This window comes from Seriola dumerili, unplaced genomic scaffold (assembly GCF_002260705.1).
Source record: "Seriola dumerili isolate Sdu_G_001 unplaced genomic scaffold, Sdu_1.0 BDQW01000362.1, whole genome shotgun sequence".
Classification (NCBI taxonomy): Eukaryota; Metazoa; Chordata; class Actinopteri; order Carangiformes; family Carangidae; genus Seriola; species Seriola dumerili.
The window spans coordinates 1588180-1731710 of record NW_019174617.1 but is presented as its reverse complement, the minus strand read 5'-3'; the positions used below and the strand labels follow the sequence as shown (position 1 = coordinate 1731710).

The 143531-nt window shown below is 44.2% G+C and overlaps 1 protein-coding gene across 3 annotated transcripts; it reads left to right on the top strand.

Annotated features, from left to right (window-relative positions):
• The first annotated feature begins 26849 nt into the window (after positions 1-26849).
• pcdh7 (protocadherin 7) lies at positions 26850-130902 on the top strand. 3 transcript variants are annotated; one of them, XM_022760783.1, is made up of 4 exons: positions 26850-29924; positions 30247-30249; positions 76647-76866; positions 130430-130902. In XM_022760783.1, the coding sequence occupies exons 1-4, from the start codon at positions 26850-26852 to the stop codon at positions 130900-130902; spliced, it is 3771 nt and encodes a 1256-aa protein (XP_022616504.1). The 3 variants fall into 3 exon arrangements, with proteins under 3 accessions (XP_022616504.1, XP_022616506.1, XP_022616505.1); XM_022760785.1 differs by lacking the exon at positions 30247-30249 and having other exon boundaries at positions 76647-76842; XM_022760784.1 differs by lacking the exon at positions 30247-30249.
• Positions 130903-143531: the final 12629 nt, after the last annotated feature.

The window sequence follows — 143531 nt, the reverse complement described above, 5'->3', positions numbered from 1 at the left end:
AAAAAAAAAAAAAGCTAGGGACAGCTGGTAAAAACCATTCATATTGATTAAACAATCTCTGCTCATCATATCCAGAAATAGTGCTGCCAATGTAGATTGAAATGCACATTACAGTATATGCACAGTAACAGGCTGCAGTAATAATTAAACAAGCAAACCACAGAGCATCCAGTTGTGTGCTTCATAGAAATTTATAGCAAAGAATATTTTGTATAAATGTCCATCATGGGAGAAAAACTATGTAATTAAAAATCTATATTCTCTTTCTAGAATCAATACATTGCTCTCTGTGCAGGTCCCTCGTGGCAGGAAAGGATTTAAATTTTTGTAAAAATAACTACCTAAAATGTGGATTTTTCTTCCTGTTGTATTCGAAATACAGGAAAAAAAAAAAAAACAAAGTCAGGGGAGGGGAAAGATGAAGAGAACAGACTTGTGCAGAAAGGCAGACTTGTCTCTCCGTTCCCTTAGGCCTGTGGTGTGGGCACTGACTCTATTTGACATCGAGATGCAGCAGCACTGAGAAAGACGGAGTGAGGCAGAGACAGAAAACACAGAGAGGGAGACATCAGAGTTCTTGTGCCTTCAGGGGTTGTGTAAATGTGAGTCATGCCATGATGGGGCGACTTGTTCAGGGTAACATGGCCCTTATAACTTTCATTTCGTTTGGGGAGTTCAGACATTTTTGACTTCCTAGTTCCTACTCTTCTCTGAGTGGCAAAACGAACTGAGATAAAAAATACAAAAGGGGGCTGAGATTAGATATTAAGGGGGTACAAGGTGACGTCTAGCTGTGGAAATTTGGAAAAACATAACAAAATTGAGACGAGGGAGAAACTGGATGGTCCAGTATGTGATGTAAGTGCACTGCAAACAGAACATACTATCACCAAACCATAGCAGCCAGTGGCTTGCTTCACCATACCAACTTAAAGGTCCCATATTTTACACTTATATGTAAGTGTTGATATCCATGAGAAGATATATTTGTGGTTTTAAGTACCAAAAACAGTCTCAGTGTAATTGTACATCTTCTCTCTCAGGCTTCTCTCTGGAGCTCTAGTAGCAACAGGTCGATGAGCCAATCAGAAGAGTGGTTCTGAGCCTCTCATCTGATTGGCTGATTTACTGAGTGATCGAATAAAAATATAGCAGATTTCAGGTAAACACTCAGAGAAACCAAATCCTGCGAGGCTCGGACGATGGGTGCGGGTGGGATGGGCTTGGGGCATGGCTAAGGAGCGGTGACTGCTTTGTTGTGACATCACAAAGTTACAGACGGCTTGTGTTAAAGCTCCGCTTCTGAATACAGGCCGCGTGTATTTCTCTGTGGAATGAGCACTTTGGTACCTAGACCTGTTTTATAATCAAAAAAGACATGGGAATCTCACTTTATACAATATGGGACCTTTAATAAGGTCATGAGATGTCAGTTTTGTATTCACAGTTTGTTTCCACTGCCCCTAGGGCTGCCACGATACCAGATTTGAATTCACAATTACGTTTTTATCACGATATCTATAGAAAATTTAAAAAACAAAATAATAATACTAGCAGTCAGATTAATCTTTACCTTTGTTTATTCTGTGTTGTGTTTTTTTTTTTAGGCAAATGAATTACACTCAAATACAAGTGTAGAGAGGTGGAGAGAGAGTCTGTAACCATAGACCATGTGCAATAAGAACAATTACACTGAATGGCTAGTGAAAAGCCAACCAGATGCACTAATAAACAAAAAATCCACAAGGCCTAACATCATGATATTGTGTATCAATAACATTATATCAATATATATATATATATATATATATTTTAAATATCACAATTATCACCTCAAGAAAATCTCTGAAGGTGAATTTCCTATTGTACTAAAACAAATGGAGACCAGTAGTTGCCTGAAGGATGTGAAATCAGTCTGAAAGCGTGGTTTGCTTTGAAAAATTGTTGGCAACAATGTAGCTTGCATCATTAGTAGTTAATGGGCTAAAACATGCAAAAGCTTCAGTATGGTCCTTTAATTGGTTTTGGCGACATCATTTATTTCATTTTTGTGCTATTAATCATTTTGCAAAAAGTTTTTTAAACCATTTCACAAAGAAGATGGAGAGGAATAAAGTATGACTCCTCTCCTCGAGTGTTCTGTAACGCCCACTTTCAACACATAAAGCCGTTTCCTCGCCCTAACCCCATAATGCTTTTGACTTCAACAGTGGAAAGTGAAGCCAATAGGAGACTAGCCACAAACCACTAGGGAGAGATGGGAGTAAAACCTTTGGGTAATGCACTCCACACAATGGCCCTATTTACTGAGGCACCTGAAAGAGAGCTCCATGGTGCAAAACAGCACATTACTGTGTAGGAGGACTGTGTAGGATTTCAGACCAATCACGCGGTATCCTTCACGCGGCTGACAATAAACGTGCGAGAGGGAAAGTGGATAGTGGCAATTCTGGGGCGTGCATGTGCGTAGGTGTGTGTGTGTGTGTGGATGAGAGGGAATCTGCTTTTTTTTTTTCATATAGATCAAAGACAGTGTGAGGATATATGTGTAGGTATGCATGTGTTGACAGCTGCAGTCACCCTGCTGCGCTGTTACATAATGTAAATACCAAATAGAGAAACTGTACACCTAAAAATGGCTGTTATAGTAAAATAACATTGTTACTTTACTTCGAGGAATACTTTATGAGTAGAAAGCAAGAAAATCAGTAGTCCATTTAAAGACTAGAGGGTTTTTATGAAACGTGACAGAGGAAAATTTGAACCTTGAATACATTTCCTCAACTTGGTAATTGTTCACCTCTTCTTATCTGCACTTTCTCGCTACACCTCAAATTTAGCAAAGTAATCGAAAATGAAGCAAAATTAAATAGACCGATGGAATGCATTTTCAAGTAAGCCACCCAGCCCTGTGCATGTGTGTGTGTATGTGTGTGTGTGTCTGTGTGTCTGTGTGTGTATCCATTTACTTCTCTGTATACCTGCCTGTCCCTTTGGTTTGTCTGTCATTGTGTGCCGTGGTCCATTTGGCCCCACACAGTAAGAAACAGAGTGGTTGGTGTTACAAATCCCATCTGAATTCCTCAGTGAAAGGGGATTGAGTGCCCACCTTCTGACCGTGCATTCCAAAAAGCAGTAGGGTGCCCTCTTTGATATCTGCCCGCAGAACAAAACACAGCTCCTTTGCCTATAAGGTGGCATTTTCTATCAAAGCAAAAGGCCATAATCCGGACTTATACACTAAATCCTATGTACACTGACATAATGCCCCCTAAGCTGCCTAATTCCTTCTAGAGCCCTCAATGTTTTCTCCACTGTCGCTCTCTTTTTCTGTCTGTCTTGCTCTTTTTCTCTCTCGTACTCGCACTGTATCTTTCCTTCATGTCTCTCTTCTCTCTATCCCTTTTCACATGGCTGTCAGTTCACCCACTTCACAGTATTGTTCTTGTTTTTTGTTTTTTTTCCTTCCCTCTATTCATCTTCCGCTCTGGCCTTCTCTTTGTTTCCCCAGCACATATTTATACTCTTCACCCCCTTCCCCCCTTTTTTCTCTATTTGGTTTTTTTTTTCCCATCTGTAGTCCCATCACAACAACAACAAAAACAACACCACCAATATTCTGTACTTTCCCCCAAACAACTATTCAAGTGCTGCTAGGTTGCTAGGATACCCCGCGGCCATTGTGATTGGTTCTCATTATAGCTGGGATTTGCGTTTAATCCAGGCTATGTAATTGGCCTGCTCTCCAGTGTTCAGGCAGGCTTAACTCCTCAGACAAGCATGCATTTAGCAATGATGCAGTGCTATCATGTATCAACAAATACAACAAGCTAATACAGATAGAAATACACTCAATTCCAGCTCTCTTATTGCGCTCTCTCTGAGCAACGGCGAAACAATCCGCCCTTTGTTCGCCGCCGCCAACCCCCGCTCGACAACAACCCCGGTCAAGCGCGTACGTCACACGACGCTGAGAAGTCAAGTACCTCGTGACACGTGGTCGGATTGCACTCACTTTGCTGTCACGTTCTGCATGTGGTGGGGTGGAAACGGGTGGTCATCGTGACGACACCGCACACACAGGATGTCGAGGCGAGACGTTGTCACATCAGAGCACGCTGACGTGTCACACATACATGACCACGCGCACACGTACGGGCAAGGGTGACACATGTGAGATGACTGTCACTGTGGCAAAGTGGTGATAAGACATTAAAATGCAGCAGAATGTGTGTGTGTGTGTGTGTGTGTGTGTGTGTGTGTGTGTGTGTGTGTGTGTGTGTGTGTGTGTGTGTGTGAGACAGAGAGACAGCTTACGTTGACAGATATTGACTGGCTTGACAGAGATCATTCTGTTTTGTGTTATATAAACCTAGAGCTGTCTGATGTACATGAAGCTATATTGTTGTACCGCCCAAATCAATTATCCAGACCTGACATGAGAGCCTGATGTATTCACGCAGTTACATGTGACACAACATGAAAGCTGTGTTATATGACAAGCATTAAAGGCCTGGTTCGTTATCTGGCCTTAAAGACAGCTTTGGTACCTACATTTTTAGATATGGGCCTCTCAAACTCCTGTCCCCTCTCGTCCCAGTGGAGGTGAATGGCATCTAAATGATGAGTATTCCATTCACCTGCATTGTATTGAGGTGGAGGCAGAAATATGACTAAATCTGAAATATTCATATTTGAGAAGCAAGTACAAGTGATTTTTTTTTTTTTCATTTTTGTTTAAAAAAAAAAAATGACATAAATGATTAATCAGTTATAACAATGGTTGCCAATTAATCTTTTGAAAACTTTTTTATTTTAAGGATAAAGCTAAAACATAATTAAATGTTTTTTTTCTTAAATAATCATATTTTTTCACCAAAACTATACTGTTTTGCAGATGATTTGACAGCCCACTTGCAATACCTTCATGGCTCACCAGGGGCCTGCAGCCTTCAGTTTGGGCACCACTTAACTAATCATTTCAGTTTTTGAGTACTGATTGTATTCTGGATGTCTGAGGAAATAGTAATGCCATGTAAAGTGGAGACCAAAAGGGATCCAACAGGAAATGTTTGCTCCGCGGCCTCCTAGAAGGTTATTTGTAGGTATTTTGTAATTTGGGTGAACTCACCCTTTAAAATGATCTTTTATTACATCTCACTATAACAGCGTCTGATTTGATATTATGGAAAATTTATGGCTAATTTGGTCACAGATCATGTTTTCACCTAAACTCAACCTTTAACCGCCACTGTTAATCTGCTACCGCTTAAATAATGCACTTGCAGCTATATTTATCTGATCGTGTGTGTGTGTGTGTGTGTGTGTGTGTGTGTGTGTGTGTGTGTGTGTGTGTGTGTGTGTGTGTGTGTGCGTGCGCGTAACGGTGTCTGGGTTTGTGTCCCACCCAAGTAAGCCTAGCAGACTGTTTACGTGCTAATGGAGTTATGGCTCCCATATGGCAGCCATCATGGTGTTGGCTAGTGCTGATACACACATGCGCACGTAGACATGGCTTTGCAAATGCACGCGCACGCACACGCACACGCACGCACACGCACACATAGTGACAGCTGCTGGTTATAATGGACCCAAGTGCAAGAATTTTTATGGGACCCACCCTCACCCTGAGATGTATGCGTCTGCACTGAAACACACCTGAACTGCACCAAACACTGTTCACAAACATTCAGGAAGAAAATAAAAGAATGACATCACAGCCCTGGCTACAAATGATGCTATGATCCAATGCAATCATAAAACATCAGCAAGTTAACAAACCAACTAACTACTGCTAAAAAACTGAAATCACAACAGCTCACATTGTTTTTTTGCATTAGCTTCGCCCACATCAATATGTAACCTTTCTAACACCAAGGGGGAAAAAAATGTATTTCCAGGCAATTGACTTTCCCTTCACAGCAGACAGAGATTATTGGGCACAACATCCAGCATGCATCTGAATATAAAATGGGAGGAATATAAAGCATTTGCATTTGTATATATATTACACATTTACACTGGTTATCATAATTTCATGGGTTACAAAAAGGTCTAATAAAAAATAAACTTTGAATTTCAACTGGAAGAAATTATCTGCTTTTGTAAGAAAAAATAAAGTAACTGTGTGGAAACTCTTTTAAGTGTATTAAGTACAACATTTCAAGCCAAGAAGGAATGAATTTAGAAGGATGAATAAATATCCAGTTATTTACCAGTTGTTATGCTGTGTGCATATTCAGCTGAGCATGTGGAAATACATGTTTTGTATGCTAATGATTAGTACACAGTACAATATGCGTACACATCTAGGCTCGTGTGTGATAAATGCTCCCCCCATACAACCTTGATTAATAGCTCTGAGGATGCATGTGGTGATGATGATGGTGGTTCCTAAATAAGGATTAGCCCGTGATGGCCACATTAAAGCTGCTAGTCAGGCAGAGGAGCACTGGGTCATGGCGTCGACTGCGCCCGCCATTCATCTTCATTCTGCGATTTTCACTCCATCATCGCTGAAGGTCAAGCTGAGAGATACATGTGAATGAAACGCTCCCCTTTTTGCAGTCAATTATATGTTCATGTGTCAAGGATGTGATTGAGAGGATGTGAGAGTGTTGGATCCTGGCGGCCCTGTGGCATTTTTCAATTTTAAGGTGGGGGCATCACGCTGGCTGATATGGAGCTATATCATGTGAGGTGTGCTAGTGGGGAGATAGGAAAACGTATAGCCTCATAAAATGGGCTTATCCTGCTTTCTTTCTGTCTTCTCAGTTTTTGTGCACGAGATAATAAGACATAAGAGGAACCTGCTTTGTGTGTATCTGGCCGTGACTGTCAGTGATGAACACACTTTTCTTTTTCTCAAATTACAGTGGTGTTTGAGAAAGTAAACCTAATCACGATATAATAAATGATATCTTAAAGGATCTGTTCAACTAAATAAAAATATGAATATATTCATTACATTAGCCTTTGGTGGAATCTAGTCATGCAGATAGCAGAAGTGGATGGAATTCCATTTGTGCTGATCAAACCGTTGAGAAATTACACTCGAGTCAAGATGAGACAATGTCCTAGCGATACTGGCTAATCAACAGAGCGCTGCACTAACAGCATTCAGAGGGACTATTTCTTCAGGAGAATGTAGAAGCTGCTCAAAGCGAGGCCGACTGTTTGTGGATCGTTTCTGGAAAGATGAGAACAAGAGACACACAGTCCCAGATGCGTCGATAGTTGAAAAGCTATGCACTGTTCTTAATTGGAGGTAGGGGAGTTAACCAGGAGTGCAGCTGGCGGAACAACCAGTTAGTCCTCACTATCAAAGCCTTCTCTCTTGTAAAAACCGAACCCTACTGTGTTATAAAACACTTCCGATAAAACATGAATCCCTTTCTGCGGCTTCTTCACATTCGTTTTTTTAGTGTGGAATGGGCTCATTTCTGACCCCTTGTGGCCTGATGACATGTTCTCGCCGTCAAAAAATCGCTGTTTTTTATTTTTCAAAGCTTTTCTGAAAGACGTTGCCCCTGACCAATGAGAGCAAGCTAGAAGGGGGTGGGCAAGGCCAAATGGCTGTAGGACTTGTGAAAACAGACAAGGATCAGCTCTGTTTTGAATGCTTTCAAAAGGTTTCTTTGGCATCAAAATGCTTCAGTATGTTTTCTATTATTTCATATTAAGAGTTAAAGCACATTTCTCCCAGTTTTCCTTTTAGAGAGGTTTATGGGTGCCGGTCAAAAAATGAACTATGACGGCCTACTAAACTAAAGTATGAGGCCTTGAAGCTTCACAGAGCAATTTTGGCCAGATGTAGAAGAATTGTGGAGGTTTTTCATTGTTCTTGTATAAAGTATAACCTATTGTCAGTCATTTAATATGACAAATGAAAAATACAAAAAAAAAATAGCAAGTATGAGCTGATGTAGTTTAGGTTTGGTTGTAGTCACATGCGAAACAAGAACTAGACTATGTTACCTTTTCGAATGAGGTCTCATAAATGCATTTTGGTCTTACAGTTCTTCTGTTATAAGCTTATTACATTTACATATGCAAATGGGTGCAAGTTAGGTTTAAAACAGGTGGGCTCTAAGAGGATAAATATGTTTGTGTGTATTTTGGTTAAACTGACCCTTTGGATATGGTAGGAAGGAATTTATCAAACATCATGTGACAACCCTTTGACACAAGTGTTTCCTCATGGGAGCACTTGCAAAATCAGGTTGTGACCTTATGAAAAATGGCAGCACTTTACCTCATCTGCTTGACTGAGGTAGTGCGGGGCAACTCCTAGGTTCAAATTCATGTAACTATGTTAGAGTGGAGCAGAACCGCAGATAGAAAAAAAAGGAAGAAAGAAAAAAAAAAAAAAAAAAAGAGTTCACATGCTCAGCAAACCTTCCAAGAGTGTGTAAAGGTTACATCAAACAGTGCTGCTGTCCATCCAACTCCCCCACCGCAGTCTCTTCTCAGCACAGCTCAGTTGAGTTGCCGTTTTCATGTGTCTGACTTGTGTTGTTGTTGTTTTCTCCTGTGGGCTGAGTTTTACACAGTCTGTCAATCTCCTGAGCGTCACACATTATAAGGACCAGTGGAGTGAGACACCAAGAGTGATCCCTCTGGGGAACAACTCTTCTCCCACCCCCCCACCCCCCCTCTGTTTGTCTGTCTTTATCCTCCAGCCTTTCTCTTCCTCTGGCTCTCATCTTTTTTTTTTTCTTCTTCTCACTGCGTATCCTTCCTTCTTCTCTTCTTCGTCCTCTCCTCTTCCTCCGACTCCAATCGGCAAAACTCCCCAGACTCCTGGCCGAGTTTGAGCGGAGGCAGATCCCCTCTGTTTGGAGAGGCTACGCTATGTCTGTTGGCGCGCTCAGTGCTCATGTGGTCGGCCAAGCCCAGCCAACTTCCCCCAGCATGCATCACAGCGAGTGTGCAACTAATGAACACCACTGAAGGAATGTGCCCGTGCCCGTACCCTGCTTTTTTTTTTTTGATAAGTTTCATTCTCAATAGGGGCACTGTTTACAACCATCCCGCCCGGAACAAGGAGCGGAAACATCGACTCAGATGACCGTGAAATGTTTGTGGAAACCCTTCAAATGAAACTGGGACACACTCCAAACCCTCCTCTGACTTTTGAGGAAGAGCAGTCAATGAATCATATGAAGACCCCAAGTGAGAGAAACAGGAGCTGATAAGACTTTAAAAACGGTGAGAGCATCCTGACCCCCGTGAAACACCCGACGGGAATGACTGCAGCCAAAATCTGCAAAAGTCAAATGAAAAACAGTCCAGAGTCTAATGTGGAATTGCTCTTACAAGTGACTTCATTTCGAAGGATTGTGTCTGTGCACGAGTATGGAGAGGGGGGGAAATGCGGGGGAGTGGGAGCGAGAGTTAAGGAAATATAAAAATGCATGGCTTTTAACTCGAGCCTCTGTGTGAATAGCCCCGGCATTCTTCTGGATTTAATGAAAGCTCCCAAAGTGAGTGAAAGCCTGAAATAGCATTACTCGGAACACAATAGTAGCCTTAACTGTAGGTATTAAACCTTAACAGCCGAGACCTAATTGGCTGACCAGTGAATAGGCCAATGGGTGGCTGACTCTAAGGCAGCGATGTCAGAATGCCTGAGCGGCCAACAGCTTGCCCTTGTCTCCTCCTTTCTCCCGCAAATGAGAAAAAGTTGGACGTCCCTCTTGATTGAACATCCGTATCGACTTCACATCTTCCCTCATGCCTGTTCTTTTGTTTGGGAGCTTTTCTTTATTGAAGCGCCTGTGAGATTCTTTATTGAACGTGGGGGACCTCAGCTTCATTTTTTTGACAAATGTGACCACTATCAGTTCTTTCATCTATGTACAGCGCCAAGTTTAGATCTATTCGGCAGCAAACTCTTCTTGGTTGCACATTGCCGGCTGCATTTAACTTGCCTTCAAAACCAACACAAAAACACTCAGTCAAGCGGAGAGAGCATCAGACTCTTGGATCTTTTACCGCAGAGGGTGGAAAGGGGGGGGCGGGGGGGGTCCAGGGTGCATCCAATCACTGACTCCAATGAAGTGAAGTACTCCCTGGCCGATAGAGGAAGAAGACAGTGGAATGGTGGAGTACAATCATGCACTGAACACCCCTCCCCTCCCTCTCCTCCCCTCCCACCCTCCGTTATCCAGCCAAGTGTGCTAATCAAAACCTTGTGTGCCTGATCAATACCAGTGGACTACAGATTGCACTCCTGGGGAACTGGTGGAGGCTAGAGGGGTGTATCAAAGGCCAGGGGAGAGGGGACAGATAAGAGAGAGTGTGAGGGCTGGGGGGGGAGCAATGCAGTAACCAGGGACAAGTTGAGTGATTTGAGCGGGTATAAAGTCAGACACTGCCAGGCCCAAGGAGGGAGAAAGATCATACACACACACACACACACTGGTAAGTCATTGAAATGGGACAGGCCTGGTGTCTCTCCTGCTTTACAAAGTTCTGTTAAAATGCACTTTACATTCGATTTAACCTCCTATTCAAGTATTTCTGACCAGTACAAACTAAGCCTCTTGAAAACATTGGTCTCAGCGTGTGTTGTGATAAAGGTCACAAACGTTGCTGACGTATCTTTGCCAGCCTTTTTGCCAGAAATGTAAAAACCCCCGAACTCCCCAACAAGTCCTCCAACCTGAACAACCATAGAGGTCATTTTTTTCAACCCTCTGGCGCGTACCATAGGACTGTCTCCTGAAATAGCTCCCCTACAGAGGAATGCGTACTGGGACCTTGGTTGTCATGGTTACAATAATAAACACGCCGACCGTTGCAGTGGCGTATCTACCTTCGTCGCCATGGTTACTATAATAAAGGTCAAGGTTTGGTTAGGTTTAGGATGTACAACCAATAACAAAGTGGTTAACTTTGTCGAACGGACATGGATGATGGAAACAACATGAACCGCTATTTCCACGTGGGAATCGAACATCGCTCGTCTGTGTCATATTCCTGTGTTTTGTGGACCCATCCATCCACCACAACTTCCTTCAAACACAGACGTCGTACTTTTCACCGCACTTTTCCTTTTGCTGCTGTCGTAATTACTACAAACTACAACAAAACGTTACTATCGGTCACAATAACCTGCTGCACAAACGACCTATGGGCTCTATTAGAGGACAGTTTCTAACTCTCTGTTCATGTTATCATTCAGGTGATCGCACATTAGTTAATGACACTGACATATCTTTTAATTGTGCTTTTAAGATAATTACACAAGCATAACATAGTACATAATACTATGGCTCCAACTAATGATTATTTTCATTATCGATTAATCCACAGATTATTTTGCCAATTAACTGATTATACTTTTGTGTACAGACTGTGTGCAAATAGCAAATAAATGGCCATCAGAAGGTCTCAGAGCCTACGGTGACTTCTTAAAATGTCTTGTTTACCTCCACCATTAATCTAAAATCCAAAGGTATTAAGTTTTCTGTCTCATAAGACCAAAAAAATCCAGAAGAAATTCACGTTTCAGAAGCTTTCACTTTAAAGAAAATGACCTAAACATTTAATCAATGACGAAATGGTTGCAGATTAATTTTTCTGTCCATCGACTAATTTACAGCATCTTATTGAGAATCTCAGTGCAAACCACCCAAGAATTGGTTTTGATAAGCAGGCAGCATTTAGACCATATGCTTTATTTATGCACTTGTCTGATAACCAGAACAGGAAAGAAGTGTGTTGTACTGGAAGACAAAATAAGAGACCACAGAAATGACCTTTATGCTGAAAACCAAACTGTATTAGTTTAAAGGGTCTGTCCTCGTACACATAGCAAAACACTGAATTTATCCTACTGCTCCGGTTCTACAGCTTTTGATTATATCAAAAGCTTTTCATAGAGTTTAATGATGATTTTCATGATGCTTTCATCAAAATTTCCATGACAACAAGGCAAACCAGTCCAAAGATTATGCGATCTGATAAAGAGCTCTTAATTGACTGCAAGTGGTGGCATTATTTTGTCAGCTGCTGCTTCACGAGGTCAAGAATGAATGCTGAAACTCACCATTTTGTTGCTTGCCAAAAGATGTTACAATGGAACAGAGCAAAGAAAAGTATTTTTCAGCGTAGGGGCGGCAAACACTTAGAGAATGATCTGAGGAGATGGAAAACTATTGACACAAACATTTTCAAAATATTCTGCGTGCTCTGGGACGCAGCCTAACATTCCCCACATTCTAAGTGGCCCATTATGAAACGGACATGGGAGGACAGAAAGAAAAATCGCTGCGGAGAGATTCAAGTATGAGTCGACAAACTTTGGCCCCAATAAACACACTTTTTACTCAATAATTACCACTTAAAAATGTTTTAACACAGTGCATTAATTGATCAAAATCCAGCTTCACCGGATCCAACTGCATTCCTCAGCTCCAAGTGTGAAGTACATGGATGCCAATTTCCATAACTGCACACAGGATCACATTTTTTTTTTTTTTTTTTTTTTTTTTTTTTACAAACGTGCCGCTTAAGCTGAAGAGTGCAGATTTGTCTTCTTCATGATCTGCTGAACACTTTCTCTTATGAATGTATTAATACTAAACGGTGTAAGAGAAGGCCTGGCTGTAATTGATGCACACAGATCTACAAAAATTAACAATGTTCTTTAATCCGTCTGTCATCTTTGTGTGCTTTGAAACAAAAGAGATCATGGAGGGGGATTTAAAGCATTATACCTTTAATTCTAATCACATCAGTAAAGCCGGAGCCTTTTATCCTTAAAATATTCCTGTTGCTATTTTCAAAGAATTCAACCTCATATCCTGAAAAAAAAAAAAAACGTGCCGCTTTTTGATGTTAACCAAGTGGCGTTTGCTACGTTTGTGGATAAACAGGTGCTAAGTGCGAAGGTTTGAGATTAACATGAGTTTGTTAAAAAAAAAAAAAAAAGTACAGTTGATAATCTTTGCAATCTTTCCAGAGGCATGTCGGCGTGTATGAAAATGGGGGGGGGGGGGGTGAATAGCAAGCAGCTTTGGAATGAAACATTAATCTAAGATAATCTATTGATCACTCCTGATGATCACATTAATCTGGGCAAATCACTGTCATTGATACCACCACATAATGGATTAGGACCAGCCGAGCCGAATATATGCCAACGTGAATGTAACTGCACTGCGGGGGCTTTAGAGGAGCCTAATAACTACTGTGAAGTATAGAAAACAAATTACATAGATAATTACTGATATTAGGTGATAAATGGCTATTGAGATTGAATTGAGAGGCACAATTTTTTTTTTTTTTTTTTTTTGCAGTCCTCGCATTTGAGCCAGGAGGAGGGAGAGAGAGAGAGAGAGGCTCGCTTATCCGCTAATGACACAAACAGGATGTTGACTCCCTAAATGTGAGTGCCAAATAAATATTCAAGCTTTCCAGAATTTAATTTTTGAACCAGATCCTGCCACTTTGTTGTTGACAGCTGTGTCCTCAGTGAGACATACCACCATACAAACAATAATAACAGCGAATATGAACACTGCAGGAATTATTATCTGTTAGTTTTGAGCCTCTTGAACGCAACAAGGACTTATCTCCTAATTAGTTGTAATAACAGCAGCTAGTTTTGGCTGCTGTCTGGCATATGTCTGTTTTATCATGCCTGGAGCGGATGCATGAGACGTGTCTCTTTGGGGAGAGGGCACACCATTTTCTTTTTTTTCCTTTTTTTTTTTTTTTTACTTTACCGGCAATCTTAGGCAGGGCTGCATGCTGGTTTGGGGTGTTATTCATTGAAAATCAATATTTTCCATTTCTGAGGATGCAGAATGAATTATTACTGAGATGAGCATTGTGGAAAGATTGAAGGCTTAGTCTGAGGCATCACTCATCTGAAGACTTTCACAAGGACATTTACTTCTTTTCCCTCGGAGTTAACGCGGCGAACATGGATCTCGCTTTTTTTCTCACCACTGTCAGGGCACATATCACCCTCTGTCCTGAAAACTATATCTCAAAGCAGCAGCTAGAAACGATGCACATAGTCGAATGAATAAACCTCTTGAAATTCCCCGGGTTTTTGGACATTAATATCCTTTCTGTGGATAGTCCTCAGGGTTAGGGTTATCAGATTTTCTAAGGGTTCTTATTTTAGGCCGGTTGGGGGGCGAAACTGCCATTTTTAATGAACGTCTCCCAAGAATGCCAACCGTGTAATTCGACAATGACCTCAAATCCTTTTTGGAAATGATGAGCTAAGCATAGACACACTCTAATTAACGAGCCACTCACAATAGAGACGAACAAATTATGGAGCCAGTTGGAAATGTCAAGATAACCAATTATCAAATGAAAATGGCCATTTGGTAGTTCCTTCTGGCCACAGGTGATGAAGCCACCTGAAATAATGGGGAAAGCAAAGGCAAAATGGGTTTTTAGACACTGTCATCGGAGAAGTATTAGATTAGCCATAAATGTAAAACACCTTAGGGCCCAAATTTGGCCAGATAGATTTCGCAGGTATCCATACCATGAAATTAATGATCATTGGCTTCTTACATGACAGATGTGCTACACTTGTAATGATATTTTTGGCACTATTTGTCAGGACATTACACTGACCCTCCAAATTCTCTAATCCATTGTTATGGTATATGGCCAAAAGTATGTGGACAATGATATTTTAGACAGTGGTTCACCTGGGGGTCAGCACTCAGATCTGCTGTGTGCAGCTTGACGAAGCTTCCATCAAAACTAGACTAGGCACGATGCTGGGATGCGTCGAGAGCAGTGGTTCTCAAAGTGGGTTCCAGGGACCCCAAGAGGTCCTTGAGGGGGTTCCTGGATGTCCCCGGCAAAAAGGGGAATCACTTATTTTCACGATAGTTTCATCCATAAGTAACACAACGACAGAATCTACGGCTATTTTGGTCATGGGTTTCAAACACTGCCATGTCGCGTCCCCTGTGGCATCCAGGGGTTATCGTTTGCAATATCTGCTCCACTGCTGTTGTTGTGATGCGCCTACTCAGAGATTAATGAAAAAAATTCACACCATACAAATATTTGCTATTTATCATTAAAAGCTGTCTCATATTTTAACATGCATGTGATTAAGTCCGATACAGAGAACAGTAAAAAGAAAAGCCTAATGTTTGGCAAATCATTCGATGGATTCACCTCGTAATTGATGACACATGATTCTCCCCAACATGATAATACAATGTAATAATAAAAACTGCATGTAATAATAAAAACTATTGGTATCGATACTAGAATTGGATCGGATTGGATCAGAATTGGTATTGCCCAACTCTACTCTGTAGGAGTAACCAGTTACCAAAATCTTACAGAGGCTAATATGGCTGCATGTTGATGATCAGGAGATGTTGAGCTATTACACATAGGTAAAAATGTTCAGATTTCCTCATACTTTTGGCCATCAAATGTAGCCCTACAACATTTAAATGCCCATTTGTTAATTGACCCAAATTTATTAATTCTATCCGCACTGGTTTTGTTTGCAATTCTGTCGGCTACACAGATCATAATCACTCCTGACAAAGGTACCAAGACCTGCACTGTTCTACAGACAGGACCCAGGAGATAGACATCATGTTTTAGTGAAGAATGGACTTCTGAGTGACTGGCAGATACCTCACCGAGACAGAGAGCTCTGGCGGGGCTCCAGAGAGAGAGAGAGAGAGAGAGAGAGAGAGAGAGAGAGAGAGAGAGAGAGAGGAGGAGAGTGTTTTTCTCAGAGCAAAGGTAGCATTCAATGAGAGCTTCACTGGAGAGGATGAGATGCCCTTTCTGTGTGCGATGAAGGATGGACAGAAGGGGGGGCAGAGAAGTGGAGGAAGAGAGAATGAGGGAGCAAGAGAGAAAAACAATGAGGAAGAGAGAGAAAGGAGGAAACTTTTCAGGCTGTATTTTCCATTCAAAGACATTTTGACAGGGCAGAGCCCACTCTGTGGCAGGGAGTGGAGCCATTTTGAAGTCTCCTACCGGCAGCTTGAGGGAAGCGGGGAGCCAGAATAGATATATCTCGGGCTGCCTGGGTGTTTTTTTTTTTTTTTTTTTTTTTTTTTTTTTTNAATAGATATATCTCGGGCTGCCTGGGTGTTTTTTTTTTTTTTCTCTTTTTTTTTTTTTTCTCCCACCACACTTTCTTTCCTGTTTTTGACAGCCAGCTTCGAATCGCCGAGCAGGTGTCTTCTTATTTTCTGCCGAAACAGTGGGACAGTGCACACAAACACTCCGACGCTGTTCATAAACAGATAAACACACCCGCAGACCAGACAGGCAGGCAAACAGACACACACACACACATACACACACACACACACACAAACATACATATAAACATAGCAGTAGCACTCAAGAAGTAACTATGCATTGGAAATGACTACTCTTCACACATAATGTTTTCCACACGGCTGCTGGAGTTGAGGGAGGGCGCGAGTGAGGGGGGACAATCTGTGACACAAAATGAGTGTCACAAAACAGAGCTGCTATTTTCACTTTAATGCATGCAAATAACAGGCAGCCATTGACACAGGGGCAAGATTTAGTAGGCTCTGCGATTTTTAGGTCACTGCAAAGGGAGGGGTAATTCATCCTTTTTTTATTCCCTCAACACATCCTAATAATGTGGCTAGTGTTGCATGCTCCGGCTGGGTATTTCTTCTGTCATTTTTGCTTTTTCGGAGGGTAGGTTGGGGGTGAGGAATTAGCAGGGTTATTTTGCCCAACTTCCCTTTTAAGTGTCACATTTTCAAGGCTCTTTTCTCTGTGACAAGTGCCGAGCTCATCGAGGATCAGCGGCGTTGAGGGAGGAGTACAGAGTGTTGACACTGGAATTATCACAATACGAGTTGCCTCGGACCACATTCGCTCCCAATCAGTCCATTCATGGCCGCCACAGCGACCCTTGTCCCACTGAAAAAAGGTCTCTGAATGGCTGCTTTCAGCGGTCCCCCTTTGAAGTTTGAGGGGCCTTTTGAAAAGCAGTGTGTCCCTTGTGTCACTAGTGTCAGTGATTAAGTTGTGACTGACTTGTCTGGGTGGGGGTGACTAATGCCTACAATGTATATGCCCCTTGTACTGATGGGAGTGATAAGAGGGCCAGTACTTGTAAACACTCAATCCTTTTGAGAGATCTCGATTACAAGAATAAAAAAGGAAGTAAAAAATATCCTGATTATCTTAAACATATTAAAAAAAAAATTGAAATACATGAAACAACTCTAACATGTTAAAAAATAAAAAAAGTTTCGCCCATTTTAACAGCTATGTGTTTATATTCATTGTTGTTCAGTGTTTCACTTTTCTCAGTAATGAAAAATGAAAGGGATGAAATTTATTAATTACATTACAGTTACTAATTCACTGGAGAGACTGGTGTGAAGCATGTTAGCTTGGCGCTGGAGACTGTTAGCTTCTACCAAAAGAGGAAAAATGCAACTCAAACGTTGTTTTAGTCAGGTTATGTCTTATTAGCTAACTTGCTAATATTAGCTACTGGCAAGCGAACATTTGGGGAGTTATCTGAGTTGTTTTCGGGTTGGAAAGTGTGTGAACCCTGAGGCTAACATTACTGAGCTAGCTGTAGATGGTCAGGAAATACCTCAAAAAGCATAAGCTGTAATGTAACAGATTACTTTAGTTAGTTGGTTGTCGATGGTCAGTAAAGACCTTAAAAACTGTGGTCTCGCTGCTTCTTTGGAGCTGGTCCGAGTATAAAACTAATATAAATAGTTAGTTATGTTGATAAGCGATTAAAAAAACAAATTACATTTTCAATAAGTGATTTATAATGAGTAATTGATTACATATTTCAAATAATGCCTGACATACTGAGCTTGTGTCAATATATTTGATGAGTAAAACTGATTCTGACATATACTGTAGCACTTCAACATTTAAGTCTGTCTGAATGTGACTAAAAGGACCATGTGACATTAGGTCAACTGTCATGAGTCAAATTACTCATTCCACCATTTCTGAAAGCTTTGCGTCTTGGTTCATTGCATCATTTGCATGACTCAGGTGTGTTAATTCTCTAACGTGACACTGGCTTCAGTCTGTGTTCTTCCATGAGTGCGATTTCTGACACATTTTTAGCCATATACACATACTCTGATTAATAATGCAAAACCAACAAGCTGTATCAATCTTGCTGTCAAATCAATGGCAGATATGACTCATGAAATGCAGCAATGTTCTCACTGGATTTTATGTTCGGATTTATTTAAGTGAACAAGAAACAGTACACGCCGGTTCCTTTTTTTTGTATTTAAATGGAGCCATCCATTTTACCCCCTGTGACTAGCTGAATGATCTGGGCATATTGAAACTTTCTGAACCAATTCTATTGTGCATTGTGATCTCCTCAGCAGTTCTCGCAGATCCCAGAGGGAGAAGGCAGAACAAGGCGTCAGGAGTCTCAAAATAGCAACTCGCCAGAGGGAGTTGGAGAGAAAAAAGGCTTGTTGAGCTACACCGCCACAGTGCTGGACGGACGCTTCTTCTCTGGGCTGTTGAGTCACTCCTTGTTGATGTTTCTTTCTGCCGTTCAAAGTGGAGGATGCCATGACATATTACCTCTCGGGCAGCACTACAAAGACTTGCCTAAGTGTGGCCTGGCTGGCTGCCCGCCATCGCCCGACTTTTTACACATTCTTGACGGATGGTTGTATTTCTCTCCTGAGGGCCAGAGAGTACACGGCAACGGGCTCGACGCAGGCTCAACCACCAACAATGACAGACACAGCCACACGGCGCCATACAAAGGAAGACCTACACATATGCATCAGAAATGTGAACCAGTGTTTGCATCCACATTTGCATACAGTATGCAAAGACGCATATGGGCGCAAACAGGAAGGAAGATAAGGGCACGCACATACATAGACAGGATGTTAGGGGGTTAGGCTCCATCCTCTAACATCAGGGGGTGTACTACTGCCCCCCCCCCCCCAAAAAAAAAAAAAAGCATAAGCAGTAACAACAGCAGCAGCCAGGTCTATAAAACAGACTACTGTAGTGCTATTGCACAATAATGCCATAACATTGCAATACACGTCCAAAAGCCCATTGCAAATGGCACACAAGAACATATCCAAGTACGCACATTTTTTCAGCAAAGTTATATCAGTGTGATGTTAAAAGTAATTAACAGCTGAATATTAAACTGCTCGGCGGCAGCTTACAATACTACACCATCAAATGTACACCTCTTTTGTAACGAGCAGATCCAAAAGCCCAGTGCGAACGGCACACAAGAAAATATCCAAGTACGCACATTTTTTCAGCAAAGGTATATCGGCGTGATGTTAAAAGTAATTGACAGCTGAATATTAAACTGCTCGGCGGCAGCTTAAACCAAATAACTTACCTTGAGCTGCAGATAATGTGCTCCAGTAGTTGTAACAATCCAAATGTGGCCTTACGCTCAGGTGTCGTGGAAAGTCTCTCATGGGCGCTGAGTGAGTTCAAAATGTCAGTGTGGACATGCATCAGAGAGAGGCGAGTTTGTCTCTTCTGGGTCATGGTGTTGCGTTGCCATGTTTTCATAGTCCGCTCGGATGAGGCCACAGAGATGGGCAGGCACAGACTTTTTCAGCTTCTGTGAACAGAGCTCTTGTTTGTGGATGGAGCTTAGATAGACATGTTGCTTCATCTTGAACTGTGACAGAGACTCTCCGGTGACATCGCCCAGAATTTTGAGCTGGAGATCAGGGCGTCCTGGGTCCAGCTCCTCGGCAAGGTGAAGGGGAACCAAATCAACCGGTTTCCCACTGCTGTCTTCTAAAGCACGCAAAACACACAACCCGACCACACTCCGCTATGTAATGAAGCCACTTCCGTTTAGCAAACCAAGTCGGTGAAAATCCACGGCTGAAAGTTTTTTTTCCCAAAACGTCTGGCCGGAAAAATGAAGTTGGGTGGCTGGAGAGGTTCCTCAAAGTCAGTCCTAGCCTGACACACCTGTTAGCAGCAGGCTCCTCAGTGGTGGTGACACTCCGGCGCGTGTCGGCTGCAGTCTCCGTCTCTGAGGGAAAATTACTCTCCTGGACTTCATTTGTGCTCTCGTTAGCTGGTGGTTTGCCCAAAAAATACCTGCAGTACGTTTTTCCTCCATTGTGACTTTATTCTTCGATTAGCTTTCAATGGCACAACAGCCGGAAGTAAACTTACGAACCCTACCGTAGAGTTGATATGACCCGCCCTACACTGCGTCTGATTGGCTAATGCTCGTTGCCTTCGCTGATTGGATTGGTTAGGTTTAGGCGTGAGGAGTGAGAGTGGTCAGGGTCAAGGTAAGAAGTCATGCTGAGGCAGATTACAACTGGTCATGTCAAAACTTTAACATCATGCTCTCACTAGTTCCTGTGGCCACCCATGAGCGTTGATAGGACATAGAGTGTAGTGCGATTGTCTGTCCTTAGATAACTCCACCTTTAACCAAGAACTAATGTCCAAAAGCTTTCAAACCACATCACATCTTTCTGGTTGCATTTCTCAACCTTGCTTTATATGCTCACAGATACACACTGGAGTGCAATGTCCTAATTAATTGAATACATTTGCCCCAAGTCCCAAACACCTGGTGGCTCAGCGTCAGTGACAGAAGACACACCGGTGCAATCAGTCAAGCACACACTTCAAAACAAACAGTCTATTTATTGTATTATTAACAGTTACACAGTTGACTGTGGACCTGATTTTACAGTTACACTCACGTTTTTTTCTCACATTTCTCTAAACTAACTTTCACACTTTCGGAGCAGTAAACAGGCAAAACATAATAGACTCTTGTTCTGATAAACGGTCCAACTGCATTTATTTTCAGGTGAGCTCTCCATGGAAATCAACATGGGTAAAAAAATCATTCCACAATTCATTTTTTAAATATCTGCTTTAATTGAGCTGTATCTCTAATGTCTTATCTGTTTCTGTTCAATATGCAAAGCCTCTACTTGAACATGCAGCATTTCAAAGTTAAACTTGAAAGAACACTGTCAATTTTGTGTCATTTGAAAATTTGTTCAGAAAATAGACAGACAAAAAAAAAAAAATTGACACCTCACTGGAAAACACCGTGGTAACTACATCACTTCCGAATGCCAATTAGCAGGATATTTCAGCCACAAAGGAGGACTTGCAATTGCACAGTTTGGATGTGAGTTTTCAAAGCAACATGAGGCGTAAAAGAGCTCAACAGTTGCCAAATCACCTGCATTCAAAATTCAAGAGCAGCATCAGACACACACAAAAAAAGCTGAAAATTTATTTTACATTTTGAGTGAAAAGAAACATCAACAAAGACGAAAAGAAATGACAGACATGTGGAATTAGGTGTAAGTTCAGTCATGAAGAAAATCTCTGAGCCGCACCTTGTCTCCTCTCCATTCACATATCACTCTAAAATTTAAGAAGCAACCGCGTCCTGGTTCAAACAATCCAATCAATTAGCTTAAAGCTAATAGTCCTCTTACCTTAGTTTAAGTAAAGCAAATCACTAATCACTATCCTCTTCACCAATCCACTTAGCTGAATCTGATGCTGTTGCCAACATCCAACCACGTTCTCCATCATCACCAGCATCACATCGTCAGAGTGATAGTTGCCACGGTAATGCTTTGTTAAATTCATAGATATGTCCCTCTTTTCACTTCACTTAAATACTACAAATTCATTTGACAACCTTCATGAAAAAGTGACTTAAGTGATCTTTAATAAGGAGCTTTTTAAGCGTTTCAGCAAAGTAGGACCAAAAACTTGTACTTTCTTTATTAAAGGTACCCTGTGGAGTTTTTCTGGCAGCTACTATGGCGCAACGTTTTTGTGAGTGGGTCCCCAGGCGAGCATGCACCGCACAGGCAACATGATGCAGATACCGGTTTCACGCGCTTCCTCTGATTGACAGTTGATGCCGGTAATGTGAAAAAAATATCTGCAGCAAGACAGTGCAGAAGAAGAAGAAGACCGCAAGCTAGCGAACACGGATGTAAATACAGCGCGACATTAAATAAAAACAAATTATTTGCCAATGTCTTATGAGGTTGCAAATACATTCAACACATTTGTGTGACCTCAAGGATACACACAATGTGTTTTTGTAAGAAACAAGAAAAACTCCACAGAGCACCTTTAATTGTGATAATTTTTTTTACCTAATGAAGATCTAATGATTAAAATGTTGTTAATGAAGTGAGTCCAAGAGACCAACAGTGTTGAAAATTCTTCTTCTTCTCAATCAAGAAGTTTTGTGTGTTATATATGTGTGTATAAACAAGTGCCAGTAGCGCAGTTGCCAAAGCCTCCTGCTTAGGTGTAAAATATGTTCGCTATCAGGTAAATATAGTAAAAACACCTACATTACAGCTCTTTTGTCATCTCCTCTTTGTCTCTGCTTCTATGAATTGCTGTTCTCCATCATATATATGTAAATATTTATGTAAAGACGTGTGTTGTTTTCAATTGCCCCGTATGGATTTTGATGGTTGTGTCCATAAAAAAATCAAATACAGAAATGAGTCAAATCAACGTAATAACAATAAGGTACAGTTTCATACTTTAACAACCAATCATTTCAATACCTCTATCCTCACATCACTGGACAACAGAAGTGTCATTTCATATCAGCAGCTGACATAATTGCGGCCGCTTTGCGCACAGTGCCACAGAACTACAATAAGCATTAACTAACAAATAAATAGGACAGGCGGACATTTCTGCTCTTATTATGTTTATAAAATGGAAACCATTAATTCGGCAGACTGTGCAATCATCCTAGTTTTTTCATTCATTCATTTTCATTTTCTCTTCCCACATTTCATTAACACTTCTGGAATGTCTGTGCATATTCTAAAGTTATAGCCTTTTTTTTTTTTTGCTGTCCACTCATTACCTAATATTTGCATTATTTATTTAATATGGAAAGGACTCAGAAATAAAAAAAATGCTTTTTTTGGGCCAAAAAAAAAAAAAGGGAACGATGTATCATCTCTTATCAGAAATTGTTTTAATTTTGTGCTATCAGTCATTGCGTGGGAGTATTAATCACTCTTTTTGAACATCTCGTTTTCAAAAACACCTCGCTCCCACTGATGAGGTCTTTGTAAAGGCGTCGAGTGCTTTCCCTGGCATCGTTTTGGACCACTCATCCACTTGAGAGCAAGACCGATGCTGCACACAAACTATGATAATGATTTTCAGTGATGATTTTTGAGATGATTTGGAGCCTTGATCTTTTTGGTTCTGATAGTAAACACCGTCTGAGAGATCACCTTCAATGCTCAATTCCACTTTGTATCCGGTTGTTCTGATCGCCTCTGGACACACTGGAGTTGTTATTGTTATTCTTTTTTTTTTTGTGAATTCTTGTTTGATCCAGTGGACTCATGCTGGTTAGCTGAAAATCCAACGAACGATTAATGGATCTTTTTCAAATTAACTTTCAGGTTGATTTGACTGAGATTTTCAGTAGGGGGAGATGTGTGTTTGTGTGATTGTGTTTTGCTTTTCTTTTTTCTTTGTTTTACTGATACACATACCTCAGTACCTATGGATAGAAAACCACGAAAAAACAAGGGGGTGTTGTACAATTCTTTATTTTACTGTTTGGATATTTACCCTGAACTAAAACATGTATAGCTGTGATGTTTCGCACTTCTTAAACTGACATGCCACTATTTGTTTCTTACTGTAAATATAATTAATATGTGAATCCTTTGCAGTTGTGAATGTCAAATACGCTTTATTTGCTTCTACTTGGACAGTTTTAAGGTGAAACTTGAACTTGTTGTGTCTATTGGGTCAAAAATAACATTTAACCTTTGACCTTTCTCTTCATAAAAGGTATATAATTAATTTACATAACATTTCCTGAACCAAACAAACTCATATTTGTCATTCTGATGTAGCATTTTTAAATTAATCTTGATGCATTAAAATGTTGTATTTTAATACTATTTTACATTCATTTAGGCTTGATCTTGTGAATTATGTGTAAATATAAATGTACCCCACCTATTATTGAACATTATTGAGCGTGGCACTATTTTACAGAGTTCTGTTTGAGAGAAACTAATCAACTAAAGGATGATAATAACTCCCACTGCCTGGAGTACATGTGCAGTATGACTGGATTTACCTTATCGCTGCTGTACTCTCCCACTGCAAGCCCTTCTGGGAGGGTTTTGGTTTTGATGTGACGATAGAGGGCGCTAGGAAGCAAGGATAAAGCCACTGCTGGAATTCAGACAGCCGTCTGAGCGAGATGCAGCTGCTGAGACTGTCTGCCCCCCCCCCCTCCCGCCTCCCTCCCTCTATCCGACTCTGTCCCTCACTCTTTCACTCACTCATTACACTCGTTCACTGTATAATTTCACAGACACACACAGCGCCGCACTGTCCCTATATTAAAACAGTAGAGCATCCCCACATCTTAAGTTGGAGAAGGAAATACATACATTAAAAGCACCGCATTTCCTATTCATATATATATATATATGTATATATATACATTTTTTTTTTTTGCTGAACACAGCGGTGCAAATGCGCATACGTGCTGTAGTGGATGAATCCACGCAAGAGCCGAAAATGTGCCCATTTACCTGCCTTTTGCACTGCGCGCCTCTGGAAGGAATCTCAGCGTGATGCTGGACAGAATGCCCTCCAGCATCACAATGAATGTGTTGCTCCACACTGTACCCATCACAAGCACTCGGGTGGCAGCTGTGGTAGGACACACACCGCGCGCACACTGATCTTACACAGGGAGTTGGGTTTGCGCAGTGGCCGCATAAGAAAGAACCCCCCCACCACCACCTCCCGCTCAGATCGTGCTGAAAAAAAAAAGCGGGGCCATGCAGAGGAGGGTGGGGAAGGGGAGGTGGTTGTTTTTTTTTCTGTCTTTATTCCTCTTTATGCAAATGCGTTCATAGTCACAGACTCAGATTCCTGGATGCTGAGTGGACTGAACGGCGTGCACGGGCGAAAAGAGACACCGAGCCCCGCCGCTGCCGCGCCGGAGAGCACAGCCACTGGCGACCACACGCATACATATTAGTAACCACAGGGAAACCACGGCACTGCGCACACAACACCCCCCCACCCCCCTACTCCGTCCCCGTGTCTCCGCGTCCCCGTCCCGTCCCGTCTGTCCTGCAGCGGCTTTGTGTTGCACGCTGCTGGGTAAGACATTCGCAACCGCATCACATCATAGCGGAAAGACAGACAACTTATGTCAGCCTCAGAGTGCGTAAAAGTTACACTCCGAATGTGTTTTGTCGCACATGGAATCTGTTGCGGCAAAAAGCCACATAAGCCCCGCATCAAACTGCACAGGCTCCACCATCCAAAAACCTTTACTACACGATGCCTGTTATTAAATAGTTTGTTGTTCTTCTTTTGTTGTTGTTTTTTTTGTTTTTTGTTTTTAAATCGGACATCTCGTCATATCTTGCACGGGATCATTAGGCAGGAGTGTGGTGGGTGTGCTCACAAAAGTGTCGCGCCACGTCGCGTGAAAACACCGGTGAAAACGACCGCATCAAGGCATCTCCACACCTCCTCTGTCCCTTTCCTCCTAATATTGTCTGCTGGCCTCTGGACCCGGCGATCAAGACCAAAGTCCGACCCTGTTTACGTGCGCCGCTGGGTGAGAAGAAACCGGAGGGGGGGGTGGAGAGAAGGAGACGGAGACGAGGAGAGAGAGAGAGAGAGAGAGAGAGAGAGAGGGGAGGGAGAGAGAGAGAGAGAGACTGCAATATCATTTGTGAATCCCTCTCACAGTGCTGCAGATAGGGGCTGCCAACACATGCGGCGCGTCTGCAGGTGAGGGGAACAGGCAACAGAATATGCTGGACACACTGAGGAATTCAACCAGCGTTTTCCAAAAACTAAAAAAAGAAAAACTGCGTCGGATATACATCTTTTTTTATTTAAAGTTTTTCTTTTCGGTTTCGCTTTCTTCATTTGAAATACAACCCTGATTTTTTTTTTTTTTTTTTTTTTTCTCTCAGGAGGTTGTGCATTGTGGAGTTGGCTCGAACACACATACACACACGCACACACACACAAAAAGAACTATATCCACTGTCTGCTGGTTGCAAGTGACTTGGAGGAAGAGAGCAGGAGAGGCAAAGCCGGACGGGTCGTTCGCTTCGCATTCACATCCTCAGGATCGGAGAGTTGACGGGCAGCCGCGCAGTCAACGCTCGCCGTATATGATGAGTTTGGAAACTGCACGGGCATTTAAATGATCCTCTGACATATGTTGGACATATCACCCAGAGAGAGGGGAATATTGCAGCCTCACCCGAGAAGGAGATTCTTACCACAAACTGTGAGTAAAGCGGCGCGCTGTGGACTCTGATCATACTTTCTTGGTGATATGATGTTCGGACTAAATGACATTTTGGCTTTTACGCGCATGAAATTCACATAGGCCTATTGGTGGCACCTTCCAGAGCGCACGGAGCCTCTCTGGTGTGCGTGCGTGTGTGTTTTTTTTAAACACCATTGCGGTTTTTCTTTTTCTTTTTTTTTTCTTTTTTTTTTTTTTTTTACAAAAACAAGGAAAGAGCAACTAACATCCAGTGCTGGAGGTGGGGAAGCAGGGGAGAGAGGGAAGCCCGTGCACTTGCTGCTTTTCACTGCAGCAGGAGCGATGTAGGAAGTCGTCCGGAGGATGAAGTCTCACACATCCCGAAACCGAGGGCTTTGCTCTTAATCAACACGATTTTTTCCCCCCCACAGTCGGACTTTCCATCAGTGATTAAATCATTATTTTTTTAAAACATTTCTTTTTTTTTCAAACCTAAGTGGACATTTTCCAGGGGAGAACAATGAGGACTACTGGTGCAGTGGACTATTTGTACTATTGCATGCTCATCCTGCAGCTTGTGCATCAGCCCGCTGCCAAGCAAGTGCTCCGGTACCGTTTGGCTGAGGAGGGACCCGCTGATGTCAGAGTAGGAAACGTAGCCGCCGACCTGGGCATTGTTGCCGGGTCCGGCGAGGTGACATTCACGCTCGAATCGGGCTCAGATTTTTTCAAAATTGACAACATAACAGGTGAGCTCACCACCAACGAGAGGCGGATAGACCGTGAAAAATTACAGCAGTGCCAAATGATATTTGATGAGAATGAGTGTTTTATAGATTTTGAAGTGTCAGTCATCGGACCAGCCCAGAGCTGGGTCGACCTCTTTGAGGGAAAAGTCATCATATTAGATATAAATGATAACACCCCGTCTTTCCCTTCCCCTGTCCTGACACTGTCTGTGGAGGAGAACAGACCCATTGGAACCCTTTATCTGCTGCCCACTGCCACAGACAGAGATTTTGGCAGAAATGGAATAGAGAGATACGAGCTTATCCAGGACAATGGGGAGAACTCAAGGCGCCTGGGCTCCTCTGGGGATTCGTACTCGGGGAAGAGGAGGTTTGAGGAAGGCGCAAGCAGGAGCAGCGTCTTCGAGCTGCAAGTTGCTGACACTACTGATGGAGAGAAACAGCCTCAACTCATCATTAAAGGGGCCCTTGATAGGGAACAGAGAGACTCCTATGAGCTCACACTGCGTGTTAGGGATGGAGGAGATCCCCCTCGCTCTTCCCAGGCCATTCTGAGGGTGATGATCACTGATGTGAATGACAACAGCCCCCGGTTCGAGAAGAGTGTGTATGAGGCTGACCTACCAGAAAACAGCTCCCCAGGCGCCCCCATCCTACAGCTCAAAGCGGCCGATGCAGACGTGGGGGTTAATGGTCAAATAGAGTATGTGTTTGGGGCAGCCACAGAGTCAGTGAGGAGGCTGCTGAGGTTGGATGAGAGCACAGGGTGGCTGAGTGTGTTGCACCGCATTGACCGTGAAGAAGTGAGCCAACTGAGGTTCACAGTAATGGCCCGTGACAGAGGCCAGCCGCCCAAAATGGACAAGGCCACTGTGGTGTTGAACATCAAGGACGAGAATGACAACGTCCCCGCCATAGAGATACGGAAAATTGGACGCATTTTCTTAAAAGATGGTATAGCCAACGTGGCTGAGGATGTGGTGGTGGACACACCCATTGCCTTAGTTCAGGTGTCAGACCGTGACCAGGGGGAAAATGGCATAGTGACCTGCACAGTGGTAGGGGATGTTCCCTTTCAGCTCAAACCAGCCAGTGAAATGGAGGGTGAGCAGAATAAAAAGAAATACTTCCTCCACACGTCTGCACCACTGGACTATGAAGCCACACAGGAATACAATGTGGTCATAGTGGCTGTGGACTCTGGAAGCCCCAGTCTGGCAAGTAATAACTCTCTTATCGTCAAAGTGGGCGACACTAATGACAACCCTCCCATCTTCAGCCAGAATGTAGTAGAGGTGTCGTTTCCGGAAAACAATGCCCCAGGCGAGAGGGTGACAACGGTGGCAGCCATCGACGCAGATAGTGGGAAGAACGCTGAAATAGCCTATTCCCTTGACTCATCAGTAAATGGGATTTTCTCTATCGATGCAGACAGTGGAGACATCCGAGTAAACAGCATTCTGGATAGAGAGCAAACAGAGCGCTACGAATTCAAAGTGATAGCCAAAGATAAGGGCATAAACACCCTTCAGGGCTCTGCAACAGTGGTTGTCCTTGTGGCCGATAAGAATGACAACGAACCAAAGTTCATGCAGGATGTGTTCACCTTCTATGTCAAAGAGAACCTTGAGCCAAACAGCCCAGTTGGCATGGTTACAGTCATTGATGCAGATAAAGGCCAAAATGCTGAGATGAGTCTTTTCATTGAAGAAGAAGAGGACATTTTTTCTATTGAGAACGACACTGGGACTATTTTCTCCACCCTATCCTTTGACCGAGAGCAGAAAACCACATACACCTTCCGAGTCAAAGCTGTGGATGGCGGTGACCCTCCCAGATCCGCCACCGCCACGGTTTCACTCTTTGTCATGGATGAAAATGACAATGCACCAACGGTCACTTTCCCAATTAACAGCTCCTACACCCTCCTTCCTCCTTCCAGTAACATCAGAACAGTAGTCAGAACGGTCTTAGCCACCGACACTGACACCGGCATCAACGCAGACCTGAACTACAGCATCATTGGGGGAAACCCCTTCAAGCTGTTTGAGATTGATGGTGGCTCCGGCGTCATTTCGCTGGTGGGGAAGCTGGAGCAGAAGCACTATGGCCTCCACAGACTGGTGGTCCAGGTGAACGACAGAGGGCAGCCATCACAGACCACCACCACTCTGGTTCATGTGTATGTAAATGAGACTCTTTCCAATTCCACAGTCGTGGAGGCCCAGGTGGCTAAGAGCCTGAGCACGTCTCTGAACACCAACATTGCCGGTGACCCCAACTACGACCTAAGCAAACAGCGGTTAAGCATTGTCATCGGAGTAGTTTCGGGCATCATGACGGTCATCCTCATTATTCTCGTCGTAGTCATGGCCCGTTATTGCCGCCCCAAGAATAAGAATGGCTACGAGGCCGGCAAGAAGGATCACGAAGACTTCTTCACACCACAGCAGCATGACAAATCCAAGAAGCCCAAGAAAGATAAGAAGAAACAGAAGTCCAAACAGCCACTCTATAGCAGTATTGTCACTGTAGAGGCCTCCAAACCCAACGGGCAGCGCTATGACGGCGTCAATGAGAAGCTGTCGGACAGTCCAGGCATGGGCCGCTACCGCTCAGTCAACGGAGGGCCCGGGAGTCCAGATTTGGCCCGGCACTACAAGTCCAGTTCGCCACTCCCCACTGTCCAGCTTCACCCGCAGTCGCCAACAGCTGGAAAAAAGCACCAGGCAGTTCAGGACCTGCCCCCTGCCAATACCTTTGTTGGCACCGGAGATAACATTTCCCTTGGATCTGACCACTGCTCTGAATACAGCAGTCAAACTATCAACAAATACAACAAACAGGTAAGAAGACACGTCTCCATGTTTTTTGTTTTTTTTCCCCCTCCACTACTCTTAAATGTCTTCTGTTTCTTCCTCTTAGTGTTCTCTCTACCATAATGCTTTCTGACAGGGCTAGTCTCAGTAGTCTTGTTGCCTTTATGGTGCTAATGTGTGTCAAGTTAGCGGTATTGATCTGTTTTGGTTTGGAGTGCCATTCACATGTAATATTGAAAAGAGAAGAGAAAGGTTTAGATTAGCTAAGGAAAGGGTATTGTTACCACTTGAACAAACATGTCCAACTTTTTTACTTTTATCACGGTGTTGAGGCTGCTTTTTCCGTCAGGGGGTGTCACAGCTACTAACCTTGGCAAATATGTGTCGGAGTGTTCTAGACAGCTCACATAAGGGTTTGGTTTGCAGTTATTTTATCCCAGAGGGGAGCGTGGCGGGGGCCGGCTACACACCCCCTTAGCCATGTCAAGCCCTGCCCTGCCCTCTGTCTGTGACAAGGCTACCTTTTCTTCTTGAGGAAAGGGGAGAGAAGAAAGAACAAAAAGCAGAAAGGAGAGAAAGGTTTAGATGCAGGCTGAACGCAGCACAAACATGGCTTTGTAAGGTTTGTGAGTCAGTTTTACAGTCTTGGCTTGAGTACGAACATCTGGCCAGGAGGTCATATTAACATTCCTCTGCACTTCGGGGTCTGCGTCACTTCATTGACCCTGCAGTGAAATCGGACATTTTTATACCCTCTCTCATATTGTGCCTCAGTTTCTTTCACCTCCTTATCTTTCCCCTCATATATAAATGTCTGCCATCTTCTACCTGCTTCTCCTCTCCCCCTCTCTCTCTCCCACCCTCCACGCTTCGTCTTACCTCCCCTTCTGTTTTTCTGCTTTTATTCCTTTTCCCCACTCACTAACTCTTTTCTTCCATTTGTAGTGCTGGAAAAAGGTGTAGGTGGCGTGATGTGATATTCAAATTCCAGGAAATGTGAGCTTTTATCAATTCAGTCTTTAGATTCCTTTTTTTTTTTTTTGTCTGTTTTTGTACGGTTAGGTGCAACAACAGTGAGAAACAAAGTTAATACATAATGAAGTCAGCTGATTTGCGTCAGGCAAAAGAACACTGTTGTTTTATGTGTTTTCTACGGCAGTCTAATGAATTATTGATCTTTCTTTTACTTGGTGTCAGCCGTTACTCCTTTAGAATTCTGGTGTGCTGTTCTGGATTGTTTCTTCCTTTTTTCTATTTTTTTTTCAACTTCCCGTTTTTGTTTTTCTCTCGATATCTCTACGTTCATGTTTTTGTATTCTGTGCCTCCCCCCCCCCAAACTCTCCTCTGGCCCTGTGTAATACACTCTTGCATGCGTTGCAGCCACCCGTGCTGTCTGTTCTCCCCCTGTATTCCTTCTCCTCTCTCAGTGTTTTCAGCCTCCGCCACATCATACCCCTTACAATGCTGCTCTCTGCCTTGCCTTTTTTCTTGCAGTGGTTTCTTTTTTAATCTCCACTCTCATCTCTCTATATCCCTCTCCCCTCCCTCTTGCTATTTCTCCTCTCAAATCATTTCACTCCCCTTTTTCTTCTCTGCCTTCTCTTCCTCTGCTCTGTCTCTAACAGCTTCTAATATGGTGTATTCACTGAGCTGCTTCCCAGGGTGTGAGGAGTGCTGTTGCTTTCGGATGTCTCCTGCATAATTAAAAGGGCACTCTATTTGCTGCTGCGGCAGCAGCATGTATTGTGTGTCACTATGCTCCACTTATATAATTATTTATTTACTCTCTACATTAATGCTGCAGTAACTTTTATGGACTGTGCGTTTGTTAGAATACAGTGTCTTGGACAAAACTCAATCTGCACTAAGAATAAAGAGTACTTCTTTTGATTTGGGGCACGCAGTTTGAATACTTAAATTGTAAAGAAAGTGTTTAGTGGCCTACTGGGCAGTATCATCAATGTTTGCTGTGTGATGTAGCCTGTTAAGTTTTTAATATACAATAGCTAGCAGACATTAAAATTGCCTTTTATATCCCACGGGCTCAGTAAATACTCACTGTTGAGACATTCTGTCGGGGTAAATAGAACGTAATTTAATGGCTTGAAGAGAAGGTGTGTGTTCATGTGCTCCAATTACAGCATTAAACAGCAACCTCGGTATTAGATTAAGTGGTGAAGCGGTCATGCTCTTGATTTTAGGGACGCTGCGTCTAAAAATATTCTGTTGTCAGGTAAGTGCCACGACAGCTAAAGAGATAATAAAACACTCAAGGACACTTGTGTGCCTCAGTTAGGGGAACGATTTCTTCAAAAATCTGGATTAGTGGTAGAAGATTATGACTTCAAAGAATACCATTAACAATATATATATTTTATGATGTTTCATTTCTCCTGGAAGGTAAGGTAATACTGTTTCACTTCCTTGAGAATTCCCAGAGAGGACTCAATTTATACCACATTTAGCCACAAATGAGGTGGAGCCCTTTTAAGATTCATGACAAGGTAATGATAAAGGATTATTTTTCATTGTGCGTTTTCTCACACAGACATGAACTGCATGCATGTACACGCCCTCACCCACAAACCCTTCTCTTTTACCACTCCCTCTCTTTTTGCCAATCTGTGGGAAGAGATAGAGACAGGCACAAGAAAGACGGCCCTGTTAGCGGTGAAGAGAATGGCCCCTACTGTTTCACAAGGGACTTTGGGGTCGGGTGGAGAGAGAGAAAGACGGGGAGGGAGAGAGAGAGAATAGTGCTGACCATTGACTGTAATCTCTGAGGTATCGGGTTCCGTCTTCCTCTCCCCTCGCCTACCTGATCTTACAATAACTGCACAGGCTCGGGCAGGTAACCAGGCAACTGAGGGAGTTTATCGGCGAGGTGAGCCCTTCTTCTTAGCCCGTCACACATTTAAACAGTCATTAAGCTGAGCTAACATAAATGCCAGCGAGACAAAGGAGACGGTGATAGACTTGTGCAGGTGAAGATGCCCCCAGACCACAGCGGTGAACATCCAGAGGGTTGGATATTGACATGATGGGAATGGAAAACAAAAAAACTTCACTTTAGGAATAACTTGCTCAGGTCAGACAACACAGATGAAAAAAGGGGCCAAAGTCGTCTCCATATGCTGAGGAGACCGAGCTCCTTTGGAGAGTGCAGGACACTGTTAAGAATAGTTTATGACACAGCGGTGTCTTTTAGCAGTGGTCTGCTGGGGAGGCTGAAGCACAGAGAGGGACAGAATGAGACTCAATAAACTTGGTTTAGAGGGCTAGCTCTGCTCTGGACTGTCCTCTAGATTTCCACCCCCTGCATGACACTGTGGGGGCCCTAAGGCCTTAAGCAGCTTCAGGGGCGCTAGTGCAGGCCCTTCATCCAGAAGGCAGTCGGGCTTTTTTAACAGCAGCAGACTGTAACACTGTTGTTGTCTCTGTATCAATCACCCCACCACTTACAGCATCACAACTACAGTCAGGTCCCACCGCACTGAGCACAACATATCTCAGGCAACATATCTTATCCATTCATTTACCATTATATCTATCTTATGTTTCCACCGCAGGTCACATCTGTAGATCTGATAGGTGCATATATGGTGCATATCATTTTTATTCATCGAGCACTTGTTCTTTTTTTTGTCTACTTTTGAGCTGCTCTAACAAGTGAATTTCCCATGTGGGGATCAATAAAGATTCATTTTATCTTATCTAACTGTGAGGGGGGGGGGGGGGGGGGGGCCCTGCATGTCAGCCAGCAGCTGTTGAGTGCTTGAACAGGAGGGAAACAGACCTGACATTTATTTTATCTTCCTGTAACCCTATTGGTTGCAGCTTGTGCTATTCATATATATATATTTTATTTTTTATAATATCATGCTTGCTCTATCTGCTCTTTGCATACCTGTGTCCAAACCTTGCATTGGAAGGCTGATGAGTGGTGTATGCACTTAACAGAACACTTAACTTTATTACTTCTGGCAGTAGCTTCTGTTCTCTGTGGTGCCAGAAAATAAATGCTGTCCAACCATAATGTAGTGAGGAATGAAATCACTTAGCCATCAAATTAGCACAAGCCATCAGCTTTTGTTTTATCATTGCACTTCAAAGCGCCACTCGTGCCCAGGTGGATCACTTTTAATCAAAGGTGAGCCACAGCAGCTTGTATCCGACGCTCATGCAAAGCTTAGGCCCCCTCAGGGCAGGCAGAGCCCCGGCGCACAAACTTATACCAGGTTATCTCGCCTGAGGGCTGATGCAGCAAGCATAACTGGACGTTGCCCTTAACCCAGCCTCCAGTGTCACCCCCCCCAACCCCCCTTGCCCTCCGCCCCCGGACCAGTGTTCCTCCTGAGCAGCAACACTTTCCCTGCTTTCAAGCTGACTACGGCCGTCAACTAAAGCACTGATTTGCATAGGGCTACAACCTGCCTCACCCGGTGCACTCGCTCAGGACAAACAATATCACCATGCAAATGGAGGGTCACCTGGATGGTGTCTGTAGCCAAAACATAGGATGTGATTGCCCTTCAGGCTCCGGGGGCAGATCAGGAAACCAATATGGAAATGTTGTACTTTGCCTCCAGCCTCATTTGTTTGAACCCTATAAAATGTAGCTGCCTAAACACCTACGAGAAGCCACAACCGACCTAATTGAAACTTCAGTCGTATATGAACACCTGTATGTAGGATTAAGCAGCCAAGCCACCACCGTTCTCTGGACTTTTGGGTGTTTTTTTTTTTTTTTTTTTTTTTTTTTTTTACTTTTAGCATTCATCACCACTTGAATTTCACCAGGCACCAGGGTCCCTCGCCGCCTCTCGTGTGATTTTTATCTGTGAAATTGTCGAGGCAGTCAGTCACTCATTGAGCTCAATGAGGTAATTAGTTGATAAGAGGTTCCACAGGAGCTTTCACATGTTTGGTCACCCCCCCCCACCACCACCACCACCACCACTGCCCCTCCCACTGTTGCTGATGATACAGGTCAGCTTATTCTTAGCAAAAGCAGAGAAAGGGCCACTTGTTGTCACTGCAACTTAACTTCATTTTAAAAAAAAATTAAAAAAATGAAATTAGATTTGAATCCAGCTAAGAACTTTCTAGTCAACTGCAACGTCATGCGAGCAATCAGCTGATGATCACGTCAGCAGAAGAAAATATCAACTTGACCAAAATTCATGAGATGAAGGTGAGAAAAAAAAAAAAAAATCTGGCAATCTTGTGTCTAGTAAGAAATGAGATTATGTGCAATGAGCTGGTTTGTTTATTGTCACATTATTATTAGCGCTTGTCCTTTGTGTGTGGTGCTTGCGTACCGTCGACTGTGGCTAATTTTATCAAAATTGTTTTGGATCTATTACAGCTTAATTCAATCTATGGCTGCTCAGGCTTTTGTTGTTTATGTTCTGAGAGGGAAAATGGAAGGAGTAAGAGTGCACAGTAATACTCATGAAATTGCAGCGGGCAGCATTTTCTGGTATAATTTGGTTTGGTGATTTGAATGCATTCGCTCCAAGGCAATTACTAATCTAAGGATTAGACTTACCTGATACGCAGGCAGAAATGGTGGAGACTGGCAGAGGAAGTCAGGGAGATATTGCTACAGTTTCTCCTATATTACTCTGCATAATATGTTAATACTGAGGCCCTCCTTTACCTATAGGGGAAAGCATGAAACATATTGCTTCATTTCTATGTCTCTTTCTCCTTTTCCCTTCTTCTTTTACCCCCTCCCCTCTACACACAATAAATGCGCCACTGAGCTCAGTTGTCTTCACAAGAAAATAAATACTCATGATTGAATAAGCTGAAGGAGGCCCGGACTCATCCGCAACATTTGTCATGATAAGATGCCGAAAGACAGAGGCAGAAGGAGGAGGAGGAGGAGGAAGAGAGGGGGGTGGGGGGTGGGCGTTGGGGGGGGGGTTGGGGGGAGGGGCAAAGTGAGGGAAGAAACAGACAAGAAATTTAAGCCGCATGCCACCTTGATTGCTCTCCACGCCGCTGATTGTAAGTGGCAGTGTCGAGGATGCCACCTTCTTCTCACCGCTTCTTTCAATTTGATGTCATCGAAAATGGAATTTCATTTCATACCGGCAGCGATCGCATTAGATAGGGCTCACCAGGATAAAGCCGATTCATATTTGCAGATTTGCCTTTCCTGTGGCACTATCAATCAGTGCATGCTCACCATATTGCAGACTTGTTTTTTTTGGGTTTTTTTTTTTTTTTTTTTTTCTGTGGCAATTGTTAGAAGGAGTTCGTACAGCAAATTGACTTTTACAAGGCTCCCAAGGTCTGTGATGCGCCGCGCCAGCCTTGTTGTTTTCTCTATAGTTGTCCTCTTTGTATAGACTCCAGAAGCTAGAAGCGGCTAAATGAGAACACCACTTCGCTCCACTGCCGTGTAAACCCTGGGGAATAGTCCCCCCCCCGCGCCCGCCCGCCCATCGACGAGCCAGATCACAACACGTATCAGACGTGGCAAAACAGGCAAAAACAGTAGTGTTTTTGTCATCAAACTTGCTTAAAAAAAAAAAAATCCATATAATGATGTGATTTGTGTTTGTTGTTGCTGTTTTGCAGAAAAGGTCACAGGGCACATTTGTTGTGTTGATGTCAATTCAAACAGGTGGCAGAGGTGTCTTTGCGTCTGCGCTTCCTCTGACGGGCAGAGTTTCCGTCGAGTGTGTCCCTGCGTGTTTTCTCTCCGTCTCTCCCGCTTCTTACCCCCCCCCCCCCCCCCCCCCCTTTTTCCCCCCCCCCCCCCCCCCCGCTGGGGAGACGTCGAGCGATGACTCAGATGAATCACTTCACTGTCGGCGTTGCTCACACGGGGGCCCAAGGATGTCAAGGGAACTGCCAACAGGGGTCCGTGCACCTTACATCCAACGATTTAAACACCCCCCCCCCCCCCCCAATCCAGCATCGGCCATGTTGTAACGCACCGGCCTTCGTGGTGAAGATGAGAATGAGAGCCACCAGACACATTGATCCATAATTTAACCCCCCCCCCCCGTCCTCAAGTGCCACCTTTTGCTCTGGCGGGGCCGACTGCAAAGCTCCTTAGCTCAAAGACGAACTTGTCTATTAAGCAGCGCTTGACAGGTGACCAAAAAAAGACACTTTGACTGACGTGTTAGATGGTCCGTAGAAAGACACCGGACGGGGGGGGTAGGGGAGTCTACACATACATGGTCTACACAATGGTATTGACAGGTGGGGGGGGGGTTAACAAGTTCAACAGTGTAATTGGAGCGTATTTAATGGTTCAACCTTCACCCTGGGTTCAGGTTCACATTGATTTCTTTTTCTTCTTTTTTTAAGGCTCTGACAGACGTGCACCTGTTCTCTCTCTTCGCACATACTTCCCCTTTTTGACTTTGACCCCCCCTCTTTTCTATTAAGGAAACTGCTGAAATATTAAGATGCACTGAGATCTCCTGACCGCGTTAGACACATTAAGAATTGTCCAGGATAAATAATGCATCTGAAAGCTTTGTGTTTTTTTTATTTTATTTTATTCTTTATTCAAAGGACATACCTTTCTATTAACAGGCTGCAGTCATACATATTTGCTAAGCAGCAGAGTATAATGGATATGACTTGACTTGAGAAGGGGGGGGGGGGAGTAGGACAGCTTGACTGCTTCTATTAGCCCTGTTTTGGTGCGGCTCCCACCATGTGGCCCCCAAATGAGATTATATGTGTATGAAACAGGAGGTAGAGCACTCACCGACCATCCATCAAAGCCTGGGGGGACCTGTGTGAAAGTTTGTGCATGTGTACTCGGCGGGTACACTCGCTGTGTTGATGCGTGTGTGAATGTGTAAGGGTGTGATAAAGTGTGTGGGTGTACAGTAGGAATATATGTGTGTGTGTGTGTGTTTGTGTATCCTGTGAGGGCTGGAGAGGAGAGCAAACGGGGGCTCCACAGTTCAGCCTCTCCATCATCCTGCACGGCAGGCACACGCGCTGCGACATGCCTGAGAGGGTTTCAATATCCTGTGTGTGTGTGTGTGTGTGTGTGTATGTGTGTGCGCCTGTGCTGCTGTGTTTACCCTAGGAATGCAGTTCATTATATCTGTGTGTGTGTGTGTGTGTGTGTGTGTGTGTGTGTGTGTGTGTCTGGTTATTACATATACTCTCAACACACATGCATACAGAGGCAGATGGAGCCCGACGGCTAGAGCAATACTTTATCTTCGCCTGTTAAAAACCCGCGACAAGCTTGAGTAGCCTGTGATGCGATGCCTTCTTTTCACTCTCAGCAATCACAAGTGCCCTCCAGCAAGGCACTGGGAGCTCCTTTGCCCCCACCTGAGCTATTTATTAGACCCTGCTGTGACTAAGATGTGCACTTTAACCCCTATTCTACTTCTTTTACATGCCTATACCACCTGTATTAAACTCTAGATGTGTGCCAAATAAAAAAAAAGGAAAAAAAAGTAGAAATATTCATTAGCAAAGCACTGGCAGGGGCAGGAGGAGCCCCTGTATCGATGAGGCCTTACCTGGCAGAGAGCAGGCTATTAGCCAGGCCCGATAAATCTTGTCAGAGGCTGGGAAGAGTCCGCCTGCCCGCTGAAGAATGAAGGTCACGGGGCAGCTGGAGTTACGAGCGGCCTCGCAAGGTAGCTGCTATCAAATCAACTGAAATATGAAGTCTGGCCTGCCCTTTTTTGAGAATGCTAATTTTTCAATTTGCTTCTTACTCCTTGTGTACTTTCCCCCTGCTCGCTCTCTTAGTATGCAGCGTACAGCGATTAAATTAAAATGTGAATAAGGTTACGGCCTTGGTATAGTTTGTGGACACCGTGAGGGCAGATGATGATTGCTGGCCGCAGCCTTACAATTTATTGTATTATTCCATCCTCTGCTGTGTGTGTGTGTGTGTGTGAGGGGGATTTCTATGTGTTAATTACTTGACATACAGAAAAAATATGGAAGAAATTTGATGAAACGTAACTTTGTAATAAATCAGCTCAAGTCTTAAAACTAGATTTTGACTGTAATGTGCTGCCAGAATGAACTGCGTAGTGTATACAGCCTTACACCAGGCCTCATATGTTGAATTCCCACAGGCCCGCCATGTTGGAAACTGCAATATAAAGTGGAGATGACTGTAATGCTGGCTTTAGTTTAGACAAATTCTACTGTGGATTGAGGAGCTCCAGACATTTAATATGGTTTCAGGTATTGATTTGCGGCACCTTGCCTCTATAGTCGGTTTATTATGGAGCTTTGGTTTCACCTTTTACTCTTTTTCTAACTGCATCTCAGGAGATGGAGTCCTCCTTCTCCTTATTCCTCCCTCTCTCTCTCTTTCTCTCTCACTCTCTCTCTCTCCTCCCAGCAACAATGTCCTGAGTAACAACTACAAATAGTCAATCAGAGCGGCCACTGGCGGAGAACGCGTCGGCCATTTTGCTCGGCGAGTGAGCGGCTGAACTCAGGTGCTCGGGTAATAGCGGGTTCTGATCCGTGGCTTTTCTTTTTTCTTTTTTTTTTTTTTTGCTCGGTTTCCTGAAGTTATGGAGGGAGAGGAAGGAGGTGGGTGGGTGGGGGTGTAATCAAGACTGAAAGACTGATCTTCGACATGGTTCATTTACCCCTGAGTTGGTCCGATGCAACACTTGGGACACAATAGCCAATTGTAAATTACAGAGTAGATTCAAGTGGTGAGAGGTGCCTTGAGGGGGAGCTAGCTGCCGTTTGGTTCTGGGTTGATGAGGTCTGGGATTGGGGGAAAGGCAGGGATATCAATCAAAATGACATGTCTGGGGGCGGTAAAATGATTAGAATAATGGTAAACAAAGCCGCTTAAACACAACCAGCCTTTTTTATTTTTTTTTTCATATTTTACCTCAACTTTATTCCAAACCAAGCCTTTGCTTAATAAGCTTCACTTAACGTCAGATTCGTCACCATTAATCTGTCCAGAATGATATATTAATAACAGACTTCAGTGGAAGGAGGCAAACTGCTGGGAACATAAGTGCATAAAGGAAGCCTATCACACAGTGAAGAGCTCTTATGAACTGGTGACGTGAAGGGAGCTCATAGCGACTTCTGACAAGCAGCTAAGTGCCTACACGGGTGACATTTACGAGTGTGTCGTGGGAGATCCCCAGCCGGACTTGGAAAGGGGGGGGGGACAGTTACTCGCTGTGTAATCACCATCAGAATTCTGCGGCGGCTGCAGCGGCAAATATTTGAGTAGCGCAGATTACTTTTCCCCCCGTGAAGCCAGTCGCGGGGCGATTCATTTGATGTCTACGCAAATGTGCTTAAACGCGCTAACGGCTCTCGCCTCCCTTCCTCTTCCTCTGTACATTTGAAAGATTTACGTCAGGGGTGTGCGCTTTGTGTGTGCCTACTCCTTTGAATCTCTTTGAATAAGCTCTTCTTCGCCGCGGCAGCCTCTTCTCTTAGTGAATTGGGGACATGACATGACAATTGGAGACCTTGTAATTTATGTTTAAAATGTCAGCGTTATCTGTGCCAGCGTGATTTTGTTTGAACAGGGAGGCACGCTGGCGAGGGTCCTCAGTCGCTGTTTAAACCGTATGCCTGTGTTTGCTCAGGAAACTTTGGTGGGCTATCCATTGTTACTATGGCAATATACCTCCGCCGCCCGCGCTCGCACCCCCACCCACCGCAACTTCTCCCATGGCCAAACGCCTGGAGTTTTTCAAAAGGTTTTTCGTTGCTCTCTCATCTTGCTTGTACCCAGTAATTCAGACACATCACTGCCAAAAGCGGAGCTCAGGGTCGACATCCCCCCCCCCCCCAAAAAAAAAAAAAAGTCACGGTATTCTAACAGCTTTGGCCCGGAGTTGGATGAGGCGTGGGAACGTCATGTTCCACTAAACTCTTTTGATAAAGCCACCTGGGCGAGCGGGGAGCATTTCAAAGATGAAGGTCCCTGAACACTAAATTGGCAGCAGTTGCTTTACTACAATGGGCTCATCTCTTCCCTGTGTCACAGCTCCTTAGGGATCCGTAATTTACTGCCCTCCCCACTTTGAGTTCTGGATTCATGAGATCAAATTAGACAGCGAGAGAACATCAGTGGCTGCACAATGCTTTGCTCTTTAAACTCAAGGCCAGTATTTCATCACCACCCCACAAGTCTGGTTAGGTTACTGGTTAACCATTTCCTACTTCTATTCCTGCCTGGGAAACGCCGACTACAGAGATTCGAAGTACAATATGCACGCCATATTTTTTTTTTGAGCCAGTAGAGAAGAATGAGCTAAACAAATGCATTTTAAAAGATCTGAATCACACATCCAACCCCCCCCCCCCCGCCCCCTTTGAGAAAAGACATGCCTTGCAAGGTCAAAATCTTGTTATTGATGTGATGCGCCACATAGGAATTTAGTGTTTTCAAACATTCCAGAGTATCAAATAGCCCATGAATCTTAAAGACAGATGAAACAAGTCCTCTATATTTCATCCCATATCTGAGGAGCATGACGGCTGAATAGCAATGAATTCATTCAGACAGATTAAAAGAGAGCTGGTGTCAAGGATCAAAAAAAGGAGGAATGTCGAATAAATACAGTAAAATGCCCGAGCATAAGGAATGGAGTGAATGACCAAGTGATTGGACGGCAGTGAAATGTAAAGTGCTCCAGCTTAAAAACCAGAAGCAGCCATGACAGGAATGAACTCGCAGGGGTGGGAGGGGGGTGGGTGGGGGGGTGTGGCGGGTGTGTGTGTCTGTGTGCGCAATTTGATGTGCAAATCCAACTGGAGTGCGTCTCTTGACTGTAATAACTCTTGGCATTCGTGCGGCCTAATGAAGTGGGACTTCGCTTATGCGACAACATGAACGTGTCTGATTGTAAGTTGCTGTAGAAATTCCCCCGAGGCCGCCCGCAGCGCTTCAACATGTTTGCTCTACACCTTAATGATAAACACCCACCTTTTTTTTTTCTTTTCTTTTTTAACCCTTACATTTCTGCTATCATTTCAGGGCAGTGTGAGCAGGTGTCATGCTGAGGGATATCAATTTCAACAAATGCAAATGTGAATCAAACATGAAATATTAACCTAAGCCTAAAGAATATTCTTTAAATACAATACCCCCCCCACCCACCCACCCCCACCCCGGTCTACAGCGGCGACAAGGATGCCTTCAGGAACATACAGAAGCTCCTGCTTGATTACTAGCCTCAGCGTCTCTGTGGACTTTGTGTCAAAGCTCATAATGAACACCGTGGGCAGTGAATGGTGTACACCTTTGTGTGTGTGTGTGTGTGTGGGTGTGTGCGTGCATGTGTGAGAAAAAAGTGTCCAGGCATGTGGGTCTTTGCATGTGGCAGACATGTTCCTCAGGCGTCAGAACCACACTAACACTTGCTATTGACTACATTTTACCTGCCGCGCCTGCAGCCGCCCCGGACTGTGTGTTTTTTTAACGGCTTAGCACGCAGCTCACTGTAGGCGAGGGGGGGGGGGGGCAACCAGCTTCCCTCAACACACTGCCACTGCTGAACTGACAAGGCAATGTGTACAATTTCCACTTCCTCTCCTTCATGCATTACTCAAGCCATCGTCGCCTATTTTCACAAGTGTCCCCCCCCCCCCCCCCCCCCATGGCAGTAATGTTTTTGTCGCCTTACAGTGTATGTGAGAGTGATGCATTGTGGGAGCGGGCGGGGGGGTCGGTAGACGACACCGCCTCACGTGTTTACCTTGCATCGGCACAATGACAACAACAATAGCGACAGCACTAGGAGGAGGCCCCCTTTGTGCGGCGCGAGCTGATACACCGAGAGGGAGTGACAGGTTTGAAAAATTGGCAAACAGTGCTCGCTGGAAGGCTTCCTTGGGGCTTGGGTACCTTTGGAATCATGTGCGAATGCAGAGGAGTGTGAATGAAAAATAGCTGTGTGATCCTGCCATGTTGCTTTTGTCAAGAATGCGTGATTTTTTTTTTTCTCTCTCTCTCTCTCACTCCCTCCCTCCCACCGCTTTTCTGTCATCCTCATCATCTGCCCCTCAAAGGTTTTTTTTTTCTCTCTCTCTCTCTTCCCGCTTCTCATCATCTCTGTTTTAACACTCAATTCTCTCACTCCTCCATCTCTTTCTCTTGTGTTTTTTTTTTTTTTTTTGCTCTCTCTCTCATTCTCACACTCCCGTCCTCCCCCTCCTCTGTTCTTCCAGCTTAGCGGACGTGGTTATTTAAGGCTTAGAATCCATAAAACCCGCCTTAGGTGTGTTTGCTTTTGTTACTTTCCCAAAATGGTGCACTGACTGCCACATTGTTGAGCTGCTGATCCTTGTTCAGCCACTGCCCGTCTGAGGAGAGTGTCGTCTGGTGCAGGGGGCGACTTAAGCCCAGGTGGAGCCCTGCGATCCCATCAGCGGGTTTTTAAGCAGTGCAGCTGCCACTTAGCGGGGAAGTCGGGAAGACATTCTCAGGCTACCTGTCCCCCCCCCACCTTCCCTTTCCCTGAAGGTAAACTGTCAGGGACCCACCCTGCAGGGCCGTGGGAATAAGCTCTTTAACTGCTGAGAAACAGATTTACAGCAGCACTTGCAATTCTCACAACACCATAAGTGAAACGGACACATTTTGGCACATGTTTTCCAATATTGTTCTCTATACAACAAGTGCTGGAATTTCTTGTTTTGCTCTGTCCTCTCTGTTTTCACGGGGGGGCGTTTGTGCACCATTATCAACATAAGCTCCTTAACAACACAACAAGATCACGCTTGCACACCAGACACGTCATGAATGTGCGTGTATGTGTGTGTGTGTGTGTGTGTGTGTATATAAGAAATTGTTTGAAACAGTTAGTTATTTTTGTCTTTCTGGAAGCACGAGAAATGCTTCCTCTTTTTCTAACTGCGACACAAACCAAAAAACAGTCGCAGCGTGATCCCTCCTGCAACAACATCTGTCCCAGATTGCTCTAGCCTTCCTAATTAAACCCTGTTTACCTCAACATTCTTAAAGCAGACTACTGACTAATTATTAGGCACAAGCTCCTCAAAGCCCTGTTTAAATCTCGCACGCTGATGAGAGCGCTGGTGTCGTAGCTGCTGAGCGAGCGTTAGAAATTACAGACAGGCAAACTAACAAGAGTCTTTCCCCTTGAGCATGCCCTCTGTCTTTGTGTCCATGTCTGGCCTTGATGATGCAGAGTCTCCAAAAGAACGTATTGGTCTTTCACATCACAAAAAAAAAAAAAAAAACTTTAATTAATGAACCAGGAAGGCTCTGAACAGTGCTTAAACATTGTTTTCGTGTATTCAACGGAAGGCGGTATGAAAGGAGACAAAAAGAAAAAGGAAAAAAAAGAAGAAATTTAGAACTTGAGGCAATTTCCAATCATACATTTTTAATGTTTATTCCGCTGTTTCTTAATTAAATCCATGCATCAGAATAGAGTAAAAACCCGAGTATCAGAAGTGGGTGTCAGGGTGGGAAGTCGACAAATTTATAAGGCATAATTTCCCAGGGAATGTCCGGGAGGGATTTTAATAGATATTTTCTGAAAGAGATTCTCATGACCTTTTAGAGCCACTATATATTTGCCCCAGTTGGTTTTGGTGGTGGTGGTGGTGGTGGGGGGCTGGTGGGTTGTTGTGAGTGGACACAATATTCCCAGTCCTTTCACATGTGAAATATATTGGATGGTTATTTGAAGCTAGGGTCACCACAGTAAGACACTATTTCAACGATTTTAAACCTGGTTTAACACACACACGCCTCCACAGTATGTCTCTCTCTCTCCCCACACACACACACACACACACACACGCACACACAGAATTATCCTGGGCAGCAGCCTGATTCAATTAGTAGGAGGTGAGGAGCAGAGAGATGAGGGTCACACTTGCCATTCCAGCCCAAATGGAGATGCTTCCTGGGAGACCCAGCTTGTCTCTAAATTTGGCAGCTTCCTGGGTCATTGTTTCATCACAAGCCCAGAATGGCTGCAGGGCTCTCTGCGACTCTATAAGTCTGGCTATCTATACATCTATGATGCACATTTCAATTTAAAAGCCGCTCCCCTCTCGCGAGCTTGTTTTCTTCCGATGTTCTCCGCATCGCTGCAGCCGCAGCCCGGGACCCCCTGCAGCTACTGGGAGACGTGATGGCTTCTCTGCGCTGGCATATCAATGAGGCAGAAATTTACAGAACTACAAGTTATGCATATATGTTTTGCCTGCATATTACAACACTCAGATAGTGTTTGCATCCTTAGATTCTCACTGAAAGGGGATTCTTTTTTTTCTTTTTTTTGAAAATGATGCAGACGGCAGAGTAAAACCTCTAGAAACCCACCCATCTTCACCTACTCCTGAACAAATAATGATAACTGCTCCTCTGTTATTGAAATTTTAAAATGAGCATTCATAATAACAAGGGTATTAGGTATAGATTTCCTGTAATGGCAGTTACTGACGGCGGTCCAGTCCTCCCAGCGAGGTGTAATGCATAGGAGGGATCAATGGTGGATAAACACCAGGCCTTCATATCTGAAAGTTATTCAAACAAACGCCGGCTCCAATCTCTAATGGGAGTGTTTATAAAGACCACCTGGCTCTCGACCCCCCCCCCCCCCCCCCCTTGTCTAGACGGCCGTTCCCGTCAGCCTTGCATTTAGGTCACAACGACGGAGAAAGCTGTTGGCTCTGACAGAAGAGACAAAAATATATACTTTTTTAAAAAAAAATTTTTAAATCAAAAGCATTTTCTTTCGCATTCAGTCCATCTGAGATTGATGTAACCCCGGGTTCTTGTTGCTATGTGGTGCCGCTGCCGTTACCTTTTTCTAACACTCTCCCGTGTGGACCTGTCCGCCAGATGTGTCAACAACACTTAAACACAAATTCATAAGGCACAAGTTTATCCACCTTTGCACCACCTCCTCTCCACACGGTGTTATGGCTGCTTTAGGCAAATTATTCCCTTCTGTACCTTTTAAAATTCTGTATCTTTAAAGATGTCTTCGCCTTATTTTTGTTTGTCAGTGAAACATTCCTGACCTTTCACTTCACCGACAGTCTAAAAAAGCTTTTCTTCCGCGCTGTTTTCATAGCGTTTTCTGAGAGGATCTGGATTTGATAAACAATAACTCAGGCCAGAAAACATCTCCAGGAGGGCCAGCTGTCTGAGTTACTGTAGTTTAGCACAGCTCTTATAACACAAAGAGTGGAGATCAGCTAAAGATACGCAGCAGGAGAGAGCACTGGCAGCGGGGCGCCTGTATTATACAGGCTGATTTAAGAGTTTTATCATAGACTTTTAGAAAATCGTGATTCTTTACCAAGGGAAGTCTCAAGTTGCATAACACGCTTAATGAATTTAACTTAATTTAACATTCAATATAGTGAAAATGAAATTAATGCTTCAAAGCACATGTGTTTTTTTCCACACATATTCAAGATTTCAGTCCTCTGTTGGTGTCACCTCTGCAAACAGTGACATATATATATATATATATATATACATACATATCAAAGCACAGAGACAAAGGCCTTTTGGAAGTGAAAAAAAAGAAGCTATTTAGTGTTTCATCCACTCCACGGCCACGTTGACTTTTATTAATAGCAGAAATCTCACAAGGTTGCGAGCGTATGGGCGCGAGTCTCCAAGAGTTAACGTTGTCTGAAGTCAACTGCGTTTGGATTTGGCACTCGGCTCCGAATCAAATTGCGTGCGAGGCGTCTTCCCCCCTCGGGGGAGAAAAGGAAGACGGAGAGAAGCAAGGAGCTCAACAAAAACAAGCCTTTCTTGTTTTTTTGATTCCTCTCAGTGATCACTAATTACAGACTGACAAGGCTCTTGTTAAAAAAGTACAAAAGGAGGAGAAAAAAAACATGAAAAAAACATTAAATACCCAGTGTAATTGCATTTATTGTGCTAAGTTGGAACAAACACATTCCTCTCACCCTCCAGGGATGTCTGTGTGTCTGTGTGTGTGTGTGTGTGTGTGTGTGTGTGTGCTTGTGTATGTGTGTGTGGATGGAAATGAATCTCTTTTATTTTATTAAACAAACAGTGATATCTGAGTAATATGCAGTAAGTCTTTGAAGTATTGAATTGTGTCAAAGTTGAGAGCGTCGCTGGGAGTTTGCAGTCGTTTCCAAACCCCACTAGAAGATGGTACTGGCACGCAGTTTGGGAAATGACGTGCCGTGAAATACGACGTGCGAATGAGCAAGGTTGCTTTCACGTTGACAGAAGGTTCTGACAAGGGTAATGGTTCCCTAACTAGGCCAAGCTCGGTGCCAGGTCGAAGAGTGGTGCAACCACTATACTCCCCCCCCCCATGAGCATACCTGGTTTAACTGGAACTCCTCACACAGGCTGGAGGCAGATTATCACTGCAGCGGTTGTTGTTGTGAAGCTCACACGTCAGAAATAGTTTCAGGCTTAACATGTCTTAAAATGAGCTGTGATGGCAGGATTCACTGCTGCTACTGTTTCTGTGCTGGGTTTTTTTTTTTTGTTGTTTTGAGTTTGAGAGGGCGCGTCCATCCCGTTTGTGTGTATCAGCGCCAAGTGTTAATGACGTGCTGCCAAAGTGGAATTCAACGGCGGCGGCTTCTGTTTCTGTCATGTGGTCTGAAGGTATGCACACGATTAGCATTAGCTACCAAGGCACCTTCAACCTCTCTCTGTCTCTCTCTCTCTCTCTATCTATCTTTGCAAAGCATGCAGTTCGTCGGTATGTCTTGCATCTGTAGCTGTGGCGCCTTCCTTTCATGAGTGCAACAAGGTCAAAGCGCTCGGCAAAGTTATTCCACTTCAGAGGTACAGTATTTCTAGTAACTGGGATGAGCCAGGAGTTGAAAGCTGAGGAATTGGGGAAGGGGGCGGGGGGGCAGGCGGGCTGCTCATATCATAATGTTTTTTTTTTTAATTCCAGACATTTCTTTAGCCTTTATAAAGGTTGCTTCAGAAACGCTACAGTCAAAGAAGAAGTATGAGTCACCTATAAATTTTGGTGCTGCATATTCTAAGGAAAAGTGATGGAAAATCACACTGTGATAAAAAAAAAAAAAAAGACGTTCTCCTGCCCAAAAGAAACAAGATACAGGACATCTAAAGGAAGTGATGTCTACTCCTGTTGCATAATTGATAACTACTTTATGTCTGATATATAGTTATTTTCAAAGTAAACACTAGTTCCAGAAAAGACTGGAGAAGCTGTCATGAACTCGAGCTGAACTCTTCTTTTTCGGCTCATATCCTCACATCTTTGAGGCCACCCATGACACTCGGCTACCTGTCTCTTTTTCCCTAGATTTATGCGATGCTACAAGGAGATGTTAGCTTCTGTATACAGACATAATTCAGTTCATGTCTGGGGCTCAGATGAGCACCGTCTGTTGGTCACGTTCTTAGTGTGTGTGTGTGTGTGTCCCCCCCCCCAAAGATCATTAAAATGCCTCTGGCAGCGTACTCCTCACGTAAGCCGTTTCTTGTCTTACACTTAGCTCCAACATTTCAGTTTGGCTCAGCATGGTGGGATCACCTCAGAAAATTCCAAATAAGGTGTTTTCTGCACAAACATCTTTTTTTGTTGTTTGTTTTTTTTTATTTTTTCAACTTGTCTCCGCCCCTGCTCTTGTTGCCCCTCATTTTTCTAAATCAGCATGCTCTATTAAAACAAAGCCAAACAAGGAGCTGTAAGCAAGGCAGCAAACTTAGGAAATTCATTAGTCAGGGCGTTGTTTTCCCAAATTAAACATTAACTTTTCTTTCTTCTTCTTTTTTCTTCTCCTCCATGCCTCGCATGAGACACGGTTGCCCGGGTGTTGTTTGTAGTGGTTTCATTCGCCTGGGATAATGAGAAAAACTCTGCATATCAATATTAGCTGAAGAAATCTCATATCCATACTAGGATGAGGTTGGTTAATTTGAAATTATACCATGGGGTTTACAGTCTCTCTCTATGCTTTCCAAATAGGAGAGGCAGAAAGAAAAAAAAAGGGGGAAGAAGAGAGGTTTGGTTAACAAACTTTATCATTGGAGTCCACATGCTTGACACCCTTTCCATGGCTTTTTGCCCTCTGTCTGCCCAGTAGGTTTGTGCAAATAAATGATATTAAGCTTGCTGACTGTGCGCCCAGTCAGGATGTGCTAAGATAGGCTGAAAAAAGAAGGATAGAGGCCAGCGGTCTCTGTCATGAGCCGGGTCTTGGTGGAAGGAAGCAGCTGCCTCTTCTCTGTTGCTGATCTCAGGTCAGCCGCTATTGTAGCTGCCAACCTACACAGCTATGACACAAGTCTGTTTCCTGGTTAACTGCGCCGTTTTGTTTTTGTTAGTCCTCTTGCTCCAGTTACTGGAGTTGTACCATGATGTAATGTGAATTTAAATGTAGGTCTAACACTAAGGATGGATGACTGGAGAGACCTAGATCGTGCGCCAGAGCCAGAGCACATTAGCACACTCATCTTGTGTGGATCAAAAATAACTAAGTGTGTAAATAAACAAAATAAATAAAGAGAAATATGCAATCATTTCTGCTTGGACATGTTTTCGGGAGGCGATCCCGACCAATTAGTGAACTAAATTATGTTGGACTTGAATTATTAATCACTGCTATGCTACTACTAGAGCATAATGTACTGTGCTGTTAACTGTATTTCTACTAGCACTGATAAAAATAAAGAAATAATGAAAAAAGAGGAGTATTGATGTCCGTGAGGCTGCAGTAGATCACGTGGGGATGTTCTCCATTGGCTGCCTCGGGGATACCGAGAGCACTGACAAACATAGCACGGCGGTTATTGATCAGATTAATATTCCTTTAAACATTAACATAGATTCTGGTGTGAGGTGGGTATGAAATGTTGCGGGACGAACAGCAGCATTTGAAAAGGTTCTGACGTGCACATGCGCACACGTGCCGACCAACCCGACGCAGCGTCCAGCGATGCGGGGGGACGCGTCCGATAGACCTGCTCACGTAGCAAGAGGTCGGAGCGCGCCACCAGCCCTTAGCGAACACATAAATTGGAGTCCGTGGGTCAAGTCTCATTTTCACTTCATTACTGGAGGTAACTGAATACATTAAAGTTACCTTTGCATGCGGAAAATGTGTTCGCCTCAGCATTTTAATCCGTAGAAGGCCCCGTTTTAATGAGGGAGATTTTATACTACAGTGCATTATTCAATTAGAAAGAAGAGTAAAGACAGGCCTGCTGTAAAATTCCCCCACTGTGGGACACGCGCCAGGTGGCTGCAGGATCACAGAGAGATGGAAGGAAAGAAAGAAAGAAAGAAAGAAAGAATAGATGGATGAGGAGGAGAGGAGTAAAAAGAATGACGGTAGAGAAAAAGAAAAGGAGGGAAGGGGGGGGTGAATGAGCAACGCAATACACGATGCAGGTTGCGTTGAATACATTCAGTCCCGGCTTAATAATGTGAGCCCACCTACACACACACACACACACACACACACACACAGGCAGCCATAGCCTTGCCAGTGGCGTAGTATGCATTAGCACTGATGACAGTTGTTGAATTGCAAATGTCCTAGACAGCATGTTCTTGCTTCGGTGGATTATTAGCACGGCTACTTAGCATTTTACTCCATTTCTCAGAGTAAAAAGGAAAAAAGTGAACTACTGAAAGCTAACATGTTTTCTAGGTTTGTTGTGTTCCTCGCAAGAAAACTTTAAGGCCATCTCTGGCGGGCGTTCGAGCTTGAATGATGGGGGGAGAATATTGAACATGGAGGACATTGTTGCTTTATGTTTTAACATATGCCGAGCCATATTTGTGTTCTGTGCTGACAGAAGCACGTTTCAAAAGAAGAAGAAGAAGAAGAAAAAAAAAAGCAGACAGGTGCACAAACATACTGTGGTTGTGTAGAACAGCACTTATCAATGGTTCTGTCCCACTCTGTCACTGTGAAGCAATAAGCTCAGTTTCTCAGGGTCCCCGAACAAATGAGCACTGATTGAGCCTGATGTTTTCCAAAATGCTTCAGTGCTTTCGCTTTCTCTCGATCTGCACGCGCAAACACACACACACACACACACACACACACACACACACACAGGCATGCATACACGCAAACAGGTACACACATACAGCTAGAGTTCTGTAAGATTACCAGATTGACCCCCTCGACCTCACACAGTTGGAAGCAGAGTGGTTAAAAAATGATATATATATATAGAGTGAAAATGAGTGAGAGCTGCCAGTTGGCGTCTGCTTGGCAAGATTTGGTGTGATTTCTCTCCCAAACAATAACCTGGAATCAGAGAGGCAAAAGCTGGGACACAATCTCGCTCAGCGGCCAAAGCGGGATAAGAATACAAATGCCCGTTTTGTATGTGGGAGAGAAAGCGAAGCAGGCTGGGATTGCACACAAAGTCCTTCAAATCCTCTGAGGCGCTAGGGGCCGTCATGTACCGAGCGGTAAATTGATCATGACATAGCACCGTGGAAAAAAGAACCCAGAACGTACAAGCGTGTCAAAGGCACAAAAGATGAGGCAGTGGATGCAGGGCTGGAGAGAAAGGGAACACACACAGACCGCATCATTTTTACATCTTTGCTGAAAAGCGGCAGCGGAGCTTATGTGTCGCTGTCTTTATATGGACACACACACACATGTGCGCATTCGCATTCGCCCAGATGCCACTGTACCCTACATACAGAGCTCAAATCAACCCCCTTGGAGCTCCCTGACAGTTGTGCTGTCATGTGCCCACCTTGCTTCCTCTTCCAGTTTTGAATTTGCGTCCATAGCTGAACCCTAGGCTGTGCAGACAGAATCAGATACACACTTTTTTTTTTGAAACTATCCATTTTACTGAATTGCTGTATTTTCTAGGTTAAACACACCCTTCCTTTGAAGTGAGTTTCTCTGTCCCAGAGCATGCAAGTATTATGTTCACAACCTTGAAATATTAAAGGCAGAGAGCTGCAAAGATATCTGGGTGAATCCGCTCTTTGCCTGTTACTGCCTTTTTTTTTTTTTTTTCTTTTCTGGACTGTCACACACACTGGATAGTGACCATCTGGATAAACCTTGTAGGATTTAGTAATATATCCAAATGGCCAAAGAAAGTAAATCTACCAATGAAGTATTGGGTGGGAGGTCAGACTGAGTGACTGGCTTAAGCCAAACAATCTGGCATTCGGAGAGTGAAGGAAACTGCAGAGATGTGGCTTTCAACCTGCCAGGGTTTGATGCTAAAATATTCATCACGAAAATGTTTCATGTCACAAGCTGCTTTGTTTTGGTGATGTGAGGGCTGAGGCCTCAGACAAGACGACAAGGAGTTTTTATGTCAAAGCAGGTTTTTTTTACATGTAGGTTTTAATAGTTAATCAGTGGCCTTTGTCGTGAGTGGGAAAGGAAGGGGTTGCTTTATTTGGACTGGACTGATTATCACTAAATAAGAAGCTCTTTCCCTGCAGGTGAAGTTTGTTGTGAAGAGATGATGTTGCTAGTGTCATTACATAAATGGATTGATTTGGATTGTGGTTTAAATGGGAGCGTAATCAACCAAAAATGTGTTAATTTGACGCAATTGAGCTTTTAGTCAAACCTTCAGTAACCAGCAGTGCCACACAGAGTGCTGTGCAAGCCTGGTTAAGTGTCCTGTTTGCTAAGCTATTGTCTGACCTGCCTCCATACAACTGACCCTTTGAAGTGATGCTCACTCCCAGTCTGCTCTTTGATCAGCTTGCCTTGGCCTCCCTTGAACTCTCAAGTCGACATGTTCCAACGCCGCGCACTACACACAACATGGGAATTAAAGAGCAGGGCAGGCATGAACAGGGATAAATAGAAGCCATCACCCTATCATCATTAGTTCCAAAGGGGCGATAAAAGCATTGAACTCCGGAGCGGTCAGTGTCTCTTGTAGGCAAATGTTTTTGTCTCACACTAGAACCTCCTACTGAGGTATAGATGCATTTCCTCATCCAAATAAGAAAAAAAAAAAAACACCATTGTGTTTCAAAGAGTGAACACGTCGCTTCCACCTGGCACATCTTGCTTTTGACCACACAATTATGTTGAAATATTTCTGTCTCTATTCAGAAGACACCCTCCCCTGTTCCCAGCAAGTGATTAGGTTAACCATTCAGCAGCTAGTGGTTACTCTTTATGAGTCATGCCAACATCTTTTTTTTTTCTTTCCCTCGTCGCTGTGGGAGGGCTACCATTTTGTCTTTTATACACCCCAACAACAATAGGAAGTGCTGAGTTCTATTCCCCTTTTGACATCAATACTGTTTTAGAATTATGCTGTTGAGGCGCGGCTCCTCTGCAGCCGACCTGGCCTCTCTTTGCCTGGGGCTACGGACGACGCGTGTAGAATACCTCAACGGTGTTACACAGCTGAAGAACCCCTCGCCCTGGTCCCTTCCTCTCTCCAGTCCTCTTCTCCCCTGCTCTCCCAGCCAATTACCAATTCCCTTTTGAGGTACAATGACATTGAGTTTTGACAGCTGAGGGTTTTTTTTTTTTTTTGTCATTGAACTTTTTTCTCCCACCCTCTCTCTCTCTCTCTCTCTTTCACCCCTGTTTTTCTTTCTCTATCTATTTTTTTTGAAGGTCTTTAATCTCAGCTCAAAGACAGGTGGGGTGGTTGAGCTGAGCGCTAAAATGAAAGCCCGTGGAATTGTAGTCGCCTCTTTGACCTCAGGTTCTCCTTCCTCGAGAGCGGGCCTCGTTACTGGCAGCAGGATGTCACCTCGGCGAGAGCCAGATCAAACGGCGTGTGAAGTGCGTGCTCGCACACACACACACACACACACACACACACATGAGCCGGGATCCTATTAGAACACCTGATAATGTCAAAAACTGACGGGGGAAAAAGAGAAAATGGACACATTTTAACAAACTTTTCTGGGGTTCAAACTTATCTGACAGATTTAAAGTTTCAGCTGGGAGGATCAAATTCCCCTCGGTTGTCATTCTATTTTCTGCTTGTCTCCTGATAACCATCTGCAATTTACAACCTAAAGGTCAAAGTCTGCATGAGGAAGACTGAAGCTAATCCATCCGCTGAGGATAACTCTTTTCTGATGACACTTTGTGATGAGTATGGCGACATCCTGGGCTCGGAGAAGATCTAATATTTGCAACATGCTGTGTTATTGAAAATGAGATTTTCCATTGTGGGTAGAAAAAGCCTCAGTAGACAATAAAACAGTTTCAACTATTTATAATATTCTTTCCCTGCAGTTGCCTTGTAGTTTTGATGCCTGAAGCAGCATCTTCCTCTCTTCCCTTGTTCTTTTTTTTTTTTCTTCCTGTCTCCTGTTTATTTAGTTTTTTTCTCCGCTCCCCTCATTCAATCTTTTCTCAATCTGGTGTTTCTGTCTACTGGTGCGGGAACAGGTCAAGGGCAGGAAAATGATAACATTCGCTCATTCTCTGGTCAAATTAGGAGAGCAGCAACCTGCGCACAAACAGGCGCGCACACCAACACACGGCGATGATGGATGAAAGGTCGGACGCCGAGGGTGTAAACATGATTCATGGCTCCTTTGTGGGTATTAGTCCTACACACATACACATGAATGTTCGCACGAGCTCTCAACTGTACTTGTATTTGAGAAATGCATTCTTTTGTCAACACATTTTCTTTATAATGCCAGACGGATTCCACCTCTGGCACTTCACTAGCAACAAAACCTACTACACTGTTTGAATGTCAACAACAAGAAAGAAACAGAGAGCATTCAACACACTGCCTCCAGTCAGTCACGGCAGGTGGAGGCAGGTTCAAGGAGGTGTGTTTATACCCAGTCTCACTGCCACGCACACACACACACACACACACACCCAGACACAGATGGCAAATGCCTCTGATAGTATTAGCTGTTTACGCGTGCAGTCACACACACTTCAAGTGAAGTGACGAGGCAACTCTTTGTTGATGAATGTTCTTTTTCCGTCTCTTAAACAGCCTCACATCAGTCTTCACAGAGTCACAAAGGCTTGAGTGGGAGGAGAAAGAGAAAGAAAAAGAGAAAGAGAGACAGGCAGAGATGAGGAGAGGGATGTTTAAAGCAAGGATGACATCATGAAGGAGGCTGATGAAGAAAGAAATAGAGGTGAAGAGACAGTGAGGTTGAACGATACTGATGAAGGAAGAAAGAAAAGGAGGGGGGGGGGGGTTTGAAGCATTTAGGGAAATGCCTTCTGGGTAATTGTGCTAACATGTTCCATCTCCTTACTGCCCTCTGTAAGTAGCTATACATGACACATTGGATGATAGTTAGCACTGCAACATGGGGAAACTAGTCTCAGAGTCTACAGCCATGCTAGCAGCTCTGTGAGGCTGAAATGCTAACACCAGCATGCTAACCATGCTCACAGCAACAATGCTAACACCCCCTAACCCTTGTGAGCGTGCTAGCATTTAAGCGCTACGTACAACGCTGAAGCAGTGGTGGACCAACCAACCACCATTCAAACTTTCCATCACTGTCATATATAGTGTAGCCAAAAAAGTGGACACACACACTCACACACACACACATACACACACACTCTCACACTCACATACATTTATAGGTATGACATAATCACATCACTGTAAAAAGCTCAGCAAGCTACTTTACGCTTCCTCTTCTTCCGTATCCCCACATCTCTCTCTTTTTATCATCTCTTTTATCTCATACTTTTCACCTACTTTCATTTCTTCTGTGTGTCACTGTTTCAAGTCACCACCACCACCACCATACACACACTCTTTCTTCCTCCTCCTCCTCCTCCTCCTCCTCCGTGTGCCTTTTTATTCACACATTACAGAAGACGGCTGTTTTGTCCCTGTGCTGGATGCAAAAATTTGACCTATTTTTGCTGAAAGACTCAAAGGCAGGGTTTTTTTTTTCTTTTTTTAAACTCAGGCCAGTTTCTTCTTTAAAATCCCCACCGCATCATCTATTGTGAATCCCCTCTGCGAGAGTTATTTAAGATGACTGACCAAGTTGATGTGGATAAATGTTCCCATCAGCGCTAAGTGAAACCCGCTGCTCGCTGCTGATTTGACGCGACACTGACAGCGCAAGACGACTCCTTCTTTCTCCAGACAAATTTAATTTAATTCTCGCATACTTGGAAGTTTTTTCACCAATTGTCGCCGCAGAAAGTGAAACCGGCCACACTTTGCTCTTGCCGCTTCTCTCAAGCTTTCTTTCCCCAAGTTACTGTCGTCTGTGACCATGGGAAGGCTCATGGCTCACCCATTGGGTGCTGTCCAACGGATTTGATCCCCCCCCCACCCCCGCTATGGCCACGGCCATCTGTGTCTGTTGGCGTTGTAATGAGAGAAAAACGCCCGCTGGTCTCTCTCCTCCAATCCCCAGCCTCAGTCCTTGTGCATGTGCATGAGCTCGGGACAACAGTAATTTGGTATCAGCCTTTCATGCGTTCGACCTCATAGCCCCGTCTCTGCTCATGCTTGCATAACCTTGCAGATGATGAAAACTGGATAAAAGGATAAATATATATTTGGAAAATGTAAAATGAGCCAGGCACAAACAAGTACTATTTTGCTGTCTGTCTGCTCAGTTGGGCTAAAGAGATACGGAAACATTCTGCTTATCCCCTGAGCTAATCCCTTTAGACAAACGTCCAATCCCTCAAAGCATGGTGCTCATTGCAACACTAGCCAATGTACTGCATTATCAAACGATGATTGTTTACAGCCTTGAATTTAAATATTTCATTTTTTTTCTTCTGATTAATCCATTTTTCTTAGCATTTAAAAAAAAAAAAATTCACTGTCTTCTCTTGCCACAGGGTTTTAGCTTTGGATTATTGTTATTATTTTTATAAAATAAAAAATATCAGATGTTATGCTTAGTACAAAAGGTCACAGCCATGTTCAGGTGGAAAGCATTAATGGAGCTACATCCAATCCACTGTGGATCCTCAAACCTTTCAAACAGCACAGATAACCCACATCTTCACTCCAACTACGAGCAAAGCCAAGGTTGTTACTAAGCTAACAACTTTCCATCAATCCATAACAGCCCTCTTCAACCAATTCCCTTCTATAGTGGACAAGTTCAGTCATATTTCTATTGCCCCCCTCATGCCCCCCCCCCCCCAAAATGTTGAGTTATTTCCTAAATAATTCTTATTTTGTTGAAAAAAATTTTCATGTTTGCCAGAAAATACCTGAACATTATTAGCCTTAGCTGATAAATGGCTCTGTGATACGTAGCATTGGATGAACAAGACTTTAAACTGACTTGTGCATATGAGTGTGTGTGTGTGTGTGTGTCTGGCTATAAATCCCATAGTGGGTGCCTCCCCATAATAATGATGCTATTAAACCCTGTGCTTAAGCTGACTTTGCTTTCTTTTTCCTTCCTCCTTTACTCCCCCCCCACCTCCTTCCTCCATTTCTCTCACTCGCTCCCTCTCTCTTTACACCCACTGCCCCCTCTCACACTTTCAGAACACTCAGTTGACCCCCCCCCCCTCCATACGACGTGCCCAATCCCTCAGTTTCTTCCCCTGCTGCATTATTAGTGCGTATGGCTCTCTCCTGGCTCTGCAGAAGCCATTAGCTGAGATTAGCAGCGTAGGAACCAGGCTTCTCTCTCTCTCTCTTTCTCTCACTCACTCACTTTATTTCTTCTTCTTTTTTTTTTTCAAGCTAGCCGTAGCCGCCACGCTTGCTGAATGATTACCATCCATTATAGGGCCTTATTGTGCTGACAGAGGCAACTTCAGGCCCTGGTCGTAAAGGAAAAAAGAAAAAAAAAAAGAAAAGAAAAGAGAGAGACTCATAATCTTAGACACACTCCCTTTAAGTGTAATGTGTGTGTGTGTGTGTGTGTGTGTGTGAGGGAGAGATGACTGTAGAGAAAGGAGGGAAGGCTGTTAAGGAGAGGAGGAGATAAGGCGAAAGGGAACCGGGATGTTAGCATGAGGGATTTGGAAGCAGGAAGCGGCTACGGGGAGTGCAGCCACGAATGCGAAACCAGGGAGAAATTTGGCAGCGATCGGCGCGGTTATTACTTATTTGTTCAGGTTTGATGGATGCCACAGAAATGCATCCACGTGCACGCCCGCGCACACATACATGCACGCCCCGCACGCCCACCAGCCCCGCACCATAGGGAGTGATGTTAACCTTCTCGGCGAGGCATGGGGCACGCGTTCCCCCGCTATGATCTCTCAGTCAGAGGCTCTCACAGGTTTGCACCTTTAGCTCGCAGGAGTCAACACACAGCTGCACATGTACCAGCACTGGAAATACTGCGGAGAGGTTGACAAATCAGCTGTCATTTTTTATTTATTTTTTTTATTATTTAGAATATATAAAATGAAATAAAACCAGAAAGAAATCTTCTAACAAAACAAAACAGGCTCATTTCCTGGCTGCTGGCGTGGGTTGTTAGAGAGACACAGAGAGAGATAGAGAAACAGCGAGAGGAATTTTGTTACTTGACTGAAACAAGACGGGAATGGAATATCAATCATTTCTCTCATTTTCTACCCCCGTCTCTCTCTCTCTCTCTCTTTTTTCTTCTTCTTCTTCTTTTTTTTTTGTTCTAACTTCCCTCTATGTATAAAAGCATTGGATGCTCCCCTGTTGACTGCTGTTTCGGCCCACCAGGCCTGCAGCGAGTAATGCACAGCTCAATAAGTTCCTTATCATCAAACATCATTTTTGAAATGTTTTCTGGAGAGCAGTGCTTGGTAAGGTTGGTATCGGTGGGTGGGGTAGGGGGTTAAAGAGTACAAATCTGTGTGATTTTACATAACGTGCGGAGGGATTTCTTTTCGAGGCACTACACCCCCCACCCCACCCCTCCACAATCTCCACCCACCCTCCCTTTTCTCTATCTATCTGCCTGCGTCTCTCTCAGCTTCGTCTTCGGTGGTTGGCTGAGCTGCATTTCAATGAGTCTGTCCCAAAATGCCCCGTCAATATTCCTGACAGATCTTTACAGCATGATACTGTAAAAACTGCAGAGGAATGACAAATGGTGGTGGAGTTTCACCTGAGTTTAAATCTGTATTAAGATTTTTTTTTTTCATGTATATGTTTTAGAGAAAAGAGAGAGAGAGAGTAAGAAGAGTGTGTGTCTATGTGTGTGTAGATAACTTGCCTCTGCCATCCATCAGCTCATGGTCGTGACCATGTCTGTCGCACAAACCCTGGCCCTCTTTACAAGGCCTGGATTACCATAGCGTCAAAATGTGCCGCACCCCTCTCACTTTAGTGGCGATCACTGAAAACCTCTGCTGTAAAAGAGTGTGTGTGTGTGTGTGTGTGTCTGTGTGTGCGCACGCACGGGTATCTCTTCATGTGTGCTCATATACGACGTGGCAAGTTGTCGCTTGCATATAAACCGCCACCCCCACGGCATTGGTAAACATGAACTTCCCAATATTTGTACCCCATACATTAGCACCTTCCACGACTGCATCGCCTTTGTCTCCGCTTCCTCCTTCCCTCCCTCCCTCTCTCCCTCCCTCTCCAGACGCATCACTCTCAATCGCATCTATCTCTTTGGATCTCTCCTCCCATCTTCCCCCTTTCTTTTTTTTTATCTTGAGCCCCTTCTTTATTTGTAATCTATTTTCTCTCCTTTACGCAACCTTTTTTTCCTTGCCAATACCCCTGCTATCTCTTCCACTTCTCCCTTCTTTACTACTTTCAATCTCTCCCCACTCAGCCATGCTATTCTTTTTTTTGTTTTCCATCGCGTCTCGCTTACCCCCTCCCCCCCTCCCCCTGTCTCTCTTTCTCTGCCCGTGTTTCTCACCAGTCAATAATGAAAATTGCTTGCTACCTTGAATGGATTATGGGTGTGCGCAGGGGCCCTAGGTAGTTTGTTTGAAGGCGCAGCGGTGTCAAATGAAAAGGCCCGGGCCATTTTCTACCTGCCACAGGCCCTCTGCCTCCATCACACTATGCACACACACACACACACACACACACACTGGGCAAACAAACAGACACACACTAAGTCACACAGGTGCAGAGACACATGAGCAGCCACATGATGGAAACAGAAATGAACACACTCACACACACAAACACACACATCTGATCAATGACAGCGGATCAAGCATTACCACTCCTGCCTCCACACTCAAATGCTCGCCTCTACCTTTCTTCTCTCTCTTTCCTTTCCTCTCCTCTCCTCTCCTCTCCTCCCTCTCTCCCTCCGGTCATGTATTATGAATGTTGCCTAATTACGCAGCCCAGAATTCTTCATACGGGCTGGCACATTTATTTGTTTGCTTTGTATCTCTTTGCCTTTCTCTTGTATGCAAAATCCTTCTGTGATAGAGTTGTTTATTCTTTGGCTCTGCCTCGCTGAGATCAAACAATGAGCAGATTGAACGGGGACGGTGTGCGATTGATGGTCAATTCTCGGGTTGATGCACACCAAGAGGCATGGAAGAAAGTAGCAAAACGTGCTAGCAGGGGGATGCGCCTTCTCTGCTTCTGTCGGAATCCAATCCAAAGCACATATGCGTGTGACTGTGGAGGCAGAATCTAAGTAGATGTTATGTGCTCCTGTCTCAATTACACTGCCCAGTTTGCTGGAAGAACCCCATCCATGTGTGTGTGTGTGTGTGTATGTGTGTGTACATTTGAGAGTCAACATCACGCCACAGTCTCGTGCGTGATTCAACGGTGCTGCATTTTTTAATTCTAATTTGTATCCCCCCCCCCAATACCACAGTAATAGCCTCTAGCTGTGACTCATAACAACTATTGAGTGGACCCACGAGTGGGTGGGAGCCTGTTTTGAAATTCGGTGGAGCTGCTGTGACTGACAGCTGCTGCGTGTTGCTGATGAAAACAGAATCATCATAAATCTTTTTTTTTTTTTTCTTTTTTCTTCCTTCAGCAAGTGGAAAGTAGCTGCAAATATGTGAAGACGTCAGGTTTTTTTTTTTTTTTTTTGGTTTTGTCTTTCTTTCTTTTCTTTTTTTTTTCCAACATTGACACAGAGAGCGAGAGAAACAGAAGGGAGCGTGATTCCGAACCAGCAGCAATCCGAAGGGGTCTGTCTGTTTTAATGTCACATCCATTTAAACGCCACGTCCGTCGCCGGCTGAGAGCGCGCCCATGCAAGCTCACCTTGTTTTGTTTTTTGTTTTTTTTTGTATGCGTGGGAGTATGTGTGTGTGTGTGTGTGTGTGCTGGTATGCGTTGCTTTTATAAATGTATGAATGTTTGTACATTTGTGTGCATGTGGGCTCTTTCAGAAAAGATTCCTCACTCGGGTGTGGAGCAGCTCATTTCAGAGCCGTCCAAGCTAATTTATTTATCTTTTTTTAGGATAATGAAGCATCAAACTGAGATAGAAACAGTGGAAGAGACCTTTGTCTGGCCACAGCATCACCACAGCCTAACCACCTTGTGGGAGGTGAACTTTCCCAACAACTCCCATTTACTGACTTTAATTGCAAATTTAAATGTGCTGCTCTCAGTCGGTTCCGCCAGTGCACTGAGTAAACTTGTGTGGGATAAAAGAGAAGCCTCCTAATCTCTGAGAAAATACTACGTCTGTTCTAATGCTTACAGTAGCAGTAGTTAGTGGGAGACATCCGTGTGCTTACACCGTCAGATTTTGGACATAATGCTGCCTCTCTTCCACGTCCTTCCCAGCTTTCACTCATGTATAATTTTATTTTTTTTTCTCTTTTAGCAAAACTTCTTGCAAAAAAAAAAAAAAAAAAAAAAAAAAAATCCTCTTAAGGTCAAACAATGGTGCCTTCTTACTGAAGCCTGTGAATGCAAGAGGAGCTTTGGGGCGAAGATTTCACAGCCACTAATAAGCATTCAGCCTCATCTCCTCCTCTGCCTTGTGGTGACTTGGCTGCTAATGTGTGACTGACAAGCCTCGGCTTCTGTGTTGATTGGGGCAGTTTTGCAGGTTGGCTAAACACGCGGCTGATGGACAGATCTGGGCTGCGTGTGGGATGGGTGTGTCTCGTCTGGCGCGCGCCGGATCACACGCGCTCGTATCAAAGTTTCATCTGGTGTCGGCCGCACCGTACACACACACACACACACACACACACACACAAAAAAAGAAAGGGAGAAAGAAAGGTGCCCTCTCATTTGAATACTGTGCTCGCTGGCTTGCATTATAAGGTTTGGTTGAGACTGTAACTCAGAGAAAGAATCCGTGGATTTCCGCCATTTCTCTGTGTGATGGCCTTGGTTAGCTGGCTGCAGCGGGGAGCATTGGTTTTTATTTTGCCAGATTGCTGGGCTGCCTCTCTTGTTTGCCTGCTTAAATTAGCCCAGCAGGGACCTGTAGTTGCCAGAGTGATTTTTTTTTTTTTTTTGGTCAAATTTTAACATTAATTCCGTCCATATCTCCTTCTCAGTCTCTCCACACGCTCCCTTCCCCAACAAACGATCAATACGTATTAGCTCTAAGCAGGCTAGCAGACAGGAAAGGTCACGGGGTCATGTATTAGAGTGCATCGCAGGTCAGGCTCTGAACGGTCACTGCTAATAATCACTGGTCCCAAATCAGCAACGCAGACATCCCTCTGACCCATGTCAGTGGCCGACGATTGCATTTAACGGGTCTTAAATAAGAACGCTGTTGATTGTTTAGCGGTCTATAAAAGCATGATGAGCCATTCTCTGTGTTTATTTAAAGTCTACTCAGTATCTTAAGCAGATAAAGCAGATCTTTTTTAAATCCATTCCACAGCTGCTGTGGCGACTTCCTAGCTGAAACAGCGGCAAATGGCTCATTGATCACATCTCTTATCGCGTCCTACATTTGAATTACACTACAATACAGACTGGTGAGGACCCCCCCTCCCACCCTCTCCTTTTTACATTTATTCACCGCTGACCCCATCGTGTTTCAGTGTTATCGCAGATGTGAACACGACCAGGCACCCTATTGTTAAGCCTCCTAATGCAGCAAAGATTCATAGGCGAGGTTAATCAAAGATCTCGCAATGAGTGAGGCATTGTTAATCCAGTTCCAATACTGTATCTGGGGTAAACCCAAAAGAATCCAGCATGCTTTTAAAGACCCTCACAACACACACTTAATACGCCGACGTAATTACACACAACAAAAAGGAAAAGGCACACAAATTCATTATTAAGAAACGAACAAATACGCATTTATCTCTACACAATGAAATATTTAATTCTCTAAATCACAGAAACTGGAGTAAATGCCACCGGAATTATCCATGGTTTCCGGTTCATTGTATCTCCAGCAACCGTGGCGATATCGTGTCCTTACTTTCCTAAACGAGGGATTTGTCCGAGACCAAAGAGAATCTGTGCTCAGCAAATGACTGCGGTCGCTTCTCATTTAGCCGCGCACCACTTTAAAACCCGGAATGTTATTTTATTCATGCGGATTCGGGTGGTCTCTCTCCCCTATCTCTGCCTCTCTGACTCTGTCTCCATCTCTCTCATCAACCACCACCACCACCAACACCCTCCATTCCTCCTCCTCCTCTCATCCCCCAGTCGTCTTCTCTCGCTCCTCCCTCCCCCTCCGCCGCCTGCCCTCGGACAACTCTCGCCGATTGCGCAACGAGGGACTTCACCGAGGTCCTCAAATTAATTTCAACTTGTTAATTCCCTTTGAAAAAAAAAAAGGGGGGGGGAGCAGAAGGGTGAGGAGAAGAAGAAGAAGAAGAAGAAGGAGAATTAAAGAAGCGAGCTAGGTTGCTGTTTGAGTTTCTAATTGCCGAGGCCCAGAATGTGACCTACAGATGTGAAATTCCCGACATGATGAAATATTAACTAGATTGTAGGGCTTGACTGAGATCAGCTGCAGTGTACAGAGAGAGGGAGAGAAGCAGAGAGGTGGCATTGCAACTCAACACGACTGAGGTTGATAAGGTCGTGCAAAGGAATGTGGGAATGAAATGGAACTCATTAGTGGAGAGAGGGAAGGATGACAGGGACCTTCATTCACGTGTATGTGTGTGCGTGTGTGTGTGTGTGCGCGTGCGTTCGTGCGTGCGCAAGACGCCTCAAAGTTCCTCCAAGGTCTAACATGGCATAAAACCGTAATGTGAAACATACTCCTCACCTTATCTGCGGATTTACGGCCCAACAAGCCATTCGTCTTTTCTCTACCTTGTTAGTATTACGCCTCACCTCCGAAAGTAGCGAGATAAGCAGAGCGGGAGACACGAGAATTAGGGAGTGGATTGAGTGTGATGGATGACTTGGTGGGTAATATTCTTGACAGATGGATGAGAAATGAAAAGTTGTTGGTGCTGAAAAAACAAACTCACTAATGGTGATGATCACATCTGGATGGGCTGATACCTGGCACACGTCGCTTAGGGGGGAAAAAAAAAAAAAAAAACTCCTTGACAACAACTTTTTAACTTCTGCAAAAACACAACTTCAGCGTTGTTATGCAGGACCATGGTGTTTCAGCAAGACACTTGAGGACATTTGGTGTACATATGTGGGTTTTTTTTTTTTTTTTTTTACAGCTGTGACAAGTGTTGTCAGATGTTACAGCACGATTATAATACCACTGATGTACCACAAAGACTTATCAGATGCATCTTGGGGAAAAAAAAAGGACAGCCACCTCCCACCCAGCCAACACTCTTCAAACCCACTCCCTCGGGAGTGCATGTCAGCAGTTAGAATTACTACAAAGGCGGCGCGTGCAGACTTCCAGCACCTGAAATAATATCCCGAGACAGATTTGCATATTTTGCCTCATAGTGGAGTTGTGTTGCATGCTAACAACTACGGCTACCACTCAGTTTTACTTTTTTTTTTTGGTGTATTATAACTTAGCCTATTGAGTTGTCATTTATGCCTGACCTGCTTTTCATTTTGGCTGAAGAAGAAGACCAGAGGCACAGTGATGGGAGGGAGGGAGGGAGGGTTGATATGGGGGGGGGGTCAAAGTAAATACATGGGGAATAACAGAAACTGTAGCCTTCTAAACAACTACTCTTCCAATGCCCCAAATTCATAATAATGTGGTCTGCGCTGTAGATAAATAAAACACACCCAATTTTCTTGTTAGCATAGAAATGTGGGCCAGGCGGCTGTTTTTGTTTTTTTGGGGGGGTTTTTTTTGGACTTTTAGAGAACTGATTATTGTTTTAAGCTCAAGCTGCTTCAGCTTTAGATGAATTGCAGCCCCCATCCCCCTTCCAGTGACCCCTACCTCTCAATTTACACTGGGGGTTCAATTAGCCCGCCTGATGAGGGCCATCATTAGTGCGGCGGGGTGCTGTGCTGGGCTGCTAGCGGTTGGCTTTTGCTTTACGGAGAGGGGAGAAAACCTGTTCAGCAGAAACGAGGTATAGCTGAGTGGGAAAGGTTTGGAAACAGCCAAGTCTGAGGCAAATCCTGGCCATTGTTCTTAGATCAAAGAGAGAGAAAGTGGCAATGTAATACCAGCTCAAATTAAATGGATGTTTTGTCTTTTTATGTGACAGTCTCAATTCGGGCCTTGAGTGTTGATGTCAGGTTGTTTTTTTTGTTTGTTTTTTTGTTTTTTGTTTTTTGGGGGGGGGGGGGGGGGTTCTTTTTAAAAGCAGTTCTGTTGTGGCTCGGTGACAGAGAGAGGAAGTAGGAGAATGTGTGAGAGAGAGAGAGAGAGAGAGAGGGAAGTAGAGAACCGCATCCCTCTTCTGTTCTCCCTGAAAATTCACAAGGACGCAGGAAGAAGCCTATTCATAGCAGCCACAAACACACGTATCGCTGACCCGCCTTCATGCCTCCATATTGATCCGGCATCATGGATCCTTGATGATGCGGGCACGTGACGCGCGGCGCCCCCGTTCGTAGACCCCGTCACTACTATCTGCCACTTTAAATCAATAGCCATCTCGGTGGCATTGACCCCCCCCCCCCACGCCATACACACAAACACACATACACACATACACAACACCACCAGCAGCTCCTTCATGGAGTCAGTGAGCAGAACGGGCGCTGTCACTGCAGACACTGTGTGTATGTTAGTGTGGTATGTCCACGCATGGCGGCAATCTTTCTCCGGTAGCTTAGGTTACTTCAATAGCCGCCATTCTTCCTCTCTGTTCTCCCTCAACGACTCCCTCCCCTCTCTTGATTAGAAGTATGGGTAGGAAGGGGGAGGAGGGTCATGCATACAGTTAGGTGCTTTCACCTGCAACGTGTGGAGAGGAGGGGTGGGGGGTGGCGGCAGTAGCATTTTCAACGTGACACCAGATCCGTTCCATCTGCTAGCCCCCATGCACAACCCGCCACCACCACTCTCCCACCCACCATCCTCCTTGATCCCCTGCCTCCGCTGGCCATCTCACTGACGATTCTTTTATTCCTAGGATACCAGCTGCCGGTAAGGTGATAGGTGACACACACACACACACACAAACACACACACACTTGTAGGCGGGGATTGATGGCACAGGGGGCATTTGTACACTGGTACAGAGCTCAGCGGAGAGCGGGCACAGGTGTCCAGTAATCATGCCTGTTTGACCTCAATGTAACCTTTGGCTAAATTAAAAAAAAAAAAAAAAAAAAAAGAAGAAAAAAACGATAATATTTTCTGCATTCTGCCTGTTTACTTAACGTCTTAACAAAGAACTTCATTGTTGGCAGTCTCCTATGTAACCTGACCACGTTTTCTTCCCTCTTATTTCTAAGGGGGAACAGCTTGCAGCTTAGAGAGGACAAAAACAGGGCCAAATTGAACTACGCATGAATTTCTTTTGTACTCCTTCTCCAACATTTTGTTGTTTTTTTGGTTTTTTTTTTTTTTGCATTATTTTGACTTATTGGGCAGAAACACCAGAGGGAACAAACGAGCCGCACTGTTAATTGTGTTTTTTTTTTTTTCGACATTCCTGTGCCCCCTTAACAAAGTGCCACCGCGAGCGGCGAGTGCTGGAGAGTGCTGTGACAGTGGGGACCAAAACAACCTGACGCCATTATCAAATTTCCCATTAGCTGCCCAAAATGGCTGCCCAGTCAACAACTGAGTAATGAGATCTAAAAGGGCTGAAGCTGAAAATGAGACCTTAAGAGCACATTGTGGATCTTTTTTCTTTTTTCTTCTTCTTCTCTCCCTTCAGTGGGAATAGTGTCAAAGAGAAGGCAAGAGTGAGGAAAGGATCGGAGAGGAGAGAGACTGTTAGCTAAGTGCACTCGAAGAAGTGCCTTGGAGGAGAGGACTATTTTACATGCGGATTAGTGTGCATATCGCCGCCATCAGACAGTGATACGAGGCCTTGATAGACTGTCTGTCTTTGATGCCTTCTGAAGCACGGGGGCCTTATCCCTTTCGCCGATCTTCTGTAACACGCTCCTCAAACACACATACACTGATCCAGCCCTTCAGAACTGCAGAGATGGGGAGGGGGAGGAGGAGGAGGAGGAGGTGGCGGCGGCGGCGGCGATGGTGGTGGTGGTGGGGGGGGGGGAAGATTGGATTGTAAGATGTACAGTATGTGCATGAGTGTGCCACTTTTTTTTTTTTGTAAAGGCAGCTCACGATGTCTTTGAAAGTCAATGCAAATATCCGGATAGGCACATGTCAATATGCAAACCCACGCTTTCACACACACACACACACACACACACACACCTGCGAGAGCATCACATGCATGTCTACCTTTAAACATCACACATGAATTCCACGTTTCATCTTTGGATGTCTCACACACACACACACACACACACACACACATACACACACGACACAAAAACTCCTGTGCTCCTGAATGGCTGTGTGGATTCCTACCTCAGACAAAATGAATACTGTTTGCTGAAAGACAGAAAAAAAAAGGCACCGCCTTTCCACTTTCCCCCCCTCAAACGCTATTAAAATTTGTGTTATGTTTTCCACTTTGGCCCCCTGGTGAAAATAACACATGGGGATTGTCTGGGCTCGAGCCAAACACACATAAATTTCAATATTAATTTGGTCGGCACCTCAGCAGCTTCCCCTGCTTCCTAATCTCCCGCTGCATATCTTCATTATCTGAAAGTGTGCTTTCATCTTAATTCCATTTTCATCCATCAAACGTCGGGGAGGTTTGACCTTGCGTGATCTCGACAAAGATAGCGAGGTAGGGAGGGAGAGGGCGAGAGTGACAGAGACGGAGATAGGCGGGGGGAGAGAGAGAGAGAGACAGAGAGAGAGAGAGAGAAGTTGGGAGATAAGAGGCAGAGTTGAGATGATGAACGAGGATGGAGGGATGGGGGGGGTTACAGAAAGATACGGAGGAGGAGAAATATCTTCCGTGCCGAAGTTACGAGGTCTGTTAAACATGTATGTTTGTGTGTGTGTGTGTGTGCGAAGCCATTCCATCTCCCATAATCCTTAGGTTGCGCCAGCAGAGCGCAGCATGTTAGCGACTGCACATCTCTCTCTCTTTCACTTCCCGCCGCTCTTTATTCATTCCCTCCCTCACCCTCCACCCGCCCTCCTTCATCCTCTCCCTTCTCACCGTCAGTTTATTTATCCTGACATTAGCGTTTAATTACTCATTTGTAATAATTGTTTTCATAATTGTTTACATCGTAATTGTCCTATGCTTGTGTTGTGAGGAACAGGTGGTGGTGGATGGGACCTGTAAGGGAAGTGTGTGTAAGTATGTGTGTGTGTGTGTGTGCGTGCGCACGATGTGATCATGACATACAGTTGGCGTTCGTTCCATCAAGGCAAAGATTCGCCACCTGGTGGTGCTATCCTGATCATATGAGCGGAAGTGCGGGTGTTTTTTCGGAAGATGACACGTGGACACACACGCACACACACACACATTGACATGCACATACACAGAGGCATGGACAGGCGCTACACACTACTTATCCCACATGAATGATACATGCCCGCATGATCATACTCAAATAGAACGCCTCATTAGCGGATAAGCTGGATACGCTCTCTAACCTCCCCCGATCCATCTCTCTCCTCTCTCTCTTTTGCCGGTTTGGATGGCGGCCCTGATCCCCTAAATACAGGTTATCTGTCATCAGTGACTCAGGATGGTAAATAAAGAATCATTTATCAGCCTTATTAAAGCCTCTACACTGTCTCTTTCTCCCTCTCTTATCTCCGTCTTTGTCTCTGTCCCCGTAGATCATATCACTGCCCCCCCCCCCCTGTCTCTGTGATGACATTCATTTCTTTAGATACACCATATGAGGGCTTCTAAATCTTCCATCTGTGCTTGTGTGTGTGTGTGTGTAGGAGAGAGAGGTAAGCAGAAGAGGAGAGCTGCTGTTTCTCATATCCGTGATGGTAAAATGCTCTAGCTTTGGCATTTGGCCGCTTTGCGCCGACTCGGGGCTTCGTTGATGCCGTGTCATGCTTTTCTGCTGACACCCAGACCTGTGTCACAACAAGCTAACGTTAGTGCCAGCCCCGGGCTCGTCACAGACTTGACAGTAGTAGGCCGTTGGTCAGACGCAGCGCTGCCAGTGCTGTGATGGATCCCCCTCTCCACACACACACGCAACACCTAGACCCCCCCCCCCTCCTCCTCCTCCTCCCTACCCATGCCAGAACTGGGAACCTAAGCTGATGGCAGGGTGACATGTGAAATGACATGACAATGCCAAAGACATGACACACACACACACGTATACACATCACAGATAAGACAAGAGGCACTTGCATGCCCGAGTGTGCACAGGGAGCGATTCGGCTTCATACGTGCACACGTGCCTGCGCTCCGTGAACGCTGTGCTTACGTCATTCAGCTGTCAGTGTACAAACAAGGGCTGAAGTTTGGAAAGAAAAAAAAAAAAAAAAAAAGGTAGGGAAATGCGATCTCAAAATTTTCAAGCAGACTTCTTCTATGTAAGGAACACCGGGGTCAGGGTTTGGGTTGACACTCGTTCCCAGCGTCTGCCAGTGCTTGTGTCAGCGGCGGCGGCGGCGGCAGCTCTAACATGGCGACACAGGAGAAGCCCCCATCCATTCGTAATGAGAGGATGTAACATAATTCGCGATTGACAGCCGCGGATGTCGCTGCGGAAATCCACAAAAATTTAACCACAGTGTAAATGGGAATACATTAGTTATTTGGTCGACAATGACATGCCTCCTTTTATGAATTATAAAGCTTTCATTTATCCTTTTTTATTTATTTATTTATTTTTATGTCCTTTTTAGCCTCATGCTATCAGTTACATGACACGAGGCTTGGCTATGATGGTGTTCCTGCAGCCCAGCAGAGAAGTAGCAGAATCCCACAAAGGGTGTTATTTGTCAGCTTGAAGCTAATCCACTGCCACTCAAAACCCAACGTCCCCCCTCCCAGGCCCGTCTTGGCCCCCCGCCCATCGCATCAACCACAAAAAAAAAAAAAAGAAAAAAAAAAAGAAAAAGAGGCACTTCTCCTTTGCCATTCAGAGCAGGTCAGGGGTTGGGCTAAGCTTCTGAAGATGTTCAAACGCATCCCCCCAGAATAGTATCTCTGTTTCACCAGTGGCCTAATCCGCCACTTGAAGAGCAATTAAAAGTTTAGCCCAGACTTTAAGAAAGTAACCATGTGTGATCTTTTTTTTTTTTTTTTTTTTCTCACAGTTTTTTTTTTTTTTTTTTTCTCTTCCTGCGGGTCTGTCTCTCCGGCTGCGCGCATGGGGTGCATGCTAATAGGAAAGTGCTAGCTGTGGCACTCTTCCAAAGGCATTCCAAACACACTGGGAAAAGAAAAGACTAAAGGGGGATGTGGATGGAGGAAAAATGAGGGATGGAAGGATCATCCTTTCTTCCCTTTCCTTATCATCTATTTGCCTCCCTTCTTTCTTCCCTACTCTCTTGTCTCATACTCTCTCCAACTTTTGCCTTTTTTTTTTTTTTTTTTTACCACTTCAATTCCCACTTCCTTCTTCTCAATCCAAAGTGTTTCCCAAAGCACAAGCTCTGAGACTCCGAATTTATCCCCACAGAGTTCCTTCTAAGGACCTCTTGTGCCTAGCAACAACTTTTTTTTTTTTGTTTGCTTTTTTTTTTTAGTATGGCACAACCCCAACCACAGAATAGTCAGCAGCATCGGGGAGTTCGTGTTTTGGGTTTCCTGCTGTCTTTTTGGATTTGTTAAATGGTCCTCTCCTTACCGGAGCACATATATTTATACAGCTATTTCTCCCGCCAAAAGTAGTGCAATAAAGGGTCAATAAAGACTCACGAGAACGCCTGTAGACAAGCACCGAAGGACATTCAATTGATTGGTGCGCTGACAGATCATAAAGCGGCAACATGGTAAAATGAAAGGATAAAAAAAAAAAATACTCACGATTTCAAAGATCGACAAGAGAGCGCTAATAGCATCATCAACTCTTAACAAGGCTGTGCGCTGCGTTGCCCGTAATGTCTGCACCTCCTGTAATAAAAGTACTTTTAAAAGGTGTTTAAAAATGTTATTATCAGGCTTTGTGCCCATGTGGATTGCATGACCTCGCAGCTCTCTGACATAATTTCAAATGAGAGAGACAGGCATTCAAATCTACTTTTATCCGTTATTGTGTGCACAGTTAAAGTGAGGAACTGGCAGCTGGATACCCTTGTAAACCTGGCTGTTGTAAAGGATGCAAAAAAAAAAACTCAGCAGACTAGAACAAGAGTGGAAAAAACCACACTTTGAATCTTTGTTGGCTCTGAAGATAATGTTGGAAAAATCAGACGCTGAACTTGGAAGAGCCTCTTTTATCTCAGCTTTGTTTTTCTTTCTTTTCTCCTGGAGTCTTGGGTGTTCTTTGGAAATGTTACCCCAGTTTCTCCTTTTTTTTCTTCTTCTTCTTTCTGTTCTGGGGAAAAAGGGGTGACCTGGGAGGAATGTGTGCGGAGGAGTGAAGTTTGAAGAAGAAGTAGGGGAATGTGAAAGAAGTGAAGAGGAGCGCTGGAGCTTGACAGGGGCCAAAGCTATCAGTCAAGGCTAGAGAACACGATACCTGAGACTCTGCAGGCGGTGGAGCTAACAAAGCTGCAGCCGACTACTCTGCCAGCATTCCCACAACTCACTCGGCCTGATCCAAAACCCTCTCCGGTCACTCATGGTTGGGGGGTGAGGGGTGGGGGCTAGCACACCTGAGAGACCATCCACATTTGGCTCTTTGTTTTTGACGACCGCGGTCCGGACAGCATCAGCATTGTGTTCTTAGGTGCGCCCGTGAGTGCGACAGAGCAGCACCCAAACAGAACCCGAGTCCACCCGGATCGGTTTTCCGATTGATTTCCAGTCAGACATTCACCTCGAGGGCATTTGTCTCGTTTACCGCTTGAACATCTCATGATCTCTTTAATTCACCGCACTGGAATTACACCGGCGCTTCAACCTGCATCGCAAAGCAAGTAACCACGATTGGGTTAAGCCAATTTAAGATGCCAGCGACCGTGTTGTTTGGTGTACCGTGGCTATTTGGCAGTTTCTGTGCGTCTCAGGTGGCTTGTCACAGGTCACTGTCTGGTTGCCTATTAAAAATGAAACATGGCTTCTTAATTACCGACTGGCACTTTTGGCAATCATGAGTCCTACTCATGTATCACCCACTTCTCTCACTCTCTCCAAGTCTTTGCCCCCCTCCTGTTCCACCGGCCTCCTTATCTTCCCTTCCATCTCACTTACTCATACTTCCTTCTCCGGATCCCTCCATCTTTCTCGGTTGACTGCAATAAGACACTGGCCCTGCAGTTTATGTTTGCTCCCCTTGCCCCAAGTCCGGCCCAGCCACAATTACTTCCTGTGGTTCACGGTAGTGGGTCACTGGCATCCGCCAAAAGGTATTTACAGCTGACATTACACACACTGTGTTTTCCAACCAGACCCACCTCCACGCTTCTATTATCCTTCCAGAGGTTCTGGTGGAGGTGGGCTTAATTATAACTCCAGACATCCAGGGAGAATGGGTTCAAACACAGTCACCACTGTGTGTTCTGTACACATACTGTACCATGTGAGCACGAGAGTGACATAAGGGATGCCGACTGGAGAGCTGATGAGAGCGCTGGCATTAAAGCTACTGTATAGCCTTAAGTAATGCGTCTTGACCGTGTTCTTAACTGGTGTCATTAATCAGAGCAACTCAAGCAAAGGCAGAGCGCTCTACTTCTAAACAATGTGTTACCTGTTCAAGGTTTGCTGGGAGATGAAAGAAGAAGAAGGAAAAAAAAAAAAGAGTAAGGCTCAAACAGAGTGCTTCTGACAGCAGCTCAGCGTTTAGTTTGAGGGCGGAGGAAATGAAAATCAAATCCAAGAGGTCACACATTATTGACAATGAGTGGCACGGTCCTGTTTTTATTGGCCCCGGCTCGGCTCAAGTCGGGCGGCCCCATGTGTTTTCCCTTTAGCGTCCAGGAAATAGGCCGGGCCAAGCTCGGGCCAGAGCTCCACAATAAAAAAAACCTGTGGCTTGTTTGCGTTGTTCATTTTTCGGGATGACGGATTTGCTCAATCACCCGTGGCTGTCACAGCTGGCTTTCGATCACAGGCACGCCCCCCTCCTGCCCCAAAGAGGCCTTGTTGGGGGAGGGGGTGGTGTCCCAGCATCTGGTAAAGATAAAGTTAACAACTGCTAACTTGTAATGAAATCCATACATTAAAAAAAAAAAAAGAAGAAGCTTGGCTACTCTCTGCCAGGGCGCAGCATGGGGTTTAGCCGTGTAGTGATGCAACAGCATAGGTGGAATAATTTGATGAGATTCAGATTTTTTTTTTTTTTTTTTATGTTTTCTGAATCCAAGTCTATAAAAAACCATCCATCATATCATAGACTGTCACGAAACTGAGCTGAAAGTAATTTTTTTTTTTGGGGGGGGGGGGTTAAGCCATATGTGTGCGCGCTTGTGCTTCAGGCTTGGTCACTGCTTGAATTGATTGGCGGCTGAGTGGACCGTGAGGCCAGCAGGTCAGGGTGGGAGGTAGAAAGGGGCCAGCATTGAAGGACATGTACTCGGGTCGGGCTCAACAGACTCAGCGGGTCTGAAAAATGGCCAGTATCTGGTGAGGGGTGGGGCGGGGTCAACTGACAGTGATGGGGATACACTTCCACTGTAACACCCACAATTTCAAAATCTCCCTCGCCATTGCTCATGCATTGAACATATCTTCAGGGCAGCAATACCCCCAATCGTCAGCTCTGATTGCGTGTGTGCGTGGCGGATAATTTTGTTAATTTTTTCCCTGTGGTTTGGCCATGTGACAAGCCCCCAAATTGTCTTCCCTATGAATATTAGAGAGAAAGAGACAGGAGAAAAAAAGAAGTAAGATTGGTTGTGACATCCACAAAGCCATATGTAATTTCACATGGCATGTTGGACAATTCCTTTTTCTTCCGCAGCTACCACGGAGACACACGCGTAGACGTCCATACACACACATACACACACAAATAGAAGGGAAATATGACTTAAAAAGAATCACTTTTTATTTTATTCATTTATTTAAAAGACACAGAATGAAGGGAGCGAAGGTCGCTGTGCAGACGGTGCTTGCTGCAGATTCTAATCCAAAGCCTCCGGCGATCTCTGCATGAACTCCATTTCTGGTCTGCAAACAAATTAGCTTTTTTTCCCCCCTCTCTCTTCTATCTCGCTCTCCCTCCAGTGAAAATAAGGGGAAATTCAGGTGAATAAAATCCATTTGTTCATTTAACTTTTATTTTTTTCTTCCCTTCCTTCCCGTCAGCCTCTTTTCTCTCTCTCCCAAACTCAATTTTCCCTCTGTGCGCGCTTGCTCGGGTGTTTCTTTTCTTTGCGGCGGGCTCGCCAGCAATTCATTAGGCAACAGTTGTTTAATCTGTATCATTAGAACACTGTGTTTCCCAAGGAGTATGGCACTCCACTAAATCCGAACCAGACAAAGTACTTTTTGTTTTCGACCACACGCAAGCTGTGGGGGCTTGTTAACACGCACCTCACACCAAACAAGTGAGAAGAAACAAACAAATAAACAAAACAAAATAGATATATATCTAGATATATATATATATATATAAAAAAACGAAACATGGTTTAATATCTTAACATCTTCTCAAGTGTTATTACACTTATAGAGAGCGGTTCTCCTTCTGGGTCCTGATTTTAATTATGCAACAAATGTTTGACTATCCAAGTGAAATTTGCATGAATATTTATACCAATTCATTTGTTGAGTGTTGATTGTAATTACATGGAAACATGATTTATTGCCAAGATTGCTGTGTTAGCCAGCCAGCCAGAGAAAGAGAACCAAGAGGAAATATATAAATAAATGCAAATTTTTCCACTCAGACACACACACACACACACACACACACACACAAAAAAGAAGCCCTTTTTTCCCCCCAGTGGCTTGTGGGAAATTTCATTATCAAAAAGAGAATCTTGCTCTGCGCGCCTGGCAGAGATTCAGAGGTGCTCAAAAAGTGTTTTAGGATGACAAAATAACAGAGAGGTTCACCTTTCCAAGGTGACCTGTCAACACTCGCTCAGAATGCTCCCGACGCATGTGTGTGTGTGTGGGTGTGTGTGTGTGTTTACGCTTCATTTGTCACTTTTTCTAAGGATGTACTTTCATACATAAGGAATATCAGTCGACACCATAAGAGCTCGACATGATGTTTTGACGTCTGCGTCTCAAAAACAAAATGACAGGGCGGATTATGGCGGTGTCGAGGACAGATGTAGAAAAATTTAAAAGACGCAAGTTACCAATCAGACAAGCTGATAACCGATTTCACTTCATCAGGTGAGACAACAGGGGAACAAATGGAGGGATAGGGAGGGAGAAAGAGAGTAATGGGCCTCTGTCCTGTTTAATATTCTCATGATGGAACAAGGAAAGAAGGACAGAGGGGGGAGGAGAGGAGGAGGAGGGTGTCGGGAGAGGAGGAGAACATGAGGAAGTGATGAGGTCCAGCAAAGGGGCAGGAAGAGAAGATGCGACCGCGCAACAGAGGCGAAGCTCTGACTGTGTTTGTATCTAATTAATGAATGGCATTAGCCATTTGTTATGCCATTTATTCTGGTAATGACCAAGCCTGGTCTTTCATTCCTTGTCTCATGCTCATTCTCCCTCTTTCATCCCCCCCCCCCTCCCTCTCTGCTATTACCTTTTGTACGATGCTCAGGCAGGGATAGATTTATGAGAGAGAGAGTGAGAGAGAGGAAAGGAAACAAACTGATACAGTGAGAAAGAACAGAGGCCCGGGCTTTTAATGACATGCTCTGTTACTGTTTAACGCGGGACACTGTTCAATAACGTGTTCGAGCCGGCTACACATATTGACAGTGTGAGCCCACAGCTCATCTCGCAGTGTGTGTGTGTGTGTGTGTGTGTGTGTGTGTGTGTGTGTGTGTGTGTGCGTGCGTGCATGTGCGCACGCCTGTTTGTATGTGCTTGTCTTTGCCTTGGCGCTTTTGCTCTGTGGCGTCAAATCTGACCTCCCGCAGAGCCCAGGGCTTGTTCGCCTTGTCCTCTCTTTCGTAGGCAAATAAAACACGTGGTGATGAAGAGGTCATTTTGTTGGCTGTTGTGAAAGAGCAGTTAAGGTTATGTTTCTTATTTTTTGGGGTGAGGGAAGTGACGTCACAGCTAGCTTGCAGATTTAAGTGTACCCTAATAGTTGTGTCCTTAAAAATCTAGCTAGCACACTTCTACGCCTCCTTACCCCCTTTTTTCTAACCTATTTTTCTGCCACCCTGACCCGAATCCCCCTCTCTAAAATCCAGAGGACCCAACTCCCTAACAATACAAGAAACGTAGAGAAGTAAGAAAAGTAAAGTAGAGAAAGAAAAGTAAAACAGTCCCTTTTATAGTGACCCCCGGCCGTTTGGTTTCTCTTGTAGCCGTTTCGCCGAGTGACCTTCTCGGTGGTGAGCCAGCCCCAGGACCCTCACCAGCAGGGATCGCTGCAGAGCTGCTACGACAGCGGCCTGGACGAGTCGGAGACGCCCAGCAGCAAGAGTTCGTCGGGCCCCCGGCTGGGCGCCCTCCCCCTGCCCGAGGACAGCTACGAGAGGACAACGCCGGATGGCAGTGTCGGTGAGGCAGAGCACATGGAAAATGGTAGGGGCAAACACTGAAAGGAGATTAAGAAAAACGCTAAGATACAGGAAACACACACGCACATACTGCCTTAGAGCATTCACGTAGCACGGCCGATGGTAGACAGCCTCACTGACATGCAGGAACGTGAGGTTATCTCTCCTCTCGTTAGTATTTCTGTTATTTTTTTAAATTATTTTTGGCTTGAGGATTTTTTTTTGGCATTGGCTATTTAGCTTCTTTGGCGTGTCAGCTGTGATGTGGTGCGGCGGTTGTAGCCGTTGCAACTCTTATGAAAGCTAAAGCCCTTCCACCGATGTGCATCATGTGAAGACGAGGGGTGGGTATAATGATGGAGCCTGTGGCTCCGCTTCAGAAGCAGCAGGCTTGTTTGATCAAAGGTGCTGCATGTAACGCATTGTTTTAGATTAACACCTTTCAGACTATTTTTTTTACTCCTGTTAGTCGGCAGCTATTTTGGATATCTTTCAAATTCCCATTGAATTTCATTTGGGCCCCCCCATTTGGCGCCTAGGCTTCAGCTTGACTGGGGATAGATTTCCTATAAGATCTCGATGTCTTCTCTTCTATTCTTTGAGATAAAAAAAAAAAGAAGTGAAAACGACGGGGGGTTAATACTCCACTTGAACAGTGTAGAATCTATACGGAGAGCTGCCGTGCTGATTTGCGATGTGTGTTTGGCTTGAGGCCCTTATGAAGGAGCTCATGTTGTTCCAGTTGGGAGATAGAACTGATGTTCTGTAGGTTGTAATGTGAAAAGTCTGCAGTTTAGAGAGAGTGAGTGGGAGCAATGTAAAAAATGAAAGAAAAAAAGGCCTATTGTAAAAGCAGTCCCTCGGTACAGTACTGCATCCTCCCTTGCAGAACCTTCTCACAGCTAGCCTGAGCTACTTTCCTACCAAGGCTAAAATATGTGTGTGTGTGTGTGTGTGTGTGTGTGTGTGGATCTGGGTGTGCAGCGAGAGATGGGGGTAATGGTCCCATTCATAGTCTCAGAGTCTGAGGCGATGCTTAACAAGGAGGAGCTGTCTTGAGAGTGCTAAGCCTAAGTGCAGAGGCTTTCCCATTGCAGCTTAGGATAAAGATATTCAAATGGCTTAAAGATTCACATCCTCTCTTTTTAGATGGAGTTGTTTGGTAGATGATGTCTTAACTTATATCGGATCAGTGTTATAGTCACAAGGTGGAGCCTGGGCATGAAATGGTCTCGCTTAATGTGATGACCCTGTACGGCAGATAGCCGGGCCAAGCAGACAGATGTCCACATCAAACGGGCAGTTACACAGGTGTCCACAATGACCTCTCTCAAATTCTTGGCATTAATGCAGATTAAAAGGGATTTTAAAACACTTTGGTGTGAGCCGATAAGGCTACCTCGTGGATTTAAAAAAAAAAAAAAAAAAAAAAAATCTGTGGCTTAAAAAGGTACCCGTTTACCTGCCAAGTTAGAGCCAGTTAAAAAGGCTCATTTCAATTTGTTGCTACTTTCAACACAGACCAGACAAACCCAGTTAGATCAAAACTGTGATCAGCCTGTCAAGCGAATCCACCTTGGAAACAAAAACACAGCATAAATAGTGAAACGAATGAACCCCGAAACGGAATACTGAATACCGAAAAAAAAAAAAAAAAAGCTCATGTATCATAAAATATTGTCAAATTTGGAATATTTTTTTACAATTACAACGCTGACCCAAAATATATGCTAATGTAATCCCAGTCAATTTTGGCTCCAGCTCAGTGCGCCCATGTTGTTAATTCTCCTTTTCCACGCTTTCAGAGAGTGCTATCGCAAAGTATACTGCAGCTTTAGAGGAGAATTGTTGGAGGAACGGAGTCAAGGTCAATTCATGAATCAGCCTCCATCCAAGAGAAACAACATGCTCCGCTGCTGCTCGCTATCTTTAGTGAGATCAGCTGAACTATTGTGTGTGTGTGTGTGTGTGTGTGTGTGTGTAAGTGTGTGTGTGTCACACACACACACACACACACACCAGCTGTACAAGTGAGATTGGAAGCGGGCGAGTGCATGCGAATGTGGGCCCTGTTTTGTTCAACGTATTGTTTTTAATCTCAAATCTCAAAAAGCTCACATCTTCGCAGCGCATTAAATACAGCGATCGAGTTCTTCCAGTTTGTGCTCGGAGGCTATGAGGTGATATGATCTGGATTTAGGTGGGCAACAGGGTGGCCTTGTTGTCTTAGAGACTGTAATTGGTCTAGATCTTGTTATTCAACCCGAGAAGAAGAAAAAAAACATCTGTATATTTTCTGTTAATCTGCCCTTGAATGCAGACGCTGGGACCCTGCTCGCTCACTTATGCAAGGTCGCTCTGGATGAGGGCATCGGCTAAACACCGGCGTGTAAAGTAAAACGCAATCATCTAAGGTTAGGGCAAATATTGGCAAACTGCTCCAGCCTCTTGAGGGACGCTAACTACAGTCATTAGCGCTCCCTCTTGTTGTAGCCAGGGCGTATATGCAGACACCGTCAGCGCCTGCATTTCGCTCTTTACATGAAGCCTGAGCTCTTTAAGGAAAGAGGGAGAACAAAAAAAAAAGTTAGCAGATGGCCTGCTGTGGCGCTCAGAGCCGGCGTGGGCATCATTAGCGACAGGTAATTGCAGACATTTACGTGCGTGATATGATGATGATTCCTGGCGAGTCTTTTTTTTAGAAAAGAAAGGGGGGTGGGGTGGAAAGATGTATGGAGTGGGGGGGGGGGGGGGGGTCAATTCAAGACTTTACAAAATCCTGACCTTCTGTTTAGAAGTATGAGTGTCAGTTTGAAAACTGTCAATCGGAGGATTTGATTTCTGTTCCTCGTTCACCGCGGTACTGACTCATCATGTTTGATTGCCGTCGCTTTGTGTCGGGGTGAAACACGGACAAAGGCTAATGTGTCCCTTTTTTTGATTCCGTGCTTCTACCCCCCCCCCTGACTTGCTTGTTGTCAATCGATGTTCACACAATGTGCAGGAACAATCGTCCTCCACTGCAGCTGCTCGTCTGTCTCGCACACATGAATGCACGCACGCAAGAACTCCCTCTGCCCCCACACACACACAAACAACACACACATACACACACATATGCAGGCATCCGTACTAACATCGACCCAGACAGACACACATGAAGACAACACACACAACACACACATACACACAAACTTGTGTTTTTCCCTTCTCTGCCTCCCGTTCCTCATCCTTCCTTTCCTTCCACCCTGCACAGATGTGCCGGGGGACAGTGTTTTCTTTTTCTTCATCTCCTTCATCAAGGTCAGGTTTCGAACTTTATTATTTTCTATTGGTTGACTTCTTTCCATGGGGAGTGTCAAAAGAGAAAAAGAAAAGAAAAAAAAAAAAAACAACCTCTCTGTCCAAGACAGATTCTTCCAGAACCAACTCAGAACAGGGAGTGTTTGGGGTCACCACGGGAATATCAACACATTCTTGACCCATTACACACTGCACAAACTACCAGACAAGACTCCTCTGTAGTTTCATCTTCATAGACCTGGTTTCAGTAGGCTGAAACGAGACAGGAGCCTATGAGGATTCCTGCTGTATCTTTACAAATATAGCTGAAATACCATTTTAGAAGAAGAAGCAAATCAATTTTAACCCTAATTCTTGAACAGCACCTAGCTCCATGTATCGCTCAGCTATGGCACTTTTCATGAAGTCTTGATCTTTTTGATGCACAGCTGGGCCCCTCACTTATTCATGAGCTTACCCCAGCGCTCATCAGATATTCATAAACCCTGAGTGTTTGGAGTCAAACACCCGATTAGGCCGTTATGGATGGCAAAGAGCTCTCTTCCAGATGTACAGTGTTATCGGTGGGTCAAAGACTTGTGCTCCATTATTGATCTCTCGCATCGCAGGGGTGGGGGTTGGGGGTGGATTTTTCCAATTTTTTGCCGTGTTAGTTCAAGTGCACCTCAAAATAACATGCTTCCACATTGCCCTTTCATCACTGAGTGAGGTGTCTGAGGTGTTTTCATGTGAAACCTCCGCGCGAATCAGAGCAGCTCCCGGCGCTGGAGATGTAATATCATTGTTGAGTACATCAGTGCAGCTACGCGGTGTGCTGTGCTTGCTGCTGTAGGTCATGATGTCAAGGATTTATCCTATTTAATCCATAGCATGAATCACTATTTATTGTTGGGTTGTTTTTTTTTATAGAAGAAAATGCTAATATATAGCCATAACCTTTTTACTTTAGCTTCACTTTCTTGAATTCCACCATGAGCTGATATATGATGATACGTGTAGGGCTGCCAGTGGCTATGCTATACATAGATGAGCAAAGCTAACATGCTCTGTGTGGGCGTGTGTGTGTGTGTGTGTGTGTGTAGAGATGAAATAAATCAGAGTCTAGCCACTTTAAATTAGTTTTAAAGAGAAAAACTTTACAGGAAAAGGGAGTATTTTTTCTCATATGGCAGGGGCCATTTGTACCGCTTGATGATCACCCACAGACAGGAGCCTATACATTAGTTTACTCAACTTTTTATTTACCACTACATCACTGAGTGCATCACACAGCGGCTGACGCCTGATTCCGCTCATGCTGGCTGCTGAGACAGATGAACAGTGCAAATTTATTGTAGCTTCTAAGAGAGTAATAGCACGTCCTACTGGCTGCTAACGTTAGCATGCCTCCCACGTTTCTGTGCTTTGGCTGCCAGACAACCCCCCCCCCCAGCACACAAACAAACACACAGCGACGCAGACACACACACACACACACACACACACACACCAGACTCTATCTCTCTCCTGTCTCTCCTGCTGAGAAATCTTGGGGTACCACCATTGGATTACAAACATCATCATTTAGTGTTGGCTAGCCGGCTCAATAGAGTAGGACAGACAAGTGGCGCATCACAGCAGTTATCAGTCAGGAAGCCGGTGAGCACAGACGCTGTCAGAGCCTTTGCTAACGCACACACACACGAGCTCGAGGTACAAAGAAACGGTGGACAGACGAGAGTGAGTTGTTGACAATTGTACACGCAGAAACCTATGTTCAGTCACATAAAGAAGTCACTTAGCCGTCCTTCACTCACTCACACAAACAAACACACACACACACACGTGCACATACACACACACTCTTCATTCAGCACAATGAGGCACTGCATCATTTTCCAGCTTTGTGAAGCACCTCACTAGATCACTTCATTGTTGTTGTTTCTCTCCATTTCCGAAGCTTCGCCTGTTGGAATGCTGCTTAGCCCGGTTAATAATGTGTGTGTGTGTGTGTGTGCACCGCGGTGTGTTCGTGTGCAACTCTGTTCATTAGGCAAGCCCAATTGTACGGCCAGATGGCAAAGCGAGTTTGTTTAATTAAAACCATTCATATTTCAAGAGCGGAGCGGCAGCAGCGCTGGTCTTAGGTCTGATTTCCCCCAACTTGGTGGAGAGATGGGAGTGTGTGTGTGTGTGTGCACGTGTGTGTGTGCACGTGTGTGTGTGTGTGCACGTGTGTTGTGCCCATCACCACCCGGCAGAGAGCGGTTTAGTGAAAAATCACCCAGCGGAAGGCGCTCGCGCTATCAATCAGCACGTTACACATGCTTTTCTCCCCCTCGCCTTCCCCCAAGGTCACAGTCCATGTGTGAGCACGAGTTAAAAACACTACAATATTTATTAGAGAATTAAAATCAGGACAGAAACGAAAGAAATAATAATCAGCCGCATCTGAAAAGTGCATAAAGGCGTTGGATGCTTGTATATTTTGCAGCAGGGTTTGTGTTCTGTGTTTGCCCGCGGTCCTCTGCCGTGTCTCCCTCATATATTTCCATCTGTCCCTTACCCCCTCGCCCCTTCTCTCTTCATGACATCCTCAGGCGAGGCGACAGCAAGGGAGACAGAAAGAACAAGAAGGCCCGGTGAGATGATGTGAGAGAGAGCACTGAGGGGAAGGTAGAGGGAGGGAGGCATGGTGAGGCAAGAGTAAATGAGTAACACACCGCATGGGAGCCCAGAAGAGGATCGAAGGATAGGAGGTTGGAAAGAGACCAGGAGATAGAGAAAATTAATAAAAAAGCAAACAGGAGAGAGACAGAGAATGGGAAACAGAAGGAAAAAGTGAGGGAGAAGGGGGAGGGGGGGTTACATGCATGGAGAAGTTGCCAGCAGGGAGTGGCGGGGTTGACAGAGAGATGATTGATCACTGCTCAGCCAGAGCGGGCAGGTATTCAAATCATACCCCAGTGTCACATCCACGGTCCTGTCTTCCTCTCTGTCTCTCCACATGGGCACACATGAACTGTAAAGCCCACCCAGTGCAGTCCTAACTCCTGTAACACGCACCACACTGACAGAATTAAAAGTGAAGGATACCTGCTCTCGACAGGAAACAAGACAGGCCGAGAGAATCTGCAGGGATTTCAAATTTTATGTTTCCTGTTAAAGGATCAGTTCATCCAACTCGCCCAAGAAGCTATTTCACATTCACCCATATTGGATTTGCTCATACAGAGAGCTCTGGTTTTATTTATCTAGGTTTTTTCTAAGTCAGCCAACCCAATGCAAAGATACATAATCAATGAATGTAGCAGCGAATCTGTCCAGAAACAAAGTCCAGTTTTGGTTGGAAGCGGTAGAAATTTCACGGAAGATTTTTTTTCGTGATTTGGGTGAACTGACCATTTAAATCATATTAAGTAATAATACAGAAGAAGGGGAGGAGACAATTGTTCAAAATCTCATCTAATATTACTCTCGCTGCTGTAAGTTCTAGAGGAAACTGCCAGAAATAAACTAGAGCTCATGTATGTATGTGTTGTGCAGACACACAAACACACAGACACATTGTGGAAAGTCAGAGTGTAGATAATGGAATTGTTGCTGCGGTGTTTTGTGTAGCTACGGGCGCACTGACACCCACTCCTGACAGAGATTAAAAAAGCCATTCAGCTGGCTTACACGGAGAAGCATCGCTCTGCCATGACGGCCATTTGGTTGGAGAGAGAAGAAGAAGTGCACTCGCTTTATTTTGCGCCGCGTATGTACAGAATACGAGCCATTCTTACAGTGAAGAAAAGCCAGTAAATAAGAAGGTGTTGCTGTGAAGTACTTGCTATAATAGCCCCCCACGCTCAAGTAAGGCGGCCATATTGTTTCGGAGGGGGAATGCCATACGTGTGTCCATTTTCGCTTCAAAAAGTGCCCTGTCTGTTGTTTTTCTGCATTGTTTTCTGCAATTTGGATGCACAGCTGATAAAGCGCGAGCCAGCACTTGTAGGAGGGAGGGAGCGGGAAAGCAGAATGGCTTTTCATGGCGCTGCAGAGACATGACTGTGTTTTCAATGAGGGCCTATAGTCATAAGCGCTGCCATGTGCATTTTGTGCCTTTTTAGGTGCAATGAAGCGGCGACTAGCAATTTGGCTCGTCTCCAAATGGCACAGGCATTTGTTATGTTCGGAATAAAATCGCTTTCTTCGACAGCTGTTAATTAGGAAAGCACCTACTGTTTTTTTTTTTTCATGTCTTTTTCGTTCCTTCCCACACCCCTCACGATGTAATCAGTCCTTGGCTGGGGAATGTGTGTCAGGTAGCATTTCTGTGTGTGGGGAGGGGGGACTTCAATGAAGACAATTAAACACCTCCAAGGCGCTCAGCCAAAGCCTCCAGCCCTCAAGCTCCCTCCTTCCCTCCGTCCCTCCTTTCCTCCCAGGCATTCTGTCTTCTGCTTGTTTCCCCTCCTCTCTCCGCTTCCCACCTCCTCCCCGGATCTGTCCCTCCCACGTCTCCTCCCGCTCTCCCGTCTCTTTGTAACTTTCCTCCCTTTTGTCACGCCGTTAGGATTCTGCGTGTGATCGAAAGAAGAAAAAGATGAGCCAAACAGGTTGCGCGCAGAGAGAGGAATTACTCTCGGTGGTGCGTGCTGGAACATCAGGTGTGCAGCACTGGGACACAGTGGGTGCCATGTCTGTCCCAGTGTGAGGTCTATAGCATGGGAGGGGCAAGCTAGCAAGGGATGCCAATAATCGTACTTGATGACTGCAAGTGTTTATTTATTTATTTGCACATTTCCTGATCCCTGAATGTGGGCTGAGCATCCAAAGAAGACCACTGTGAGGGACAAGTGTGTGTATATGTATGTGCATATGCTGCAGCATGCCAACTTCACACCAGGAGAATATCTGAGAGGATAACTGAGAAAGCCAGAGAATGAAGGCATTCTTTTTTCCTTTTTTTTTTTTTTCTCACTTCAAGGAATTTGTTGTGAAAGCGCAAACAAGCAGAATTCTGAAAAAAAAGCAGAAGAAGAAGAAGAAAAAAACACATTCAGGTGTTCACACATTCTGTAGGCTGACACCAAGCTGGGGCCGCTCATGCATTCATTCATGTGTTCGCCAAACATACCATACTTTATGTGCAAACGCCGTCTCTCACTACCACCAGATCCTCCTCCTATCTCACAGTTGGGGCACATACACAGATCCATGCATAATAACTCCAGCGCTGGAGCAAATTCTTTCCCCATGTCCCGAAAAAAAAAAAAAAAAAAAAAAAAAACTTGCCGGCAATTGAATTTTGCACACAAGGAATGCTGCGCCTGATTATGAAACACATCACATTCATACGATTACAGACCTTTCCGAGAAAATGGTGAACACATTTTTGCCAAATCCAACTGAACCAACTGGAACCAGATGTAACCTGCTTACAGCCAATATACATAGATGTGACTTCATTTTAGCGAAGGTTTGCCAAAGTTGGTAAGAGATATCCTTGTGTTTCTAAGTGTGTGTGTGTGTGTGTGCGCGTGCACGCTTCGGTTTGAATTATAAGCAGTGACACTCTTTTTGACCTTTAGGAAGGTAGGAATTGCAAATTGTGTACATTTTACAGGCTGTGTTTGTGCATGAGCTGATGCATGCATGTTCTAGGCGCTTTCTCTGTTTATCTTACACATTATAGATGTGTGGCATCTGGCCCGCCAGCAGATTAACCTTTGACATTTCCGATACTTCACATTGTGCTCTTCGACCGCCCACAACTTTGTCCCAAACACAGATTTTTAAACTTGGGAAAAGCACACACCAACAAGACTGTACATACTTGTTTTTGTAGCTTTCCTTTGCCACCCATTCACCCACATGTGCCTATTTACAGAACAGCTTGCTGTGCCACATCTCCAGCAGGCATGGCTGTATACTGGCATTTCTTCTGGGAAGGGATTTTGCCAGCAGCGGCGGCTGCTACCACTAATTGATACCAATTAGGTCGTATTATTTAGGAATTTGACATCATGTTCGTCTTTAATCAGGGTGGTTTGATGACTCAGAGACACAGCTAAATGCTGTAAAACTGTCAAAACACATGCAGACAATCGCTTGCTTGCTGCAGGCATTATGTGGAAAGCTAATGATAATCAGTGTGTTGCGTGGGCTATGTGAGGGGCTGGGGGAGTGGTACCGTAGCATTAGCTTGCACTGTGGAACATTCCTGCACTTGGAGCTGTGTAACCCGACGGGGTCAAAGACACTGACCTCATATCAAACATATTAGCTTTAGCATCAATAATAACACTTAAGGTAAATAATACAACGTCCAAGGGGGCAGCTGCACATGTCAGTGGTAACACTTTATTCTAACCTCTCAGTTAACATTTATATAAACATAAGTGGTTTAAAGCGCACTGTTACACAGGGTAATGTAGTTCTAAGCAGATATAAGATCATCTTAACATCTTAAATGTTTACTTGCGTATTAATCTGCCTGTTATTCTATCGATTGATGAATTAATCATCTGGTCTGCAGCGAATTCTCACATTTAAGAGGCGGGAAGCATCAGATATTCGTCACTGATGACTTTTCCGTCAGTTCATCGACTAACTGATCAAATGCCATTCGCTGATGAAGGTCATGAGGTGTGGCTGAAAGCTCTGGAAGAAATATAGTGCAGATCTGGAGGTTAAGAATGAAGCTGTCTTGTGTGTATAAAGCTTGTGTTTTAAACCTTCCTGGAAGTGATTTGTAACAGGCGCCAATCATTATCATTACATGGATTATGTCATTCTGTGGTATCAGCCATTCATACACCAGTTGCAGATGTTTCATTGGAGGCAATATAGTTGTTGACTGCTGCAATCAAATTATAGTTTATTAAAAAACATTAATTAATTTTAAACGAACTGCATAAAGCTAAATGGGTGAGTTTAAGCTTTGTCTGGGACAAGTTCTGCACAGAAGGTGGTGTGGATCAATACTTACAACTGAGGAAAATGTGTGTGATTGTATTTAAGCATGTGTGTACAGTTTATCTTAGTGTGTTTGCGTGTGTGTGTGCACATGCTTGCATATGCGTATGAATCTGAGCGGAGATGCATCACACTCTCAATGGTGCAACAAGACTACTGCGGCCCACCAGAACTTATTTTTACTTCCCTCCTTCCTCTACCCCTCTCTCTCTCTCTCGCCCCTCCACTCCCTCGCTCCTTCGCCTTATAAAAATAGATGAAAGCATGTAACAATGGAAGAAGGGGGATTATCCTCCCCGCTCTCTCTCTCTCTCTCCCTCTCTCGCCTTCTCTCTTTGAGGACACAGTTAATGTGTCTCGTATGGAGGAAGGGTGGGGAGGGAGGGAGGAAGCCGGGGGGGGGGGGGTGAAATGAAAAGCTAACATGCTTTAAAGAAAAGGGGGACTCTCTTGGCCCGCCTGTGGCTGAGCCGTGTTAGAGGTCTCTGAGTGGCACGCAGTGTGACCTTTGACACCAGGGATGCTGGAGGGTTTTATAACACGCCACACACATGCGCACACACACACACACACACACACACACACACACACACACATACATACATACATTTCTCCTTATAGAGAGGGCTTTGACACAGACAGAAGCACTTATAAAAAACCTCCATGTATAGCTGTATGCATGCTTGCACATGTGCACGCTCCATTCACCTGGAGGGACAATATCCTCCTAAGTTCCTCTGGCTGAGGAATTTCATTATTTTCTCTCTTCTTATTTCCTCTCGGCTGGATTTGTTCAAGGGACCCAGCTCATGGACACAATTACTCAGGGTCATATATGCATTCATGAAAAAAAAAAAACCCTCCCAAAGCAGATGTGTGACATGTATATATATATTTTTTTTTACATTTTAGGGGAAAGAAAGGATGCTCATTATTTCCCTTACCCTGAACAATCCTTCTGTGGTTCCTTCCACAGGTCCAAAGCAAACAGAGGGAAGGTTTCTGTCTGTGCCGTCACCGTGCGTTGCGAGTAACTTAATGCATTTTCTAAGAGACTTTTTGTTGTTGTTGTTGTTTTTCTTTTTACAAAGGCTTGTCCATTTAGTCCATCGAACCGGTTTCCCTGGCGACTGCGAGGCAAGAAATCCTCATAATGGTCAGCATTAGCGCCATACATGTTTTATGAAGGCCGAAAGCTCACCCTACTTAAGACGAACACTCGCTGAGCCATTCGCACACCCGTGAAATCGGTGTGGTACGTGTGTCTGTGTGCTCTTTAAGAGGAGGAAATTGTGTATGTATGTATGTATGAATGTGTGTGTGTGTGTGTGCTGCTAATATTTGCACTCTCCCTGCTTCTCTCTTGTGAGTGTGAAGCTGCTTGCTTATGCATTGTTGACCCATTTAAGGGCTGTGGCGTTTTTATGCTATTGTGCTGTCTCTCCTAGCTCACAATGTGAGCAGTTTATCCTCATACACGTAGCACTCACATAAAGCAACACAGAGATACCTCTTCTTTTTTTTTTTCTTTTACAAGAAAATACTTTGTACCTTTGTTTCTCTCGCTTCCTCCCTCATAAATGCATCATCTTCCTCATTCTTTCCTTCTTCCCTTCTTTTTTTTTCTCTGTTACCCTTCTTTCCAATCTTGGATTTCAAGGTTTTGAAGTTGTCGTCAGCAGTAGTCGATGTGTCGTCAGCAGTACGGCGGAGCGGGGAGGAACGCGCTGCCGCGTTTAGTGGTGAAATAAAACAAACCGCTGACAGCCTCCGGGAATTATTTTGGGGAGGGAGGGCACCACGCGCCATTTCCCTCCTCACAGCTAGGATGAATATGCATTGGCACCCAGTAACTGAAGTGCCGCCTCAACTTTTGAGCCCTCGACTTGACAAATTTCACCCGAGTCTCTCTCCATCATCGAGCGACGCTCCCTCTTCTGTGGTGTTTGTAATTTCGGTGCACCTGGTCGTGAAGGGGAGGAAGCGTGCATCCAAACATACAGCACACACACACACACACACACACACGTACCACATCTAACCCTCCCTCCCTCCAGGTGTGGATTCTTTCCTTTATTTTGTGACCTCGAGGTAAAAAAAACAAAACAAAAAAAAAAACATTAGAATCCTCCTCTCCTTTGTGGGCCATTCGCTGTGGCAGCTGTCTTTTCAAGCCTATAAAATGCTGCAATCACCTCACAAAGCTGCAGCTCAGCCATGCACGAGCTGTGATGACTACGGCCCTATAAAGCACAAAACTTCCTGTGAGGGACGAGGAAAGCCAAAGTGGCAGTCAAAAGCTTCCATTTAAACCACAACAGAAAAGCACCCGAGAGCCAAAACACATCAGCGGACACAATCAGAGCGAAGTAACTTGACACTGAAACCAAACAATGGAGGTAAATGCGATGGGGATTTGATGAGGGAAAAGCCAGGTGAGTTGTTTTTCTTCCCCCAGGGCTTTTACAAAAAGATTAACCCTTTTGAATGAATGCAATAGGGGGGGGGCACACCTGTGTCTGTGCATTTGCAGCCAAGTGTGTGACTCTTTGTGTGCTTCCTGCTCTTTTTGTTTGCAGTCCCACCCCGCAGACTAATGGCTACCTTGAAGGCTAAAACAATAGCATTTATCTTGTCTGTAGCTCAAACTAACCCTCAGGCAATCACTTTAGCAGAGGTTGTGGAACTGGTCACATAAGTGCCTCCACAGGGCAGACAGGATTGGATTTAAGAGCAAGAAAACTAACTAATGAGCAATGGTCAACAGAGAATTGAGGAGTTGTTTAAAGGGAGCTGCTTTGCAAGTCACACGTCTTCCTTCTTATTCCTATTTTCTGCTCTTTGATTCCTTATGTTAGCTTTTTTTTTTTTTTTTTTTTTTTTTTTTTTTTTTTTGTCGCAGCATGAAGTAACCCTTTAACTTTTATCAGCCACAAGGAGAGAGAGAGAGGGAAGCAGGAAGAGACTGAATAATGACAAAAGACCCCCCCCTGCATGCGCCCCCGCCACCGATGGGCTGACAAAACAGAGCATCCTAATCCAGATGATGTGCCGGCAAATCCACTCACAATGCCCCACAAACACACACATTCATAAGCACACACATAAATACATATGTGCAGGACTAGATTTAAACACATGCTAAAATAAATAAATAAAAATCTCTCTATCTCTTCAAATGAATGCCCTGAGATCAGCCGTTTGGCATCCTCGGCAAACATTGTATTGCCTATAACTCACTCGCGAGTGGATGGGTTTGTGTGTTTGTCGGAGGGGTGCTACCGGGAAGAGGCTTACCTCTGGCAAAGAGTCTGTATACATAAGCAGGAAGGAATCCTTTGTGCTGCAGGTTTGCATGTTGCATGGGAAATTTAGAAAGACGAAGAGGAAAAAAAAAAAAAAAAAAGGGTGCTCTTTGGTTCAAATTGTCACTACAGGTCTCGATGAGGGCTTCTAGGCTACAATATGATTGACTGCGTGTACTGTAAACAGGACGTAAAGGAGAAAACTGTTTAGCCTGCCTCCTACACACAATGTACGGCACAGATTTGAAAATCTCCTAGAAGTGACAGATTGGGTTCACACACTGCACAGGGAAACAAGTTGCAGTCATTATCCAGTTCTTGCGGTTATATGATGAACTTGTTCTCATACAGCTCTTTGGGTAATTGTCTCATGTCAAGACTGCCACACACACACACACATACACACACACACACGTTTGTTTGCTCTTACATGGTTTTCTTTAACTACCATTTATCCCAGTCTTGGGAGGAGTGAGACTACATATCTTAAAAAAGTGAAACCTAATCAACGGCCTCGCGTGATGTCAACATTGGAGTTGAAGGCTACAAGTTTGAAAATAACAAAAAATCTGAGCGTAGTGGACTTAAATAAGCTATTTCTGAAGTTTTATTGCTACTGCTACATAGCCAAAGTTAGCATTAGCAGCTGTTTACTTATCAGTCGAGAAGAAACATTGCTAGTTCAGCATCAAACTTCATTCCTTTACACGCCAAGAGCTGTTTCCAGTGGTAGAAAGCGACACTAATGTTAACACTTGTCTCTATCACGTCTTTTCTGATACTGAAGTTAGCACGCTAACCAGCTAGCCCCAGCCCATATCATCACTTTCAGATAGCGACTCGCTTCAGCCTCCAATCTGCCCTGAAGACGCAGCGCTGCTATAATCTCTCATATTATAAAAACAACAGCGGCTGAAGCCACAGGAACCAAGTTCAGCGGCAGAGAAAAATGACCTACAGCCCCTTTAAGGAGCTCACAAAGAAGTTAGCATACTAGGCCTCTGCAGCCTTCTTCTTGTCTCTGCAGTTAGCAGCTCAAGGCTCCATCTGAATTGTCGATGGTCAAGGTGCACTGTGGGTAGTGCAGGTGCCAGGTTTTTGATAAGGAAGGAGAATGTGTTGAATAGAAAAGAGATGATATCTCTGGTTCTGCTGAACACAGTTAGCTAAACACCTGATATGGCAAGAACTTCTTAAGCGAAACAGTTAAAACTTTAGAGGAATCACGTCTACAAGTTTGATTTTTACTGACAGAGAAGAGAGAGCGAGAGAGAGAGAGAGAGAGATGAATGATGGTTCCATCACCCCACACATTGTGAATGTGAAGTCACGCCAGGGCAGCATAAATCATCTTAATCCCTGAGCGATTGCAGGCGGAGCAAGGTCATGCACATGCACATATATGCAGAAACACACAGCCCTCACCTTGTTGCCAAACTCCCTAAATCACCATTCAAATCACTCATCTTTATTTGAAAAAATAAATAAGTAAATAAAATGAAATAAAAAATAAGAGGCTGCACTCCTTTAATAGCTCAGGGGGCTTGAGCTAAATTTAATCTTAATCAAAAACAACCTCAGATTATGAGCTGCAAGAACAGATGGTTTCTGGGTGAAAATTGCATTTTCCAGACATTTCTTGATTGTTTACGCTTTTCTCCCTCCCTCCTTGGTGTTATTATTATTATTACTACCCCTGCTTTTGCTGATTTCATTTTGGTCTTATACGCATTATCTGGGCTTAAGACCCGCTGACCAATTCCCAAAAATGCTCCCGTCAGGACCTTTCATTAGCGTCAAAGTCTTAATCCACCTCAGCACATACATGCAGTAATCCTCCTCTCCTCTTGAAAAGACCATAGCTGTCAAAACTCATGTTCTTTTGGTTGAACTCGTTGCGAGGACAAAGCAATTTGTTTCTAAAGCGTCTGAGGAGGAACGAGGGGAGAGGTAGGGGAGGGGGTGTGTAAGAGTCGGCTGGAGAGAGGTGAAAGTGTTTACAGTGTATCGGTGTATAAACAGATTTTTGCAGAGAAGACTGTGGTTCTGGGCTTTGACAGAGCGCCTGCGAGCCAAAGACTTTATCCTCTGGCAAAGGTGATGGTGGAAGGATGGAGCGAGAGACAGACAGAGAGTGAATGTGGGAGTGTGGAGACGCGATTGTATTCTGTTCAAGGTTTTATGCAACCCGAGCATACTCTTCCCCTCCATTTCTTGTGATTAATTGTGTATGTGTGTGTGTGTCTGTGTTTGTGCTTGCGTGCGTGTGTGTGTGTATCCTCGCACTCAGACAGGAGATTGTGTCAGTTTAATCTGAAGTGCTGATAATGTGCATAGGACAAAAAAAATAATGAGGTAAAAAAAAAAAAAAAAAAAAAGAATGTACAGCTAAGATCCAGAGAGCACTTCCCCTAATGAAATGCAATGACACATTTTCATACACACACACACATTAAATGGAGCCTTGCTCTCTGGAGCGGCCACACATAAAACAAACAGATATCAGCTGCACTTTATTGCTAAATTGTGTTTCTTTATATATTTTGTGTATGAAACCAATTTAAAGAGCAGGACCAGAAAACACTGTTTAAGTTGGATCCAACAGACCTAATGTGGTTTGTTGAAGACAGGAAGTTAATTGTGTTGTGTCTGGTGCCAAATTAGACCCCCCCCCCCCCCCCCCCCAAAAAAAAAAAAAAAAAACCCACAAAGTTTCCCACTATTTCCAGCATGAAATCACTTGTTTATGTTGTAGTGAAAATGAGGCCACAGACTAATGTGCTCCCCTGGAAAAAGGATCGGCGGCAGGAATGCAAGAATAAACTGCAACGAGCTGATTCAAATCAGGCAAAAGGCAAAATGTTCACAATCCACTCAGTGACACCAGGGTTTTGATTTTGGAGTGTGATGTGCGTGTGTGCGTTTGGGTGTGTGTGTGTTTATGCGTGTGCAGACTGTAAAAGTCCACTGGACAGGACTCTCTTTACTCACCCTGACAGGCAGAGAGCTGTAAAAAATTGCACCATATTTCCTCTCAAGTCTCTTCTGATACTGAGAAGCAATGTTTTCACAGCTGCCTCACTTTCTCTTTTCTCCAGTTTCCCACTGTGCTGTGTGTAGCTATATGTGAGTACCTCTGAGTGTGTGTGTGTGTTTGCATACTATTTTTTTCTCTTTTTACCCAATGTGAGCAGAAATGAAAAACAAAAAAAAAAACTAGGTGCCAACTGTCTGAGGCGCAGAGAGACAGAGAAGAGAGGGTCCTTCTTTGTTCCACAAACTTCTCCCCCTCCCCTTGTTGTCTTGCATCCATCCCACCCCCCACCCCACCCCCCTTCTCCTCAGACATCTCGTTGTAATCATCTGTTTATGCAAAAGCCTCAGTATGATTTACAGAGTAATCAGCTTGCCACCTCCCCGAGAAATGTTATTGCTGGCATTTTGGGGCTTATTTAATTGAAAATTTGATTCTCGCCACTCGATGGCCGTTCACAGCATGTGAAACATGGATACGGCCTCCTCTGTATCCAATTAGAAGCCAGTCATCTATGATGACAGCGCTGTGTCGGCGGGGAGGGAGGGAGGGAAGGGGGTGGGGGTAGCCGCTACTCAAGCTAATAATAGACTAATAACTCTGACTATGTCTGGTAGCAGTGTTGCCATGTTGCCATGAGATGTTCAGCATTGTGTGTGTGTTTTTGCTTATTATTGCAAGTGTGTCGGGCTGATGTTTCCATAGGTGTGTTTGTATGTGTGTGTGTGTGTGTGTGTGTGTGTGTGTGTGTGCGCGCGTGCGTGCATATAGAGTTACAAAATTCACATTTTGCTTAAACCAAACGTCCCCTTCCATCCTTGACTATCCACATCTTCCTCTTACTCATGCGGAAATACAGGGAATGTTTTTTCAGTGCTTATGTTGCTGGGCAGCAAGTACGAGCAGAGATATCGATCTAGACGATGTGGACAACCTTGGCTGTCCGAGGGCTGATATTTGTGCTATATACATGGCTTGACCTGAAGTCGTCTCCGTCGGGCTGAGTAGACAAAAGCGCTGCAGAAAAAAGTCGTTAATGATGTATTTTCCCCCTGCCAGAGAAAACAGACGTCACTTGCTCTGGTCTCCGTGTTTGCGAGCGAGTTAATTGTGTTTCCCTGTGAGAGGGAGGGCGGTGGATTTTTTTTTTTTGCAGGCGAGGTTGTCGCACCTGCCCACCAAAGCTGCCACAAATGAAAATCAAAAGGAGTACCCATAGCTAGAGAGCCCTTCTCTAATAATAGAAGTTAAGGTCTGGGAGCAATGCAGTGTGAGAGGAGGTGTTTGCATAATGGGAAAAGGGAGAGTGTGTCATAGTTGTGTGTGCACAGCAGAAACCGAGGAGGGAAGAAAACATACACTTTGTCCCACTCTTATTTCTCTCTCTGTCACACCTAAACCCTTCCCACCCACATAATGTACATCACATTGGCTTAACTGCCACCTATATGAGCAGAAGGGCACAAAGCCACTGAATGACTGCTGTGAGTCCAAAGGATTAGGAACCTTAGCGTGTCAATGTCAACCTATTTAAACAAGTCTCTAACCTTGGCTGCCACTCTGACAAACGGTGCCCTTATTCACCTCACATAAGGCCAGTGGATTAACACTGAACTGTCAGAACTGTAGACATAGCATAGAAATACCAAACACTATATCTCTATGGCTACTTTGTATCCTCTCAGTGACTGCGTATATCGTATAAAGCACATTATTTATAATTTTCTTATTGAAAAGTGAAAATTGGATTTTCCAAACTCAATTTACAAAGCAAAAACTCTTTTTTTTTGCTGTTGCTGTTGTTCTTTTCTGCAGCTTAGTAACTCAGACTGACTCATAATTAGCAACTCATGCGCTCTCCACCCATTTGCCTCATCCATTCCGTGACCGCAGGCATTTTTCTTAGCTGTCCACATTGAGGGAAGAAGCCATTTATTGTAAACCGCTATAATCAGTGTCCTTTCAATGGTGTGTTGGGACAAAAGAAAGAAAAAAAAAAAGTCCATTTGAGACGTGTTTGAACTGATCTGCACCTTCACAAAATGTGGGTCAGCGGAAATATGTTTAAAGAAAAAAAAAAAGAGAGAATGGAAATAATAAGCTTCAGTGAGAGTCTTGTAATTCTGGTTGATTAGAAGGTAGAAGCCTGAAGGAGGTATGACTAATGCTACTATTGTGGCTGTAGTGATTTCATGGAGGCCAGCACTGTGTGCATTCACTGACAGGGAGATGATTTACCGTCTGTGGCAAGTGCTGTATGACAGTAAATGTCTCTCCCCTCCCTGCATCCCCCCCCCCCTTTCTGTTTACAGTCTTAAATGGATTACGGTCCATGGGCAGCTCCACGTTAACCTGCACACATGTCTGCTCCCGGGTTCACATGCGCCTCTGTGATGGGAAAGAGAGCCCATAACTAGCATCCTTCACGAGCGCCAGGCGTAGCCTCTGGTCCGGCGCTTAGCGTGTCGCTAATCACGTTAGCATCGATCATTTGAGTGCCCCAGCTCTGACCTTGGTGCAATTGCATTCACTCTGAACTTGAAGACTGAGGTGCGCTGTGGCCCGAGCTGCACCTCTCACGGAAAGTGTCAGTGCATGAAGAAGAAGCACTAATATGTGGAAACCGTGTCGGAAGCCGTCGCTCGCTCACATTTGACTGTTGTGGCGGTGGTGGTGGGCGGGGGGTGGTGGGTGGTGGGGTGTTTGCGAGAGCTTACATGTTTTTATCCCGCCTGTCAGTGTGATGTGTGTGGGCTGCTGCCGCGGATACCCCTCTTGTAATACGCTATTATGCATTAGAATTAAGCTCATGCCTCCGAAAATGAAAACACCGGAATTAGCCGTCAAAATGAGAACCACGCTGAAGACAGTTGGAAAGAATGGGGGGGGGGGTATTGGTGGTGGTGGTGGTGGTAATATCATGAATGTAATGTTTCTTTTCATAAAGTCAGGGATGAGGTCGCCACAAATGATTCCCCTCGACGTAAGTCCGGGAAATGAAGCTTGCTCTTTTCAGCGGGGATAATTAGCTGGGCTGACAGTCGATCCCCATTTGTGACACTGATTTGCCCCCCCCCCACCACCACCACTCTAGTTTGGGACTATAATCCCTCCTTTGAGGATGTGCAAGTGACAGAAGTATTTTTTTTTGTCCTTCTAGAATATTCCAGCAATTAGAGAGGCCGCAATAATACCCATCAACTCCTTGTAATTAGCGAGCATTTGAGATGATGCAAGAGAAACTGAGAGCCCTTTTGACCTCGACAGGGGCTGAGCAGTAATTCATTTTGTGTCTTGCTGCGCATTTGTGTGTCTCTGGGTCTCGGTATACACAAGGGAGTCAAGTTAGGATGAGTAAGCAGTGTCCCCTCGGCCGGAGCACAAAGTGCACCCTTCGCCCTAAACCGTGGATTCAGCATTAATGCGCACGCACGCGCGCACGCACATTTAAAGAGCGGCGTCGTGTGCGAGGTTGTAACTAAAAGCCAGGCCGAGGCGTGTGCCTTTGAAAAGTTCTCTTCACGTCTGTTGTTGTTTTCAGCTGCCAACTTGTTGTTGACTGTCTGTGTCCAGCGATGGTTATCACAGCTGATGATGCCCTTCTCTGTCAGGCCATGACCCCCTTACTCCCACTGAATTATCATCTGTCACAGACAGGGAGGGAGGGAGGGAGGGTGAGGAAGGGTACAGCGAAAGAAGGGACAGAGGGAAGATTTGGCTGAGTGCCTCCGAGGTGTTTAATTGTCTTCATTGATGACCGCCCCACCTGCTCGCTTGACATGCATTTCCCAGCCAAGACATGTCACGCATAAACAAATAACTCATGCACCAACTGCATGGGTGAGATTTATGAGGGCCAGCCAAGCCCCAGACTCTCATGGAAAACAGTCCCCAGAACATCTTAGTTCAATCTGGAAGATAAACTGAGGTTACAGTAACACCACCGCTAACTTCTTCCTCCAAATTAGAAAAAGGGATTGTGGTTTTGGCGTATTTGAAGCCGCAGCATCGGTCAAAGCAGCCAAAAACATCCGTCCCCAATCCAATTAAAAGCATCTGGTTTTGAACGGATGATGGACACATGCGGTTGAATACAGATGAAAAACATTCAGAACCATCATTTTCACTCCTTGCCCCCCCACCCACCCCTTTGCTCCACATCTCAGATGAATTAGAGACTCTTTGGAATGAATGAATTACCGAGTGAATTTTCGCAGTCATTAAATTATGTAACACGAGGCGAAACGTGACGTCTCGGGCCTTCGACCTTGGCCCTCTCCCGCTCTATTTCGCCAGCGCGAAAGCTAAGTCACTTCAAACGATTTAGACAAGCGCTCGTGTCATTAAATTTAATTGCGCAGAGCAGAGAGTTGAAAGAAAAAAAAAGAAAAAACCGTGAGCTCCAAATATCACCCCTCTCTCCCACTCCCACACTTGCAGCAACCTAGATTTGAACATAAACACATAGCAAAAATTGGAAGTGCGGTGGTGGTGCGGAGGTTTGCAGAACAAAAAAAAAAAAAAAAAAAAAAAAGAACAAGTCAAAACAGAGCCTACTCCTCTTTTCATTTTCCCGTTCCCTAGAGTTTCGCTCAAGTCGGAAAAGAGTTGAAAAGTTGGTAAATTAGAGGGAATTCGAGCCGTGGCAGTTTAGCCCCCCCCCCCGCTCTCTCCCTCTCTCCTCATCGCAGACAGTAGTTTGTAAAGGTCAGCGCTGTCTGTCGGCTTTATTTGAGGGTGTCTGAAGACCCATTTAAGACTGACTTTAACTTCAAATGTGCTGACCTAGACAGCGCTGATCTGCTTGAGCCCAGGGTAGCATGCTGTGATTTCCCTCGCTCTCTCTAGCCATCTCTCTACATTAGTCTCTCTCCCTGCTTCATTCATTTAGATCGCTTTCTGAAAGGACTTTGAAAGCCCTTTTAAAAGTGCCTAAGCAGGCTAAATACCACATATGGAATTTAAATATTTTTTTTAGTGAGTATTTTTTGGAAATTATGCTGCACGTAATCACTGATGGACATAAATTATAATAGCTTTACTCATGCAAAACGTGGATTATTGGATGTCGCTTAATCAAAATGTTATACATTTAAGAATATGCCCTTAATTTAAAGCAAAGCCAGACACAAACCGCTCTTTAAAAAGCGCTGCTTTTAGAGACCCCTTGACACTGCTTTGGTTAAAATCTCAAGCAAAGGCGGGTATTATGTAGAAAAAGCAAAGCTCGCTCACGACTTTACTTATAGCATCTAGTTCTGCAAGGTCTGTGCAAGTGTTAAAAGTATGTGTTTGCACTGAGTAAAGTGCTGAATAATGCAAGCCCTTGACACACAGACAGATCCGCGAAGATGAGCCCCACTTATCGACTAGTGATGTGATGAAGTGTTGTGAAGACGGTCTGGGCACGTTGGAAATAGTAGTATATTAGCATTGAATTTGATTTGATTCATATGCACTCTGTGAACCTGCTACATTCTGTAAATCGCAGAATATTTTTGGATACACCTGTTTTTTTTTCTTACAAAGCCCATCTTGCAAGAAGAGATTACAGTTAACATTGTATATATATATATATAGATTTTATAAGTCTATTGCAAGGCACTGAAAAAGGTACACTGCCCCATGTTTTAACCTCATAGACACGTATGACACTAATCGTTTCAGACCAGGATGGAGGCACCAAGGGATGAAAAACAGACATGAGGGGGGTCGGGTGGTGTAATGGAAGGTAAAGAGTCAAAGAGTGTGAGTCGTAAAATGGCCGGAGGGGATGCTGTTGGCCAAAGAGCGCCATTTGTGTGTGTTTGCGTGGCTACAGTAAATACATGTCAGGCCCTATCATCCTTGCCCGCTTAACGAGCCATGGCACTCCCACTAGGTGAGGCCATGAGGGTGCACAGGTTAGTAGCTGTTACAGTGGCACACGAGCACACGGGCACACACACACACACACACACACATACGTTACATCCGATCCAACTTTTCTCCCTCACGCACAAAAATGCTTTGCCCCCATGCAGACATGCTTTTAAAATCAGCGCAAAATAAATAAATTAGTTGTCTGCTTCAGAACCTACGCTCCCCTGATAAAGCATGGGTGCAGAATTTTAAAATGCAATAACAGGAAGTAGAAAACTCCCACATTTGTTAGTGTTTTGGCTCATAACCTCAGGCCCACTGGGTATGATTAAGCAGAGGTAAAAAATGTCCGGTTAGCTCCTTCCGAAAGCAAAACGCCCTTAAAAAAAAATCCAAATGAGAGCTACAGATGCTGCTTGTGCTCATCTGCCATGAGTTTTTGTGTGTGTGTGTGTGTGTGATTTTTTTGCACGGAGGACACTGAAAATGTCCTGCCCCACTTCTCTCTCCTCATTTCTTGGTGAGAGTAGAGAGGGAGACTGCTGTCCGTCCCTTTCTTTAAATAGCCTTTCCCTAGGGGCACCGCTGGACACATGCAAAGTCAACCATGCTAACCCAGCCACATTCTGCAGCCCATTTACCCTTCACAACACAGGAGGCACTTTTTCAAGTACCGGCGGTGTTAAAAAAAAAAAAAAGAAAAAGAAAAAAAAGTGCAAGTTCTACGCCTGAAATTTGTCAAATCAACACTAAATCAGTACCCGCTGTCCATTTCCACACACCACAAATCTCTTTACCATATGCCTCCCCGTTACGTATCCCTTTACTTGTCTTCCAGCCCTGCTCCTTGTCCATCAAATCCTTGCACCACTCGCTCATTCACTGAGTCCTTCTCTTTTTTTTTTTTTTTCCCTCCCACTATTGTTGCTCTCTCCCCTCACTCTCTCGTTAGAGCACATCCAATTTTCAGGGAGTGAGTTAGAGGGGGACGATATGAATCTTATCTCACCGCTGCTTTAATTATTCCATCTTCAAGGTGCGTTCCTTTTTGAGGGGGCCGGGGTTATTAAATAGTGTCCATTTTAATCAAGGCATGCTATAGCCCCAAATTGAGCAAGTAATTAAAGGTGGAATAATGAAATTGAATTGGAGAGTCTACTACATTTTTCTCTGAACTGGGTTTGGTTCACTTTGCGGTCGGCAATTGGTCCTCACTGACAGGCAGCAGCCTCATGGGACTGAACTGGATTAGTTTCTGAAGGGTCTCTCTCTCATACATCTAGTCATCCTGTGCGCCTTCTTCTTCCTCAAACTCTTTCCTTCCTTTTACTGTGTTTTGAGACAAATGGGCCAGTAATGATAGCCCTTCATCGCCTACTTTCCTCCTGGTCTGTTCTCTTCTCCTCTGTGTCCTCAGTCTTTCCTGTACTTTGTAATGAAGCATTACTGTCTCTGTCTCCCAGGCAGACAGTGATAATTACCAGGAAAGTGAAGTAGAGCGCAGTGCAGCAGCTTCATATACCACAAAGACACCTTTTATGGCATTAGAGTGTCCCCTTTTTTTTATTGTGTACCCATCAAGTGTGCGTTTGTGTTTATGTGTTTGGGTTTCCCTAGCAACGTGACAAATCATAGTGTCCAACAGAGTTTTGCTGTTTGCCAGTCACTGTTCTGGCGGTTGTGTGCTGCTTTGAGCATAAACAAAATCTTTTAAATGGAGCCTGTTGGTTGATGCTTGCATGTCTGCATATTGTAGGCTATATGTTTTTACTCAAACTTCTTGCCTGAAACTTGCCTCTTATTTTCACACGGCAAAGCGTTTCCAAGACCAAAACATGAAATCTAGCTATCTTAAAGTAGGTATTTGTAAGTTTTGCTACTGTTACATGGCTAGCGTTAGCATTAACAGCTGTATACCAGTCTAAAAGAAATGTTGCGAGTTTAGCATCAAACTTCATTCCTTTAAGCAACTCTTGTTTTGCTTCTGTTTCTATCACTTCTTTTCTTCTACTGAAGTCAGCATGCTAGTCAACTAGCTAGCTCTGGCCTGGTCAAAGTGTCTTGTCACTTTCTGATACCGAGTCACTGTGGTGCCCAGAAGAAGTAGTGCTGCTCAGAGTGTGTATTATAACCTCTCGTATTGTAAATGTAACAATGACCGAAGCTCTTGGCAAGACTGGCAAGTAAACAGCTATTAATGCTAACGTGGCTATGTAGCAACAGCAAAACTTACAAATAGCTCTTTTAAACTTACTAGCCATGCTTCTAAATGGCCTACAATGAAAGTATATTCAGTTATTTTATCCCACAATTCTCTCACAATATTATTACATGTATAAATTACATGATAGAGGATTTAAACCATATTGCAGGCTACAGCATTCTCTGCCAGTATATTTGGTAGAGTGGTATCTTTCTTGTAGAGGTGGACAGTAGGTCACCTTGACTGTGGGGTTTGGAAACGTTTTTTTTTATTTGTGTAGCTCCAGGGTAGAACATGGCAACAACTAAGGATCAAGAGTTCTAGCTGCACTGGTGTCACCCAAACTTCAGTTAAAAAAAAGTCACCACCTAATGGTGTGAACACACTCCGCTTCGTCCTCTGACAACCCACAACTTCCTTCTCTAAGTGTGCACACAAACTGCATCATCACAACCATTCTTTCCCAGTTTCCCTTCACCTCATATGCCTCTATCCGTCGCCCTTCGTTGTGCCCAAAGGTACCCGTGTGCCCTATCAACTGCACTCCAAACACACAGCCACTGGATCAGTCAGGCTCCCTGGGATATGCCTCAGGGAGAGAAAGAGAGAGGGGGAGAGAGAGAGAGAGAGAGAGAGAGAGGGAGGAAAGGAAACAGGGAGGAGAGAAGTAAAAGCAGATGAAGAATGAAGGAGGAGAAGTGAGATGCACGGGGAGGAATTGCAAAAGTGACGAAACAGGCGTTGGAGAACGGGAAGCAACAGGGGAGGGATGGAGGGAGGCGGAGAGGGCTAGCATGTTAGCATATCGTGTTTGTGTGAACGTATCTGTGTGCGATATACACGGGGGATTGGACTGCAGAGAATGAGCTCATTAGTCCTTAGTGTACTGTGTATTTCTTCTTTCTTCCAGGTAAACACTCAACACTGGGTCATCTCACACCTTGGCGTGATCAGTAATATCTGTGTGTGTGTATGTGTGTGTGCGATATATATGCACATACAGTACAAGCCTGTTTGTGTTGTTTCTATCTATTTGCATATTGAGATTCATGGCTGCATGCATACGAAGTTGTTTGTAAGCAAAGCCATTTGTGTATGTGAATCAAACAAGGAATGGTTCTGTGTGTGTGTCTGTTTGTGTGTGTGTGTGTTTCTGGGGTGGTAAAGCATTCTTCATAAGCCCAAATAACATGGGTGACTCTCACTCTCTCTGGTGCTGTATGTCTGTTGGTGTCTTGGCAGGCCTAATGCAGAGCCTCTGTAAGCAGGTAATTAATTGGGGGGGGGGGGGGGGGGGTTGCAGCTATGGATGGAAAGCAGAAGCAGGAGGGGCTAGTTTAGAGGAAAGCTGAAAAAATGAATTCCGAGCAGTGGAGAGATTTTCACTCTGTTGAAGAGCAAATACGCCGGCCTCAACTTGACGTCGTGGATGTGAAATCAAAATGGCTGCCGTGGAAAAGGCTTTTGTGCTGTGAATGTGCTGTTTGCTGAGTCACAGCTTAGCTCTTTAGCAACGCTTTATTACTCATTTCACACATTTGAGTTTTTCATCTGTCAAAGGCAGCGAAGAAAAGAATCAGGTCCAGGGTGGTGGGGGGTGGGGGGTGGGCACCAGACATTGATTGACGTTCAACCCCCTTCGTGTTAATGCAGGTGGCCCCGCGCGAATCGACCCAAACACCAGCGGCCGGACAAGGCGCGCCACCGAAAAGGACGAGTCATTTAAGCTTAATGATGCGACCGCGTGCGCTGCCACCGCCGCCACCTGCCACCTGCATCAGGTCCAAGTTGCAAGCCCAGAGCTCACTTCTGTCTACACTCTGGCATCATTAGCCGGCTTGTGTCCACTTCCCGAGTCAAGGGTCACAATGACAATTCGCCAGTACCGTATTTAGGAACATTACCACCATCACTCACAGCAGTAATGAGGGAGCAGCAGATGGATGCCATTCTAGAAACCGCTTTTAATGACCGAACAGGGGATTGGGCTCCCGTCTCCAATTGGACCCTGCAGACTCTCACTCTTAAAGGGCAACTGCCAGATATCGAAGCCAAAATGGAGGCAGGAGGCCTCATTTCCACCCTTCTCCCTCTTTTTTTTTTTTCTCCTCTCTTTTTTAGCTCCGTCTTGCTCTGGCGATTATGCGCTCCCTTATGCTTGTGGCGAGTGGAAACAGTAGATGAGAGGCAGAGCAGCATTATCCTCGCTTTTCTATTTTCTTTCTGCACAGGCTCAGTGAAGCTGGCTTTGGTTTGATCCAGTGTCGGCCATTTGGGAGTGCCTTGTGTTGCCTTGTACACCCCCCCGACCCCCCCCAACCCCCCCAACCCCTTCCAAAAAACAATCCCTGATTCCCACACAATCCTCTGTTTTGTAAATGGATGCTTGTGATGGCCAATCAATACTGGCAGATTAGGAATGGGATTTTGCTTTACAAAGGTGGTCCCACTACATTGTAATCCCCCGCCCCCTTTCCTCCCTCACACTTTTGTTAGGAGACAGAGAATACAGTGTATAAATAGCTTTTATCAACATAGACGAGCTTAAGAGCTCTTTTCTGTCTCTTTTTTTTTTAGGTCTTTTTTGCTTTCGCCTCTCTGCTGGCACATTGATCATTAATGCAGCCATTTTGCAGACTAATATTTCAGGTTTTAATTGCCGCACAGAGAGGCTGAGCGCTAGAGAGAATAACAACGTGGCCATTTCCTTCCTACTTGCTCACCCCTGTGTATTTTTCAGCAAAACCCCACAACAGCTAGAGGCCTGAAAAATAGCTGTTTAGAAACTTGTGGTAAACCTCCCGGGAGGAAGGTGATGAGGGGTTGCGCCAGGGAGGGAATGCAGTCAGGGGTGCGTATCCCAACCCCATGGGGCCATCTCGATGTTACCTCATTTCCCCTGTTTGTAATTAGCGGTGTGTATTAGCAGTTAGCCGGTGTCGATGAGGGCCTTACAGGACATCCAGGGGACCACCGCGGGACGGCTGCAACAGGATATCAGGGCCTCTCTCTCTCTCTCTGGTCCCAGAAGGTGAAGCCAGGAAAACAGCTTAAGCAAACAGCCTCCCAGGTAGCGTCCTCATTAGCGCTATGATCGCTATTAACAGCATTAGTGCCAATGTTTTGATTGCCGTCATTATCATTAGCAGCTTGAGCAGCGCAGCTACCTACCAGGAAGGGATTGGCAGTGGGGTATGACAGGTGTTTTAACGTAGCCCTCGTTGACAGCCCAGAGCCAACAGGTTGTTGTTTGGAAGCAAACAAGCCAGTGCATCCTCCTGCTGTGTCACACGTCCTCATGAACAGCATTTACAGATGATCTCTCTATTCAAAAGCTCATTAACCTGCACAGGAACTTCAATAAAGTTTGACCGAAAACTACCAAAACCTGTTGTGCAGAAACCTGTTTGCAGATGACAATGCGACAACTTGTGCAACTTGTGGGTGTTGACACTTTTTTTCTTTTGTTCTTTTTGGTAACAGTGCAGCATTAAGTGAAATCTCCAGGCAGTGTGTACTGGTCTCTTAACTGCTCTCGCCTTGTCCATATTGGCTTGATTCATGAGGCCATTGAGCCTTGCCGCAGCAAATTGCTTTTTCTCCCATAATGCCCCGCTGGTAACTGCATGGCATTATGGTCAGCGAAATCTCATGCAGCAGCTGATGTTCAAATATATCTAATGAGATTCGGGCTGCACATGTCACCGGCCTGCCTCCCTCTCACCCCGGTGTCTGAGTTTTAAATCTTAACTAATACGACAATGTGTCTTCAAGACAATTATCTGCTGGCAACCAATATAGTAGGTACATAAAGAAACAAGTACCCTCTTGTGAAAGAGGGATTATAGTATGTTCCAAAAGGAGGATGAACAAGGAGACAGGACAGAGTGTCTGGTAGAGGCAATAGCAGGGATGATGGAGAGCGATGGAGGGAGGGGGGAGAAAAAAAGGGAGATAGTGGAGAGAAGGGGTGTCTACAAGCTGCACAGAGGATTTCTATAATTTCCAGCTTGTTGCTGTACTAAAGCACACCTTTCCCAGGCCATCGTGATTGACAGCTTTGGTATCAGCGGGGGGGGGTTGGGGGGGGCGTGCTTGCACAAATGTGTAAGTTGTGCATTCCCATGTTAACGCGGTCCGTTTTGTTGCTGACCGCTTGGCGTTGTGCAGCACGGTTGGTCAGAGACAGCCCACGCGGGAGGGGAGAGGGAGCAAGAAAAGAAAAGAAAGAATGAATGTGCAGTGTTTCACCCTTTGGCCCACGCGCAGGGGGGGGGGTGGCAATAGAGATGGAGAGAGCGGAGTCAAAGAGGTAACCAAGTGGTACGGAGTAGCATTTCACAGGATCTCCAAGCAGAGCGAGGTGTGGGGGGGGGGGTACTACTTCAGCAAAGTGCCAAAACAAATCCCACGGAAAACGAGCGAGATAAGAAAAATGCATCAAAGATGGCAGCCACTCTACAGCCCCCCCCCCCCCCCCCCCCCCCCCCATTCCATTTTCGTTTCAAATGTGGCTTTTGAATCATGATCAGGTGGTGGCACTAACAAGCATTCGACAGGGAGAGATTAAACATGTGACTGTCAGACGCCACACCCGCAAGCATTAAATTACAGCTGCTTACATGTGACATTAAGGAACCTGCCAGTATGAGACGCATCAACAAAAGAGATACAGAGAGAGAGAGAAAGGGAGGAGGAGGGAGGATGGAGCGCTGGATGTGATGTCAGAAGAAATTAAAGCCTTTCAGCTACTTATTGACTATTATTCTGGACTCGGAGATGGAAGCGGGAGAAAGAAGGGAGCAATGCAAAAACAGTGACTGCCTCCAACTTCTTGACAGGAAGTTATTTACCCTTTGAGCAAGTTTTAGAGTGCACATACACAGAGTTTTCCTATCCAGGCGTTACACATTCACAGTGGGCATACCTGTCAGAAGCGGCGCTTTAACGCCTCGACATCTAAATGCCACAGTGCATTAAACCCCAAGCATCTGTTCCTCGCGAATCATTTGTGAATACTCACCGAAGTCTAATAGTATCCACCTTTTCTGAAGAGCAGATGTTGACATTTGTAGACTGTACACTCTGGGAGTGGGTCTGAAAATAAACTATTGGCTTCAACCCAGGTCGTCAACATCTTTACAGTCTAATCCTTCATCGAGGCCATTGTCAAAGCCACGGGGGTGATATCGATTGTAATCCGAAAAGAGAAATCTATGGTTTTTACACACTCAATGGCTGCTTCCCTGGTGCCTAACATTGGAGATGAATCACGTTCCCCTTAAGGCCCATTATTCAGCCATTATTGGCAAGTGCTTGTGCTCACTTAATTGGACAACTTGTCTGCAACTGCCAACCCCCTGGGCTGGCCAAGACAGAGCCTAAGCCAATCAGCCTAATTGATCCCAGCAAATGGTATTAGTCACCGCTCATGGTTGCTGATAGTGGAATCATTTTTGGAGAGTGTACGTGCGCAATGAGTTAAGGCTTAATTTCCAGCAGCTCTTGTTGAAGAAGAATGTTTGAGAATGTTGGCAAATTTTAAAGTTATGTTTTAATACCAACAGAAATTAAAGAAATTGTTTATTTACTTATTTATCTGGCAGCTCATTCCTCAGGAACCTCGCCAGTTCCTACCAGTTCTTATGCCACGATCGGCTCACAGAGAAAGAAATCCTCAAATTAATGTGCAAAATATTGGATAAACTTCAGCTTTATGAGAGAGAAGCTGGGATGTCTAATCAGCAGATGACAAGACAACACCCAGAAGACAACTGGTGATGCGAACCTTAATCCCCAAGGGAGCAATTTAGGCCACCCAAGCAGAGGTGTCCTCTTCTTAAAGGCAACAAAGGGACTCCACCAAAAAGATTTAGTGTGGTCTCTGTCAGCAAACATCATTCCATGTCAGTAGCTTCCAAAGCTAACACGTCTCGATCGTTTGGAGAATTACAATGTTCAGATGCACCGCCAAAGACAGAGCCGTTATTTCCAACTCATTTCATTTCTGTGGTGCCGGGGAAAAAAGAGGGGTGAGAGTCGGCACTGGGGGGGGGGCAAGGGAAGAGATTTGCCCCGGAGTCAAACTTCAGACTTCCAAGGCTCCTTGTGTTTCTCGTAAAAGCGCTCACAGCAAAGAGTGATGCACTATTCATGGGTCCTGAAGGAAAAAAAAGAAGGCTTTGGCCCAAATAAAAATAAATAGCGTCCGGAATGAAACACACCAAGAGAGAGGGAGTATTTGGATCAAATCAGCTCATCTTCTTTGTGAGATGTCAGAGAGGTACAAGCGAACTGTTGTGCGATAAGGTATTATCTAATGGGTGCAGGGGGGGGGGGGCAGGAGTCTGCAGCAAATGGGTTCAATCAGCTGAACTAGAGTCCTAATGTTGTGTGTTCTGCATATACATCAGCAACAAAGTCAGAGGACAGAAAAGGGTATGGGGGGGGGGGGGTAGAGGGACACTCAGCGGGCATTTTAAACACTTTGGTGTTAAGCAGACACATACTGATTCTGGTCCTATCACTCCAGCTGGAGCCAAAGACACATTTACATTCAGCTACTGATTAGAAACATGAAGAGGAATGTCGGGACAATCTGTGGAGTTTGAGATTTCTAATCACACACGCTCCTTTTTTTTTTTTTTTTTTTTTTTTTTTTTTTTTAAGCGTACCTATTCAAGTAGAGAAGTTTATGATAGAGTAAAAGAGTACCTTTGAATTCGCTGTGCTTTTGATCCAATCTGGCAACTCCCAAATATATTGGGGAGGTGGATGGAGGGAAGGAGGAGGGGGGGGGGGAGATAAATAAATGAATAAAAGGGAGAAGAGGAGTTGGGCTTGTGTGTGGACGCCTGCTGTCAGGTCCTTCTGTCAGTGTGAAATATTGCTGATCCCACCACACTTCTAGCGGGGAGGTGCTTGTAATGATTCAGTCCTTGCGGGGGGTTCAAAGTGTCATCTGTCTCACCTACCTCTGAGTGCACTGGTGTCCTCTAAGCACAGACCTCTACAACATAGGGATGCTTATCTAGAGGGATGTGGGTACCGGGGGATTTATTTGAAGAGGTATTTAAAGCTAAAGCTATTATTAGCACCAGCAAGATAGTGCATCAAATGCCGTATTTTTATTCATAAATGGCGGCCGGCACCAGAACAACACGTTGCAGCCTAATGCGGTAGATTGACTTCTGCAGGGATACATTAATTCTCTAAGTGCTCGTGGATGTGAGACCATTCCCTGATACAAGCAAAATGTTGACTTTGCAACAGCCCTTTTCCATCAGTGGAGAAATTGACCGCACTTCAACACGTTAATTACCGGTGTCAGGGATCACGGCTGCAGCTTCGCCTCTTCCAACAGGCCACATTCCAACTCTTTTTTTTTTTTTTTTTTCCCCACTCGCACGCCCCGACCCCTCGCGCACCCCCTGCTGCTACCTCCTCAGCTAATCGATAACCTGCCCTGATGAGTGGAGACTCCCTGTCACCAGCTCCTCAGCCAATGGAAATCAATAAAAAACAATACCCATCTACATCCATGAGCTCAGAGCCCATTTGTTTGTTTTTTTTTTTTGTTTACCAGTGGCGGGTGCTATTCTATCAAAATGCTGTGAAGAGAGAGAAAAAAAAAGTTTGAGGAGGGGGGAAAAACAAATATGAAGCATCTTTTGCGGAGAGTTCAGTGGCACAGATGGCAAAAGGTTTAATTCCTGCGTTGCAGAACAAATCTTGAGCCTTTTGACCCCTGTACATTGAGAGTCTGAACAGTCGCTTATTTCAAATCTCAATACATGAATGTTGTCGTCAGCTTTGACCATGACAATAACCTCCCTTTTTCCGTGAGAACCGCCACCGCCGCAGCCATCCTCGCGCCTCCTTATATATATATATATATATATATATATATATATAGTCTAATTTCACATTCATATGCTGGCACTGAGCAGCGTGTATCTCTGTAATATGCTCCCTAGCTTGTTTGTGTCAGTAAATATGTGTTCACTTTCAGGAAGATGGGCTAATCCATACTCAGCTGTTAGCGGCTGATATGTTTGTTGTGTATTAAATATTTGGTGGGTTTCCCTGCTCTTTGCTATGATATCCATAGCTCCAATCTATTGGTGGAGATTTGGATACCCAGGAATGCTTCTGTGTGTGTTTGAATGACATGATGTGGTGCATGGTGGTTAGAGATTGGTTGGCACGTTCGTATGTCATTGCACTCCTACTCATGCAAAAAAAAAAAAAAAAACCACACAAACGCTTTGTTTCAGTCAATTTAAAGGATGACACAATACGCCCTATATAATGCATTGAGGCAAAAATAAAGAAAGATAAATGAGCTAGCACTGTATGTACTATAGCATGTATCCTTAAGTAGTGTACTTTGGCTCTGAGGAGCTTACTGGTGAGAAATGCTTGTCATCCTCTCTTTTTCTTCACAGAGGACCGGGGCCTTTCATACGACACAAAATCATTTCAAAAAGCACACTATAGCATATTTATTTATTTATTCTATGCAGCAACACAGAAACTCCCAAAAATATAGGACAAACACAATCCAAGAATAGATGACGTTTCATAGCCTAAGCTCATTCCTTTGATTCTCGCCAAGGCTGCCTCACAACTAAATCCAATGAAAATGTGATTTATTCTCCCCTTCCCTTTTCTAATTTATTTCACAAGCGTCATACCAGACAAGTTGTCTCAGAGCTTGGTCAGCTTTAAGCAAGGTACGGGGATGAAAATCAACTTGCATGGAATATTTAGTGATGAGGGAGGGAGGGACGGGGGGGTAAATAGTTTTGACACATCAATGACTACACCTCCCCGGCGCTGAAATGGTCAGGTTGACCCCGCAGAGACAAACCAGGCAGTCATTATCTCCTGAGACCAGAGTCGGCTTTTTTCCTCCCCTTAGACTGTGTCGGATTCACATCAATTTAATACGCTACCGCTGGCGCTCGCACAGCATCCCCGTTTCTTCTGGACAGATTTGAAGACTAATCTCATACTTTAGGCCTAATACAATTAAATGGTATTGAACCGATGCGTCGTTCCATACATCAGTTCCCATCCGGTGAGTGATGGAGCTCGCTGCTCGCCGCGGGCCCGGGAGAGACATATGAGCTGGGGTGAAAAGGTTTGATTGTGGCTCGGGGTGGGGCTAAACAATGAGTCTTGCGGTGCCCCGGTGTAAGAAACCCAACACTATTCCAGAACATGTATACATTACATTCATCTGCTGGTAACAATCTGATATTTTCATGTCTGCTCTTGCCATTTCAGCAGGACTGATGTCGCTGATTCATATGGAGAAACCATATAAACCTCCAAGTGTCTCATAAAACATGCATTGGCTTAACAACAGAGATCCAACAGTGCTTTGTATTACGCAGTTGGGTTTAAAAGGCCACGACCAGCGTGTTTATGGGCCTGTAGACCTGCGCTGTCAATGTCAGGACAGATAGGAATGATGGGGTTAAGAGAGGCAGGCAATGGGCACCAAAGAGAGTAACCAAAGTATTGTGGGAAATATTACTGATTTGATGCTATCAACAGTCCATCAATTTAATAGAAAGTAAGTGTCAAAAAGCTATGCAGCACTGACTTATAACCGTTAACATGAGCTCCAATGACTTTCAAAAGGGAGTCTTTTGATTATTGCTGGTAAGGTGTTGCTTTTAAGGTTGTGTTGCCCAAGTAGCTCAGGTGGTAGTGTATTCTTCTATGTCCTTAGTTTGAATGATGTGACCTTGCGTTCACCTCAGTATCAAAGCGGCTATTAATAGATGAGCATCCGCAGTTGTCTGAAAGATTTAAAATATGACTTGGAGACTGCAAAAGTGGTCTAAGTCTGTTTTCAAGGTCTGTCCACAGGTCCAGCAGGTGATTTTCAGCCGTTGGCAACGCCACGCACAGGCCCTCCATCATTTTGTGCCTGCTGTCAGTGAGAGGCCGCACACTGTGCCCTGACAAGACAGAGAACATTCATAAAGTTCCTGCAAACGTCTCACCAACCTTGACAGAACGCAGTGCATGTGTGTGTGTGTGTATGTGTGTGTGTGTGTGCGCGCGTCTGTGTTTTATCTCCAAAATTATCTCCAGAGGCAGGAGTTGAGAGGAGTTCCGCTGTTCACTAGTAGCCTAAGAGCACCTGCCACATTCACGGCGCAAAGACGTCAATAAATCTGGCCGCTAATGTACCGCAGAATCTTCTTCTCTCACTCACTCGCTCTTCCTCTGCCTCTAATATTAATGAAAGGCAGCTCAAAGCTGCCATGGGCAAAGATAGAAACATGTTCTTTCCACTATGCTAACATGAACAAGGTTATAGCTTCTTCCTTATTCTGAGTGGAATTGGAAAAGAGTACACTTGGCTAGCAAAGGTTTATTGCAGAGCCATGTGGAAGCATTAGCCAAGTGAGAGGCAGGAATTAATGACTTTATCCATTCAGGATGGTTATTATTGAAAGCTGAGCCAATGAACATCCCGGCTCCCGGCAAGCAATTTTAGGCTAAATGATTAAAAGCTGTAATGAAGAGAAATAGTCCATATAGTGGCTGAATAATAAGGAGCGAAACCAGTATGAAAATATACTTCTCCACTTCTTCCACCCAGTCACAAATGGGTTTACAGCACATGAAACCTTGAGGCTATTTTTAGATTCCGCCTTTGCCTGCAACTCAGCAGTTGTAGCAATGAAAGAAACTCTCTATTCTGTATTCTTCCCCCAGAAGAAATTGTGATAATGAGGCTTCACCAGTGACCATGTGCCCATTAATACTTGATGCATACGAACACGCGCACACTCACACAGTCACACCCAGCCTCTTAAAATACTATACACAACATGCATGTATGAGGGAAAATCTCAAAGTTGCCATGTACTATGTAAGATGTTTGATAGTGTGTGTGTGTGTGTGTGTGTGTGTGTGTGTGTTTATCAGTCTTCTTCCTCATTGCTCATTTCCCACTACTCCATCTCTCTTTAAGAAGGAACGTCAAATCATCAGGGAGTGTGTGTGTGTGTGTGTCTTGATATACTTGGCCTATATCCTGTTGTGGTAGTCACATGGCTTCTCTGAGACAGCAGTCATTTCTTACTGTCCTTTTAATCATGCTAATGCAACCGCTCTCTCTCTCTCTTTTTCTCTTTTCCTCTTTGTGCTCACAGTAGCCGACCAAACTTACACACACATATATGGGCGCGAACACACACTCACATGCACGTAGACATTAAAGAAAAGAAAGAACGGAAGGCCCAAAGTCCCCCAAGGCATATGAATATCTTAAGTGGAGAATTCTATAACTCTTTGCATGCCTGTGGGCACACTTTACACACAGTCGTACACATATTCACATAAATTGACGCACACGTTCATGCACGCAAACACGAGAAGAATAGAAAATAGGAGATGCTACAGTATCGAATCAAATTAAGTGGTAATTTTGTAGCACCAGAACGCTGCCACTGTCTTTTTCCTTACTCCTTTTTTTTTTTTTTTTTTTTTCTTGAGTGCTGCACTTTATTAGTATTCCGCTCAGACGTTACTCCGCTTTCTTCTCCTCCTCTCCTGCTCTCCCCTAGCCTCTCTCTCTCCTCCTGGGAGTTGAGCCCAGTGCATGTTAAGTGATAGGGCTTCAGAGTCTTACAGGCAGGGGCTGTGGGTGCCACATAGCACGCTGTGTAGGAGCCGTGTACCGCGGATGAGAGAAGAGAGGAGGGGGTGCATCTTTTAGTAAATCCACCCACCTGTGTAAAAAAAAAAAGAAAAAAAAAAAAAAAAAAAAAAAAAAAAAAAAAGATCAATCTCATGAATTTGCCAATAGGGAGTCGTTGGCCGATCAGCGGAGACAGAGGCAGATAATGAGAGAAATGGGGGGCGGGAGGGTGGGGGAGGGTAACAGGAGAGGAGGGGGGGAAGAAAAGAGTGACTACAGGGACAACAGGGACAAAATATTGAAAAGGTATTGGATGGGGGGGGGGGGGGGGGGAGTGAATGAAAGATTGAGCGAGCATGAGAGAGCGGATTACTGAAAACAAAAGAGCAGGTGAGCCTTGATAGACAGAGTCGCCATGAAAGAGAGAATGTGAACATCAATGTGCTCAGATAGGAAAAGAGGGGAGGGAGGGATGGAGAGTGAGAAGAGAGAGAGAAATGGGCCATGTTTTTTTTTTTTTTTTTTTTTTTTTTCCTTTCCCCCTTTTGTGTCGCCCCGTCTAAAAGCCAGCGGCCGCGTTTTTTTTTTTTTTTTTTTTTTTGGTGGCAGTGGAGCAGGATACATGTTTGCGGTTCTTTTTGTCAAGCGTGAGCAGGTCCCGGTGAGGTAGTGACAAGAGAGGTGGCAACTGAAAAAAACAACAAAAAAAAAAAAAAGCGCCTGTCCTAAATTCGAGGCCTGGTACAGCCTAAGGGTGGCTCCTGCACTACCAGACAGGGTGGTATGTAAATGTCATAGGACCCAACAGAGCGAGAGGCCGTCTTCCTCTGCTCGTTTTGACAGGACACGACAGGTCATGGGCTGCATTTCTTCGGTCGTGTTGGTGTCAACATGGACCCATTGGGTTTTACATACATGGGTGGGGTTGCGCTTAAATACAACCCAGGTAAACGCCGCAAAAAGTAACGCAAGAGAATCCGCAAATGTAGAAATCAAATGTAATGGTTGTATGGCCAAAAGTATGTGGATGTGGCTGGTTATGGGCTGTTTTGGATAGTGTGAAGAGGAAGACTGGGAAGTGGCTTCTCTGTCCAGGTTATGGTTATAAAAATGTGTGCGTGAGTGTATGAAAGAAGCTGAATTGGCATTATTGGACACAGTAGCTTAAGTGGAAACACTTAACAGTGGCCGGCTCAAGTTTGTCAAAACCGTTCTTGTTCAGATTTTGTCATTTGGAGCTGGTCTGGAAAGTCCAAATGCTGCTATAAATGATTTCTTAATACGCCTGGGTGTCTGGGTTCATTGATAAGCCCCACCCATGAGCAGCCAGCCAGAAAGAAACAAGGAGACTCATAACATGCGCCTAAGAATATGAGACTACTACTCAATTGAACACCAGGCCTCTTAGTTCCAGTTAAAGGAAACATTAATGCTTTAACATTTTAGACAACAGTGAGCTTCCTTGGGAAGACCCTGTCTTTTTTTAAGCATGACAGTGACCCTGTGCACAAAGCGAGGTCAATGCAGAAATGGGTTTTCTGAGAGTGGTGTGGAAGACTCTGACTGACCTGCGCAGAGCCCTGACTTTAACACCATCAAACACCTTTTGTGATGAACTGGAACATTGACAGCGGTACCCAGCATTTGTGGCCGACCTCACTATAATGCTCCTGCGGATCAAATCCCTGCAGCTATAAAAACCTTCCCCAGAAAGAGAGGAGGCTGTTATAGTAGTTTATTAATGCCTATGGTTTTGGAATAAGACGTTTATCAATCACACACATGGGTGTCCACATACTTTGTTCACTTGTCCGCATACTTTTGGCCATGTAGCGTATTTACCAGCAGTACAGTTTAAGTAATCATCGCCCCTCACTGTGGAAAGTACGTCTGGCTCTTTTGTGGAGTTTATCATTCACAGAGACAAAGAGCTGCGGTGCCGTGACAAATCTTACCGCAGTTTTCTTGCACATTCAACATGGCTGGACAGGAAGGAAAACACAAACGGGGAGCTCTCTTAAATCCACCTCCCGTGTCCACTAACAATTGTGTGAGTAAAGCTGACACTATTCAGCTGTAGTCTGAATAAGTATGCAGCGTGTGTGACCTTAAAGAGGGGAGGTTTGGAGAATCGCAGCATAAGGAGAAGAAAGTGAATAATTCTTTAAAGTGTAGCCTGGGGCACATTAGCATGTGTGCTAGCTATAGCGGCGGCGCTTGGCTGTTTTTTTTTTTTTTTTTTTTTTTTTTTTTTTCCTACAGCGCTTTTAGCACACCCCGTTTGTCAGAGGGAGGCATCATCCTTTATCGGCACATTTCATGTTTCCCAGAGGACTCTGTGAAGCGGGTGATATTATTGAGGAGCGCTGAGCCTTATTAAATTCCCAAGCATATTACCAGTCTCTCTCTCTTCCTCTCTCTCTCTCTCTCTCTCTCTCATACACACTTGCATCTCCCACTCACTCTCTACCACTCACTGATTATGTTTCTCTCTCTCTCTCTTAATTTGGTTGCACACTCCACTGTAGCTCAATGAGCCCCCTCCCATTCCTCTCTCAAGAGGAAACAAAGGAAGTAAATACATATTATTACTTTTTTTTTTTTTTTTTTCTCAAATGATGCCCATCAGGTACTAACACAGCATGCCCTTCCGTAGCGCCACCCTTCATATGACTCACTCACTACCTCGCTGCATATTCCGTTGTGTAGCCTCATCTGCCCTGTACTATTCTTGGTGATTTCTTTTCATCAAAGGACGGAGACAATGCTAATCTTTCAACCAGTGAACTGGATAGAAAGCAAATTCTCTGTCAGCTTTGCTAGGATTAAGTTGGGAGTCATCAAAAGGATTTTTTTTTTTTTTTTCTGAAGCGCTATGCATAAAAAGTGATAAACCCAGTACTATTAGTTTAATATCATTTTAATACAACTACAACCTCTTTCTTGAAAGCGTTCTCCATGTTAAGAGTTTTAATGGATGGATGGGCGGGTGGGGGAGCAAAATGAAACAATGAGTTCTGGTCAACATGACAAGGGAACACACGGGCGTAGGTACTGCGAGGGTGAATATGAGGATGATGCGTGCGTACGTCTTTATCGTCCCCCTGTAACGGAGCTTGAAACTCCCACAGCTCTTTGCTTCCTCATATACTATTTGCTCAGGCCAGGAGGGGGGGGGGGATTGTGCAGCAGGTGTATTTATCAAACACGGCTTTTGCCATTTTTTTTATTTTTTACTTTTTATGATGCTGACACGGATGGTGATGCCTCTGTCTCCCTTGCTGCAAGGGGAAACCTATTTACATATGACCTTGCATGCAGCAATTGGTGGAACGGCGATGCGCGGAGTTTTATTTTTCTGGAATGATGTGCTTTTAGCTTGGATGTGACAGCAGAATATGAATATGAAAATATGAAAAGAGCAGTTGAGTCAGCGCGGGTCGTGATATTCATGAGGATTAGACATAATGTGTTTACTAGTTTGGTTGCCAACTGTACTGTATGTTACGTCAGCGGGCTGTACAGTACCTGTGGGCTGCCGACTGTTTAAATGCACCTGTCTGTCACTCATTCTGCATACAGCTCACATATTGTTCTCTCAGTTCAAATGACAACCTGTCACTAGATACCAAGATGGCTGTGAGATCTCTCTCTCCTGCCAACATTGGGAAAATAACTCACTCGGGCACATTTCGTGATTCTATGGGGTTTTCGTGTATGTACACACACAGGAGAGGGAGTAAACAGTGATGAGAGTCAGTGTTGAAGGTGTGCATCTGGGGGATAGCATGCATACGCAACCTAAGGCCCTTGAGGAATGCCACTCTCCATGAACCGTGGCACAACACTCTTGTCTGCATCCCTCATACATAAGCCACAGTGCATTCATTCAGAGAGAAAGGAGAGATACATAGGCTTTAAGAACTTCATCATTGTTACGTCTGAGTGTGTGTGTGTGTGTGTGTAAGACGGAGGCTGTCGAGACTGCTTGATGCTATGAAAATTTGATGCGGAAAATATCCTGTCGGCGCTGCATTTTTAATAGGGACCACGCAGATGCAGGAATTATCATCGGCTCGCTCCCTCCAGCCATCGGTGCCACGTCACGCACAGCCCTCAAATGACTTCGCACCCTCTAGGCCGAACTTGTCCGGATCTGCTTCAGGTGTTTCAATCATTGGCAGAAAAAGTTCTATTTGTCTCTTAGAACAGTGTCTCTGAGCACCAACAGCTAATAGGAAGCATCACAGACTACACAAACACTCTATCACGGGTCAGACTATTGGTGTCTGGTGTATATTTTTCTGTTCTCTATTCTCTTTTAGGAAAATGTGTCTGGCCTTTGGGGCTTTATTGCCCTAATCTGCAGTCCGGCCCGCGCTTCTCCCACTGGTGATTGATATTTGGAGACATCGGTGGGACGAAAACAGTTTGAGTTCTGACGCTCATGAAAGACCCATCAGCTCTGTCGTCGATCAATGTGAATAAATATTTCCCATAACCCAGAAGCATTAGAATCAAGGGCGGTGGTGGTGGGGGGGAAGGGGTAGACAGAGGAAAGAGGAAAAAATCAATTGGTCGAGAGCTTTGCTAAAAAGGAGGTAGGGGTAGAAGGGGTAGAAAGGGGGGGAAAAATAGGCCTGTCAAGCCGGGTGAATAATGAAGCGTGCTTTCGGTGCTTCAAAAGCCAAAAGAGAAAAAGGCATGTTACGCACTCGGTGTCATCTAATGTCATATTAATTTGAGTATCATATGAGAGATAAGGTGCAGAATGCTGAGGTGAACATGAGGCTGGCGGACTCCTCAAGTATTCATTTACCATCCTCAAGTGTCTCTTTAAGGTGCAATCAGTTATATTTTGCACAAAATATCAGTAGGGGTTTTTTTTTCTAAGTATTGCCGATCAATGTCAGATTAATGCTGTGTTAAACTTCTGGCTGCAGAGGAATTAAAGCGTCTGAAACAGCTAGGCGGGCTCAATCGGCTCTGTGTATGTGCTGGAACCTGCCCCTTCCAGCCGATGACCCAATGCCCATTGGACTAGCCTCTCAAAGGGGTGCCACAGTCTCTAGCATTTACCCCAGTCACTGACGACTTAATGTAATCCACAAAAACGATGCTAGCCACATAAGCTAACGGCTGATGTTTGCTGGCGATGCAACATAGCACTTATGTTTATCAAACAAGCGACGGTTCTCTCACTGCGATGAAACGGAGACATGCTTTAGCTTCAACTGCTAGCTTAACTGTTCAGATGTCAGTGTGTGCTTTGTGGGTACATGGGAGATGCAGGAGGCAGATACAAGATGTGAAGCTTCAGTCTTATCTTTAGAGTACTGTATCGGTTACTTCACACTTAAATTCTTTAAGAATTTGATCAAAAAAGAGAGATTTATTTTTGTAATGCTGTTGTAGTTTCATACAGTTTCCACTCGATGTTACTAAAGAGTCCTAATTTATTGAAATTCACCTTTAAGGTAAAAGTGAGTGAAGTCATGTCCAAAATGGACACAAAATAGTGGACATAGAAACAGCTTACTCACTTATTGGCCATCATAGAAATAAACGGGTGAGAAACAACACTGTCTCTGCCACACACTGGTGTTTTTACACACTTAGTCCGAGCGTCTAACTCCATTTAGCTGAAAAGTGACTTCAGCTCGACTACAGTGACGGCATTTCTGTCCTATATCCTACAATTTGCAGTCAACATAAGAGAGGATGAGTGCCCATATTCCCTAGTTACTGCCCACCTGTCCAAACTTCACCCACCCACGATATGAATCTCTTTCTCCCCGTCTATCTCGCTCACTCACTCTTGTTATTTTGATAGGGGATCCATTTGGTTTAAATTGACTCATTTTGTCAGTGGGAATCGGAGCAGGGAAACTGAAGAGGGAGAAACGGGCAAGGCTGCTGCTGCTTTGATCCCTCCGACAGGCAGCGTGAAAAGTGCATTTCATAAAGGATGTTCGCCTGTGATGAGCCCGCCAGAGTGACAAATTGGGCCCCCGGTGCTTTAAATAATACACTGTGTATGGCTCCAGCCATGGTGCTGTAGTTCTATATTGCTAAACTGGCCTGTTAAGAAGGGTGTGTGTTGTGGGTTGAAAGGGTTTGGGGGGGGTGGGGGGTGGGGGTGGGTGTTGGTTAGTGACTCGAATCCAGAGCCGATTTCACTTCCAATCATCTCCCTTTCTTGTTCATCCGTATGATACATGCGAATGTTAATGGGAAACTTGCTTTCAAGTGTCCACTTGCATTCAAATCTAGATTTGGTGCTTCAAGGATAGGAAGCGACTTTTGAGTGATGACTGAAAAGAGGCTTGTTGTCTCCCTGTGGCGTTTGTTGCTGGAAACAGAATCATGCACTGATGAATGTTTAAGATGTGGCATGCCACTGTCGCTGACACCCCCTTAGCTGGTGGAGCAAAGCAAGGAGGAGAGGATAGCGGGAATGTTCAGCCTGCATAATTTGACCCAACATGTAAAACCTCTTAGGGATGGGACGATGGGAGAGAGGACGTGGGTAGCGCTCTCACAGCTTGAACGGCCTTGTGTTGACACATACATGCATGCATACAAACACACACGGGCAACGCAGAAAAATAAAACTTGATTTAATGTGTGACACATTTCACATCAAAAGTGTGAATAAGGTGTCACTAGCTCACATTCATCAGAAATCCTCTTAGTAATCCTCCTCATTCTACAACTGTTCAGTTGCAGATGGTCCTTGCACCACGCAGCAGATCTCCCAACCAGACTCGTATATACACCTCCTCCTCTCCTCTTACGAATGCATCGCATTATGGGGGAATCATTGGGAAAAATCTGGAGGTGGCGTGACCCGCCGTTGAGTCTCAAGTCAAAAGATAGAGAGTGAATAAGGAAAGGCGACAGAACAGTGCCTCAACTGCAGCAGCAAATCCAATGTACTACTCCGGCAGGGAACAAACTGCGGCCTATCTGCGAGATAGTCTATAATCCAGGACACCTTGGTGTTATCAGGCTGTATCGCTCTGAGCTTCTGCCTGAGCAGGAGTGGCTGGATAGCGTTTAAGGCACTCGAGAAATCAAAGATCACGATTGTCACCTTGCTCCGGAGCCTCTCCTTGCGGAAACAAGCCGACATTTTGCAGTATATCTGGAACATGTTTTGTCCATACGAGCGGTCTGTAATTTGAACTGACCGAGACTCCTGGTGTAGGGTGAGGCCTTCATGCTGTCACCAATGCCTTTGCTTTCTGTTCTTAAACACTCCAACGCTGTGGGAGGTTTTACACAGCAGAGGCACCCTGGTTAGACTCAAGGATACATTAAAGAGGTGCCGGAGAACCTATTTGCTGACTGGCACATCCTTTTAGCACTTTCATCAGGGGCTGCACTGTGCAGAGCCATTTGATGCGGTTTGTTTTTAACCTTCCCAGTAGGTGTTCTATGTGTCCTGAAGGGAAAATTCTCTAAAACCCGTCTGATCGCTTGTTTGGTTTTCCCTTGTCGTTATACTGTAGAACAGCGTCTGAGAGTGTTGGCACATCCTGATATCCTAATTATTATGCCTGCGGGTTGAAAACCAACATAACAGAGAGGAAAAAAGGACCCAAAACTAAAAACAAAAGACTCAGTTAAAGGGTTTTTTAGTTTTTTGTAACGGATGCAAGGCAACTGCAACAGGTGCCTCATCTTGAATCCACAACGCAATCACTGTAGATTATTATGACATTTTTGTTCCTGTATTGTAAATGAGCTGGTCATTTTTTTTTTTTTTTTATTAATTTGAATTTGCCAAGTAAAAAGGAAACATTTCTTCACCCACATCAACAGAGATCACCTCAGTTCCCCTCAAAGTTTTGTGGTCGAACACAAAAGTCCATCAAGCTCTTTGAACCTGCTGAAACACAGAAAAAAAACAAAAACAATCCCCTCTGGAAAACATGGGCCCCGGATAATTTGCCTTTTTCTCTGCCCTGGAGTGGAGCTCCCTGTGCCTGTTTATGAGCCTACATGCTGTAAAAACTGAAAGCCTGTCCCTTGAGGTCAGCATAATTACCCTCCACCACATTTCCACCACCAGCTTTCCATTAAGGTCGTGACTCACCATGCCCAGCTCACGCCGGCCTAGGATGTGCTAGCAGCTGAGATCTAATTGCTACACTCAGGGTGACAAGCATGGTAGATAGTAGGTGTTATTTGGCTGACTCACAAGCTAACTAGCTAGCTTGCCACTGCTATCGACTTACGGCAAGTGGAAGCTTTGTTTTAGACATTAGGTGCTGAGAGAGGACAATTTAGCGCGGGTGGTGATTACTGGGTTTTCTTTTATTTTGAAGTAATAATTATGCATTGCATGAACACAATTTTCTGGTATGTAGGTCACAGTAAATCAGATCCGGTAAGCAGGACGCAATGAAATTCTGATGCAAATTTGCTACCAGTGTTATGTGAGTCCCTTTGCCAAGTAGTATAATAATACTTTTTTTTTTTTTTTTTGTCATAGCTTCATAGTTAATGCGCTGCAAGGCTGAACATGTGCTGAGCATGATGTATGTCCTGCGCAGTCACCATTCATTTTAACTATATCAGATTTAAAAAAGCCTCAGTTGCTATCATTTTGTTCCTTGACTGTACCCCTGTAACAATCCTTACTTCTTGCTCCATGTAGACCCTACAGTCCCCCCATACAAACCTATGATTTAGATGTTTTCTCTTATTAGTACGATCTGTAAAAAGCTCAAATCACAGATGTTTTTTTTCCCCCTCTCTTTTTTTTTTATTTTAGGGAGGATTTAATTGAAATTGTATTTTGACAAATAACCATTTAATGGTGTAAAACAGGCTATTGTGTGAGTGCGCCTGGGAGTGTGCGATAAGAGTAACAGTGGAGGAGAAGCAATGACACTTCTTTTTCTAAAGACTGGAGAGAGAGAGAGACAGAGGCTGAGAGATGGTGTGTATGTGTGTGAGGGAGAAAGAATTTAGAGGAGTAATAAACAATAAAAACACACACAGACACACACATCTCTTTTTTATAAAAACTTATTTAACCCCTCGCTCACATGCTCACAGTAGCTCAGTAAGCCCTACCATTTTCTACACACACACCGCTCCTTCATCTGTATTCTGTGTTTTGTCTTATCAAATAATGCTGTGTGCTTGTCTTCTTGTCCGTGGCTGGGAATGCGGAGTGTCGACACACACACACACACACACACACACACACACACACACGCACACACACACAGTCTGCACGGTTAATGTAAGGTTTTGCTACAGCGCAAAAGTGGCAGTGTCTGTGCGGAAACATGAAAATGAGCTGAAACTGCCATATTGTTTTATCGGTTGCTAGCAGTGTTGCATGTGTGCACCATAGCAGAGCAGCTAAAGCTAATCCTTACGGGGCTTCCAGAGTATTCTGTATAAGCTCAGACTGCCATGCGGAGGAAAGCACACATAAACGCGCGCATGTGTGTGTGTGTGTGTGTGTGTGAATGTGAAGGGGGGTGGGCACGAAGTACTTTATTTCATACTGTAATTGGGTATTTTTTCAAGCATAACTGAATTGCATATACAAAGATGTGAGTCGTAGCTTGTAAAGGTGATTAGAAAAGTTACGCCTGAAGGATAATATGAAAGCCTGATGAGAAAATCCCTTTGTTTTAAGATTCTGCAGATTTTTTTTTTTTTTTTTTTAGTTAGGCGTCGTGTCACTAGTCGTTGTGTGTGAGGCAGGAAGCCAGAGCCATCATTCTTATTAGCAGAGTGGATGAGTCACTCTGCTTCTCTCCTCTCCAGCTCACCCTGCTGTTGTTCCACTTATGGACGAGGTTAGGGGTCAGAGGCGCTGCGAGGACACGGCCCGTGGTGTCTGCATTTATGCACCTGAGAGAGAGAGAGAAAGAGAATCTGCTTCCTGTTAACACGACAACCACCTGCTGCGTGCGGTGCGAGCAGAGGAGCATCGCCTGCAACGCGTCTCTGCACATGCACGTCTGCGAACGTGCACATGCAAGATAAATGAGGGAGCACGGTGCGCGGGGGGGGGGGGGGGGGCACTTTATTTATTGGTGGGGCCTTTTGGCTTTTGAGTGCTGACTTGTTCAAATGGGCAGAGAGAGGCAGGGACCCAGAGAGAGAGAGAGAGAGAGTGAGGACGTGTGCACAGGGGAGGTAGAGTGCAAGCCGCATTTGATAATTGGCTGAGAGATCGTCACCAGAATGAAATTATGCTAGTTAATCTCTCTTCAATTAATTACCTCAGGAGCAGGCCGCAGTACATTCATTATTCCAGAAAGAGTATTGACCCCGCTGAAAGAGAAAAGCAGCCATATCATACCCATAATGCCTGCTTGCAGTGTGAGCAGAAGCACTGGGAAGAATGAAAAGGAAGTGATGTCATCTACCTATAAGTACTGGATGGGCCTCGTGTGTATTTTTTGATGCCGGGCCTTTGTTCCACGCAGAGGTTGGGCGTCTCGAAAAGCGAGGCAAAAGGAGGTGACAGCTCATTACAAAACTCCATCGAGGGCTCTGTATCTTTTCCCCTCACTCACTCTCGCCTCTCCTCTCTCTCCGGTTTTGCTCTGAGCCCGTCCTGCACCTCTCGAGGCATGGCGGGGGTGGTGGTGGTGGTGGTGGTGGTGGGGGGGGTACAGATTATTCCCTTAGTTGCCCTTGCCAAGGCAGTAAATACTTCAAGAAGCTCAGAGAGGCAAAGAATACATCACCTGCTGCCACTTTCAGCAGCATTCCTCCATTCCTCCTACTGCTGAAGCCAAAAAAAAAGGTTTACTGCTATGGGGAAATATGTTACTTATGAAAAAGGGCAAATGTGGGTCAAGCAGGCTCAGGAACGGAGTGCGATTTGCGTTAAAGCACTACTGATAAATAGTCATTTCTTATGTGTAGAAGAGTAATTAAGAGGGATGGAAAATTCCTTATTTTCTACTCCTTCGATTAAATTGGCCCCCCGCTTGGGAGATCTTAACTGGACTAATAGGGGTTACATGTTTTGAGGTTTGGATTTAACTGGCTGTGCCACTGAAGGAAAAAAAAATAAAAACTCCACTGCTGACGTTAATGCCATCAATTAATGCCGTTGCTAGCGGTGCGCGGCATGACTTGCACCGTTTTCGCGAAAAGGTCATCGCTCTCCAGGACCCCCCCCCCCCCCTTGTGTTCTATTTTCCCCCTGCACCACCGCGCGTCTCTCTCTCCTCCATCCCCTCCTTAATTGTCTGGCAAACATCTCAGCAAGAGAAAGACAAATATCGCTTTTTCCTGTGGATATTGTTCTGTCTGAACTCGCCGTCACGGCCTTAATAATTTAGCAACCCATTCCTTTTCTCGCTGCTCCTTTCTCTCAGGAACACTTCCTCCCTCACCTTATTTTCTTCTCTTAGGCCATTCTCCCTCTTTCTTCTTTTTCTTTTCCCTCTTTCTCTCCATTTTCACCCCCCCTCCCCGCCCCCCCCCTCCAGACAGCCACCTTTAGTTGTGTGTGTGTGTGTGTGTGTGTATTCAGTTGCATTGAGTGTCTGTCTGCTTGTCTGTCTTTGATGCGGAGGACCTCTCAGCTGCGAGGCAATGCCACAGGGGCCCTGAAAAAGCCAGACAGCCAAACACAGGGAGTCTCGCTCTTGCACCATCATTTGTCGGCAAGTTTCACCTAATTAAATGGGACCTTATTAGAGGCGAGAATGTGTAGAAAGGGAGAGACAAGAAAGACGACTGCAGAGCAACTACAGCGGGAAACGCAAGCTCTCTTTGGTGTTGTTCTTCGTTTGAGTTTCATCCCGATCTCTCTCTCCCTCTCTCTCTTTATTTTCATTTGCTCCTGTCTCCTTGTACCACTTTTCATTTGTCTCCTTTCTTTCCCCTCTCACTCTCCCATTTTCTCATGAAGGCCTGAGTATTTCCAACAGCTGTTTTATTTTATTTTTTATTTTTTTAAGGATAAATATTTCATTTTCTCTCCCTCAGCCGCACGGAATAATCTGTGTGACACCCAGCAGTGTACACTGTCATCTTCACGCTGATTGCTCCGCCGTGCGAAATAGATCTGTCTGTACAGGGAGGTCTTTGATGAGGGGTGCAAGGCAATCACAAGCCCATTTCAAAGCTAGGCTCGCTCGCTCGCTCTTCTCACACAGGCGCCCTCTCCTGCCTCTTTCTTTTTTTTTTTTTTTTTTTATTATTGCCCACGCTTTAAAAACTTTCTTTTCCCTTGTCTTGATCAAGAATAAGATGTTCTCCTCTGGCTTCAAATTGGAATCATGTGGATGGGTGTAAATGACATTTGGAGGTTAAAGTGTTGTTTTGAGCTTTCTTAATGTGGGGAATGTGATGGAAGTAAATTAGATTGAGTTAAAGGAGAGGTGAGTGGCGCCTGCCCTTTCCCTGGACACAGGACTTTATTGTTGGAGAGATAATTTGAAACCTTAAAAACAGGCTAAATCGAGGTTTTGGGTCTGATAGGTTAATGTGTGCCGGTGTGAGAGAACACCGACTGACCTGAGAAGCACATGCTACCAGGAGTTATTTACAGTACAGTACATGTGCTGTTATCAAGGTTCCTCATATCATCACTCTTTCTCCTCCTGTGCTCTTCCTCTGTCCTGTCTTCCTGTCCTCTCTCCTCTTCCTGTCTTTGTGAATGTCCTCGATTCTTTCTCCTCTCCTCCTGTCTTCCTTGCTCTCCTCTCCACTGCTCTCTTTGGCAGTGTGTTTGGCCTGTGACGGCCCAGAGGCAGCCATGCTGTCTTCTCCACTCAATCTGCTGTTTCCCTTCTCCCCGGCCCTGACCCTGCTATACTCAGCACACACACTCTCCCTCCTCTCACTCTCTTTCTCTCTCTCCTATATTTTCTACCCATCCCTCCCTCTCTGCTCCGACCCCTACCTGCCGTCCAGCCAACTGCAATGTCTGTCAAAGACAGTGTAGACACACACATAGAAATCCATGCAGGATTCACCTGTTTTGTTTCCTCTTCCCTCTCAGACTTTTTGTATTTTCCTCCATGTCTCTCTCTCTCTCTCTCTCCTGCCCCTCCCTCCGTCCCATCCCTCCCTCCCTCCTAACGCCTCAGCTGTTTGGATTGAATCTGCCGGCCGGAAAAGAGAGGGCAAAAGGTCACGGAGCTTCAGTCTGTGTAGCAGTGGTTCGTAGCGAAATATAGAGAGAGGAAGGAGAGGAGGCAGGGGAAGAGCGGTGGTGCAGGGGGGCGAGTGGTTGGTTGGGGGGGGGCTTGGAAGGGGGTACAGCTCAAAAGTGAAAGAGATGGTGACGTAGATGAATGCAGACTGGCAAGTGCACTTCCTGACATGCTGCAGTGAAAACACTGTGTACCACAACACAAACAAAACATATGAAACCATAATTGCCCAGAAATGCCCCCACAACAGACATTAGCGCGCATATGCCCGGAAGCTTTGACAGTCTAACCCTCCATTTCTTTCCTACCGCTGCAACATCTTAGCGAGGGCTAAAGACACCGCATCGAATTGCTACTGTACCCCGGCAGCGGAGGCTCTTTGAAATATCCCACAGTGTAAGCTAGTCAGCTGATAGGGTGGCTGACTAAAGCCAGCTAAGAAAAGCCACAGCTCAAGTAGCGCAACCACTGTCCCACTTTCAGCCTGCTTTCTTGCACAAATGAAGAAAGTCCTCACTATACAGACTCCTTAAAGTCAAATCAGCAAATGCACAAACATCTGGGAGCTCTGCCGCACAGTGGCATCTCGGTGGGTAATCACCACTGCAGCAAGTGCGTGACTTTCTGGTCCATATCTCAGCCAAAGCTGCCGCTCTACCGTTTCGCCTCAACTGCCAATCACTCTCTGATCCACCGTCACCCCACCCCCCCCACCCCCCCCCACCCTCGCTCTTCTTCCGGAAGCCTCTTTTGAGTAAATGTAAGAGAGAGCTAATGGCTATTATGAGCGGACTCAGCTGAAAGCTCTTCTCTTTCAATGCGAACCAGAGATCTGGGGTGGGGTGGGGGGTGGGGTGGGGGGTGGGGGGCACCTGCCCGTGGCACCCAGCCTGTGCCACTGTTTCCTGGCTCTGGATCTCCTACACAACAAAGCCAAAGCCGCCCCCACCCCCCGGGAGGGGGGCATAACCTGGGATGGGATGGAGAGGCCTCCTTGTTGGGCTCTCAGTGTTGCAGGGAGGCTTTTCAACACAGCAGAGTGACCCACTTGTATTGTGTTGTGTTGTGGTTGGTAGTGAGGGCTCGCGGGATGTTTGTGAATATATATAACAAAAGCCTGCTGCTGTGCTGCGTGTGCTCTGAGGGCTTGAAGATATTTTCTACGTCCTGATTCCTGAACTGGGTCTTTAAAGGGCCTATGGATATGTATGGAGCAGCGGTGCATGTCTCCTCCATAGAGATCCTTGAAAGTTTTTCCCTTTTTTTTTTTTGTAATGTTTCACCTTTAATTCTGCTGAGTAACATTCTTTTAAATTAAGTAAAGTTTGAATTAAATAAGGCAGTTAATAAAGCACTAAAATAATTTGTTGATGTTGAGTGGACATTAAAATTAATTTACCAGGACCCACAGATACTCCTGAGCCTGTAGGTTAAAATACTAGTCCAGGCTGAAGCGTGGACAGATGGATTTAAGTGGTTTTAAAGTACTCATATTGATGGCCCAACCTCAGGGGGAGGTGACACTTTTGAAGAGAGGAAGAGGGGGGGAAAAAAAAAAAACAGAGCATTTTTTGCTTTGGTTTTGCAACCCAATTTATTAGCTCAGTGGGAAACGTCTTCATTTTGAGCAAGCCTGCAGAGTCAGTGGACCATGGCTTGGAAATAATCAGCCTCCTTCCAGCGCGCACAACACACAGAGCGCCGGCTAACTACCTCAGCACCTCGCCGCGCAGGGCAGCCGAGATGTGATGCTGAAGGCTGGCTGCTTCCCCCGTGAGAGCTGGAAGAATCAAGAGGTCCTCCCTGCTGATTTTTTTCTTTTCTTTTCTTTTCTTTTTTTTTTTTTTACTAGTTTGTGTGAATGTGACTGGGAGGGAGGGAGTGAGGGAGGGATGGGTGAAGAGGCAATTGGATGAGCATTCAGGAGCAGGGCGCCGAGGCCTCGAGAGACAAGAGCGAGAGCCGCTGTGCATTGTGGGTAGCCTGATGGCTCAATCGTAGGTGTAAATGAGCAAGGCAATCAGTACCTGATATCCGGCTTTTGTCTCTTTGATGTCTGTGTTTGCGGAGCTGCGACAGAGGAAAGAAGGAGGGAAAGGGAGACAAAGACGTTTCTTTTACTCGCCATGCCCGTGATCCATCAGCATTTTCATCACATCAGCTGGCATGTTAACTGTTTGTGATTGCCATTTCATCTCTCAATTCCCCTTTATTTTCTAGCCTTTCTCCTCATTTATTTAGCTATTTACAATTCATTAAACAGAACTATTCAGTTGTTTGGGCTCACTAATGACAAAAAGTTATTTGATTGTTCTGTCGAGTGGCAGCTACTCCCCGAGGCGTTGGCTATACATTGAATGGCAATCATTAGTTGATGCTTTACAAAGGTAATTTGTGACACAAAAATGGATTCTACGAGGTATTTAGCAGAAATAAGGTGTCTAGCAGCACAGGAATGGCACTCTCGAAGTAATACCGAATGCTTTGCTCAGAGGCAAAATTGTAGTGAAACAAGTGATTCGTTTGCTGATCTGATTAAAAAACATAATCAGTAGGACTTTAGAGGACTCTCATTTTGTTTTCCCTGTCTCCTCTTCCTTTGCTGTCCTTGTCTCCGCTGCATTGTCTCCTCAGTCATGTGTCTGCTCTGCATAACACTTTTTTGGTGCTGTTGTCAACGTGACTTTTAGTTACATCCTCGATGCTCCTCAAGGTCTCTCATACAGTATATCTATATACATATATTTTATTGCATAAGTGCAAAAATAAAAAGAGTGATTTCTGTTCTATTTTTTTCTTTTACAGGAGAAAAAGAGCATTAAAAGTAAGCCATGGTCCAAACTCTTTGTTTTTCTTTTTTTACTATGGGCAAAGGCATGCTTGGCTTGGTTTGCACTCACCCTCGCTTCTGCTTGATTTTGGTTTTCCATACTTCGCATCAGGTCATGAATAAATTACATCTAACATAGCATCTATATAACACTGGCACTCTTATTAACTTTGGCACGGTGTAATGTCTAAGCATTCGGTCAAGGCTGTGGAGTAGACTCCTCTTCTCCCTCCTCACTGTTTTTTTTTTTTTGTATTTATCCGGAGCCAATTCCTCAGCTTTGGTTTTTGCTGTATTTGGGATAATTATCTTTCACATATTGCACTGTCTTGACAGTAGTCACTGGCAGTGGGGGTATCTGTCAAACCTGTTGTCCTGGCGTAGCATTGTAAGCACATAATTTGCTTTCCACAATAATACAGTAGACGTAGTTAATCTAAGGCCAGCGCCCAGCGAGGTAATTGGTTAAGACCCCTATTAGTGGATTTAAGAGGATATCAGGGCGCTAGAGCCACGCAAAGCTATTAAGCTACTTAGATTAGAACGTGATTGCCGTCTGTCAATCACCAGATAAGAAAAATAGGGTGTTGTTGGCGCTCCCATCTCACAAACATACTCGCCCACACACATTACAGACACACACGGACACAACAGAGCAATGCCCTAAAGGTGCAACTCAAATTTTAGATCAAAGAGGCTGACCTTGTCCCGACTCTCTCCATCGCTGCCCCCCCCCCCCACCCCTCTCAGCACAAACACGTTTTTTGAAGCATGACATTATTTCAACTCTGATTCACGCCACTGTTTTTTGAGTTTGGAGGCTGTTGTCGTAGCCAGTGGAGTCTTCTTTTCATCGTTGTTTTTCTGTTCCAGTTGCTGTCATGTGGTATTGGTTCTGCATGAAAAAAAACAAACAAATTTTATCCGTAGAACGCTTAATTAACTATTCGCTGGTGATAAAATTCTGACTCTTACATTAGCTGTGACAATAGGTGCCTGGTAACCATTGTGACCAGTTTTTATTGTTTTGTTGTTTTTTTTTTTGTTGTTTTTTTATCTCTTCCATTAACATTCAGATGCGGTGATGACCCCATTAGGGAGAAAACTCAGACTCACGCATCTAATGAAGGAATTCATAACAGTCAAATCATGTAACACATACCACAACAAACACTTTTAGCGTTAGGAGTTTTTTAGTCAAAAATGTTAGTTTATCATTAAATATCCCATTTTAGTGATACAAACAGTATCACTTATTTTTTTTCTCTTCTCTGCCTCCTCTAGACTCCCGGCCCTTGCCTGACGTAGCCATGACTGGCAAGTGCACTCGGGAATGCGACGAGTACGGCCACTCGGACTCCTGCTGGATGCCTGTGCGCACGTCGCCCGAGCGACGGCCATCCAAGTCAACCACCAACCCCCAACAACCAAAGCTTTCCACTTTCATGAGCGGCAGCGGCAGCGGCAGCAGCAGCGCCGAGCAGCCCGGCAGCCAAGAGACCCTCGCCATGGCCGCCATGGCCAACGGAGACCCCACCGCCGCTCACATGATGGGCGACCGCAATCGCAACCTGCTCAACAAGAAGATGGCCTCCTCCTCCTCCTCCTATGAGGCCTTTGGCTCGCCTTCCTACGGCTCACCAGGAGGCGGGGAGGAGGCGCTGGGCCACCCCACCGAGGAGATCCCTCTGGCACCTACTGGGGAGTACAAGCCCACATCCTGTGGCACTCTGACGCGACGGGAGGTTTACCTGTGAGCTGGGAGGGTTAGACACACCTGCTGTGCCACAACACATGGCATTAAAATACAACACTAAGCGTAGCTGCTTACCCACCACTCTTACAGCTCTAGAAGCTTTTAGCCACTCTTGTTCTGCACAAGGTAGGACTAAACTTTCTCCAAAGACTTTTACGACAGCTCCTTAATGAAAACTCCAAGTGGATAGATAAACATAATTCCATTTTTAAAGTGCTAATTCCGGCCATGACCTGGCAGAAAGGAGGAGGAGGAGGAGGAGGAGGAGGAGGAGGAACTGTTGTGGGCACTGATTGAACTCGGGATGAGGCTGTTTTACTGGCGAGTCGGGCTCTTGGGACACAATCTGCTGCCTGACAGTCAATCTGTACAATAATCAACTCATTTTACATATACCGTACATGCATGCATTACCCCCTGTCCCCCATGAAGGCCTCGTTCCCTGAAGATGACTATACAAAAAAGACAATTTCTTTTTTCTGTTTATGTTTTTTCTAGAAACAAAGCTGTACATGTGGACTATTTTGACTGGTTTTGCCTTTCTCTCTTTTTTTTTCTTTTTTTTTTTTTTAAATTTCAGACCAGGGCAACACTCTGGCCGTGACATTCTGTGGCTGCAACAATATACGGGGCGTAATGGTCTCTTATCGTGCTGAGCTGTCAACGGACTCTGCCATCTTGTTTGTGATCAAAGTTGCTCAATAGCAGAACAAAACTTGACCGTATTCAATTCCTATAAGGACGGAAAAGACTAAGCTTTAAATACTCAGCCCGGAAAACGACATTTATTTCTCTTGAAAACGGATTGGAAAATGGGAGCCAATGGAATTTGCTGCAACAAAAACCCATGGTTCGGACTACATCCGGCTGGTAACACTATGATGAACAAATGATGACTGATTCTAACTTACCAGTGTGTAACGCTCTTCACAGGTTGACAAAAGTTCACTCATTGTACATAAACATTGGACCACGGCAAACGACACTAACCGCTCTCATTCCCTTTTTGTCTCGCTACCTTTCCTCAGTCTCTCGTTCTCTGTCTTTGATTGGCGACATTGAGACCAAAACCCTCTTTAAAGGGATGCAAGCTCTTAAGAGCCATGACCTATCACCGCAATGGCTGGGAAAGCATGTGTGTACATTGGTCTTTGCGTATTTTGGATCAACCTCAGTGGGATGCTACTGTTTCTATCAACACTTGCCCTGTTTTGTCCTCAAACACACACATAGACAGCTGCAGAAAAGCAGATTCATTTAACTGAGGCCAGTGGCACTGCTGTACTGACTGAAAATCTTGGTTAAGCACAGTGTATGGCATGCCGAGATAAAAATTATGGAGGTGCAATTGAAATTGTATGTGTGTATGGGCCAGATATGCAGTATATAGTATGTGTGTATAGGCCATATTTAGTGTATACTGTAGATGTACACCAATAATAGGCTTAGGAGGGTGTAAACATGGCCAAGCTGGTCCGAAAACAGCTGCAAGGACAGCTTTTTACTGTTATTCCTTTACTTTTTGTGTGTGTGTGTGTGTGTGTGTGTGTGTGATAGACTGAGCAATAAATATCATAATGTACATGTGACCAACCAGCATCAACTTCTTTTTCACTTCTTCTCAAGGCCTTCAAGGTGACATTAACCCACACACGGCTGTCCTAGAGTCCTCTTAGCACTAGTAGATGTTGCTTTTTCCATAGTACATGGTGATGGCATCTTTGAGCACGAATGTAAGAATCAGCTCAATGGAGAACAATCAAAAAAAAAAAAGGCAACGTCGGAACGAGCAGATACCAGGAAGTTTTTTTTTTTTTTTTTTTTTTTTGTGGGATTTACAGGCTGAGAAAAAATATGGTGTCAAAGTGAAACCAAAGCTTCGCAAGCAGGATGAAGCATTCCCCCTTATTTACACACAAAAATAGCTTTCTGGGAGAACTTTGCTTTAAGTACACATCACACGGAGAATTTTTATTTTTAATTTTTTTGTAAATGAAGGATTGAGCTTGAACGATAAGAATGTGATGTCTCAACACAACATCCATTACATCCTCAGAGCTGGCGCTTAATGACCACTTACACACGTACATAACTATGTTGAGATGTTGTGCCTCCTTGTCTACAGTGATTTTCTTTTTCCATTTTCTTTTTTTTTTCTGTTTCGCAGCTACTGAGGCGTAAAATCTCATGACTGTAATAAAGCAAAAGAATATCAGATGCAATGGAACTTTTTTGTATGTTAGCAAAACCCCTTTGGTTTAACCGGAGCTGCTTTTTCAGTAATCCGGCAATCTATAGTCTGTAAGTACTACTCGTTGTTCGAAAGAAAGTGCTCCTATACTTATCAACTGTATACATAAATATTTACTTTTTACTGCACGTTTAATGGGAACTTACTTCACTTACTGAGAAGGAAGAAGAAAAAAAAACTGTAAAACAAAATGTACAAAAAAAATGTTATCCCTGTAAACATGGAAATCCACCTTGTTGCTTGCTTTCGTTATACCTAAAGAAACATTAGCCATGTATTAGCCAACTTAGTACATCAGTTAAGACTCTGCATACCATTGCTTTTTTTATTTTTTATACTTGATTTCATCGTCGTCTTTCATATCACCACACAGACCCAAATCTTTCATACGTTTCATTTATATCAACTTTATACCATGACATTTTTGCTAATTTTTTATCTTCATTCTGTATTTTTTTTTTCTCTTTTTAATCCCATACATTGATTTGTTACACAATAACAGTCAAAACCGTGGAAATGATCATGACAATGTACTACGTGTTTTACTTTTTTCCTTTATCTGGTGCCACTTTGTATATTTAGAGTGCTTCTGAAAAAAGAAAAAAAAAAAACTTAAAAAAAAAAATACTAGAGTGAATGCAAATATGCAATTGTGCCTTTTTATACCAATTGGTATGGTTTAATGTTGGTTTGGAATGGTGCATAAACAATGACATGCTTACAAAAGTAGATGGGGTGGCATTTAAGAACGGACTGAAATACATTTGCATATCTTAGATGAAATCCCATGATGTCAAAAGCTTCTCGGAGGACGACCAGTCAAATGTCAGTGAGCCTATAGGTCTAATATTCAAATGGCTGTTGTTCACTGGGTTCAAATATCTTGTTGAAATATCCATTCCTAGCATAGTGCATTACCGAATGAGTACAGGTACATTCAAAAGTTGCTTGTTGGTAGTAATAATAATGATATAATGGATTTTTTTGTCGTGTTCCACTCATGTACATGTATGACATCAGAGGTCAAGTAACCTTTGTGCATGAAACAAGCTCTAGGACTGAATATAGAAGCATAGAAAGAAAGAAAGAAAGAAAGGGGGAGAAAAAAGTTGAAAAAAAAATGCTTGGAGACATTTGACTGCTCAGAGTTGAGGGAGCCTAGAGATAAAAATGCTAATGTGACGGTTTACTAGGAGTGGAAATGGGGGGGTGGGGTGGGGTGGGGGGAGAAAAAAAGCTGCAAGGGAGAGTTGCTGACAGAACACACACCTCAGGAGGTGCCAAGCAACACAACAACAACAACAACAACAACACTCACACATGCATTTTTTTTTTTTTTTTTTTTTTTACAGTATATGCATATCAGTGGATGATGAAACTCTGTCCTACAAATAAGCGGGGTACGATGTTTGCTGTGATTCTGCGAGGTGATGCTTTTGAATTTCGAGATCAGTCGAAGCGAAAACAAAGACTCTGTAGCGTGAACCTCAGACAAAAAGAGGTAATGAAAGAAAATATGCCACATATTGGCCCTTACACGGAATACAGCGCACACTAGTTCATTTCTGAGCACTGATAGGCTCTGTACTTTTTTTTTTTTCTTTCTGATATTCACTGAGATAAATGCTACAGAAATCTGGACGATTGCAGATGGTATTATGTCTTCTTTTTTTTTTTTCTTAGCATTTGACACAATATGAAGTACACAACACCTGCCATCAAAATGTCTGTACCTTGTTGCTGCCCGAGGTGTGTGTTCAGTCTGTGCTCACCTCTATTCGTATAGCATTCACAGTGTGTAATGAGATTTGTAATATTAACCATTACTATTTGTCCTGCGACTTGGATGTTGATATAGAAATTGAGGAACCAATTTATCATCGTTTAATATGAGTCACTATGCACGCAGCTTAGCTGAACATGGCAAAGTGTATTGAACGCAAGTCCACTTCTATTTATGAGATATTTTACATAATTTAATTTGCTTTTGTACAGGTTTGTGTAAATAAATTGCTTGTCATTTTTGTCTCTGCAGAAATTAAAATATAACATGTTAAAACAAATTCTGTCCTTCAAGTGTATTTGGTTTAATTGATGTGTATGATTTAAAAAAAAAAAAAAAAAACTAATTTAAGAACATATAACTGTTAAAAGAGCAACACCATAATACAGTAATGCTCGTATTAAAACAGTTATGTAAACAAATCTAATTATTTGTTTTAAGGTCACTGCGGGTAATTTCCACTCATCGCTCTGAACTCCAAAATTAACTAGGCGGTCCCAGTAATCTAAATAAGGGTGCATATTAAATTCTTGTAAATATGTAAACACTGCATTTCAGCCAACTTACAGGCAGCATTTATCTGAGTGTATACAGTATAATTGTAATAATAAATTTTTATTTCAAAATGAAAAATCCAACATTAAGTAAACTATTTGCTAAGTTATTCATCTATATTATCCATATAAGTGTTATAAAAGCTGCATTGTTGATTTTTTCCCCCCACTTTTCCAAACAAAATCAGACAAATGACTGTCTCCTGAGGGAGTTACAGCTAACATGTTAGCAAACAGTTGCCAAGTCCAAAATTCACTCAGTTTTTAGTTCTGTTTTGGTCTCCACCACCTCTTGTGAAAAAATATTTCACCTTTTAGCTTCTAGGTGTTTCACTCTGCTCACAACCTGGTTGCTAACTTTTCTGCTGTTTTTCGCTAATGGGCCGGGTACGGTGGGTTTCACCAGAGCTTTTTTTTGCTAACTGCACGTTGTAGCAAAATCAAATGGGCTGAAAGAAACTTTAACGGCTCTATAAAACAGAATTTGGTGATAGCTTTCAATGGGTTTGTCACTATGAGCAAATTGCACATAGTCATTTGAGCAATGAAAATGTAAAAAAAAAAAGTTAATTAGCGCAACTTTAAGAGACAAGCCAATGTAATAGGATTATAAAATGTATATTATAATAGAATACAGATTTTCAGTGGTGCAGAATGGGGATCATACTCTCAAAGGATAATAATATAAACTCAGTTGGTTTGCTGTTACACATCATTTATTGTGTGAAGCCAGTAAGTGACCCTGATGTGGAGCAATCAGAACTCATTCAAAAAGGAACAATCTGCCTTCTAATAACCATGTCAGCTGTACATGCATGTACACACATGTGTGCATACATTCATATGTATTTGAGTGTGCGTCTCTGTCTTGGCTGTACATCTGAGTTGATGTATGAGGCGATTACAGTCGAGGTGATTAGAGATCCATTCTACTCCATTCCCTATGCTCTGATTAACAGCACGCCGCAGCCTCTCCCACACCCTCAAACCACTAATGGCGTCTTAATAGAAAACTACAAATTACATCTCCAAAGTTCAATAATTTGGAGAAAGTTTTCCTCTGAACTGTCACTGGAATATTAGAGGGCTGTACGGTGAGAGCACATCACACGGGCTGAAAGAGACTATGAGCGATACTTTCAAATTACACATGGTCATTTGAGCATTGATAATGTAAAGAAATATTAATTAGTGCCGCTTAAAGTGACAAGCCAATGTAGTAGGATCATAAAATGCATTTCAGGAGAGTATAAAGATTTTCACTGGTGCAAAATAGGGATCCCATTCTTGTTGTATCATATCATTCCCCAAATTCTGAACTGAAAAACGTAGTTTTTCCACAAGGCTTGGAAGTTTTGTTTGTGTACAATTTCAATTGGAAATTCAAAAGTAATACAATTATGTTTTGTTTTTTTCTCCCTCCCCCCTGCATGTTTGTCTTCAAAAGATGCCACTTCTAAGAAATACTAGGTTTGAATCATGTTGATATGCAAATAGTCTCGCTCATTTTCTTGTCCTCTCTGAAGCATTTTGAATTGCCTGGCATGGAATAATCAGCGGGTAGTATTAATTTTTCTGTTGAGAGAGGGGGAAATTAAGACAAATTAGAATGAATTTGAATGTAATTAATGTTTAGGCAATGCATACCAATGAATTGTTGTGAGGGTTTTTTTTTTGTTGTTGTAATGAATAAAACAGTGGCTGAATACTTTGAATTCCATAAATAAGAATAAGTTGTGCAAAATTACAAGCTGCTTTGATACCACTGGATAGCAAGAGTTATCAACAACAGGCAAAAATACCGTTTTGCATAAATGATTAATTCTTAAATTGTACGTATAATCTTTTTTTATTTCTTTTCCTGCAAATATTCATCTCTTAGCACCGATCGTGACACAGGTCTCTTCAGGTGGGGTTACTATCATGGTTGGAATATTGTGGGCGTGAGTGTTTTTTGACTGTATTTCAACAACAGGTTCACAAACACCTGATTTTTTCTTTCTCTCACCCCCTCCCCCACTGGCAGCAACAAACATGTTCTGGCAGCCATCCCCAGCAATCATATCTGACACCGCCCCGCTATCATCGATCTCCATGCAAAGTTGCAAACAGGCTCAGAGGTCCATGCCTCGCACTGACCTCCCACACAGGCTTCTCCGTCAGAGCAGGAGCCCAAAACGGAGGCGTGGGTGAAGCCTCGATAATAATCGGGCATTCGCCTGAATCAAAGGTCCGCTCGCTCTGCAGCGGTGTCGTGCTCAACCAGCCTATGAGGGAAGATAGTGTGGGACAGATGGGCAGATAGCGCCGCAGGTATGGCAGGAGAAGGAGAGGAAGAGCCTTAGCAAGGGAGAGGGAGGGAGAAAATCAAAGGTACTATTCCTTAAAGCTCAAATATGTGAAGCTAATTAATGAAATCATTGATCACTTCTCCAACATCAAACATGAAATATACCATTTTAATATAAATTCCATTCCCGTTTATGCTCACTGGTGCGAAATAACGACTCAAAATCACATCAGCAAAGGGAATTCGACCATAAACCTTCGAGGAAGCTATTTGATATCCACAATTTATGACTTTTTTATTGTCTTTAAATTTTATTTTTCTAGCGCAACCACAGGAAATGGCATCTGAGGAATAGCAGTTAGGGCTTTGTTAAATTGATTTCTCTTTCATATTTATTTTACGAATGCGCTGAGGGATTGAGGGCTAACTTTTTTATGTGTTGTGGATGGAACAAATAAACAAGTTCATAAGGAAACTCCTGCAATAACTTTGATTTAATTGTGATCACATAAATTCTATCAGCGTTTATATTTTTGCCAGGCGATCACACACACACACCCCCAAGGATGATGTCATTACAGTTAATTTTATTGCTCTCAAAGCAGAGATGGACACACACATAGAAAATGCAGTCACTGCCTCACCCTGCGATGACATTTAAACTGCTTAAGTCAATGTTTTCTGATGGAAATCCATTCATTTGAGTGACTTTGCTGCAGTCGCTGTACTTTCTTGCTATGCAGTTGTTTTAACGCGTTTAAACTAATAAATTCTTCTTTCAACGTTTGGGCCACAGGACGCTCGCATGCAACATAAATGCACTGCGGAACCGCACGGTGAGCACATCACAGCAGTTTTTAAGCTTCCATCATGCATTGTTTTTGAGCTCATCCCCCCAGTTTTGCACATGATGAACTGTCTTCACCTGCAAGCTATAGGACACAGAGGAGGCAGGAGCTGGACTGGCAGAGAGGGTGGTATGAGTGATATCTCTCCAGTGTGTACAGGTCACTCGTTATTACCCACAAGTCTCACCGTGACCCCCAGCTCTCACATGATAGATTCCCCACAATGACCCGCGGCCACGACAGAGCCGCTCACGTGATCTCCCACCAAAGACGAGGTGTGAGGTGAATGCTACTTATCATGAAGCCCCAAAACAAACAAACAAAAACTGCAGTGGAACAGGCAAATGTACTCACACCCATTAATCACACATCAGTTGTGAGTTGAATGCACACAAATTTATATGTGCTAGATTTATGTGGCAGAAGCAATTTGACAAAAATCCATACAAGTCTTAGTAGTCGGGGCCGGGGCGGTGATTAATGAGAACTACTTACATAAGAGAAAGTGAGCGGGTGAGAAGAAAAGGGAGGAGACAGAGCTGGAGGAGGCAGAGAAATGACAAATAGATGGCAGTAGACTGTGTGTGTGTGTGTGTGTGTGTGTGTGTGTGGGGGGGGGGGGGGGGGGTCGAGAAAAAGGTGACTGCATGATTGACTGTCCGACACCCGACACTCCCTCGACGCTTTCCATCCAGACTTCATGTTCTAAAACATAAGCCTTTGACAAATACATTTATTTATGGCAGAAAAAAAAGTCCCCACTTAAAAATTAGCTCACTTCTGGAAGTCGTGGAAAAGAGAACTCAAATTGAAATACCCTGAATTTTACACCCAAAGACAAACAACTTGTGAAAAAACACCAAATTTGCACAAGCAGAGACTCAAAGGTGCTCAAAGGTGCAAAAAACAAAAAAAAAACTTCACCTTTGACATAAAACAACATTATAAGCTTGAGGCCCCTCAAATACACTCAAAGTGACTGCCAGGTATGCTAAAATAGGGAAAATAACAGCAGAAAGTGCTACGTGACAAAAACCTTTTCAGACTGCTAGTGCTCCTGAAAAGTTTTTTTTTTTTTTTTTCTAATTCAAGGTAACTGAATTAAGTAGAGCATCCGATCTCAAGGGTCAGACCTAAACAGCGTAATGGCGAAGAGTACTTCAGTCCTGACGGTCGTATTGAAATGATTGATAGCAGAAAATTAATAAATAATCCTACAGGTGCCAACACGCTCTAAGTGCTTTTCTCTTTTGCAGACTGGACCCTCTCTTTGCAAAGGGCATCCTGAGATCTTTATTTTGTTTATTTCATCCTTTCAGGTCTCGGAATGAAACACTTCAACCGAGAGTTCTTTGAATTGGCATCTGGAGTGTAATTACACTAGGTTGTTGTACAGAGGCAAACCATTTCTTGATTGAGCCAATCACAGGGTTTGCTGGCTTTTTTTTTTTTTTTTTTTTTTTTTTAATGTGTGCAGTGTAAATGCAATGAAGTTCAGCGTAATTTGTACCCTGACTAATGTTGAACATATTAAATGCCACTGTAAGAATAAAACATTTAAAGGACCCCTGTGGAGTTCTCTTGTAAACAAAGGCTTTCTCAATGACATATGATATCATGCTGAATGCATTTCCTTCCTCACAAAATCTGCAAGCCTTTATTAGCCTTCTGTCTTCTTCGTCCTTGACTTTTTTTTTGGCACATTGCTATTATGATAAAATTTCAGTGGGTACCTTTAACTTTTTTACTTTTGACAGGCCTGTTTTGTTCCCCTTCTGTATTGAACACGTATGAATGATTTATTAATGCTGTAATGTTCAGGTTTTTGATTTAATACTCCAATATTCAATATATTGACCATATGATACTATTAAGTGTTTTGAATTAACCTAATAACAGAAAATCTTCACTGTTTCTCTATTGATTGAAGCACTGTTGTATTAGACCGGATTACTTTTAGCTGGGTGTACTAACGAACTGGCTGCTGAGCATACACACAAACAAGAAACAGCTGCACCTGGTCAGTTATATACATTAGAATGCGCGCCATCGGTACAGTCATAAAGCTGATAGACGATGCACACTGCTGAGACACAATCCCACTGGGCTTGGAAATTTTCAAGCAGAATATGGGCCAGGAAGTCTGTTTCTTTTAAAGCCAGAAATCGTATTATTGATTTGCACCTCTGCAACCCACTTTATAGGAAGCAGCAGTGGAGCTGGAGTTTGTTAAAGCGCACATAATGAATCCACTAATGCATGTTTGGAATGAGTCTGAATATTTACATGGAAATGATGACTTTGAGACTCTTAATCATGTTTGCAAATGCAACAGATGGATTTTTCTTTTCTTTTTTCTTTTGTTACAGTGTGTCGCTTTTTCCTACAGCATCATGTCAAGAAACAAACTTTGTCTCCATTTCTTCATCACAACATGAAAAAAGACTTTCAGTCAGAGAGCATTAGTTATAACACTCATACATTCATACTGATCGAAAACTGGTGCTGCTTATTTTGAGGGGGGAAAAAGCCACCGCATAGAAATTCTCACTTACGGCAGACGTTGTGAGGAGGATCATGTCTGACATATGAATCATAGGGTGATATCATGCAAAACTTGTCTGGGAGGTAATGTTTTGCTGCTTACACTTTGGCAGAAAGGAGTCATGTCTCATCTTCGCCCTTTTCCACGTCCGCAGCTCTGCATTTATGTTTCGGATTCACACATTTACAACCGCGTACGGCAGCTCCTAGCGGGAGTGCTGCACGGCCGAATCCGACCACATTTAGCCTCTCCTAAGGTCTGACAATGATGCAAGTGCCCCAGACAACATGACTGAACGCTGACCCCGCTGTCAAGCTGGTGAGACGATATCCACATCTGGTCTTTTTCTTTTTTTTCCTTTGTCTTTAACCCTTCGTTACTTTGTCTTCCCTTCCCCTCTATTCCCGTAGTGCATGTCTTCGGGGTTCACATACATTTTCTACACATCCTCTAATTTTTGCATTGTGCAAAGCCAGAGGAAAATAGGGAGCAGGAGAGATGAAAAACAGAGAGCGAGAGAGAGACAGAGAGCGTGTGTGGAGGGAGAGTTGGTTTTGCACCTCGCCTCATGCTGTTAACATGCACGGGGCACCAGCCATGACAATGCAACAGATTTTTTTTTTTTTTTTTTTTGCTAGGAGAATGATCTTAGCGATCTCATTATTTCCCACGTGGACAAATGTATAATGTACAGAGCAGCTGTGTGTAAGGGCCAGAACACACACACGTGAGTGCCCTCTCCTTCCTCTAGCTCAAGAATTAACCCCTTCTCAAGTGGTTTCTGTTGTAATTTCTGTCGGGTTTCTGCCTCACGAATACAGGAGGGGTTGGGGGGTTGGGGGGTGGGGGGTGGTTGACTCAGCAGCGATTGTGTTGACCTTACAGGGTGGGTGTGTGTCAGTGTGTGTGCTGAATCTCTGACTCACCCCGTGGCTCGAGGCCAAGAGTGCAGCACAGCTATATTCCATTTTGACACTTTGATAGACACCTAGCCATTTCCATCCCACTGTGCCCGGCTACCTCTGTCACTCTGCTGCACTTCTCATTACTGTTAGACCAAAGGAAATCACCAAGTAGTACGGATTGTGAAAATGAGAAGCATAAAGAGTGCTGTACAGTATGTGGCCTTTATTAGTTAGCTGGACGTCACACGCCAAGGTATCTTTCATTAACATATATACCCTATTTTCACTATCTCTCCTCTGGAAGGTATTTTACAGCAGCGCCGACAACGGGCCGGACATGTGCCGACCAAGGGGCTCCCTTCTCTCATTTCCTGTAAACTCTCTGCTGTCATGTGATCTAAAGGCATGGTTACATGCCCCACACATATTTGCTCCATTTCTCATTCACTTCTATCGAAGCCCGAATGACGGACAAATTCAAGTATGCGTTTCCTGCTTCGGTGCGATGTCACGCCAGCTCCGGCAGATGCACTCGTCAGAGTTCAGCTTTGACTAAGATGATATATTGATGTCTTTAGTACATTATCACACTACCAGACCACTAATTGTGGCGTACTCTTATTTACAGCCTGTGATCAATGTTCATTTCGTATTTGCATCACATCCTTTTCCGAGGCCGAGGATTTTATGGCCCTGTACATCAACACAGGAATTTCCAGTTTCTCTGACTGAATTAGATCTCTAGTCATCAGTCCAACAATGGTCGGAGTCAGTGAGATGTCAATCAAATCCAGTTTGTACACACCCACATTGTCCTGAGAAGAGGTCTGATTAGTATAAGTGAAATCACCTTGTTAGGGGTTTTTAACTGTGAAAAGCCAAAGTCAAAACATTAAAAAAAAGGAACATTAAAAAAATTAACAGTTGATTGTTAATCCAATTATCCTTCATAACGCATTTGGTCAGAACATCATTTTTATTGTGTCTGTGTGCATTTCCATCAGCAATGCTGACTTTGTTTTATCCCACCGAATTCATGCTCACGTGTATAGTATCTGACATGAACATGTGTACATGCATAAACAAATACATTCACTCCAAACCGTTCAACTATTGATCCCTCACTGATCTCTTAAACCAACCCGCTGGTCCAACACGCTGCCGTCTATTTACATGTCTCATTTGCATACCAAAGTGACACTGCCCAAGACACTTGCTCATGAATAATTCATCAGAGGTATATTTACATAAGGTACAGGGAGCCAAGGCTTCACCTGAAGTCTCCACAGGCATGGGGAGGCGACTTCAGGATGGGATTTTTGGTTTGTGGACTACTTTTGCATCAAGCTTTCTGTCGTCTGCCCCCCCCCCACAGTAATTAATTAGCTAATTTCAGCCTCTGCCGAGATCAATGGATTCAGCTATCCTCGCGGGCTAATACAATTCATCGAACG

Coding starts and splice junctions, on each gene's coding strand:
- pcdh7 (XM_022760783.1), top strand. CDS start 26,850: ATGAGGACTACTGGTGCAGTGGACTATTTGTACTATTGCATGCTCATC. Junction 76,867..130,429: donor GGCAGAGCACATGGAAAATG/GTAGGGGCAAAC, acceptor TGCCTCCTCTAG/ACTCCCGGCCCTTGCCTGAC.